The sequence below is a fragment of the Epinephelus fuscoguttatus genome, linkage group LG18, assembly GCF_011397635.1.
Source record: "Epinephelus fuscoguttatus linkage group LG18, E.fuscoguttatus.final_Chr_v1".
NCBI lineage: Eukaryota > Metazoa > Chordata > Actinopteri > Perciformes > Serranidae > Epinephelus > Epinephelus fuscoguttatus.
The window spans coordinates 3,840,710-3,962,605 of NC_064769.1; the positions used below are offsets into that span (position 1 = coordinate 3,840,710).

Here is a 121,896-nt window from a genome sequence, read left to right on the forward strand (position 1 = left end):
TCTGTCTTGGTCATTCCAAGTACTTTTACCACCTGTATTTCCATTTCATGCTTCCTCTATCAACCATTTTCAACCCTATTTTCCCATGTTTCTGTGTCCAAGTAACGAAAGGAAACCACAGTTTTGACATTGATCCAGTCCAGACTGAAAACCCAAAGTTTCCTTTTAAGTTAAATAAGCGGTTAAGACTTCTTTCTTTCTTTCTTTCTTTCTTTCTTTCTGTCTATTAAGAAAGTGAAAATGATTTTTTTCACGTTTTTCTCATAATCTTCCGACAGGTTGAACTTTTTTCTCAAAGGCATCTTGGGTGTGAGTTGAAGAGTAGAATCGTGTTACCTGCTGATGTCCAGGTGGAGATCTTAAGCGCTTGAACGTGATTTATTCCCACATGCTGCAGACAGACGTCACGCACACAGACAACTCTCACTGCCTAAATATGGACAACGTCCCCGTGCGGATCCTTACTGGAAAAAAGTGAAGGGCTCGTCCAGCTGGTAGTCCATCCTCGAGCTCTCCCCGAGCCGCTCAGACAAGCCGCACGCGCGCTCCTGTCCACCTCAGTCCCTGTCACAGACCGGTGCCTCTATCTCTGTCTCTGTCTCTGTCCGGACTAACCCAGCAAACGTCTCCCTTTGCTGAGAGCACACAACCTGAAGCACCATGGAGGCCATCAAGAAGAAAATGCAGATGCTGAAGCTGGATAAGGAGAACGCCATAGACCGGGCAGAGCAGGCTGAAGGGGACAAGAAGGGAGCAGAGGACAAATGCAAACAGGTAGCCTATACTGCGATGGAGCTACACTACACTTCACAGACAACTTAACCAGCTTCTCGCCTGAAATGAAAGGCAGTATTCCTTTATAGTGTCTTCGCATAGGCGTTTTCTCATAAATTGTCGGTATTCGAGAATGTCTTATCTTTAAATGAAATACGTAAGATAATCTTTTAACAATAAAACAAAAGGGAACTCAAACAAACAACAACATAAAAGTAAGAGAAGAACAAACTTGACCAAGTCTGTGAAGACTGAAGAAAAAAACAGATTTTAGTGTGTTCCAAGTAGGACTTGGCAATATATGGATATTGTATGTGTGTATGTATGTATGTATGTATGTATGTAGGCTATGTGTATTGTGATATAAGACTGGATATCGTCTTAGATTTTGGATATCGTAAGTGCTCTGGATTTAAAGGCTGCATTACAGTAAAGTGATGCAACGGACTGAACTTACCAGACTGTTCTATTGTTTGCCTTTACACACTTATGTCCACATTATTTATCAAAAAAATCTTATAGTGTAAATATTTTGTCCAAGCACCAATAGTCAACTCCCACAATATCATTGCAAAATTGACAGTGTGATCTTTCATCGCAAATATCATGATATTTGATTTTCTCTATACTGGCCAGCTCTATTTCTAAGGCATGATGGATTAAATCAGTCAGGACCTCAGCAGCATCTGTAGGGTTTCTATTAGCTAAGGCTGGCTCAGCTGGGGTTAATAACTTTGAAAACCACCACCAACCTTAGAGCATGACATCTTTTCCCTTTATCAGATAATGGACAGTAAAAAAAAAAACAAAAACAGGAAATGAGATGCTTCATTTGAATAAACTTCCTACCAGTTCCTCGCTACCTGTGCAAAGTGCAAGGTCAGGAAAATACCAAACTGCAGTGGTTTCTTTCCTTCAGCAACTGAGATCTGAACTTTTGTCACACAGCACATTTAATCCTCTCATGGCACAGTGCCCTTGCAGACTGGATGTGATGATGGTGAGCATGCCATGGAACATATGACCAAAGTCTGTGAGGGCTCAGTGTGTAAGTTTAGAGGGTGGACATCACCATCCAGTACGCTTAGAATTTGCTGCCCCCTGACAAATCCAGCTACACTTTCCAGCTATGAAGTAGGAAATTAGTCACAGCTTTATGGATTACTTGCAGTCTCTCCTGTGCAGCTCCACTGTGTATAGATAGGATATAATATATAGCAGCAATTTAACTATGCAACTGTCCACATAGCATTTGTTCCCAGGGGATCCCAGCTAGTAGCTATTACAATGCCTGCACAATCACTTCTCTCTGCCAGTCTAGGAGCATTGAATACTGGCATGTCTATTTCTGTATCCCCCCCCCCCCCCCCCACCCACACACACACACACACACACACACACACACACACCTTCTTTGAATTGTTGCTCCTCTCAGAAAGACAGTCAAGGCTGTTGGTTTGGGAGTTGCCACAATGTCGACTGTAGGATCAGGACTGTCCCAGGCTATTTGTGACTGAGAGGCCTTACATGGCTACAGTCTGGGAGAGACTGTCAGAAGTGATATAGAAAGGACATTTGTCCTGGGAACATTGTGGTCGGGCCACATTACTGTCATTTACAATTGGCTTTTTATAGTTCTTGAAGCTGTTGTTCCAATGGCAACTCACTGAAACGATCTTTGCAAATGAGTCATCGGATAACAAATGCCTTAAGTCCAAAATCGAAGGGCTCATCATGTTGGGAGCAAGAAAACTGCTTGTCAGGGGGTCATTAAGATAAAAAAAGGGGGTTATCATTTTGGGAGAATGAATATGCTCATCAGATTTAATGACAATCTGCCTATTAGATCATCATCATTAGAGTGTCCCAAACCATAAGGGCTCATCCTCTGGGGAACATAAATTTACTGGGTGGTAGTGGGGTGTGGCTACATATTGTTTGCACATATGATGTAAAAGATGGCACACTTGTGTATTTTGGTCATATGTTTGTGACAGTCACTGTTAACTGTGATGTTAAGGCCTTTTCCACACGTACAGGAATTTTTTGAAAACAAATATTTTCCTTTATGTTTTGACCTCTTGTCCACACGCATTTGAAGGTTTTTGAAAACGTCTTCTAAGGTGCAGATTTTTCAAAACAACTGTTTCTGTGTATCTGTGTGGTATTGTTGCAACGATATCAGATTTCCAAGGTACAATAACCATCTGAAAATATCGCTATTTCAAGTTTTAATGAAAGTCTGTGTAAAAAGTGTTTATTTTGACAATAACTTAAAAAAAAGTGAGCTCATCTGTACAGTTGCATTTTTTTCAATAGCATAGATAAGCAAATGTACACAGTATGATGACCATTCATTTTTTATATTACAGTATACCTTGAAATCAGTATACTGCTGCATGCCTACTGTGTGGACATGGAATGTGGGTTTGGGAAATAATGACATCACCTCAGTTTGCACCTGCCCATTGTTGCTTTGTGCGATGAGCATTCTTTGGTGCTAAAGGAAAGGTCAATAGTACTACAGAAACATTCTCAATCATTCTGCGGGCATTGTGAATATTCACAGCAAATTGCAGCAGAATCTGGTTGGTACCACTAGCAACACTGTCATACATAAGTACTGCAGAATGGCTAATACATTCGAAGGAAATATAATGCTGCCTAGATTACATTTCTTACTTCATACTGTGGGACAATTTGACAAGCACTGTGGCTTGAGTATAAAATTGTCCATCGTAACTCCAGCAGTGTGACAGTGCAATGATACATAAATAGAGTGCTGAAAGATTGAGTCCTGCAAACCAGAAATTAGTAAATATTTTATTTTTCCCCTCATCCAGAAGTCAGTGGGTTTTTGGTTAGATGTCTGAAGTAAGTTCTGTGGTTAAAGCTAAAGAGACTTTCAAGTTTTGCTTTAAGACATAAAGTATGTCAGTAAATACCCCAACTGTGAATTTTTAAGCTTTTATGTGTATTAACCCTTTAAAGTCATGCTCAACTGTTGGTAGTGCCCATTTTGAGTCACTATATCTTAATTAGAAATGTCTTGAACTTAACTCAAACTGATTGGGCTATCTCTGCTATTCGGTTTAGGTATGTTATGCTAAAAGAATTCACTAGAGTCACTTTGTCTTTAAATAGTATGCCTTTTCATTTCACCTCCTACAGGAAGTATTTCTACGACATGTCTAAAGCCATGCTCAATCAAATGGTTGAATTGGCCTTTTATGGTAAAGGTAGTGATGGTAAGATAATAAATATATAATTTTTATCAAATAAAAAAGGATGTATGTTCACTGTTGTTAATACCTATCTTTAATGTTATTTAATTATATATTTGATGAAAAAAAATTATGTCAGTATGATTTTTCACCATTTCTGGGAGGTACTGTAACTGTTAATATTTGGAATGAATAGACATTACACTAGTACTAATAATACTGATTTCATGGTCACAAATTGACATATATAGTATACTAACATATTATGGGCATTATAACAGTGTATGGTTTACAATTTTTTTTTCCATCTTAAATTATTTGGTAGATATTTATCTAAAAAAAAGGGGGGGGGGGGGGGGGTCTGCAAAAAAAAACCATTAATTTTTGTTATCATTGCAAGAAAATAAAAAATGCAAAGAAAATAAATTTCCATTGCTTTTTAAAAAAAATTTGAAAAATGCTCGGCAATTGATGAATTAGGTACACATATTTGTACATGAACACACAAGACTGGTATATGTTCACATTAAAAATTGATAGCAGTTTGTATTTACTGAAAAGAGGAGCATATGAATCAGATTTTTTAGCAAAGGTCATCATTCTCAAAAATTTCTTTTGAATTAACAAAATTATATTGAGAAAACTGGGATATGTGGCACCCCACACAGACTTACAGTACATAACATACGGATAAATTAAGCTGTAATAAAAAGTCAAAATACAAGAATGATTTATCAATGAATGAACTCTCAATATTCCAATTGACTTAATAATCTTTTTTACAGAAAAATTTCCATATGGTATTTCCATGTTAATTTACTATTAATCTACTATGACTCCTAGAAATTTAATATGAGGAAACTGAGTAATTCTAATATTGTCTATGAATAATTTGGCTCCTTCTTTAGTATACTTTTTATTTTTGTTACAGAAAATTATAAAATTAGATTTATTTATATTGAGAGAGAGTTTGTTCATCTGAAACCATTTAGAGATTGACGATAGCTCTTCATTTGCTTCTCGAGTCAGTGTGCTAAAATTTTCATGTCAAGCAATAAGACATGTCATCAGCAAATATAAGAGGCAGTACATTATTGCAGACCCTGGGTAAATCATTCATATATATCAAAAACAAGAGAGGTCCAAGGATGGAACCTTGAGGTACCCCACAAAGAAGCTTAGCTCTATTTGAATTTTGCATATTTAGAGATACATGTTGTTCCCTGTCCTTTCAGTAATCTATCAACCACTTAAGAGCAACATCATGAAAACCATATTTTTGAAGTTTAGCAATAAGGATATTGTGATCAAAGGCTTTTGACAAGGCTAGCAACTGGCTAATGAGACTACAGACAATAATCACATCAAACACAACTTTATAGCCTCATTGTGGTGGCAACATAAAGTCATGTGACTGTGGTGTAGTTCATTGATAGCCTGAACTATAATTGAAGAGTAAAGCAGTCTAACCTAACAACAGGTGGGATGCAGGACCCTGTTCCCTGTCAGATCCTTAGTTTTGTATGTATAATCTTCCACAGTGACCTCCTTCTCCTCCGTTCATTTATTCCACAATGTATTTTGCAAAGCAAATTAGTACACAATATATCATTGAATTATATATAGAGTTCCAGTTATTTCTCTTCTAAACATTTTCAATATCCATATGGTTGTATCAAAGGAAAGCTTTCCAACTGTCTGACATGTGTTTCTGCTGTGTCTTGGTGTATTCGGCCTGTAGCTAGAGGAGGAGCTGCTGGGTCTGCAGAAGAAGCTGAAAGGAGTGGAGGATGAGCTGGACAAATATTCTGAGTCGCTGAAGGATGCCCAGGAGAAGCTGGAGCAGGCAGAAAAGAAGGCAACAGATGTGAGTGAAGGGAACTGGTGCCATGGGTCACATTACTGCAGAAATGCAACTATATTAAGACCACATGAACCTATTGTACTTAGTCCAGTCACATCTGATCATTTCTATAGTAACACAGGTACCATGTTGTTGACTACATGTGCCATTATTTCAATTTCAATTTCAATTTTCAATTTTATTTATAAAGACCAATATCACAAATCACAATTTGCCTCAGAGGGCTTTACAGCATACGTCCTCCCTAACAGCAGATAAGGAAAAACTCTCCCCAAAAACCCCTTTAACGGGGAAAAAATGGTAGAAACCTCAGGAAGAGCAACTGAGGAGGGATCCCTCTTCTAGGACGGACAGACGTGAAATTGATGTCGTGCACAGAACGGATCAACATGATAAATTTACAGTAATCCATATGACAAAATGAGACATAAAGTAATAATTATAATTATATAATTATATATAAATAATTATAATTATACAAGTATAATATATGACAGAATATGTATGTGACAATGATATTCATATGTGTACAAAATGGTAGAAGTATGACTAAGTAGGAGGTATCAGGCAGGACCATTAATATTTAATATACCACTACACAAATGGCTTCCTTCAGGTGTTGTAAAAAAGAAGTACCAGTCTGTTTAACTTGAATTACTGCACAGTTGTAAATTTAGACCATCAGTGACATTACCACTGCTATAAACCAACAGTGCCAAGTCTTAGTCTCTCTCTGTGTTTTAAATATGCCAAGACCAGTTAGTTACTGTCGTTCAAATTTTACACTCCCACATCTCATGTAGGCCTAATAATCATAACCATTTTAATATTGACCTTCAGAAATGCAATTCAAAGCTGGTTGTTCTAAATGTCATCATTAGTTCCAGTTGAAAACTGCTGCTGAGTCTCACCACTGACAGCAGCAGCAGAGACTGTATAAAATCTGTCATGTGCAGTATCAAATTCTACCTACATATCATAAAGCTTGTCAGCACCTTGAGGGAAATACCATCCATTCTAACGAATGTGAGGAGCTTGGCAGAGAGAATCTGGTTTCACTTGCTTGGCGCTAGTGTGCAGATGCTACTGCTTCTTTGGCTCCTGTACAACGTTCAACGCCTTGGAGTTGCTTTCTGGTAAAGTGCACTGTGCGCTAAGAGCAAACTATCATAGTGAAAGAAAGCCACAGTACTGTGCATCATTAACCAATAAACCGTAAGTTTATTAAACTGTGCCAAGTATTCTCCTTTTCCACAGTGCTGAACACAACGGAACATTAGGGCCTGATGAGATGGTGCCACCACAGAGCAAAAAACAGATTGGTCCAGAAAAAATGATCTGGTAAACATGGTGTTGGCCAATCAAATTTGTGAAAATCACACATACCAGGTAGGTTTAAGGGTAGGCTCACAATTTTTCAAGCCTATCTTAAAACAAAAGACATTTGCCAGTGTGAATATTGAACAGGCTTTACTTGCTGTAATCATTCCTCCTGTTCAGACTGACCATTAAAAGATCATTTTGGGGGGTCGGTGGCTTAGTGGATAGAGCAGACACCCCATGTTGCCGCAGCGCCCCGGGTTCAACTCCAGCCAGTGGCCCTTTGCTGCATGTCGTTTCTCCTCTCTCTCTCCCCCTTCACACTTAACTGTCCTATCTATAAAGGCAAAAATGCCACCAAAAATATCTTTAAAAAGAAAAAAAAAAAAGATCCATTTCTAAATCACTTCCAGTGCGAGGTACAAAATCCAGCCCTTCTTCCTTGTAAAAATGTAGTGGTGGGTAGAGTGCAGTTAAATTAAATTAAAATGCTTTTTTTGTTTTGTTTTGTTTTTTTAATGAGCGAAAAGCAGCATTTGGTCTCATATGCAGATTTGCTATTTGCTGTGAATTCATGAGTGATAGAAATAGGGGAACAAAACAGAGTTGGCATAGGACCTGCAAAAATCTAGAAATGGCCCTGCAACCTGGTGTGTCTATCTCATTACATCCTTATGTCCCATAGGTGATGAAAGAAAGAAAGAAAGAAAGACAGAAAGAAAGAAAGAAAGAAAGAAAGAAAGTCCCTACAGACTGAGCCCCCCACCTGAGCTACTGCCACGTAGCTCAGTCTGTAGGGACTTGTTTGCCCCTCCTAGTTAATCTTAATATTAATGTATCATCAGCTGACTTGCTGTAAATGCAAATGTTGGCTGCTGGCTTGTTAACTGCAACGTTACATTCAAATCAAACAGCCAAACGTTTGCTAACTGGTAATGCTGACATTAATACTAGCAAGTTTACCTCACTTTGTTGGGTTGAATTCCCCATTACAGCTGTGGCTTTCATGAGGTCAGAGGCTGACTCTGTGCTGTGTGTGTGTGTGTGTGTGTGTGTGTGTGTTTGCAGTCAGCTTAATTTTTTATCTCCATTCATTGTAACATTACCATGGTATTTTCCTTTAATTTCTAGGCTACTGTAGTTTCAAACACATCTCAAAAATACATTTAAAATCTGTTAAGGAGTGTTTACTGTTACGTTTGGTTTTGTGTTTTGGACCCAAAATGCAGAGACAGAGGCGGAAGACAGTTTTGAAGAGTTTATTACAAAAACGGAGCTCCAAAAAACAGGGAAACAGGTGGCAAGTGAAGGCAGCGGTGGTTTGGCTGGCGTAGCTGGTGAAGCCGACTGGAAGGAGCATGTGACCGACGCAGGAACGCTGAAGCGTAGTCAGGCACGGCAAGGAGACACACTGGAGTCTGCATACAAAAATCAGGAAAGCGCATAAGAGCGACGAAAAAACATACGAGAGTCACAAGCGATAGAGCCGTTACTATACCGGTCGAGACGGGATAATCTGGCACAGGAGTAGTGACGAGGACCAGGTTTTATAGTGAGAGTGATTACTGGATGAGAACCAGGTGCGCCTTGTCAGGAGTCCAGCCAGCCACACCCACCACTGCACACACGCTGCCAGGGAGAGAAACAGGGAAAAGGGAGGGGGAAAAAAAAGGAAAACAAGACAACCCAAACACAAAACCAAACGTAACAGAGCATAACCATGACAGTTTACAAGATAAACTAAGAATAATTAGACAGTGTGCCTGTGACCCTGATTTCAAACCTAATCAGTTGGATCCTAGATTTAGAAACTGGATAATTAAGGAAATAACAACATATTACTTATTAACAGACAAAGGGAAGATTAACAGATTTTCAAACTTTGAGAAGAAAATATGCTTTGGAAAAGCAAGATTTTTATTGGTATTTACAACTACCGCACTATTTCAATCAACATGTTAAAAATCACCCATCAGATCTAGATGACCCAGTGCTGAAAGTAGTTTCAGGATCCTACATGTCAAAATTAAACAAAGGTATTATATCCACACTATATAAGGGTTTTATGTCAAAGAAATCCTATTCCACAGAGTACCTTCAAAATAAATAGTAAAATGAGGGTAATTTTGAGATTTCAAGGGAGTTATTGCAGCTTTCAGTGGAAGTGCACTAATTTTTATATATGGGGAGAACTGTGTTGGAAATGTCAGTTAGATTTTTCATTACCCAAAGCAGAAAGCACACTCTACAGAAAAGGCTCCCATGTGCTGGAGACTGGAATGCAAATCACTGGCATATATTTTGGGAGTGCCCTGTAATAAGACAGTATTGGTCTGAGATGCACAAAATTTTGGAAGGCACTGTTAACATAAAAATACCTTTCCTATTTAATACTTCTCACTTCACCTACTAAAGAATAGATAAACAAAGGTACGGTCAAACTGGATTCCATATGTACAACAGTCATGACCACATTTTTTGGTAAAAGACAGTGACGACAAGTTGCTCTGTATAATCAATCATAAATCAAAACCTTGAGTCAGGTGCTCATGGAGAAACAACAGGATACACAGGAAGGCAATCCAGGCACTCTACAAAATGAGGAAGGAAGTATTAAAAAGCCTTTACTGTAGTGGCTAAATCATTAAAAGAGCCAACATGTTTCCACCACAGTAAGTTTTTGTCTAGGCTTTAAAAACATACAAAAAAGGTATGTCCCGACCTATATAGTAGCAAGAACCAATGGCAGGCCATGACCCAGATAATGACATGACAGGTGAAACAAACAGAAAATAATGAAAAAATAACAACTTGATAAAAAATACACAGAGTATAATGAAATGAAATACCCAGAAAAAATAGATATATAAATATATATGCACACACATCTTTACACATAGGCTGTGAGAAAAATTATGAAGCCTATAGAGGACAGAGACAGAGTCTTCACCATTTTTCTCACAGCCTATGTGTAAAGATGTATGTGTACATTTACATATTTTTGTTGGGACCTTACCTCGTAACAGGCCTCCAATTAAAGTGTCAAAATGGCTATCGGCAATAATTAATAATTAGCATTAATTATGTTAAATAATTTGACTTAATTTACATTAAATCACCTCATGGGGAACCATTCCCAAAAAGGGAAAATTGATGGCCAGTTAATGCTATCAGTCTAATAAAATATACACTAAACTATTAATCTTTAACTATGATCAATAATTAATTAATTAATTAATAACCATTAACAAAATTACCATATTAATAGTACAGGCTGAAGGATTTCGGAGTTCTTGACATAGCAGAGGATGACTATTCATTCACTGTTGTGCAATATTAAACAGACAGCAGATATAATTCCAAATGTATTTATTGATAAACAAAGGGGTGTATATATGTGTGTGTATTCAAAGGAGAGAGAGAGAGAGAGAGAGAGAGAAAAGGGGTGTGTGTGTGTGTGTGTGTGTGTGTGTGTGTGTGTGTGTGTGTGTGTGTGTGTGTGTGTGTGTGTGTGAAACAAAGGCTGTTTGGCCTACAAAACAAAATGGCTGACAAGACAACAGAAAACTACAAGATGGCTGAATCCAAGATGGCTTCAGACTGGTTTTGCCTCACTGTGGTTAGGACAAAGACAAAGGAGATGAAGTGACAACTTTGAGTCTCCACTTTGGGTGTAGCAATGTTGAAAGCCAATTTGTAAGTGGGTATATGTGTATGTGATATGTGTTGCAAAAGGGTCTTGGTTAGTACAGAGGATGTCTGGTTGCATGCAAGATTCTGTCTGTGTATAGCATAAGCAACTGACATCAGCTTAGCTTTTGCAAAGCTAACTATCCAATTACCCAACTAAAACAATCGCAACAATAACTCAATGAACAGCATTAAATCACAAGTTTTCTATATTTTTGTAGTGTCTGGATTGCCTTCCTATGTATCCACATTTTTTTGGCATTTACCAGTTAACAGATCCCCTAAAGGATGCCTGATCTTCTTACCAACTTAAAAATAATGCACTGGAATATCTCTCAATTTGTTAATCTATGGTTGTTGTTTTTTTTTAAATCTTAGGTCGGGTGGATGGGGGATTAGCGTTGGTCAGGTGGAAACTGGTTCAAGCAGACTTGCTGTAGTGAAGGTATATATGGCAAATACAGTGAAGTAAAAAGTAGGTTACTGTTTCAATAATATAAAAACTCATATGCGTTACTTGTGATGTGTTACTACCCACCCCTGTAAAAAAAAAAAAAAAAAAGGTTTATCTGAAGCTAATATGTTCAGTCACAAGCTAAAGCCTTTTAGCACAAAATTCCCCTTTTCCCTCTATTCTTCCACTGCAGCTCAGTACGGAAACACAAAGTGGGAATTTTATACTAAAAAGACATTTCGATTTCAAGAACTTGTAGGTTTAACTACATGCACTGGAAGGAAGTATTAGTCCTCAGATATCTTCCACTTCACAGTCTACACACCTTCCTGAGTGCCGTTACATTTCTTAATACTATTCCTATGTTCATGTTTCATGTTCATGTAACTCTCTGCTCTGACTAGGTCAGTCTAATGTCAGTGGTTTACAATAACTCTAAGCTCCTACTCAGAATGTGCTTTGAAGACCAAGGCTAGTAATTCTGGATAATTAATGATATTTATGCAGGTTTCTGTGAGTTATGAGTCAGCGTTTATGACCAATTATAGTGCAAAATATCAGAGCGACACAGGGAAGAGTGAGGACTCTATTTGTCTTTATTTGTCCTTAAAGGAGTGTGATCTCCCTGTGCTGTGTGCAGTGCCACTGAGATGTTACCAAAGATGGAAAAGAATTGAAGCAATGCATGAATTTGTTTATGCTTCCACTGCTTACAGCAGTGTGCTTCTGTAGGTGGTGCTCACTCCAATGTGGACTTCTCAGCCTCAGGCCATCAAGTTCTGTTCACAAACACATACACATGTACTGTACAGGAGATACAAGGAGATACAATGGGAAAACTTTACCGGAGAAGACAGATACCATTTGCAGTCAGCAGTGTGTGAGCAATTATCTTACTTTCAAATGATATAGTATAGCTGCATTATATAGTTACTTATGTGTGATTGTATAATATTTATGATATATTAACCCAACATGATTTAAATGATTTTACACTGTTAGTCATACACTAAATGTGACTGAGATCTTTATCAATGAATATATTTATGAAGAAAAGGTTGAGGCCTGAGCCAAATGAATCTTTAAATGCTTTATAGCCATGAAGCATTTCATACAGAGTTCATAAAACAGACTTACTTTACCACTAGACCAATGAGGCTTTCCCTTTTTATCCAGTATTTTTAAGCTCTGACTGTTTGTAGCCAGGGCCCAGTTCTTCAAAAAGTTTAATCTGGATCAGAATTATCCAAGATTTGGAAATCCCATCTTTTGCTATCCAGTATCAGATAGGCCATCTTACTTTGGTGCCAGTTTTTCAAAGCAACGCTGCATTGGATCACCCTGATGACTGTTTTTGAAGTGTCAGAAAACAACACAGGCGATGTCAATGTTAGAAACTACTTTTGACTGTGACATTAAAAAAGTGAGTTAAAATGAAAGTAACAACCTCAAAGATTTTTAATGAAATAAATGTCTTATATGTCATTGTCTATTGCTGAATGAAGTTACACAATGATGATTCAGCCTATGGCCCACTGATAAAAGCCCTTGCATTTGCAGTATTGGTTGTCTAAATGGAAAAATCCCAAAAATCACAAGCGACGCCCATAAATGTTGCGAGCTGCAGGATTCATAAAACGAGGTGATATAAACAAATTCACCAGCCTGGTTTCTTGCCTGTCTGCCAATAAACATGCTGCAGTTACTGCTTGCTGCCTCCAAAGTAAATGAAATGAGACGTTTGAAAATTAAATTTAAAAAAAAAAAGTTTGATAATGACAGCTATTTGGGTAATATTTTTTAATCGTGACAAAATCCTTTACTTTTTGTTTTACTTAAAGTAGACATTAAGCTACCAATGTAATGGTAAATGATCAATGGACTGCACTACTAGTCTTCTGACCACTCAAAATGCTTTTACACCACATGCCATATTCACCCATTCACACACTGGTCGCGGAGGCTACTGTACATGGTGCCACCTGATACTCAGTAACCATTCACACACTCTCACACACTGATGAAACAGCCATCAGGAGCACTTTGGGTTCTCTGTTTTGCCCAAGGATACTTTGACATGTGGACTGGAGGAGCCGAGGATTAAACCCCCAATCTTTCGATTAGTGGACGATGCACTCTACCTACTGAGCCAATATATAATGGAATATTATGTATTGTATTATGTTGTTGTTTCTCTTGGTGAAAAAGGTACTTACAGCTGCCCCAATAACAGAATACAATGCAACAGAAACAAACTGCACAGAGTTAAGTTTATTCTGATAAAAAAATATTGCTTTTGTTGTTATTCATGCAATATATCATTTTAAAGCTGATTTTGTGCTCGTTATAATGGACCTATCTGATGGCACATCAGAATATTATGGAGTAATGTTATAAGGGCATTTGCTGAGACTTTCAGTATTTGCCTTATTGCAGCATTACAGGTCATAGGTCAAATCTTGTCCCCAGTGTCATGAAAATGTGGCTGGCAGATAGGTTAGAGTCTAAGCTTTACTATAATATATAAGTATATGATATTCTGTGAAGGTTACCCTCTTTTATACTGACTCTGTGTGTAAAATGGCAAAAAAACATGGGAAATTGTAATGATGGAGTGATGAAAAAAGGAGTGATAGCACACGGAAAGCTATCATTGCTGATTCCAGCACAAGGGACACAGACTTTTTCCAAACTTTTCTCCAAATTGGCACGATCAGCACCCTGGCTCATTGACTATTAAATCCTTATCTACTTTAGATGTTTATACATACATATATATATATATATATATATATATATATATATATATATATACACACACACATATACAGTACAGGCCAAAAGTTTGGACACACCTTCTCATTCAATGTGTTTTCTTTATTTTCATGACTATTTACATTGTAGATTCTCACTGAAGGCATCAAAACTATGAATGAACACATGTGGAGTTATGTACTTAACAAAAAAAGGTGAAATAACTGAAAACATGTTTTATATTCTACTTTCTTCAAAATAGCCACCCTTTGCTCTGATTACTGCTTTGCACACTCTTGGCATTCTCTCCATGAGCTTCAAGAGGTAGTCACCTAAAATGGTTTTCCAACAGTCTTGAAGGAGTTCCCAGAGGTGTTTAGCACTTGTTGGCCCCTTTGCCTTCACTCTGCGGTCCAGCTCACCCCAAACCATCTCCATTGGGTTCAGGCCCGGTGACTGTGGAGGCCAGGTCATCTGCCGCAGCACTCCATCACTCTCCTTCTTGGTCAAATAGCCCTTACACAGCCTGGAGGTGTGTTTGGGGTCATTGTCCTGTTGAAAAATAAATGATCGTCCAACTAAACGCAAACCGGATGGGATGGCATGTCGCTGCAGGATGCTGTGGTAGCCATGCTGGTTCAGTGTGCCTTCAATTTTGAATAAATCCCCAACAGTGTCACCAGCAAAACACAAAGCACTGTTCTGTTCTTCTACTTGCCCTCACAAGTTTAGTTACACCAGAGCATTAGCAATCTGAACTGAGCAGATAAATTCAGTTTCACTTAAATCACTTTTTGTTCCATACAAACCTGGAAATGTGTTTGTCCCATTCTCTAAACTGTTTTAGGGGGACCTCTACTGGTAATGCTGTAAATAGATAATAATAATACATTTTATTTATAAGCACCTTTCACGACACTCAAGGTGACTTTGCAGGCAAAGATAAAGAAAATAACAGCAGATAAAAAGTCATTGAGGTAAGGAATAAAGTAACATGAATTTTAACAAAGAAATAACAACAGCAAAGCAAGTTTACAGTGAGTAAAATTCTGTGTAAATAGTGGATGTGTGTAGGGCTAGGAGGATGGGATTCAAACTGAAAAAGCTATTTGAAGGAGGAGTTTTGAGGCGGGATTTGAAAGTGGAGAGGGTGTTGATGCAACAAATGTACAGTATAATTAAGATATAATTCAGGAAGGATATTCATCTTTATTATTATTCTCTGCTGCTGAGATCATCATGTTTTTTAATTAAATAAACGTTTTTAATACACAAGGAGGACATACCTTTAGGTAAGTGAGCCTATTGTGAACCTATTCACCAGTTCTTGGGTGGAGGCATAGTTAAATAATAAGGCACAAGATTTGTGAGCAAGTAAAAATCCAGTGTCTTCCATACATCTTTAAAAAATCATCAACAGAGGTACCCCTGGGCCTGGATTTTAGAGTGTTACCAATACATCATCCTTTACAAACATATCTTAAACTCTACTCGTCCTTTAGTTATACCCTCCAAAGCTCTTTCCTGTCTAATGATTCGGGTCAGAAGTTACACCAGAAGGTTAAAGACGGTCGGCTGGCTGCCTTTCATTTTGATCATAGCACCATAGTGAATGCATTCATGCAATTATTAGGCCTAATACAAATTCATGTGCACGAATAATCTAAAATTAAATTAAAAGGGACTCTTTGTTACTTATTAGGGGGATGGATTGGTGCAGAAAGAGGTGGCTTGTCAAATCATTTTTTAAAGCACTGGGGAGGGACTTTTTTGGCTTAGGGAGGGGCATACAAATTTAAACAGCTGTATTTTTTAAACTTATTTTACTGACATGTTTTCTTTAAAAATCAGCAAATTTACACCATTTATCATACTCAGAAAATGTAACAAAATTATTGTTGGATTTTCATATCTTCTGTTGGAGCCTTTGTCGCCTTTTCCGAGTTTTAAAAAGTGATATTTTATTAAATTCACTTTAGTCTATGTCATTCATTCATTCATCTTCTAACTGCTTCATCCTCTTTGGGGTCGCAGGGGGGCTGGAGCCTATCCCAGCTGACATCGGGCGAGAGGCAGGGTACACCCTGGACAGGTCGCCAGACAATCGCAGGGCTGACACATAGAGACAAACAATCATTCATGCTCACATTCACACCTACGGACAATTTAGAGTCACCAATTAACCTAGTCCCCAAACAATTCTTGCAGTCTTTGGACTCCACACAGAGGGGCTCCCATGCCTGGGAATGAACCGGCAACCCTCTTGCTGTGAGGCGAGGGTGCTAACCACCACACCACCGTGCCGCCCCTTTAGTCTATGTAACATTTAAAATTTGGCCAAAAATAAACCATTTATATGAACTAGCCGGCATGCACTACAAAATGCATTACTAAAAAAAATGAGGCTTTTGTCAAATTCAAGATTTCCTCTTCAACTGATTTATGGTGGAGGGAATGCATTTTTTGCCAGTCACTCAGGGAGGCTCAAGGAAAAATGTTTGTGGCTTTGGGGAGGGTAACAAAAAAAGCCACCCCCTCCTCTGATGAAGAACAGTCCCTTAGGCTTCACGTTTTTAACAAACCACCAGTGTCCAGTATTAATGATGTTTCGTATCACTTCAAAATAAGAGGCTTATCGATAATCATTTTATTTTGAAATTGTAAACGGAAGAATTACCGTTGCCACGGAAACACCGTGACACCTGGGAGCAGCGCAGTTGAGTCTTCCCATCATGGCGGCTTTAACATCTGTGGACGCGGTGAGAAGGAAAATCCAAACACTGCAGCAGGTAGCTTACGATGCGGAGGATCGAGCCGAGCTGCTGCAGGCGGAGGCGGACATGGAGAGGCAGGCCAGAGAGAGGGTAATGTAGTAAACCAATCACTCTGTCAACAACTCCCACCTTCCACCGGAAACTATGGAAGTCAGGAAAAACACTAAAATTTTAGTTACGTCACTCTGAAGATGCTTTCAATGCATGAAAGAAAGACCAACTTTAATTATTGAATCTAACGTTATTGCTAAAATAAATGGGCCCTAGTGTGTCGAAACTCAGTGTTAAAGGTCATCTTGTCACCTTTTGAGTAGCACTATTACTATAGGCTTTCCTACAGCTGCCAACATAGACAAATATGTACTACTCTAATGATTTTAAAATATCAACAGACAGTCCATGAGCCAGACAAGATGTCAGTAGCCAACCACTGGATGTGGCAAAAAAAGATTTAGGGATTGTTCTTTACTTAGCCTATCAGAGGGGGTGGCTGGGATGTGACTTGATTTTTTTTAAATTTTTTTATTAAGGCCACAACAGCAACACAACAGCAAGGCCACAATTTAATAATGTGTTGCGTATATTCTTATTAGTGTGGATGCTTCAGCAGTAGTACATGTAGGCTACTATGCAGTGCCTGTAGTGCGGAGGCATACAACGACGAGGCAGTAATTGTAGTTCTTACCCTTAAGCAGCTGGGGCCTGTATCACGAAGCAGGATTAATGTCATGGCGAGGTAACTTCAGGGTTAACCCTGGGTTTTCGGTCTCACGAAGCCGGTTCAGTTCTTATCGGGGTAGATCACCATGGTAACTTACTCTGAACGGCTATCCTGCTCCGGAGCAGGGTAAGTTCAGGGTTGAATCTGATCCTATAAAAAGCACCACCCAGTGGCCAATCAGCTGTTTGGAAAAAAATGACTCCGCTGACAGAAATGCAGCCCAGTCATGACTGTAAGTTTAATTGATTTGATTGATTTTGATTTGAAAGTTTATTTTGAACATTAAAAAAGAAAAGAAAGCAACAACAACAGACAATGAAAAGATTGTTCTAAAAGGAGTGGAAAGAAGTCAAAATTTCATCCCACCCCTTCATAAAAAAAGAAACTGATAATTTAGCTTTTTTTTTGTTTTTTTTTTTTTTTTTTTTGTTTTTTTTAGCTTATTTTAGTAGAATTAATCTCTGATCCTCACGAGAAATACTTTTTTCCCCTCACATACGGCGCTTAGTGACGCTCAGCGCTGCGCTTCTCTCATGATTGTGATTGGTCCGCTGCGTGCGCGTTCACGGCTCTTGATAAAGCAACTCTTGGTTGAGTTACCGAGTTGATATCCAGCGTCGTGATACCGATTATCCTGATTGCCAGTGTTAGGGTTAGTCAACCCAGGATAGGTCTGGGTAACTCAGGAAAGGTTGATCTCGCTTCGTGATACAGGCCCCTGGTTGCCTGCCTGTTGATTTACTTGTATTTGTTGTTGTTTGCATGTTCGTTTGTTTTCTTCTACCTTTTCTTTTTTTTATGTTATGTGGGTCATTGTGTGGTCTCAGTTTCACTGGAATAAGGCTGTCTGACTGTCGCAGGTGATTATTACATTGGTGATTATAAATATCTGTACAGAAGGGCGACTAGGATGAATGTCACATAATAGCCACATTGAAAAACACAATGTGAACACCTGGGGTCCGTTTCACAAAGCAGGTTCAACAAACTCTGAGTCTAATCCTAAACTCTGAGTTGATCTACTCTGAGATAGGAAACTCTGAGTTTCCGGTTCCAGAACAGCTGATTTGAATCAGTTTAATCAACTCGGAGTAGTTTCACCTGGAGTTAAGCGCCTGCACCACAACTATAAAAAGCCAGCATCAATGGAGCCCCGATTCGACGAGTCACCATGGCAACGGGGAAGAGGAGGGCTGCGTTTTTCACCCCACTAGAATTAGAAATCTTAATGCGCTCATACGGAGAGTTTGCACATGTTTTCAAAAAGAAGTGCAACACCGCTGCAGCTGCAAAAGAGAGGGAGACGGTGTGGGAGAACATTGCTGCTCGGGTCAGTGCGTAAGTTTAAATGTAGTCCTTTGCAATCACAATAATATTACAGGGGAAAACTGCTTGAATGGTATTAATTTATTTCATTTAGGTGCAATCCCGCGGGGGAGAAGCGCACTTGGCAGCAGTTTAGGCTGAAATATAAAAACATTGTTCAAACAGGTAAGACCTCAGCATAATATCATGGGGGTGCCTCATTTTGATCATGTTTTACAATGTAAAGTAAATATTAAGTGGCTGTTTGACTGTGCAGTTGTTTTATCCCCAACATAATGCTGTTTTCACACACGTCTTCTCTCATCTATATCATGTTCTGTTAAATAATTAAGCCTATTTAAACTAACACAGACTTCTACTGAGCCAACAGAAAGAAGGCAGATGCCCGTAAAACGAGCACACTTTTCTGACCGCCCTGCACACAGTTGCCTTACTCAAGTGCTCAGCATCTCCGACATTGTACAAAAAACTTCCATTTGCAAAGAAACGCAGCGCAACACACAATATCTCCTGGGATGTGAGAGCATGACTATGATTGGTAATGTTGCAAATGTAAGGACGGATTAGGTTGTGTATGTAGATGATGGACTGTGACGTGAAACGGTACAGCTCAAAAAGATAATTGTGTGGAAATGCTAAAACATCTATGCGCGGTCTGATAACCATCTCCCGACGAATATTTAATTCTCTGCGCAGTAATGCTGCACCTTCATCCACGGGATCGTTATCAAAAGGACATGCCATGTAGTAGTGAAAAAAGTCGCCACCTACTGTGCCTATGGACTTCTAATATACTGACTCTGATTTTTTTTTAAATGACAGACGGCAGAACGGCTACGCCAAAACTCACCTGCTGACTGAATGAATGAGGAAATCAGATGGAGTGTGTGGCTCTGAAAGAGGGCGGAGACAGAGAGAAACTCGAGGTTCATTGAGAAAAACCTGGTCCCGACCAGGTTAGGTTCATAGAGTCTGTTACTACGGTAACTGACCGAGAGCTTAAGTTACCTCTCTCTCTGAAACAGGCTAGAGTTACCCCTCTTTCTCTGGTTTGAGTTACCTCCCTTTTTGAAACGGAAAACTCAGAGTTTCCCTCATTTCAGGGTTAACAGACTCTGAGTTTTCACTAAACCTGCTTTGTGAAACGGACCCCTGGGGCCTGTATCACGAAGCAGGATTAATGTCTTAGCGAGGTAACTTCAGGGTTAACCCTGGGTTTTCGGTCTCACGAAGCCGGTTCAGTTCTTATCGGGGTAGATCACCATGGTAACTTACTCTGAACGGCTATCCTGCTCCGGAGCAGGGTAAGTTCAGGGTTGAATCTGATCCTATAAAAAGCACCACCCAGTGGCCAATCAGCTGTTTGGAAAAAAATGACTCCGCTGACAGAAATGCAGCCCAGTCATGACTGTAAGTTTAATTGATTTGATTGATTTTGATTTGAAAGTTTATTTTGAACATTAAAAAAGAAAGCAACAACAACAGAGAATGAAAAGATTGTTCACAAAGGAATGGAAAGAAGTCGAATTTCATCCCACCCCTTCATAAGAAAGAAACTGATCACTTGTGGACACTTAATAGCACCATTAATAAGTGCCAACATTTTGTTTTGTTGGAGGAAATGATCCCTGTTAAAGATAATGGGCCTAATTGACAGCTTTGCTGCTGGAAGTGCCTATCATGTCTACACTTCATGGTGTTTGAGGGATTTTCCTTTTTGTTTTTTAAAGAGGGACACTAGGTATATTTTTGCGCAGCTGTTAATTTCTAACACAGCTCAATATCAGGATGATTTTATTCAGACTATCAATTTGGTGTTGATATGATTTAATTGTGGCGTCAGCTTTAAGCTTTATTGTAACATATATAACATTATGACAAAGAAGACCAATTTATCAGACGCAATGATGTTAGATGATAATTGTAATACACGCACTTCATCTGCGCAGCATTGATTTCATGGGATTCAAGGGTGTGATCAGTGTCAGATGTACAGGTACAGGTACTGTAGCTACTTGAACCAGTGATGAGTAATTTAACCTCCACATCATTTTATTTGCTACCTTGTTTTGTCTTGATTTTTCCCTCTCTCCTCCTCTATTTCTTCTTTCCTCACCCGTTTTTTTCTCTCTCTTGTCTATTATGTGATTTCATTGATGTTTTGACAGGGGAATTTCTTTGATAAGCTTTTAGTGGCTTCTAACCTCTCCGGCACTTTTCTTTTTTTAATCTTGTAAATGTTATACTGTCTGTTTTTAACATTATGTGCAAGTAAACTAATCTAAACTAAAGCTAAACATTATTCATACTGTTATGCGTTGCCACGCATGTTTCCTCCTGCAGCTGCCACGGTGTTGGCCTTTTCTCTAATGTTGCTTTTCTCCTCCTCATATTTTAGTAGAATTAATCTCTGATCCTCACGAGAAATACTTTTTTCCCCTCACATACGGCGCTCTGTGAGGACGCTCAGTGACGCTGCGCTTCTCTCATGATTGTGATTGGTCCGCTGCGTGCGCGTTCACGGCTCTTGATAAAGCAACCCTGGGTTGAGTTACCGAGTTGATATCCAGCGTCATGATACCGATTATCCTGATTGCCATTGTTAGGGTTAGTCAACCCAGGATAGGTCTGGGTAACCCAGGAAAGGTTGATCTCGCTTCGTGATACAGGCCCCTGGACTGCTAAAGCATAAAGCATAAATTAAGCATAAAGGTCTGCCATATCAATGTATATATTATTTGGATGCTTCAGGAATTTAACACCAAATAAAACCAAAATAATTGTTTTGATCATGTCTTTTGAAGTACTGAATATCTGATGCATTCAGTTATTGAATACTTTCTTTCTAATGTTCTATAACTCTCTGTCTTTTGGACATTTATGTTGTGTGTGTGTGTGTGTGTGTGTGTGTGTGTGTGTGTGTGTGTGTATCCCTACAGGCTGAGGCTGAGGTGGCATCGCTAAACAGGCGTATCCAGCTGGTGGAGGAGGAGTTGGACCGAGCTCAGGAGAGACTGGCTACTGCTCTGCAGAAGCTGGAAGAGGCTGAGAAAGCTGCAGATGAGAGTGAGAGGTGAAGAGCTTCATCTCACTCGAATGACTGAATGACTCAGTTTATGCTTCAGTTGCAGGACTGGATTAATCTGCTTGTGAGCCCCAGGATAGAAATGAGCTGATTTACCCAGAGTCTTAGAAAGCAACCAGTTATATTACAGAGATATAGTACATACACCTTCTGCTGTATATTAGTCAGTTTGTGATAATTTGATTACAGAGACATCTGTTTAAGAATATGTACCATGTAAGCATACTTTCAATTGATATATTAAAGTATTAAACCTATATTCTCTCACAGGGTACCTCTACAAAACAGGGATCAGTTAAAAATGCAGGAGCTACCTTATGGCCATATCCACTTCAGGTGTATTGTGCTCCAATGGTGAATATTTTAACAAATTTGCAATTGATCAAATTAACACAAAGACACTTGCTCTCTTTGCCCGGTTACCACAGTGTGTATTTCAGCCTGTACTCAGTAAGACTAAGGCATATAGTTCAAGGGGTTTTTCAGGCTGTCCATTGATAACTTCCAGTGATGTCTTTTGTCAGAGTATCAGGTGAACCAAAGGTCCTGTTATTCCTGGAATTTACTTACCTGTTTGGTTGGCTGTGATGTTTCCAGTGTTGGTGTGTTATCAACATTCCACTAATGGTGTCCAGGTTTGACAACTGCATAAACAACTGTAAAAACCAACAAGATCATTTCCTGGCATCACAGTTCTGCCAGCTGGTTTGTTTTGCCATTTGTGATGAAGTGATTAAGGGGGCGCTATTCCATGACCAAGTGGCACTAATGCATACCCTTTATATGGAGGGGGGAATGGAACAAATAATTGTCTGGATTACAAAGTGGTCAAAGTGGTCAACTATCCCACAGGTCCTCTCTCTGCTGGTGGTACATACACCCATCAGCCAAAACATTACAACCACTGGTGGGTGAAGTGACATCATCAGGGTTAATTTTTCCGTCTTGATGAAACTCCTGTGTAAAAGAGCCCCTTTTTAGAATTACAGTGGTATTCAGATCAAGCACTTTAACACAGTTGAATCTTCAAACATTCATGACTTTGATGTAGGTAGATGTTAGCCCCTGATGGCGATACTGAATCTAATCACACATAAACAATTGTTTCTGACTGACTGCCTGTTGTTATCTGTCCCTCTTGTCCCTCAGAGGAATGAAGGTAATTGAGAACAGAGCAACCAAAGACGAAGAGAAGATGGAGATCCAGGAGATGCAGCTGAAGGAGGCCAAACACATCGCTGAGGAGGCCGACCGCAAATATGAAGAGGTGGGGGAATCGCTGGTTTCTCAAGGTGTTAGCATGACATCATAAACACAGGCTGTGTTGCTGTTCTCCATTACAAGCTAATAACTACACACTACATCTTAACAAGTTTTGAATATGTAGTGAGTTCCCAATGGAAAAGGGACTTAAATCTAAAAACAAGTCAGAGGTAAATGTGTGTTTGGCACTGTAAACCAACAGACAGACAATAGATGATATTTCATATTATCACATTTATATGTGAAAACAGCAAAAAAAAAAAACAGATGGCAATATGCAAAACATTCAGATCATATATAATGATGTAACTGGTATGGGCAGAAATATATGTCACTAGAAACTGAATTTGAGTCAAAATCTATATTTGTATTATTAATGAAAAACTGAATCTGAATAGCATAATCTGACATTGATTTTTTTTAGTTTGGAAATGAAGTCCAATATACTTGAAACTGAATGTAATGTTACAGTGTATTGTCATAGAACGGTTTGTATGACATCCTACAAAAAATGCATGCACAACAATTTGTATGATATCCTACAAATTTGCTCCTCAGAAATGAGTTGTTGTGGTTAGGTTTAGGAAAAGAATCATGGTGAGGATGTACCTTAAAATGACTCAAAGTTTACTCAAAGTGGATGTGAACACGCAACTTCAGGGGAAAGTCTCAAAGGTCTGTTTTTCTCTGTCCCATCCACCACCCCAACTTGCCTCCTTACAAGCTCTTGGGACTGCTTCCTTGTTTACTGCTGTCAGTACACTGATCGCAGCCTTTCACAATACGTGGGATATGTATGCCTTTGGGTGCATTAGTTTTTGTAGGAAAACATACAGATCATTTGTGAGGACAGCCTGAATATTAAGAAATTTAATTCAGTTGCTCTGAAACTGCGTTTGATCCTCAATGAAAATGTACCTCTCTTTACTTCCACTTCCAAGTTCTTACAATTAGAATTCAGTTCTTGCAATTGCAGTTTGTTCAGGAAGAGCAAGAGAATGCAGATTCACAGAACTCCTTTTTAGTTGGTGTACGTTTTGATAGTTTGTGGCTGCATCAGCTTAAATTAGGCCAGCGCAAACCCCAGCACCAGGGGTCTGAACCCCCTACTCCTCCAACGGCACAACTTTTTGTTACTGCCATGACACAGGCTAGACCCAGCACTACCACTGGCCACCAGCCTGCTGGGTTTGCAATGGTTGAATTTGACTCACTACAGCCGCTAAGTGGAGGTCTGTCCCTGGAGCTGCTGCCCACTTTCCTCCCAGTGAAGTAGTCTCATAACAGTGGGGAAATATGTACACATTTCCACTAAAAACTTTCAGTATGGTACCTTTAACGCCAAAGGAACATGTACCTAGATCTGCATAACGTTTCCACTGCAGGCAGTACTCCTAAATGTAGGTGGGGTTATTGCTCAAAGCTCTGTCCAGCTCTCACTGTATTTTCTCTTCACTGGTGATGCAGAGGAACGTCTGCATCTCATCCATGGTCCACAGAACGAGGTTTCACGTCAACATTTTCAGAACAAAAAAAGAAGAGTCTGGAGTGAAAGTCTCTCTCAATAGGATATTTAAAAATAGTGGATATGTGCACTGAGTCCTTGTCGAGCAAGAGCAGGACGTAGTGCTGCTGTAGTGCACCAGGACAATACTCCACTATGTTTTTTTTCTTCAAATGAGGATTAGAATATATGCAATTCACATAATACGGATGATATTCATCAACATTTTTTAAAGGCTTTAAGATCCAGTCATCACGTAAGCTTATGTCATCCAAATGAGACAATCAAAACAAATGGAAAGGTCAAAGTTAGAGTTTACTAATATGTGTAAAACTTGCCATGGTGGGGCATCGGTGGCTTGGTGGGTAGAGCAGGCGCCCCATGTGCGGGGCTGTTGCCGCAGCCCGGGTTCGGATCCGGCCTGTGGCCCTTTGCTACGTGTGCTCTTTGGTTTGTTGATTGCTCTTTTTCAATGAACATATGTGTACTTAAGCAAACGGTAACTGATTTGTGAGAACTGAATGTGGAAGTAGGAAGAGAGTTTCATTTTTAGTAAGGATCAGATTTCATAATATTACAATCAGTTTCAAGTTTCCTGGAACTCAGGTCCAAAAGTCAGATACCGTTTTTTCAGTGGTATTAATCAACTTAACAATATAGTTGAAATGTTGTGATTCAGATTCATTTTTAATGCAATTATTCCAGTTGTGCAATTTGATTTCAAACGTAAATGATTCAAATTCAGTTTCTAGTGAGACAAATTTATGCCCATATAACTGGTTTACAAGGATAACAGACCAAATGTTTGGAATGGGATGGTTTATTTTAGTAATACACAAAAGTAATACACAAAAATTTTAAAAAGCATGAATTATTTCTGTGGATTTACCATACATGAGAGTGGGTATTGATTTTATAACTTGGACTTGACTGGGGACTTTATAGCCCAGATTTAAGACTTATTAAGGACTCATCTCTGAATATAGTACATTCTGTACACAATGAATGCAATAAGTGGTGTATAATTGGAATACAGTAATAGTGCCTGTGAGGATTAATGCTAAAAGTTAGTGTAATGACAGATCCTTTTTCTAAGCAGAGTAAGAAAAGAGAATAGTTGCATTAGTTTAGAGGAGTCACTTCTGTGTGTGCTGATTGTCTGCAGGTTGCTCGTAAGCTGGTGATCCTGGAGGGTGACCTGGAGCGCTCAGAGGAGCGTGCTGAGGTGGCCGAGGCGTAAGTCAACACCTGCACCATGAAAGCTTACACCAACGCAAGAGCCAGTGTACATTATTCATGTTACCATAGTAGAGATCATGTGATTACTTCTATGGCAACATGGGATCTTACACATTCAGTTTTAACTGATAAATGTCTTACTTTACATTAATATAATCCTCCTAGTGTTTATATTAATAGCAGTGGACATTGTAAATGCTGCATGGACTCATAAGTCATAATGATTCTCTTAAAGGGATAGTTCAGAGTTTTTGAAGGGGGCTTGTATGGGGTAATGGGGTAAGTCAGTCAGCACGCCCCCCAGTTTGGAGAAGCAGGCTGGAGTCTGACATGTAAGTGAAGCAATCTACTGCTGTGGAGGGGTCAGCAACAAAATGTATTTAAGTCACCTAAAAAATGGCACCACCTTAAAAAATCATTATCAGTTTAAGTGTACGCCATATAGATAACAACAATATATTTTATTGAAAAGGTGCCTTTCAAAACACCCAAGGTCACCACCATACAGAGCATACAATAACATGCATAGCAAGAAACATGAATAGGCAAACACATATTGTTGCTGTGATAAAAACCAGACGGGCTGTTGCGGGGGGGAGGGGGGTTCAGACTAGAGTCTGACCTTCAGTTTGAAGGTTAGTCTGCTTCACCAAACTGGGGGTGTGCTGACTTACATCAAGTGTGGGTAATATATTGGCTATGGATAAGTACCCCATACAACCCCACTTGAAAAAATCTGAACAACCCCTTTAACAATAATGATTGTTCTTAATTAGTCTACTAATCATTTTTTCTATAACTTGATTAATCATTTGGGCTGTAAAATTTTAGAAAACTGTGAAAAAAGCCAATTATAAGTTTCCAGTGTCAAATATCTTACTTTATCTGGCAGATTGTCTAAAACCCAAAGATACTGAGGGCCGAATTCACAAAAGGATTGCGTGGCTTTTGCGGCCGCTAAACCGGTAAAAATGGAGCAAGCAGATAACGTCAGAAATTCAGAAATTCAGAAAGCACGCGCAGAGGGTGAAATGCTCCACTAACTGCGCTGTCAAGCAGATTGCGTCTCGGTGCTCCAGTGTTATTTGCACGTATTTAAATGAGGTAATACGCATACATTTGGCGCAAAATTGCCCCTTTCTATGCAAATGAGCCTCACTGATAAACAACGTCTAATTCACTAACACCAGCGCTAATAGCCACATGCAGTTTGAGTGAAGTAAATGACATCTTTAGAAAGCTGGTGCAAACTGGGCGCTCCTCTGTGGAAGCCTCTCGCCCAGACTTTGCAGTGATCGTGGCAGCAGTGATCGTCTGTTAAATCAGTCTGTAAATAATATTTTGACATTATTATTTTAATCATTATTACTTTAATGGCATCCGAAGATATTGATGCGTTGAACAGGTGACAGTCTGCGGTCGTTCTCAAAACGCACTTCGAAAGCAACTTTCAATAATTTATTTTACGAAACAGGGGAAACAAATGTGAACAAATTCATATTAAATTCAAAGATAACGAAAAAACAGCTACAAGTGAGAGGGAATAGTGATAAAGTGGTCAAACTTGGTCAAACCCACAGCCTCAACCCATCCGACACTGTTAGACTGACTCACCAGCAGACATCACCACATGAGGGTATACAGTATTCAGTACGTTGCCAAACACTTACCATGCCATGCCATGCGGCTAATTGCAATCAGGGGCAAATCAGGGGCAAACTGCACTCAGCTGCCAAACTTTGTGGGCGTGTTTGCGCTGGTATATCATTAGTGCAATATCCTTTGTGAATAGGACGTTAAGACGGAGCAAACTGCAGGTGCAAGTGAAGTGCAATTCAAGGTGCTATCAGCGGACACAGTTCATTCTTTGTGAATTAGGCCCTGAGTGTTATAGATGAAAGAAAACCAGCAAATTCTCACATTGGAGAAACTTAAATTTAGATTTGGCATTTGTCTTTATAAATGACCTAAACGATTACTATTACTATTAAAATTGTTGTTGATAAATTTTTTGTTGACTGACTAATTGACTACTCACTTGAAGTGTTCTGGTGATTGAGCATCATGTAGCCATGTGTGACATAATGAAAACACTAATCACATAGAGACCTGGGTGTGTGTTTTTATGTGTGCATGTCTGAACACACCACCACCGCCTGTATGGGACTTGTTATTGTTTGTTATTGTTTTCTGGCTGCCCTGCCCACTGTCCCCCTCACCCCGACCTCCTGGACTAACCCCTTCAGGCGAGTGAGGGAGCTGGAGGAGGAGCTCAGACTAATGGATCAGAATTTGAAGTCCATGATGTGCGGAGAGGAAGAGGTACTTACTGTACAAACTCCACCGAGGTCAAATTCTGACCTGCTGCCTTCTGCTCCTCTGACCTGCAGCCTCTCATCCCCTCTCTCTGTTTCCTTTCTTAGCCTGCACTTACCCTCTATGACATCAAGCATGTCCTTCAGTCAGTACTGACAGGACAAGTCTGGTGATATTCTATATAGTTTTTCTTGTTAACAAATCCCATGATAAGACCAAAACCAACAATGACTTGATTTAAGTGAATAGGTTTGGTTATCAGGAGTGGGAGGCGCACTTTAATTTTTTTTCAGAGAGACAGTTAAGGTAATACTGAAGATTGATTGAGAGATTACATGGAGTTACATAAGTTGGTGGAACAGCGGCTAGACAGGAAGTGATATCATGATTACAAAAACACATTAAAGGGGAACTATGGCCATTTACAAAATTCATATGTTATTCCTATGGTCTAAGACAGCCCAAAAATATTAGTAATCATTAACAGCTCGCTCACAGATCCGAAAACTAGAGTGCTAAAAATCATATTTGTGATGTCATAAACTCTGAAACTACTCCACAAACAATGTATGGTGAAAGATGTTCTCAGTGACAGTGAGAGCACCCAGAGGAACGTTCTGAGTGGTTGGGTACATTTTCTGTTTGACAGCTAAGAACACTACAACAGAATAAAGCTCAGCTGGGTATAAGAAAACAAACAAAATCATTCTGCCATACATTGAGTTAGTTGTGTGAAGTTGCTGCTCGAAAACTCAACATTTGCTTATTTTGGTGCACACCGATGGAACAGCCATCAGTACTCACTGCATGGTACTGTGTGTGAGTGACTATCTTACTCAACGATACTTCGGCATGCAGACAGGAGGAACCGGGGATCGAGCCGCTGATCTTCCGATTGATGGACGACTCACTCTACCTCTGAGCTACAGCCGCCCTTCTTTAATGAGCCACTCTGTTACACTGCCTGACATGTTCCTTCATTACCATGAACACACGTATCGTAGTTTAGTCTGACTCAATTCCCCATACCCTGTCCTGCTGCCACCTAGAGCACTAGATGTGAATTAATGAAAGAAGTTGTTATGCTTATGCTATTTATTAAAGCTTTACATCTCTAGTAGAAAACAGTGAGTTTGAGGCAAAGAGCCACAGACAGAGTAAAAATCATCAAGTATTAAGGAATGCAATTAAAGTTGTTAGTTTGGGTCTGCACATGGGACTCACTGGAAACATATAGAATAACAACAGAGTTATTTTTTAATTTGTGATTAATCTAGATGTTCATTTTGGCTATAATCTGCCATCCAGCCATGCCTGTGTTTTCCTTTGAAACCCTGATGTTTTGCTGAAACCCTTGTTTGCTGTCTTACTTAGAGTCAGATGTAAACAGAGCAGCTTCATGACAGATATCCATCCTCTGTCTCTGAGTAAGACAGACAGAAATGTTTCTAAAAATACTGGCACAGTCCTTTTAACAGCATCAGGGTTGGATCTCCTCTGCTGTCCTACCTTTCAAATCACTGCTTTTTCTTCTCTTGCTTTTCCTCTCTCTTACCTCGCTCAGTAAATCAGGTGACCTTGAGGAAGAGTTGAAAAATGTCACCAACAACTTGAAGTCACTGGAAGCCCAGGCCGAGAAGGTACAGTAGGAGCTGAGGGACATTCAGCCACAGGAACGGCCCCAACATCAGAACAAAGCAAAGACAAGAAACTAATTCAAAGACATACAGTGATAGGAACCCGTGTCCATTCACCAACATATATACAGTCCTCATTATCCCACTATAGAGACATAAAGACATGATAAACTGCAACTTAGGGTTTAGAAGAGGAAGGTCCAACTACAAATTACACTTAGTTTCAAGTTCTGCATTTGACCAGACAGAAAGTCTGAGTTTTAAATAAAGACTTTAAATGGTGGTAAACCATGGCAACAAGTAGCCCAACTTTGTCCCTCTCATATACTATCATTACTGATACATACACACACACACACACACACACACACACATGCTAGCATGCACACACACATATCTCAGAAATCTGTATTAAGTGTTTTTAGTTTAGTTTAGTTTAGTTTATTTACTGTATTAATCCCTGAGGGGAAATTCTATGTTTTCACTCTTGCTTGTCAATTACACACACGTCCGAAAGACACACACAAATGCACAAACAGGACCTATGCATGCACAAAGTAGAGAGATGTCAGAGTGAGGGGGCTGCCCTTGGTGAGGCGCCCCGAGCAGTTGGGGGGTTCAGTGCCTTGCTCAAGGGCACCTTGGCAGTGCCCAGGAGGTGAACTGGCACCTCTCCAGCCACCAGTCCACGCTCCATATTTTGGTCCAGACAGGAACTCGAAAGGGCGACCCTCCGGTTCCCAACCCAAGCCCCTATGGACTGAGCCACTGCCACCCCACCATTTTTATGATAAATTACAGACAACACAATAAAACTTTTCCAGCCAGCCACTTTGATGTATGATTGAATTTAGGTTGTGACATCAGGTGACCAAAATTCAATGTCGGGACAACATCTAATGCCAGTTTCAATTTGACTGTGACTACTCAAGGCAGATGACGTTGATATTTTGTTGGTTTTTAACTTGTGTTATTAAATAACCAAAATCCAACATCTTCTAAACATCTCATGCCAACATCATCTTGATGTAGAATACCTACATTATGAAATCCATGAAATTCTAATGTGAAACATTTAAAATATAATCAACCTGATTTTCATTTCAACAGAAATTTAACATCTGACATGAGAATCCAACATCTTTCTGACATAATCTTGACGTAGAATACAGACATTTAGTCGTAAGGTTTGTAGAACAAAACCCAATGTCTGCAAAACGTTGTAGTGTTAATGTCCACACAATGTGAGATTCTAACATCATTACACATTTAAAATATTGTCAACCCGATTTTCATTCCCACTAAAATTTAACTTCTGTTTGACATAAGAGTCCAACATCTTTCTGATGTCATTTTGACGTCTGGTGCCAGGTGGGATGGGCTCAAAGTTGACAATGTCATTTCCAGCTACCACGTTTGTTTGGATGTAGAATTTAAAATTTCGGAATCAGTTAATCTTTTTTGAGTACGATGTACAGCATATTTTTTATAGCCACACAATAAGAGACAGTTTCTGAAGATCCTGGAAATACCTTGAAAACTGCAGTAAGTGTTGTTAAACAACCTGTATTTCTCAAAGACCATTTGACTTGTCTTTCAGAAAGGCAGATGCTCTGTATCTTGAATGTACTGAACATACGTGAGAAGTACAAACTGTGCATGACAAGGTTCAAATGACCTATAGCTGTCATAACAGTTTACTGTTTAATGCTGTGTTTCACCCCCAATTCTGCATAATTATCCTACCTGTCTTTCTTAAAGAAATTCAAATGCCAAAGTAATACAGCAAAGTCTTGCATTCATCATCCACCTACGAAGTCTGTCTCCGTTTAGTAGTTAACACCGGAGGTGTAAATTTGAATTGCACTTTGTTAATACCTTTTCTGTTTGGATTTCAGTACTCACAAAAGGAGGACAAATACGAGGAAGAAATTAAAGTTCTTACTGACAAACTGAAAGAGGTAAGGTTTCTGTGACAGTGTTACAGATTCTGTTGCTTACTCCCCCATCTGAACTTAACAAAGGACAGTATTCATGCATGTCACACTGTGCATTGACACGTGTTGTTTGTGTCCCAGGCTGAGACTCGTGCAGAGTTTGCAGAGAGGTCTGTGGCCAAGCTGGAGAAGACCATTGATGATTTGGAAGGTATTCAACACTCACTTGTGTTGTCTCTGCTCGGACTTCCACCGTCAGCACTAACAAGAATGCTCACTCTACTCGATAAATATGTTACAGTCACACAAAGCTTTGCTACTTTCACTTCTGCTGTTGGAACTCGGCTGGTGCCTGGCTGGGTACTTGTGCTGTGGTTAACTGATGAAGCCATTAATGATTGGAAAGACCAAAGTCACCTCTCTCTAATGCCTTGTATTAGCCTCATTATGCAACTTCAGTATTGACTTGCTCTTTGTACATGTTTAACTTACCCAGTGACAGAATGATGATATTGAAACACATTATTTCTGTGGTTTACACCACTGCGGTCTTGTGGTCTTGATGAGCACAGCTATGAGAATCTGTAAAGGCTTAGTGTGTGTGGTAAACGGAGGAGAAAATTGTCAGGAGATGTAAGGTGTAAGTAACAAAGGCTTGTGTTTTATTAATGATCAGGGAAAAGGGCAGAGGAGTAAACAAACTTAAAGTCTACCCAAATCAGGGCAGTCACTTCCCTTGAGATGTGGGGGTGTTGTTCTCCCGGAGAAACAGAGGTAGAGATGTCAGAGAAGCTTTGTACTCTTCACTGGGAGCTTTGGTTACTTCTTGGGGGTCCTTTTGCCTCCATGGTTTCTCTCCCTCTGACCGCTCCAGCTCTCCTCTTAATCCAATAGGGCTATCTCCAGTCTTAGGTAAGCTGGCAGTGGAAATATTCCTGATTGATGATTATACCCAGCTGGCTTAATTTCCACCCTGTTCCCCAGCTCCCTCTGCTGGAGGTCAGGCAAGGGCAAACCTCACTGATTTGAGACACCACATGTGTGACATGTGGCGATTGTGGAGTCATAAAATACTGCAGTGACTCGGCCGACAGACATAACAGACTACACGTTGGTCAACGACCAATCATCCCTGGTCGTCTTTCACAATGTGCGTGATGTCATTGGATTGTTCTTGTTGTACTTTTATTATTATTACTATTACTATTATTTCAGTCACTATGGCTGTTCATGTCCCAGCTGAAATGATATTATAATAATGTAAAAAGGGCCACCGAATGACAGGAGCTACATTTGAAGTACTGAGAGTACTCTGAGAGTGCGCCCTGCCACTCTGAGAGTGCGGTGCTTTGGATAACTGAATGGTACATTCAGACAACACTCTGAGTTTACAAACGGCCCAGTTTGTACTAGAGTGTACTCCAGCTCTCGGAGTGAGTATTTCAGAATGCACCACTCGCATCTTCTTCTTCCATTGTCAAAAGCACGCCAACAAAACTTGCGCTACCTAATGTCTGTGGAGAATTGTTTTGCCTCCAGCTAAACCCAGCCCACCAAAATATGTCATACTGTTTACTAACAGTAAAAGGGTCTATTTAATTACTTTATATCCTTCTCCATTATGAGGAAATAACATTCTTTGCTAGCCTAATGCTAATGGCAGTACTCACTGTGTTGCTAAAGTGACTCGGCTGTTTCACGCCATCATTTTTTCCTTTTTACTCTGTGTGGTCATCCCTAGGGAAATATCTAAAAGGCTGGGATGTTGTTGCCGTACAGTTGTCCACAGCAGCAAATCGCTCAGTGCTTCTATTGGTCAAAGTGACAGCTGTGACAGGAGAAGTCATGAATGACAAAAAGACAATCAAACATGCTAGACTTTCTGTTGGAACTTCATGAGGCATCCCAGACATGGCGTCGATTGTCGTCTACTATGACACACTACAAGAGATGAAACTATGGATTATCGCGTACGACACTTGTCGTTCACGATCCATGCCAACACCGTACGTTGCTGCGTCGGTCTAGAATCAGTCTGATATCATGTAGTGTGTACATAAGCCAGGCCCGCCAAAATATGTCATACTGTTTACTAACAGTAAAAGGGACTATTTAATTCCTTTATATCCTTCTCCATTATGAGGAAATAACATTCTTTGCTAGCCTGATGCTAATGGCAGTAGTCATTGTGTTGCTAAAGTGGCTCTGCTGTTTCACGCCATCATTTTTCCCTTTTTACTCTGTGTGGTCGTCCCTAGAGAAATATCGAAAAGGCTGGGATGTTGTTGTCATAGAGTTGTTCACAGCAGCAGTTCGCTCTGTGTTTCTAATGGTCAAGGTGACAGCTGTGACAGGAGAAGTCGTGGAAGACAAAAAGAAAATTAAACATACTAGACTTTCTGTCGTGATGTTGTGAGACGTCCCAGACATGGTATCGGTTGTCGTCTATTGTGACACACTACACAAGATAAAGTGATGGATTATCGTGTACAACACTCATTGTCATTTACGTTCCAAGCCGACACCGTACAATGCTGAGTCGGGCTATAATTGGGTTGATATTGTGTAGTCTGAACCCTGCATAAGTTCTTATTTCTCCTGACATCACAATACTAAGTGAAGAAAGTAATATTATGTAAGCATGGAGAACACAGACATCAGTATCATTCATCCTGCTCTCTGTCACCTCTCTATTGAGGATGCGCACTGCCTGGCTTTTTACTGGTGAAGGTTTCATTGCACTTACTTACAGTAACAAGTGTATCTGTCATCAGCTAGAGTAATCTCTAGAGTATCTTTCCTTCATCTGTACTGTGGCCTCCCTGTTGTTGTCTGACTTCACTCTGTTGTGTTGATGTGTGTGTGGAGGAGTTCACTCCCGTGTCCCGACATGCAGAGAGCAGGAGAGAGGATGCAAAATGATGATATATGAAACCAAAACTTTAAAAAGTAACAATAAAATAGCCAATAATGTCAGAGCTTATTAATACTACCGTTTAATACCAGGTCTCAGTACCCACCCCTAGCTGGGCCACTTGGATGTTGCCTCTGGGTCAGAGTGGGTCATGTGGCCTGTGGGCTGCCAGTTGAATAGGCCTGAGTTAGACTTTGTTAGTAGTGAAATGATCTGATTTTCTTGACACATCACAGTCAGCGAGAGATAGAATAGCATATAGATTGTTTCCAGGAGGTTTGGACTTCCAATATGGCTTGCAGAGGGTTCCCTGAATGCACAAATAATTTCATTAACAATTTAACTCTGCAAATCACTTCTGATCTAGGAGGTGTTGGTTAGGCCTGTCCTGATACTGATCCTGTTGTCTGTGGCATGGGTTGTATACATGAGATGTTGAGTGGAGCCTTTGTTGAATAACACTGCATGACCTGTTCAGTTTGTGTGCATTTGAACTCGGTGGAAAGAGATCAGGGATTACATCATTTGGCTGAACAAGCTTCAAATTGAGAATTGAGGCGTGGTAAGCTGCAGTAACCAGCTAATCTCATAACATTAACACCAGTGAGTCTTGCTCGTTCAGTTTGAGGGTTACCAGTTTTGATGCAGTTTTAATTTTCTTTTTGTTGTACTTTTCTGTCTCATGTTCAATTGCCTCATTCCGTTTCCATTCTGTGCGTCTGTCTGCTCGGTCCCCTGTCTCTCTATCTGTGTGTGTGTGTCCTCCTCCAGATGAAGTGTATGCTCAGAAGCTGAAGGGTAAGGCTCTCAGTGAAGAGCTGGACCTGGCCCTCAACGACATGACTACACTGTAACTGCTCTTTCACTTCCTCTTCGCTCCTCCTTCCTGTCTGAACTCCTCTCGGCCTGCTTGCTCTTGTTCTGTTCCATTCCACAGTGGTATCAGGGGCTAGAAGAATCTAGAAATATAATGTTCTGAATCCACCAACCCTTCAGTAAGCTGTATCTGTATTACAAAGCACTAGTCTTTGTACAGAGGGTTAAGTTACTGCAGTTATTGCTCACCCAGTCACTGCTGTGTGTCTGCAGGTTCACTGAGTTAATGTCCTCTCTTTATTGAATATTCATGTAACCCCCCCCCCCTTCTGTAACAAATGTATTAAAGCTCTCTTGACTATTCTGTCTCCTTCCAGTTGTGTCTTCTTTCTCTTTTGTTTCCTTCTTCTATTTCTCATTTATAAGCAGTGCATGGATATTAAGCAACTGCTTTGTTGAACACCAGGATGTAGCTGTGAACAGAAAGAAGGACATTTGAAGTGTTTTCATGTATCTCTAATACATACACTATAACCTCTTGCAAAAGAATGTTTTATTGAAGAAAATCTCAGTAAAGTTCCACTTTAAATCATTTTTACTTAGGTTTCAAAGACAAATGGTGGTTGATGATGAGCATTCATGCAGCATGGAGAGAAACACACTTGTAGTATCTGTCTGCACCTCTCTGCCCAGCAAGCTATAGACAGGGATTTTATACGAAATGGGCTAATACAAGTACATAAAACATAGGCTAGTGCATGTCTCAAGGTCAAAAGGCAAATTGAATTCCGGATGTTTCTGGATAAGACATTTTATGCTTCAATGCTACGTGAGTCACATGATGCCCATCTTAAGATGCATTGCTGCTGTAATGACAAAAAGCAAAAGGGGGACGATTGGGAACAACTTGACTACTCATGTAAGTTAAAGGGATAATTCAGTTTTTTGGAAGTGGGGTTGTATGGGGTACCTATCCATAGATACTGTAGTATAATACATACTGTACAGTAGATGTCAGGCCCCCAGTTTGGAGAAGGTTAGAGTCTGACATGAAAGCTCAGCAATGTACTGCTGTAGAGGGGCCAGCAACAAAACTGGTTTTAGCCACCTAAAAAGTACCAGTTAAAAAAGGTCAATATCAGTTTAAGTGTGCACTATATTTTGAATATTTTCTCTGCTGTACTTTAATTTCAGACAGTAATTTCTCATGGGAAAACAAAGCTGCCAGACTCTGTTAAGAAGAACAGTGATTTAACATTGCTGAACACAGGAACTGCTGGTCTAGTCTCATTATAGTGCATACTTAAGCTAATATTGATTATTATCAGGTGGGACTGATGGTAGAGCAGTGAAAACATATCCTAAATGTAATATACACTTAAGCTGATATTGATTTTTTAGGTGGGACTTTTTATAGGTGGCTGAAATACATTTTGTTGCTGACCCCTCCACAGTAGTACATTGCTTAGCTTCCGTTTTGGACTTCAGCCTGCTTCTCCAAACTCAGGGCGTGCTGACAGACATGTACTGTAGGTAACACACTGATTGATAAGTACCCCATACAACCCCATTTTAAAAAATCCAAACTGTCCCTTAAAGGTGTAACTCCCCACTAAAGGCACACACACACAACAACTCACTAGACTGACTTCTTTGCCATGATTAGTTGAGAGGATTTCACCCACAGGGCTCTTTCACTTAAATAGTCTCATCGTGATCTCACTGTGAGAACATGCTGAATGCAGGCATTTAATCACGGCACACAAAGATCAACCTTATCATGATATAAAATAAAACTCATAACTATAAGCTTTTATGCATCCTCACTGGCAATTGCTGTGGCCAGAGGCATTATGTTTTCGGGTTGTCCATACGTATGTCCAATCCTTGTGAACACAATATCTCAAGAATGCCTTATGGGAATACCTTCAAATTTGACATAAATGTCCACTTGGAATCAGTGAATCAACAGCATTTACACTGAATCATTCAGCATAACGTTTGCCAACCTTTGTTATCTCTGCAATTACAGATGAGTTAATAAAGCTAAGGTCTAGAAGTTAACGTTAGTTTAACTAGAACCCTTTGGACAACAGTCAGCAATGATGTACGGTCACCAAAGTACAAAACTAGAACAAATAGGCTAATGAACTCCCAGCAAACAAGGTGACATGAAGAACAAAGCAGAGATGTTAAGGATAACTTTACATTTCTTTCCAGCAAAATGACAATATGTGCCTCAAACACGATGTTGACTTACCTTAGAACAGATGTAGACACCCTTGTTAATCTTATTCACGTTGAGATGATGTTGTGGTCTACCGTTACCACACAACTTTATCCAAAGGTCGCCCAGCCTCTCAGGATACCTTGTGTCGGAATTGCATGTACCCCATGCACACCGTTTGACCATTTTTAAACCGAATGAAACTGACTTTCTGTAATGCATTTCAATGGACGTCCGGGCAGAGAATGTCCGAGTGTATGGGAATGGCTATATGCACTGTGATTGGCTCATCACGTTTGAGGGCGGGGCTTAGCCATAGGTCAATTCCAACCTTATGTGACCTTAGTGAGCATGATTTGCACATGACATCTGTGCTTTGTAAATATTCCATTGCCAGGCTGACAAGAAGAATCTCACTTTCCTTGAGGAATTGATGTTGTTGGATTGGACTGGAGTCTGAAACGCTGTACTGCAGTTAGAACCTCATCTTCCTTATGGTAGAAGCACAAATATCGAAAAATGACCAAATCAGCAAAGCCTGCAAGTCTACAAAATCAGGCAACAAAACACTTCTGAAGTGCTCTTAGTGTGGCATGACGCCATGCAGTGAATGGAAAGAAATCAGGTTGCAGCTGCCCTCCTAGCTCCCTTGCAGTCAAAATGGCAGCGAAGACAGCACAAATGGTGTGTAATTCATCTTGTGTCATGCCTAATTTTAGTGGATCATAATATATCAGTTATAGAATCAATCTATTCCGGTTTAAAATGAGACCAAACATTTATTTGGATGTCAGTTTTGAGCCATGATGAAGAACGTAATGTGTCCTGCAACAGACTAGGTAAGGATTGTTGTCTCTAGCTGAGCCAACTTCCGGAAAACTTACGGACTCTACTGGCTGGTAAGGAGAAAATATGAGGCTTATCGGTCCAGTAGTTTGTGAGGTTAGCTGTGAACAGACAGATACACACTCTCAGATGATTAATTGTAAAATAATCATTAGTTGCAGCCTCAGTATAAAAAGTTTTTTTTTTGTTGTTGTTGTAAAAAAGTACCAGATGGCATTGGGTTTTTTTCAGGGAAATTTTTAGAAAATTAGTTTTGTAAAAAACGAAAAAAAGGGGTTATTGTAAAATTTAGTCAAGTGTTAAAACAAGTTTGTGATGTCCTCCAGCAGCATTTCATTATTCTCTTTTGATCCTCTGATACCTGCTGATTAAGCCTCACATCTGTCTTTTAGCAAACCTTTTTATGGTGAGGTAAAGACTGCGTAAAATTAGAGACACTCTTGATTTTCTCTATCTGCATTTCCATGCATGTATTTGGAAACTCACCTGTGACTTTGTTTCCTCCTCCAGAGAAACTGGCCCAAGCCAAAGAAGAGAACCTGGATATGCACCAGGTGTTGGACCAAACCCTTTTGGAGCTCAACAATCTATAGACACCTCTTTAGAGCTAGAAGAACAACAGCAAAAAAACACCCAGTGTACACCCATACAGATGGAATCTTAACATAACATCAACAGTTGTTATAGTAAACAAAACAAAACAAAATGAAAAAAAGTTATACAAGGATTGATTCAAATATAAATCTATGGAGCCCCTGAAGTGACATGAGCAAGAAATTGTCTATTACAAATTGAAAACTATTTTGTGCGCACTGTATATGTCAGCAGAAATGATCTTACCATCAATAAAAAGTTCCTTGCAGTCACCTGAAAGTCACTTATGGACAGAATTATCTTAAGAGTAACTGTTTCTGCTGTTCTGCTAGCAGAGTTTGTCTTGTTTGATCAAACATGATAAAGCATATTCATATATGTAGCAAAGCTCCACTCTACATTGTCATCCTTTAGAAATAATGAAATTGATTTTCTGTGTTAAAAGACGAATTGGAGAAAGTGCTGGGAGCTTTAATACTGACATCTAACCCAACTGAATAAAGGTTTTATATGTTCTAACAAAAAGTGCATTCCTGAAATGATAAATATCATAATTCTAAGATCTCTTTGAAATGTTGTGACTTTTCACAGTTAGCTTATATTAAAATGTAATAGTTTTCTGAGTCTAACACATGTTAACCACTATGCTAGATAGGCATACAGTATGTACAATACTTTGATTGACAAACACATACAGACAAATTATTGTGATTTCTGTCTTTTTCTTTTTTTTTTTTTTTACGTTAATATGAAGTAAAGAAGTTGTATTGATTGTTTCCGACCCATGTACTGATGCAGAATCACCAGTGTCAACCCCGTGGATTAAACAAAGCAAGTGACATGGTTTCATTGTCAGTGAATCTCTTGGATTAATGTCATAAATCCCACTGAATTACAGCTAGATGTTTATGATAAGGAGGTGAGGATGAGAATAGTATACTGTATTGCTGGAAGTGAGGGAGCAGCAAGAACTGCCTGCTCACCCTCCCATATTTTGCCTGTTTGTTCAGCGATTCAACAAATGACCTTCCCTAACCTTTAGGCCACCCCTGCACAGGCAAGTACATGATATAGTACATGTGTAGAACTGTACACCAAAGTCAAATCCATGATATCAGGAGAAATGTCTTGAGATGTACCATCTCTGTAAGGGGGCCCCAAAACATGAACTGAAAAGACGAAGCACAACACAAATGCACAACACACACAACCATGTTATGCTATCTTGTCGGAAAGGGAGACAAATAACATTTCAAAGTTACAATAAATTCAAGGTAAAAAAGTAGCATTGCCATTTGAAAAAATGGTGAATTTAAATATTTCTGCATATGGGCTCCCTGAACAGTCTTGGAATTAGATAAACTGGGTATGACAGGAAAACTGAGAGCTGACGGCCATATACTCTTTACACCATTTCAGTTCTGCACATGATTTCACCAATAATTAATTAAAAGTAGCCTCAAGACTGAATGAAAAAAAATATATTTGTTCACTCCTTATTTGATGTTATGATTTAATATCATGCATTAATTTCTAGAGTCAGTGTTTGGTTTTTGTTTTTCTAACACAGAGTAGACAAAATACATGTGGAAATATGATTAATTGGGTTATCTCAGGTAGAATACAATTTTGCACTCAATGGGTGTGGATGAAGGGCCCACTTTTGAAGATGTTGTCCCCCTGCCCACATTTCCTAATGGCGGGCCTGAGCATCAGTGATATCTAATCACAAATCTTTCTTACAACAAATGTGAAGCAGTTTCAGTAACAGTACAGAACTCCAATACCAAAGTTCAGTTTGTTTATAATAGGATTAGTAAATGGTTTATAAGGAAGTTCAAAAATTGCATTTTATAAACTTTCTGAAGAGAGTTGCCATCATAATAACTTAATCTTACCTTAAAATCTTGACTTTTAATATATCTAATTTTGCAACACCCGAATTTCCCCTCAAACAATCAATATTAACAGTAATAATTATATAATTAACATTTTTATGTTATGTGTGTATGTGTGTTGGGAGTATCTGCACCTGAGTTTTCACATTTCATCAACTTTCACTTTTATTTCGATATATTTCCCCAAGGCATCTTAATTATTTACCACAAAATAGGCAAGGAAGAGAGAAAGGAAGAAAGTCGGACAGGACAGATGGACAAATGTAGGAATGGAAGGGAAGGAAAAACTGTATTTTGTTCTTTAAATCTTAAAGTTATTTGTATGCTCCATTTTTATGCTGGTGTACATCTTAAAAAAATAGAACACACATACACACACACACACACACACACACACACACACACACACACACATACACTGAACAAAAATATAAACGCAACACTTTTGTTTTTGCTCCCATTTTTCATGAGCTGAACTCAAAGATCTAAAACATTTTCTATACACACAAAAGACCATTTCTCACAAATATTGTTCACAAATATGTCTAAATCTGTGTTAGTGAGCACTTTTCCTTTCCCGAGATAATCCATCCCACCTCGCAGGTGTGGCATATCAAGATGCTGATTAGACAGCATGATGATTGCACAGGTGTGCCTTAGGCTGGCCACAATAAAAGGCCACTCTGAAATGTGCAGTTTTATCACACAGCACAATGCCACAGATGTTGCAAGTTTTGAGGGAGCGTGCAACTGGCATGCTGACTGTAGGAATGTCCACCAGAGCTGTTGCCCGTGAATTGAATGTTCATTTCTCTACCATAAGCCGTCTCCAAAGGCGTTTCAGACAGTTTGGCAGTACATCCAACCAGCCTCACAACCACAGACCACGTGTAACCACACCAGCCCAGGACCTAAACATTCAGCATGTTCACATCCAAGATCGCCTGAGACCAGCCATCCGGACAGCTGCTGCAACAATCGGTTTGCATAACCAAAGAATTTCTGCACAAACTGTCAGAAACTGTCTCAGGGAAGCTCATCTGCATGCTCGTCGTCCTCATCGGGGTCTCGACCTGACTGCAGTTCGTCTTCGTAACCGACCTGAGTGGGCAAATGCTCACATTCGATGGCGTCTGGCACGTTGGAGAGGTGTTCTCTTCACGGATGAATCCCAGTTTTCACTGTCCAGGGCAGATGGCAGACAGCGTGTGTGGCGTTGTGTGGGTGAGCGGTTTGCTGATGTCAACGTTGTGGATCGAGTGGCCCATGATTGCGGTGGGGTTATGGTATGGGCAGGTGTATGTTATGGACACAGGTGCATTTTATTGATGGCATTTTGAATGCACAGAGATACCGTGACGAGATCCTGAGGCCCATTGTTTTTTTTGTGATTAACATTTTTATTTTCATTGTTTCAACAATACAATAGGAACAGTAACCCCCCTCCCCCAACAAACAAACCCTTCCCAAGCCACCACCATCCATGCTGATCCCTTTCTGGTTACCAACATCAACCACTGTGCTCCTTCATGTACAGCTATTACAGCTACACAGCCTGCATCAGTGTAGACAAAACACAAAATAACTATAACAAAATTAGACACAGAAAATGACTCCAAACAAGGTTAATATAGCACAAAGTAATCACTGCATTAAAGAGTTAATTGGTAAACAAATGATAAAATAAAAGCAATAATAGCTGAATAAAATGCAAACACATAAGAAGCACTATTCTGTATTTACTCACAATAATGAAAACTTGCATCTCTCCACCATCCAACCCCTTTCAGGAACCCTTTAAAAATTTCATGTATTTGCCCCACTTTGCTTCATATAGATCCAATCTACCCAGTTGTTTATATGACATTTTTTCAAATGCTGCAACTCGTGCCATCTCTACAGCCCACTCTTGAAGAGAGGGAACCCCCTCCGTCTTCCATCCTCTGATAAGTATTTGTCTGCCAATCATAATACTGGTTTGGACAAAACTTTTGATATGTTTATCCTCTCGTACCAGAACTGAATCATCACCAAAATAAATAATCTAGGTATAAATGGCATTTGTATCTCTGTGATCTCACACAAATTATCATAAATATTGATCCAGTATTGCTGGACTTTATCACATGACCATAAAACATGAACTAAATCACCTTCCTCAGATTTGCATCGCCAACAATTTGATGTGGGTAATAACCCTAATCTAAATAATCTGGAAGGAGTCCAATAAAAACGATGTATAATTTTGAATTGAATAAGACGTACTCTTGCATCCCTTGAAACTACTTTAACACTTTTACAAATTCTGTTCCACTCTTCATCACTGAATGTCAGATTCAGATCCCTTTCCCATGTCTTCTGCAAAGCTGAAATGGGCCCGTTGCCAAGAGTCTGAATTATCATAGAATAATAGACAGCCGCCTCATGCCCCTTTCCATAACTCTTTATAATTTTATCTAGGAATTCTGCATTTTGGGGAACCGCTGCACCGGACCCAAAAATCAGCCAGCCAGCATATGTCGAAGTTGCAGGTACCTAAAAAAGTGAGACGTAGGGATATTGAACTGCTGCACCACATCCCCAAAAGATTTTAAGGAACAATCACAATACAGATCACCCAATGTGACCACACCATTCTCCCGCCATATTTTCCAATAAATGGGGAATTTACCAATTTGTAATTTAGGATCTAACCAGATACTTGAAGAGACATTCAGAAAGGGATCAAATTTAAATATTCAAGCAACCTTAGTCCAAATTAATTTCAGATGAGAAATTATTGGATGTGTTTTTGCTTTTTTACTTAATTTAGTAGACAAGACTTGAATGGGTGATAGAGGGGCCATTACAGCTTGTTCCATACAGTACCATGGGGGGGCCCTTTCGGGAGGGAGAGACCAATGGGCCAGATGCCTTAGATTAAAAGCGTAGTAGTAAAACAACATCTTCGGCAGCCCTCTATCCTCCTCTATCAACTGGTCTTTGTAACTTGCTGTGGTTCAAACAAGGGTGTTTACCATTCCAAATAAATATCTTGGATATCCTGTCAAACCTTTTAAAATAATAATGGGGAATTTCTAAGGGGAGGGACTGTATAAGATAATTAAGTTTGGGAACACAGTTCATTTTCAAAACGTTAACTTTACCTGCCATAGATAAATTAAGAGTTGCCCATCTCTCAACATCACAAGAAATTTTCTGTAATAATGGGTCAAAATTAACTTTGACCAAATCTTTCAGCTGTCTAGGAAATCGGATACCCAAATACATGATACCTTGTTGAGGCCATTGAAATGCCCCTGGATGGAAGGCAGTGGAGGGGCAATAAGCCATTAGGGGGAGTGCCTCAGACTTGGACCAGTTCACCCTGTAGCCAGAGAATTTCGAAAATGAACTGAGGCCCATTGTTGTGCCATTCATCCACGACCATCACCTCATGTTGCAGCATGATAATGCACAGCCCCATGTTGCAAGGATCTGTACACAATTCCTGGAAGCTGAAAACATCCCAGTTCTTGCATGGCCAGCATACTCATGGGACATGTCACCCATTGAGCATGTCTGGGATGCTCTGGATCGGCATATACAACAGCGTGTTCCAGTTCCTGCCAATATCCAGCAACTTCGCACAGCCATTGAAGGGGAGTGGACCAACATTCCACAGGCCACAATCAACAACCTGATCATCTCTATGCGAAGGAGACGTGTTGCACTGCGTGAGGCAAATGGTGGTCACACCAGATTTGTTTGGGCCAAGAAACACAAGGAATGGACATTAGACCAGTGGAAATCTGTGCTTTGGTCTGATGAGTCCAAATTTGAGATCTTTGGTTCCAACCGCCGTGTCTTTGTGAGACGCAGAAAAGGTGAACGGATGGATTCCACATGCCTGGTTCCCACTGTGAAGCATGGAGGAGGAGGTGTGATGGTGTCGGGGTGTTTTGCTGGTGACACTGTTGGGGATTTATTCAAAATTGAAGGCACACTGAACCAGCATGGCTACCACAGCATCCTGCAGCGACATGCCATCCCATCCGGTTTGCGTTTAGTTGGACGATCATTTATTTTTCAACAGGACAATGACCCCAAACACATCTCACGTAAGGGCTATTTGACCAAGAAGGAGAGTGATGGAGTGCTGCGGCAGATGACCTGGCCTCCACAGTCACCGGACCTGAACCCAATGGAGATGGTTTGGGGTGAGCTGGACCGCAGAGTGAAGGCAAAGGGGCTAACAAGTGCTAAACACCTCTGGGAACTCCTTCAAGACTGTTGGAAAACCATTTCAGGTGACTACCTCTTGAAGCTCATGGAGAGAATGCCAAGAGTGTGCAAAGCAGTAATCAGAGCAAAGGGTGGCTATTTTGAAGAAACTAGAATATAAAACATGTTTTCAGTTATTTCACCTTTTTTTGTTAAGTACATAACTCCACATGTGTTCATTCATAGTTTTGATGCCTTCAGTGAGAATCTACAATGTAAATAGTCATGAAAATAAAGAAAACGCATTGAATGAGAAGGTGTGTCCAAACTGTTGGCCTGTACTGTATATATATATATATATATATATATATATATATTGTCCGAATGCAATGATTGGTTGGAGAACCATTAGACACTTAGAACCACTCTCTTAGAACCATTTGAGAATGGTATAATTATGAGTTTTTATCTCTGGTGGAATTCACTTACATTTTAGTGTGCCACCATCAGCTTATTAACAGCATTTTAAAGATTATTTTTATGGGCTTTTTGCCTTTATTGACAGGACAGAGAGTGAAATGGGGAGACAGAGAGAGAGTGGGGGCTGACATGCAGCAAAGGGCTGCAAGCCAGATTCGAACCCGCAGCCGCTGCAGCAAGGTGATGCCTCTGTACATGGGGCGCTGGCACTATCCACTACGCTACCGACACCCCATTAATAGCATTTTAACCTAAACAAAGAAAAGCATAAAATTTCCAGAAAGGTACGTGTTGCTTTGAAGGCTGAAAAGGACACTGACCACTTAGTTTTCTGTTTGATGCTGTATTCTCACAAAATAAGGTGGACATAAACATCACAGATGTGTGTCAAAAGCAAGATTTAGTTTTTGTTATATAACTATCATAAAAACAACTTTGATCTTTAGCCCACTTCTGAAACCAAACTTATCTGTACCTTTTCCCAACAAATATGGAATAAAAAAAGGTGTTCTAAATCTACAGCAGGAGGAAAGGACGCCCTTTAGACATTAAACTCTTTTCAATCGATAAAATGTCTAAATGATTTGAAAAGGTAAAGCATCCACAGTAATACTTTCACATGCACAATCACACTCTGTTCCCATCCTGACTTTGGAGTCAGTGCCAAGAATGCCATGGAGTTCACGACCCTTTGTGCGCATGTGCAGTGCATTCTTGTGAACACGAGGGGCGGAGACATACTGGAAAACAACATTGAGGGGACATGCTGGTACAAGAATGTCAAACCAGAAACCTCCGATTAGTCACAAGTGTTTGACAGACAGTTTTTCTGACCAATCATAAAACAGTATGCCTTTACTGAGCATTCACACAGATCCCTAAGCTGTCAGCAATAGGGCATAGGCTCACCGATGATGACTCGGGTCCATCCCTATGTTGTAAGATTGTGTAAAAGTGGTGCAGCACCGCAACATGTTGCGACATACCTTTCTCTTGACGGGAAGTGGGTGGTCCTACCACAGAGTCGCTTGCACGGACATGACACAAATAACAGGTACAATTCTCGTTTTGACGTAAGTTAGGTTTAAGCCTTAAAGATATGAGGTATTGATCCAACAGCGGTTATACGGGGAACCACACTGAGCCCAGTTAGGTAAGTAATAAACCGTTGCTTTTGATAGCGGAAACAACATGGCGTTAACGGGGATGGCAATGTGAGCTACAGATGCTAACCTAGCAATAAATATTTAATTCGTCATACGCTAACGTTACCTCCACGTTAGCTAACGTTACTACGGACGAAAAGTTGGAGGTAGTAGCTAACGCTACGTAGCTAAAGCTACCATGGCTGACACTGTACTAACGTTAAGTTTTCATCTAACGTTAGCGTTAACATATGTGTCTCACCGAACAAATGAGCTAACCTCGACGTTACGCAATGACTTGTCATCGAAGACTATCGTTAAGTTTGTAACAAATTTGACACTAGCTTTGCCAGTCTGACATTTTGTTCTTTTGTTGTGTTCCTAGTTTGTCATCATCATGGTGTCTGCGAGAGTTCTCCAGCTGCTGGTGTTAGCTTGCCTTGTCTATGCTCTACCTGCAAGAGGTGGTCAGTACCATTTTACATTTGAACACTTGACAGTATTTCAGTGTTGTCTTTCAGTGGACAGATAAACGCCAAACTGAATGTCACATCTACACTACTGTCTGATTCTGCACATTTTCACTACAATGTGCAGTATATCTTTTCCATGGTCATTTTTTTCACAGCAGGAGTGGAAGTAATAACATGAATTATGGCTGCATCCCATTGCTATGCTTCAGTTCAAGGACTTTACAGATTAATAAAAAGTGATGGAAGTAGGTTGTTACAAATAGATGGTCCTCTGTATTTCAGTGAATAATGATTAAGGGAAGTCTGACAATACGGTAGATAGAGCTCCTAGAGTGTCTTCTCAGGGGTGTAAACATAGATAGAGCAGGCAGTGTGGTTGCTTTGGGGCCCTTGGGGTGGGGGAACATTGCGAATGATTCAGATTGCCACCCTGTAACTACACTTGTGTTGAAAGAAGAACTCACATTAAATTAAAAATGGTGCCATTTGCTATAGGCTGTGGCACTCAAAAATGCAAACTCATCTCCATCATGATTTTCTTTTCTTTTCTCTTTTGTAAAATAATCAGTAGCAATCTTTAACAAAAGTATATGCTTATCCTACATGAACTAGAAAACCAATAATAAACTGTATATGTGAAAAACTATTCAATTAAATGAATAACTTCTCATGTTCTTTGATGTTTTTGTCATATACAGGTATGCAGTGATGATTCTTTGGTAACATGTTAGTTAATGTTGTCTCATAACTAGGGCTGTAGTCAACCAAAGAAAATCTTGGTCGACTGAAGTCGTACATAATCTTCAATTCATCAATTAGTTGTGGGGGGGAAAAAAAATCTGCATGTTATTTTTACTTCTGCGGTGGTGTGTCTGTGTCACTCTGCAGTTACACCTCCAAAACACTAGTTGGCGGTGGAGGACTGTGTTAAGTGCTGTAAAGTTTAGTTGATTCAAAACACACATTAAATATTGCTTAATAGAGACAATTTGAAACACAGGTACGCAAATTGGCTTCACTATAAATCGCAGCATTGACAGACAAACACTTATCTTTATCTGGACACATTTCCCCCACCAATGCAACATGCTAATGTTATTAGCACAAGTCTATGGCATTTTACATTGTATTAATTAGCCTAGCAACTAGCGATCTTTTCCTCTTCTCATATAAAACCAGGGACAACAGCAACACTTAACAAAGGTAACGGCATATAATTTGGCTCCATTACAACTCACAAGGTTCACCGACAAAACAACTGTCTTATACTAAACACGTTTTCCAAACAAATACAACATGCTAACGTTATTAGCGTCAGCCTATGGCATTTTACATTGTATAAATTAGCCTAGCAACTAGCGATCTTTCCCTTGTCTTATAAAGCCAGGTACAACAGCAGCATCTAACAAAGGTAACAACACTCAATTTGGCTCCATTACAACTCACGAGATTCACCGACAAAACAACTGTCACACTAAACACGTGCCTATGGCATTTTACATTGTTCTCTGTTCATATGAAGTATAAATCCCTAAAGGATATATAACACTCAAGACTTAAAATGCTATTTTAATGGAGGCTTTACTGTCTTCACAATTTATTGTTTCTTATCTGTGAAATACATGTAAATACAAGCTTCATTTCCACTGAGGGAAATGGTTTCAGTATACAGAAACTGACAGGACGTTCGCGTCACTGCGGCGCTGAGCGTTAGGGTGGACGAGTTCAACGTTGTGTAAACAACGGAACCCATTTTCACAGGTAACTTAGCCTGTCCCTCCCGCCGCAGGAAATAATGGATTAATCCTGGAAAGCTATTGATGTCACACTTTTCTCCTTATGAAAGTAACACGGCGATTATTCAACCAATGAGAATTTGGTCAGACGAGAGCATATCGACCAAATATTCGACTAGTCGACAGCTAGTTTAGTTGCAACATCTGTCAAGACTGATGAGCTGAGCACATCTGCAAGTCGTGTCTTTTAAACAGAAAAGTGGCAGTAAGAAAGGACAAGAGAGAAACAAATGGGAGGAAAAAGTAGCAATGCTCCCTAAATTAGATTCCTTTGGCTTTTTTTAATAAACAGTTGCCAGTGGTGTGTGTATGTGCGCCTTATAACTAGTAACTAGTAGGCTTGCACCGATTAATCGCAGTGCTTGGAATCAGGCCGGTTTTCACGTGATCGGCCATGACCTGCGACCGGCCGGTCAGTCTAAAATATGCCAATTTAAAAACGCTGGTCAAATTCCCGCCGCGCTGCATGATTGACATCGTGTAATATCCGCAGCGCACACACACGCACATGGGCAACTCACGGCTTGGGCGATGTGAGGAAGTGAAACATGGGCAGCTTCTCACCTTAATCATTCATGCACACACATCAAAAGAGAGAAGGAGAAAGTTGTTAATTGTCTGTGTTAAACTGAACTGCAGAGCTCTCACTGCTGCACTGTGCTGCTTGAAACTGACGAGGTGCGAGGCTGCGTGCCGAAGATGCGCGTGTTTGCGCGCTTACTGGCGGGCGTGTCCTGAAGACCTGTGTGAATTTTCCACAGGAGATATTTTTACTTTTGTCTATTCAAGAAATTACCCACAAATGCTATCCACCAAGACTTATTATTTTATTTATCTATGTTTTTATTTATGTATGCCTTTTTTTACTTATTTATTTTAATGCTGTACCTGAAGTTATATTTGAGCAAAAAAGGAAACGTTTCTTAACGCCAATTTTGTTTGTTTGTTTGAGATGATTATTGAAAAGCTGGTTGTATCTTGGTTAAAATGTTCTAATAAAGAAAAGATAGAAAATATTGCAGTATCTTGTGTGCTGTAAAGTGGTTTGACAAAAATGAAATCAGAATCGGCCATTCAAGCACTCTGCAAATCGGAAATCGGTATTGGCCCAAAAAATTGTAAGTAGTGTTCACTAGGGCCTGTCACCATAGCATGCACTGAGGCCCAAAGTAACTACCTCACCGTGCGTTCACACCAAACGCGATGAACGCGATGGACGCGATGTCATCGCCCGTAATGCAAGTATCGCGTCGCTTGATCACAAATGTCACCTTTTTGATCATCGCTTCATCGCTTCAATCGCGATGACGCAACCCTCCTCCCACAGTTTTCTTCACCTCCCGCTATTTTCTCGTCAACCATGGCTGAGTTAACTACCATAGCTGCTCTTTATCTGTTGTGGACATCTGATTTGGATCGGAGACCCAAACGCTGCTGTGTCTGGGTTCACAATATCCTCCAGAAACGCACACAGCTGGGTGAATATCATCACCTCCTGCAAGAGCTGTGTCTGGATGACGGTCGTTTCCAGTGGTACTTCAGGCTGACGCTGGCCCAGTTTGAGGACCTGTTGGCCCATATCGGTGCGAGGATCTCCCGCCTGGACACCAACTACAGGCGCTCCATCCCAGCTGCGGAGCGCCTGTCCATCTGTCTCCGGTTAGTTGCTTATAATTTCTTTATGAATGGTTGGATATCAACGCTGATTGGATGTCGCGGCACAGCGTCTCGCGATGTCTCTTGAAAAGTTCAAATTTTTCAACTTCAAGCGACACACGCGATGAGGCGATGGATGCGTCATCGCTTCGTGTCGCTCTTATCACCTGAAACGCGTTGCACGAAGCGACATCGCGTGTCATCGCGTCATTTACATTGATTTTGAATGGAAACTTGTGGTGTTCATCGCGTCCATCGCGTTTGGTGTGAACGCACAGGTAGGCCACTGGTCTGGTCTGGACTGGTCTGATGAATGTCTAAGGAAGATTTTAAAAAGTTCTGGAAAATGCTAGGCAGTTAAGGAGTTAGGTGTACATATTTAACTTGAATACACAAGTCTGGGACATGTTCACATTAAACCTTTAAAACTACTAGAAGCTGATATTTTCTAAAGAGAGGAGCAGGTAAATTTCATCATTCAGCAAAGCTGATAGCTTCAAAACATTTCTTTTGAATTAAAAAAAAAAATCACAAGACGGAACCATTGTTAATACTGTATTATTTCCACTTTGTTGTATAGAAGTTCATAGAGATACAGATATATTGACAAAAAAACATGAAACAAGAAGACAAAAACTAAAACAAACACATTCAATTAGAATTCAATAATACAGGGCAGGAAAGTCAGTTTGGTTTTTGAGTATTCCAAGAAAATGACAAAACTTGTATGAAAAACAGCATGTTAATTTCAATCTAGTCTTGACTCAAATATAGCATTAGATTAAATGTTTATTTCAACATTGATTTTAAGTTTCTTGTTTAGAAAGTTGGCAAAATCAATCCAAAACACTCTGGTGTGTACAGTGAAATAAATGAGGAATACTCCCTATTTCCAGTCCACAGAAATCACACTTTTTTATTTATTTAATCACACTTATTTTTGCCCTGCTTGATTCTGAGAGGAACCCTGTGGAATCCTTCCACAGGACTGTAACAGCATTTTCTACAATTTCTACATAACTTTATCACATTCCCAACTACTTAAAAGTAACACATTATGATTGAGATGGCATATGCTAAGCTGAATCAGTATGCCTGAGAAGTGGAAGGTATACAGTGAAGCTGTCTTACACTCTGCATGTTTAACCCATAATCCTCAACACATTTGTATGCATTTTTATCTTTTTCATCTTTATAGACATGTTTAATAATTGTTTTCAACCTTACCTGTCTATCAGAAGGAACTGTCACCAGCATCATTTGGCCATTTACCACACTTAAAGTGAATATTCACATGTTAAATGTGGCTCAGATCTCAGTGTGAAGGGCTTGGTTAACCCTCTACACAATAGCTTTTCTGCATTTTTCCGTTTCTCCCCAAATGTGACAGTGGGATTCTTTCCCCCCAAATGAGGCATGGCATTGATTATAATGCGATGCTGGTCTGGTCTATTGGATGTTACGCCCAGGCTCCTGTTTGTCACGAGACCTTTGCCTTGAAGGTTTAGTGGCCCCTCAAGAGTTTCCTGAGCTGATGTGCATGTAGTATAAGTGTCAGTACGCTTACATGACATAAGAGAAAATTGTTTTTTTGTGTTAGTCCAACTAATATCACGCTAAATTGAATTTCTCAAAGTCGGACTAACACACTCAGATAATGAGATTGGGAATCAAATCACTTCTGCATGTATACAGTCAATCAGACCCAAACTGGCCTAGGCACAGTTTCTGCCCTGGGCTTTGACCCAGAAGTCCAATAGCATTAAATGTGTAACAGAAGATAAAGCTGGTAATGACATGGTGAAATCTACTTCCAGAGCCATGCGTTTTTGGACAGGCGAAATGTACAGAGCTGTAAAGTTGCCACCATGGTACCAGTTTGCCGCTAGCTAACCGTAGCTAACTTGTTTGTTGATGGTTTGGTCTGTGAAATAATAGGTTGACTGGAAAAAGGTCCAAAACTAACAAGCTGAAAGGGGGCATATCGTAGTGGAGTCAGACATACTTCGGTCAGTAAATTGATATCCCTGCCGTGCTTGTATACTGGGACAAGGAGAGTAGTCCAATTTAATGGCCTAGTTGGTGTAGCTATAACTGTAGCTCCACTTAACTTCATGTAAACGTACCGAGTAGGGCTGCAGCTATCGATTCATTTAGTAATCGAGTATTCTATCGATTATTCTGGCGATTAATCAAGTAATCGGATAAGAAATACTGTGTCTTTTAATTAGATTATTTAAGCTTTATTTAAGGGCAATATAGAAAAGAGAAAATAAGAAAAGTCTCTGAAATGAGAGAAAAGAGCAACACGTTTGTTTCCTTTTTTGAAAGTCAGAGCTTTTCAGTGGTGAAGTGAATTGATTGACCAAGTAGCGCGATAGCGTCCATAAAAGTTACAAACTCTTTATCCCAGGAAAATCTCTGAAATGCAGCAGACTCTTTTCCTGTGGAAATCTGCATAAAAGTAAGGATAGTAAAACTGAGGATAAGTGATGTGGCTGACGCCAGTGCCACACCAAGGCATGAGACAACAGAGTTGGCCCTCATCCCAAATTGAAAAATAAAATGTACTGTCCCTTACTGATTCAGTACGGGATGCAGTTTGTCCCGTATTTCTGTGGAAAGAGTTTAACAAGACATATTGGAGAAATATTAGATGTCACATAATGGCAGGTCTGTCACTCAGCGTTATCGTTGCCATAATTACGGAGACTCTGCTCAGGACCACTGTTAGCCTGCCCACTGACCCACTGACTGACTGATAAAGTTATCTGAAGGTCCCTTTACGCCCAGATATTAAACTTATGGAGCTTATGAATTCATAAAGCCTCACGTGCACTTATATCTCAGTCATTGTGGAGCTGGGCATACTAGGGCTGTAGTCTCCTGGTCGACTGATCGATTATTTGGTCGATAGGCTCTTGTCCGACCAAATTCTCATTGGTCGAATAATCACCGTGTTACTTTCATAAGGAGAAAAGTGCGACATCAATAGCTTTCCAGGATGAATCCATTATTTCCTGCGGCAGGACGGACAGGCTAAGTTACCTGTGAAAATGGGTCCCGTTGTTTACACAACGTTGAACTCGCCCACCCTAACGCTCAATTTGCCTCGAGGCTTTCTGGTAATAGAATTATTCAAGTTACTCGAGGAACTGTTTCAGCCCTAGTACCGAGTTAGAAAATGCTGTGGTTTTGTTGTAGTTCCAGGTTGATCCACTAGGAGGTCCCCCTGTTTGTGTCGCAAGACTGGGTGACAGGTGTGTGTTGCCTCGCTCTGCACCCTGCGACTGTCTCTTGAGCCAGCTGTGTTTGTCTGTATGTTGCTTTGGGTGGTAGCAGATGTGTTTCCTCCATTTGTGTGTGCTGTGTCTGTTTGCTTGTGTTTTGCGAAGATGCAGTGTGTCAAGCACACTCTGTAACAGTACAACTCTGGAATGTAGTCATCAAACTGTAGCAGATGTTTCTGTTGGTTTTGTGTTCATTTCTCGGACTGTTGGAGGAACTTGAGTTATTTGCTAACTCAGCAGTCAGCAGTCACAGTCATATGTTAAAAAATGTTGCTCATGCAAGCACACTGACCATATGAGTATTGCTTTGTTTGAGTTTGATTCTTAACATTGAATTATGGTGTTTTCTTATTTTGTCTGTCTTCAAAAGATGAGAGCCATTTGGTGATAGCCCCACAGTCTCCAGTGCTAGAGATTGGGACTAACTTCACGGCTACATGCATGATCATCAATACAGCTGAAGTCACAGCAGATGACCTTTACTGGAATCTGTCTAAGACTACTGTACCCAGAGAACAGTACACTAAGATCAACGGATCAGCTCTCAGTGTCACTGTCCCCATCATCGATGAAAAACCTGTATGGTTATTTTGCCTCTGCAAGAAAGTGTCATCCTATTTTTTCCTGAATGAAGGCAAATTTATCCATGGGATCTACCTTACAAAAGGCTGTAAGTTTTTGTTGGCAGAACACTAACCACCTGTATTCAGTGCTTATATCTTTGGTCATTCTTTCTATCAGTTACGATCACATTTTACTACAGACAGTTTTAAGAACTGTAAATGAGGGGACATATTTAAGTTCTTACCCAAACTGTCTGCTGTTATAATGAGAGCTTGTAAACCTCCATCCTGTTTAAATTTTACTTACTGTAGTTGTGGGCACACAGGTTCAAAGAGATGTGGGCAGTTATGTATTTCCAGGGTGTTCAGTTTTGTTTTGACTCTCTGTGGCAAAGGAGTAATGTAGGCTTCATCTGAGAGAGTAACAGCACAAACATATGTGATTAGAAATGTATTCTACCTTCCCTCTTTAAGTTGTCTCTCAAATATTTTAATACCTAAGTCTGTGAAAAAAGGGTAGATAGGTAGTTTTGCATAATATATATATTTAAAAAAAGTTAATAAGATGTCTGTGTGTTGTTTGTCCCAATGTCAGATCAACCAGGGAAGCCCGAGAATCTGTCCTGTGTGGCTCTTCAAGAAAAACAGTACATTTCTACAACCTTCAGCTGTAAGTGGGAAGCATCAGGACGTCAGACCCCAGAAGTCCCTACAACATACACACTGAATGTTGCAGTCATCCCGTGAGTATACCCCCAGGTGCTTTGGCATCATAGCCACTTCTGTTTGGAAATTTCCTCATCCAAAAATATTGGCAACGGTTCTGTTTTGGTACATTCCAGCACGGCTCAACCCCCAAATACTCCCCAAACCTGCCCAGCATGTAAAGGTTGGCGCCTCACATGCGGCTCTGTTTACAAAAAGGCATCTGAAATAATGTACTTCACTGTTCCGCTAGAACACCAGAAAATAGAATAGAGTAGAAAGAACTTTATTTATCCCAAAGGGAAATTCAACATGATTTATTAACTCTAGTGATATCAACAACAAATATGCCTTATTGTATAGTGCCTGGAAGATATGTATCTCCACCACAGCCAAAAGCTATTTCTTTGTCAGCCAAAACACAGCGTTAGGTGACAGAAATACTCCCGCAATGATCATCTGCCTTCTTGGCCTGGTGGCTTTGGTTGTTTATTTCCAGTTTATCTTTGCACTCCTAAATAAGGTCTCGAGTGATTTTCCAACTAGCCATAGTTAGCTCAACAACTGGCGATTGCTGATATTTTCAAGGACATCATTCAAACTAGACAGAAACAAAATAAAATTCACTAAAACCATCGCGGTTGGGTAGTCCACTGCTTCAAAATGTGAAATACTGGCTCCACACGCTGTATTTCCCCACTGTCTCTCAGCCGATGACAGAAGCAAAATAAAATGACAAGAAAATGGCAATGTATTCAGCCAGTTGTCAAAATATTTGTCCAATAGTCCAACTGTAATCTCCAGCACACCTCTGTCCAAGTGAGGAGTAAAACTTTCATGCATAGTAACACACACACACACACACACACACACACACACACACACACACACACACACAGGCTCTCTCTGGTTGGAAGTTGATGACAGCATCTGACAAAACTATCCACGCTGTAATTCAGTGCAGCAGAATGATTCAGTTTCTGTTGGCGTCATCGGGCAGTTTGAGCGAAGGCACCAGTAGCCGCCTTAAGTTCCCTGTAGCTCAGGTTCTGTATGGTCAGTAGTGCCCTCTTGTACGACTCAGCTGCAGCCTTTCTGCTGTATTTCTTCAGGTGGGTCGAATAAATACCCTGCCTGAATATCTGAGTTGGCAAATACACTGTTAAAATATCCTTGTCCATAACATCCTCTGCACACATAGGAAATGATGCCATTTTGGTGAACATGAAGCTAGTTTGTAATGAGAGACAAGATGGAAGATATGTTTTTGGATGCATCCAGAGCACACCCACTGATACCCAGAAGTGGGGACAAAAAATAAAAGCCAAAACAACTGGTAGTTTTTCCGAGCACCACTGAAGTCCCCGGTTTGCGGAGGATCAGCAGATTTTGAAGCAGCCCCCGGAGACACAGAGCACTATTAAAAAACATGTTTTATGTCACACTATAGTCCAGATTTGTTTAGCTGAAGTTAATGTTGACAAACAGCAAAGTTATCCTTTATTGTTAAGGGGTATTATTGCTGGTATGGAGGACTGGATAATTCAATGTTTGTCATGGCTTATCATTTGTAGTTTCTGACTTTGAATGAAAACATTTCTTTCTAGCCCTGTTTAGACACACCAGTCACTGTAAACTGCCTGGCAATTCTACATCTGTTAAAGTCACACCAACAATCAGACAAGATAACACTTTGTAACATTTCCATATCACATCCCTGTGGATCTGTATGTCTTATCTGGAAATAGCCATCGTAAAGCATGTGTACATTCTAATTGGATTAGTCAGACCACCATCTGCCAACACACATCTGGAGGTAGTTTAAAAAGTAACTTCACCCAGTTTGATAAACCTGCTAGCCCTGTCAGCTAGTGGTGGCAGCATGCATTTTCTGCACCTGTGCAGGACTAGTGCAGTGACTCAGTGGTAGTATTATGCTGCATCATAACTGAATTGTATTTATTTTGTTTTATTTAACCCATTTTTAACCAGGTAAGTCCCACTGAGATCAATGTTCACTTTTTCAAGGGAGACAGCATATGAAAAAGTTACAGCCAGCAACAACACAAAAAAATAAATAAAACACCTATGCACAATGACAAGAACCAACTGATTCATTCATCCTTGTACTTATGAGAGCTTTAAAATCAGGCATGGAGATCAATTCACATAGTTTCCACTCTTTCTGAAGGCTATTCCAAGTGAGAGGAGCAGAACACATAAAAGCTTTCTTTCCCAGCTCAGTCTTAGCACCAGGCACAGAGAACCGAACTAAGCCTTGAGATCTCAAACTATAGCTACAGTCAGATCTCTCTTCGAAAGACAAATGTACAAAGGGAGTTAACCCAGTATGGCTTTATGAATAAACAAATACCAGTGACTGAGCCTACGACGAGATGGCCAACTATGGAAGTTTTTATTTAACTTTATTATTTGTAACACACACAAGACAATCTACAAATGTGTACCATGATCCACAAATGTCTTAGTATCCACAATCTTGTCTTTTTATATTTGTGTTGTAATAAGTCATATCCACAAAATACAGTGTGATCTGCAAATGTGCATAACTTACTCTGTAAATGCATACTTTAATTTCACATAAAAGTGTTACAGGTTTTACAAATGTAAAGAGTTTTGCCTCAGCAAATACACTTGAAGTCATATTTACGCACTTGTTGATCTATTTCTACAAGTGAGACTGGTTTTGCACATTTGTAGCTCGCTTCCTGTAAGTTTGCAGGTCATGTGACAGTTGTGACCTCCCTCCTTTGTATTTGCATAATTTTGTCCGGTTCCTTCCTACTACAGCAGGATCTGTAAAAAAATATCTGCTTGAGGTGCAGTTACTCGCCACATCTGCAGGTGGTGACATTCTCTCACATGAGATAACTGTACCAAGTAGGCCAAAGCAAAGAGCATATCTGGCATTCACATCCTTAACAATAACAACTGGACACAGGGACAGAAGTCAGCTGTTATTAGTTCCATTTCCAGAGAGCCTGGGGAATTATGCCTCTAAGTATGAGCACGTATGTCTTTTTGATGTTAAGCATTTGAAATAAAAATCGATTGTTTGTAAGGATAATACTATTGCGATGCTAATTTTAATGCTATTCCCATTATATGTTTGCATTAAGCTAATGGACTAATTTGACACAGGGTTGCAGTGGTGGAAGAAGTACTCAGATCTTTTACTGAGGTAAAAGTACGAGAGAAACAAAAAGTAAAAGTACTCATGCAGAACCATCCATTTCAGATCAAATAAAATTACTGATGCATAAATGTTTTTATCACTTAAATGCTGAGGCTGTTAAATGTGGGCCTTTTTTTGCAGGTAGCAGTCAAGTCTTGTTTATCCATCGTAATTTATTTGTTCATTATATTTTTTACTATATATACTATATATCTGAATCTGCAGTTTAACTAGTTTAAAGTAGCAGAACATGGAAATACTCAAGTAAAGTACAAGTTCATCAAAATTATAGTAAAGTACAGTATGATTTCTGCTGTGGTAGGAATTGAACAAAATTACGCAAACAAATGGGAAAGAAGTCACAAATGTCGTATGACCCACAAACTCACAGGAAGCAATCCACAAATGTGCAAAACCAGTTTAACATGTAGAAATTGATCCACAAATGCGTAAATATGCCTTCATGTGTATTTGCTGTGGTAAAACCTGTAACACTTTTATGTGAAGTTAAAGTACGTGAGTAATGCGCATTTGCAAATCACACTGTATTTTTGTGGATATGACTTTATACAACACAAATGTACAAAGACATGTTTGTGGATAGTGAAATATTTGTGGATCATGGTACAGATTTGTAGATTGTCTTGTGTGGGTTACACATAAAAAAGTCCAATACAAACTTCCATAGCCAACCAGCCCTGGAATAAAACGTACAGTGATGAGTGAGGGCTTGACAATTTCTAACAAATCTCAGTACACTATGACATGCACTATCTAACATGTGCAAACAATGAGCAGATGCATTCATATACAACAGACAAGCACAATCCAGAACTGGTAAAAACATAGCAGCAACCAGTCTTTTTCTGGCCTCAGAGGAAACAGGGCTTGTTTCTGAAATAAAACCCTAACTTTAGCTTCAGCTTTATAAGATTATCAACCTGAATTTAAAAGAAAGGGAGTCATAAAGCCAAATACTGAGATATTTGAAACAATGTGGTCACACAAACCACAGCTGACAACAGACTTGTACCTTTCAACCCTAGAAGCCAGTGCAGCTATGTTTTTCCTCCTTTCAAAATGGGGTGTGGACTGACTGGTTAACAGTGGATTTGTGGAGTTATGGTCATATTTGAAAAAGGATGAGATGTCATACTTAATCAAACCCTGGCAATAATTATCAAGTCACAGAGATACACAGCCATATAACTGCAGGGTAAATTTAGCAGTCAGTCCCTGCTGTAGCCAGTGAGAGAACTGACATCTCTGTCTTCCTTGGGATAATTTCAAGCCATCACTTTTGCTCTTCATCAACAGTCAGATGAAGCCAGCAGTGTTACAGATTCCATGTCTGAGAGGGGTTCATATTGTGTGTTCTCCGTGCCTTGCCTTAGGTCAAAGCATTGGATTGAATTTCATTCTTACAGCATACAGTGAGGGAGCTGGAAAGATGGAATTTTGGAATGTATGAAACAGTAAAAGTATTGTGAAAAGTTAAATTGTTGAAATTGGAAGAATTCAATTTGTATGTATCATTGTGTAGATCTTACTGTTGAGTTCCTATGAATGGTCTTCACATCTTATTTTTTAGGAGTTCTCGGACCTATAATGTGTCAACACCTAAAAACAGTGCCCAGGTGGAGTTTGAGGACAGTTTCCCCAATCATATGACGCTGGAGGTCTGGGTAGAGGCACACAATAAACTGGGAAAAATACAGTCTGAGCATCTGAAAGAAGATGCTGGCTGGTTTGGTAGGTTATATGTTTGTTCTGATCCAGTCTGGTCTAAAACATGTACTCACCTCCATCACAATGTTGGCTCTGCTGAAATGTGATGTGTTGATTATTGATGATCACCATCTCACATATTCATGACAGCTTGTTGTGTTTTTTGTTGCAGTGAAAACAAACCCTCCATCAGACGTCGAAATCATTTCAGAGAAGGGTTTTTCCACCTCCCTTCTGACAAACTGGAGTCATCCTATTCCTAAAGTATATGTGAAATTAATATATCAAATAAGATATTGCCCCAATGGATCTCAAAATTGGACTTATGTAAGTATGTTTGTCTCCTTCTACCACTCAGTAATGCCCATTTAAAACATGCCTGTTTGTAACAGGCCAAGTGTTTGGCCTGTGGTATTGCTACTTGCAGCTTTCCCCAGAACCACTTAAACTAACAACCTCACCCTCGACGCCGCGTTTCTCTGGGTCCTACAATACACTGGGGCCCCAACCAGCCATAGATTTATAATGATGTTTCGGTATGAAAAATGTTTAAAATTAGTATTATTCAAACACATTGTACAGTGAGATAACAAACAGAAGCCCCCCAAAGCATCTAAAAGATAGGCAGTTTGACAGTATATGACTTACTGTATACTTTTACATCAGAGGGAAACATACATTTACCTGACAGATGCATGTTACTGGTTACAGTGTAGATGAAGACTTTATTCACAAAATATAACCAATAAAATACAACACATTATTATTTATTTAACTGTCCAGCACTGTATTAGAATTGAAGCTCGACCTGAAACAGATGTTGAGTAAATCAAAGCACAATGTGCTGGTAATTCCTCTCTTTCAGTCTTCACTTTAAATCAAAATTTAAATGCAGGACTTGTACTGTGCAGTATGAACAGTTTTACTATTAATAGTGAAAAGTTTTACTTCAGAAAAAAAGTTTTGAGCACCTCCTCTACCACTGCTTGCAGCCTATAAACATTCCCAATTCGAGAGAGTGAAAAGTACAGCAAGATTGCGATAGCCCGGGGCCCCCGAATCACCAAACCCGCTCCTGAAAAATACATCCGTCACATCTACTCTTACAGAAACAAAGTGAAATACACTAAAAAAAACCCACAGTGAAATATACGAAGTGGATGTATTAATTTCCAAACAGGCGTACTTTCTGCTTGCTTTAATCACTGCAGTTATAGAATAGATTTAATTAGAGGAAGTATTTTGCTGGTAGTTACTAGCGTTATAAGTTCTGATGGCAATCTGACACACTTTGAGTTGGAATGGCAATGTTGAGCTATTGCTGTAGGCTCTCCGCTTGTGCTTGTTGACTCCAAGGAAGTGAATAAGGGTTTGGTTGTGACATTTGTATATTCAGCATCTAACGTTAAACTGCCGTCAGTGAGCTGCGGCACCAGCCCTGTGTGGATGACATGCTGCTTGCTCTGCACAACCTTGTGCTTCCTTGGATCTGGGGAAAAAAAGCATTCATTCTGAAAGTTCAATTGCTAATGCTTGAAATGTTTGAATTTTCTTAAATGTAGCCTAACATCTCTGCTCTCCCTTTCTTCACCTGTTGTTGAATGTAACTTTACTGTAGTAAGCGACAGAGAATCCCTGCTTACATAGGGGTAGACATTCTCAACTTCCTGAAGAGGCCTGAAACTCTGCCACTGCTGTCGCAAAGAGCTGCAGAGCACTGTTCTTTATTCAGAGTTTATCAACATTACACATGTTGCAGGCACAAATTGCACCAAAGTCGACACTGCACATCCTTGGCACCACTGTGCTTCAGCACAGCCTTGCAGACTCACCAGCATCACTCTGGACTCTGTGGTTGATACATGTGTTATGCACATTAAATATGGGGCCTGTATTATTACCACCTGTTAACACAGGTGTTCCAACATCAAGCAGAACTGAAATCTTAAGAACCATATATTTAATGTCAGTGTTTATCTTTATTTGTGTGTCTTTTCTCCTTGAGACAGGTCCATGTCTTTGTGTTATTTTGTACATCTGGCTACCTACTCAAACAAGTCTACTGTTAGTCTTCTCTGATAGGTAGATAACAAAATCAATCCAAGGGATGTATTTAATGTCTTTTAGGTACCTCTTTCGGACACTGCCACAGACATACAGTCCTTCAGACTCCAGAACCTTCAGCCAGACACAGTATATGTCACTCAGGTGCGCTGCAAAAATGAGAAAAAGGGCCATGTTTACTGGAGCAACTGGAGTAGCAACGCTACCAGAAGAACACCAGAGGACCGTGAGTATTCTGGCTGCTACTTCAGACTACTTTCACTAAGTACAAGGATTTGACCACTAAATACAACATGATGTTCAAACACAATGAAAGGAATTTCGATTCATTTACTTTTTAATATCTGTTCTATCTGATAGACACGAGTCCTTGAGACCTTCCTTTCACTCAGTTAGTACTTAAAGCACTGACATAAATGAAGCTTGCAGCAGCACTGTGCATGCAGGCTGCTACACACAATTGATCATTCCCAGTACAAGTGATGACAAAAAGACATTTTAATCCCAATTTACATTTGTGAAAAGACTTACTGAACTTGTGAATCTTGAATGTTGAGTTGTATATGATATGGTAAGACATGGTGTGATGAGTTTCCTTTAGTTCTTTTGGTAACAAATTTTATTTTCTTTCTTTGGCCTAGGACCAACAAGTAAACCGGATTTATGGAGAATCATTACTGAGGTTGCCAGCATAAATGAACGACATGTGCAGTTTATTTGTAAGGTAAAGTCCCATGTCACATTCAGTTTCACACTGTTACACTTAATGATTGATAATGATTTCCATTTGTAGTATTATAATTGTCAGTATGTCTCTGTTCTGGGGCCTCTCTGCCTTTCCTTGGGCCCACGCAGAAAGCCTCTTCCGCGGGCCTATGTGGAAAGCCTGAGGCGGAGAGAGCACACCTCTCCACTCTTCCACGCATTTACTAGGAAAGCCTTAAGGCAGAGAGAGCAAACCTCGCTGCCCTTTCATGCGCCTACATGGAAAGTCTAAGGCAGGGAGAGCAGCAGCAAAGACCCCCCAGGAACAGAACAGAGCCAGCATCAATGACAGACAGAAATGGCATTGATAAATCAGACACAACGTGAAAGGAGGAGCTGGGGTGGAGGCAGGTTGGGGAGCGGATTGCAGAGGAAGCAGCAATGGTAGGCAGGCCAAAGCAGTTAAAAATGGGGCGCACTGAATGAGATTAGCCAATTGGTTGCATAGAAAGGATTCGTGTGATCTATTAGCTGACTCCCTTCCATCAATCAGTTGATCCGTCAGTTGATTGGGTTGTTTGAGATCAGGTGATATAGCTGGGATATGAGCTGAGCTTGACATCGTGTCCTGCCCAAACTAATGCTATGCTCAGTTAATACCACTGTTTGCATTGGAAAACATTAAACAACAAAAACTATTACATGTTAAAAAACAGATAATTCTTCACAGAGTCACGGGCTTTAGAGAATTCAAGAAATACACTAAGGTTTTGGAAAAGTAACAAGTATTTTCCGATCGATATTTTTACACTGATAAATATATAGGACAGGGGTAGGCAGCCCTGGAACCACATGTGGCTCCTTGACCTCTCTAGTGTCTCCCTGTGACAAAAATTACATGAAAATGGTAATGGATACAGTAATTTTTTAACATATTAAATTTCATGTATCATTGTTTTAGGCCTAAAGTGATGACTACATACCCCAATTGTAAAAATGTGTAGTGATACACCTAGGAAAAAAAAAAGTTTCAAGATTTCTTCAACTAAAATATGTGTCATATCTTTGGCCTGGCGCTTTTTCCTCTAAATTTTGCTGAACCTCAACAGCAGTTGCTGGTCTTGACTCTCACTAGTAGGCTAGCTATAGATTCCAAATCCAAAGAGGAGAATAGAGAATTCAATAGTGCATTGACAAATTTGTTTGCCTCGACCGCCAATGCTGCAAAGTACCAAATAATCATAAACAGCCCACTGCAGAGTAGCCACCTTGTGGTAAAAATATTCGTGGACACTGTTCATCAGTTACCTATGTGTACTTATTTAGACCTATAAGATATGTTGATAGGCTCATTTAGACTTACTGGGCTGTGTTACCCTCATTATAAGGCTCAATTATGTTTTCGGCTCCAGACAGATTTATTTATTTATTTATTTATTTATTTTTTTTATTTTTTTTTTGAAATGGCTCTTTTGATAGAAAAGGTTGCAGTCCCCTGCTATATCATGTTCTGACTGTGATGATCACTGGTAAACACATTAAGGTGAACTGCTTTGCAGGACTAGAGGTGGTACCTCTATAGACTCTCCATTTTGGCTGAATGGCACACTAGGCAGCAACCTACATCACCCATATACAGTACAGGCCAAAAGTTTGGACACACCTTCTCATTCAATGCGTTTTCTTTATTTTCATGACTATTTACATTGTAGATTCTCACTGAAGGCATCAAAACTATGAATGAACACATGTGGAGTTATGTACTTAACAAAAAAAGGTGAAATAACTGAAAACATGTTTTATATTCTAGTTTCTTCAAAATAGCCACCCTTTGCTCTGATTACTGCTTTGCACACTCTTGGCATTCTCTCTATGAGCTTCAAGAGGTAGTCACCTGAAATGGTTTTCCAACAGTCTTGAAGGAGTTCCCAGAGGTGTTTAGCACTTGTTGGCCCCTTTGCCCTCACTCTGCGGTCCAGCTCACCCCAAACCATCTCCATTGGGTTCAGGTCCGGTGACTGTGGAGGCCAGGTCATCTGCCGCAGCACTCCATCACTCTCCTTCTTGGTCAAATAGCCCTTACACAGCCTGGAGGTGTGTTTGGGGTCATTGTCCTGTTGAAAAATAAATGATCGTCCAACTAAACGCAAACCGGATGGGATGGCATGTCGCTGCAGGATGCTGTGGTAGCCATGCTGGTTCAGTGTGCCTTCAATTTTGAATAAATCCCCAACAGTGTCACCAGCAAAACACCCCCACACCATCACACCTCCTCCTCCATGCTTCACAGTGGGAACCAGGCATGTGGAATCCATCCGTTCACCTTTTCTGCGTCTCACAAAGACATGGCGGTTGGAACCAAAGATCTCAAATTTGGACTCATCAGATCAAAGCACAGATTTCCACTGGTCTAATGTCCATTCCTTGTGTTTCTTGGCCCAAACAAATCTCTTCTGCTTGTTGCCTCTCCTTAGCAGTGGTTTCCTAGCAGCTATTTGACCATGAAGGCCTGATTCGCAGTCTCCTCTTAACAGTTGTTCTAGAGATGGGTCTGCTGCTAGAACTCTGTGTGGCATTCATCTGGTCTCTGATCTGAGCTGCTGTTAACTTGCGATTTCTGAGGCTGGTGACTCGGATGAACTTATCCTCAGAAGCAGAGGTGACTCTTGGTCTTCCTTTCCTAGGTCGGTCCTCATGTGTGCCAGTTTCGTTGTAGCGCTTGATGGTTTTTGCGACTCCACTTGGGGACACATTTAAAGTTTTTGCAATTTTCCGGACTGACTGACCTTCATTTCTTAAAGTAATGATGGCCACTGGTTTTTCTTTAGTTAGCTGATTGGTTCTTGCCATAATATGAATTTTAACAGTTGTCCAGTAGGGCTGTCGGCTGTGTATTAACCTGACTTCTGCACAACACAACTGATGGTCCCAACCCCATTGATAAAGCAAGAAATTCCACTAATTAACCCTGATAAGGCACACCTGTGAAGTGGAAACCATTTCAGGTGACTACCTCTTGAAGCTCATGGAGAGAATGCCAAGAGTGCGCAAAGCAGTAATCAGAGCAAAGGGTGGCTATTTTGAAGAAACCAGAATATAAAACATGTTTTCAGTTATTTCACCTTTTTTTGTTAAGTACATAACTCCACATGTGTTCATTCATAGTTTTGATGCCTTCAGTGAGAATCTACAATGTAAATAGTCATGAAAATAAAGAAAACGCATTGAATGAGAAGGTGTGTCCAAACTTTTGGCCTGTACTGTATATCGCCGACTCTGCTATTGTCATACAGCTATTGAAAATATGCATTGCATTTGGTGATAAACTACTTGATGATTAACAAGGTCAGTTTATCTGAACCTGCCAAGCTTGCAGAGCAATATATAAAGAGAAGCTGTTGCCTGAGCATGAACATGACATGACATAGAGCTGCTGTCAGAGATAAAAGGTGCAGGTGATGGAAAGCGCTCTGTGCTTTTTTTATAACATAATGTTAAGGTGTGTTCACACCGGACCTGTTTTTTTTTTTTTTTTTCGCTAGCGACAAGTTTACATACAAAGTCAATGCAAACGGGCGATTGAGCGTATATTCGCCCAGGAGAAAAATTGCTCAGGCTCCGAGTGACAGCGAGAAATGAGAAATCTCATCTGGAGCGTTATTTCGCTGGGTCCTGTCGCTTGTAGCTCAACGCTGATTGGCTGCCGTAATCTCGGGAGGGGGGCGTGCTTGACTGTCATGACATGTCAGCTTCATTAAAAGTATAGCTGCAAATTAAAAGCAACAATAGATGTAAAACACACAGACAATACATCTGTGATCAGTCCCCTAATTTAATTTTAACAATTTTTTTTCAATCTTTCTCGTTTTATTTTATGGAAGTGATCAATGTAAGTGCATTTGTCTTAGAGCCGCCACGACGGTTTTTATAATGCAATAACTCTGCCAATAACTTGGCTTCCAGAGAGATGAAAATATTGAAAGTGCATGAAAGGCCCGAATCCGGCCCGTTATCCATTTTTTCCATTTTCCATTTAAACAGAAAATTGGAAATCAGAAAACAAGTCGTTATCCGTTTTTTCATTTTGGTTCTGGAAACAAATACTGAAAAAACAAGTCATTATTTTGTTTTTTCATATTTGGTTTTATTTTGAAAAACGAATGAACGAATGATACACGGATTAAGCTGACATGTCATGACAGTCAAGCACCCCCCCTCCCCTCCCTGAAATTCCCTGATTGCTTCAATGATGTCATCAAAGCAAAAAAGCGAGTCTGTTGATTTCTGCCACATTGACGAGCGCTTGCAACTGAGCAATGAAGCAATATCAAAGGGGCGAACTGAGCGACAGCGAAAAAAAAAAAAAACAGGTCCGGTGTGAACACACCTTCAGAGGCGTTGGTTGAGAGACTGCAGACAGAGTAGATTGAAATATCGCTTTTCTACATGTTTACAACTGTATTGACAACGTATTGGCTTTTTCCTCGAGGAGGTTTTATTGCACTCATAGTAACAGGCGTAGCTGTCAGCTCAAGTTATCTTCACTTCACTGTCTCCACCGTGGCATCTTTACTCAGTGTTTGTGTTTGTGTTTGTGTGTGTGTGTGTGTGTGTGTGTGTGTGTGTAAAAATGGCTGCACAGCCAGGATGCACAGACAGCAGGAGGAGGCGCTGCAGCATGATAATAAATTACACCACATGTAAAAAAAGTAAGCTAACTGTTACAGACGAAAGAATAACGTCGGAGCTTCTCAATATTACGGTAATTCATAACTTAGCACTAGCATTAGCCGCTTACTACTGGCGAGATTAACGGGGACAAAGTGTATATCAAAAGATCGATCTCTGATTTTATGAATCGATATATGGTCATTCCAGTTAAGATTCATTTGAATAGGATGAATCAATTATTTTAACCCAGCCCTAGATACAATACAACTTTAATGTCGGTCTACACTGAAATTCATTTCATGAAAAAATAATAGTAACCTAATCAGCGTGAAGAGGTGCTTAAATATGATATAATACGATAGATCAGATGCAATACAAATAGATACTACAGTATGTTGATACAGCTCTCATTTTGTCACATGGAATACTGTAAATTTATTATGTTGATCTGTTCTGTACAACATCTATTGCACGTCTGTCCGTCCTGGAAGAGAGATCCCTCCTCAGTTGCTCTTCCTGAAGTTTCGACCATTTTTTTCCTCCGTTAAAGGGTTTTTGGGGGAGTTTTCCTTATCCGCTGCGAGGGTCCAAAGGACAGAGGGATGTCGTATGCTGTAAAGCCCTCTGAGGCAAATTGTGATTTGTGATATTGGGCATTATAAACAAAATTGATCGATTGATTGAATTGAACTTTATTGTCAGTCTACACTGAAAATGATTTTATGAAAAATAATAGTAACCTAACCAATGTTAAAATGTGCCCAAATACGACACAATACAACTTTATTGTCAGCCTACCCCGAAATTCATTATACGTCCTCAGACATCTCCGCTCAAGAAGTTCACACACAAACTAGACATACAATTACACAAACAGCACATAGTCATTAGGCATTATAATTAACTTTCAGCTGAAATGAGAGCCATTTTGCGCCGTGCAGTATGAATGTAAACACTGCACATTATCTGACAAAAACTCACTTAAGCCGTTGTTCCGTGCAGGTTAAGAACCAAATGCTTGACTTGAATGTGGTTGCGTATTGCTCTAGTTGAGTGATTATATGCCATTTTTTTCTGACACAGCCTACATGCTAATTTGTTTTCATTCTCTAGATCAGAGTACTGCCAAACTGCGCTGGTTTTGTGAGGTGACATCTCTACAATTTCCCACTGTGCTGTTTTGAAATTCCGGCCTGCTCGAGCATTACCGTGGGCAGGGGGACTGCTGTCTGACAGCTGCATGACAGTTTAACGGCCTTGTACATGAATAATATGCTAATATGTTTAACCGACTAATATTTCTGGTGCAGACTAGCGAGGGGGCGGATGTTTAATCGTTTAGACGACTTAAGGCGTGCATCACTAACACTCATGAAAACACACCAAACAGTCATGACCATGGAACACATCACATAATATCTTCAGATTCAGATCTTAATTAGCAGCACACTTATTTTGGTTTAGCAACAGGATAGATTGATGTATAAATGAACAAACAAATGGTTTCTTTGAGATAATTGCACCCAAATTGCCTTAGGAAGCACTGTTTTGCAGTCCAGTCAGTTGTTCCTCTTAGTTGATGCTAAAAGCTAACATACAGTATGGACCTTTGTCCTGCTAGGATCCTGTGTCTGCCAATGGGAGGATAAGAAGATTTGACATACAGATTCAAGACCAACCAGCTAAAGTCAAGAATGGAAGTTCAGAGTGGGAGAGCATCCCAGTCAACAGGTCAGACAGCAGCCCCAGCCAGCGGGAGATCACTGTCCTGAAACAGATTGAACTGGCTGACAAGAAATCTGTTAAAGTGTCCGTCATGGCTGTCAATTCTATGGGAAAATCTCCAGAGGCATCGTTGGTCATCTCAGAAAAAGCACGAGGTAGGTGTCCGCAATGACTATGAGCTACACTCTAAAGTAACACCTGCTTATTTTCAGTATAAACTGCTGCAACATGCTGTTGTTGTGGCTACTTTGGACTCCCAAGTTCAGCTTCCCAAGTTTGAAACCCTAAGGACACAAGCTGGAACTCCGTGTGCTTTGCACCAAGAAAGGTCTAAATATCTGCTGTAAGAAAGATCTGTTCAAGGATCATACTGGTGTTCATATTAGGTATGTTCCTGGCGACCAATTTCCCTGTCGACTAATCGTAAATTTTCATTAAGACTAGTCGACTAGTCTAAAAAAAGTAAAACACTCAGAAAACATTTAAAATTTAACACAATTTATTGTTAAGTATTTTTTGTCCCAAAAAAATGTGCATTAAGAGCCTTTTGAAGCCTCTTTCACAACCACATCGGATTGTAAATGCCGCTGATGTACCGCACTTTGTGCCGTGCGGTATGAATGTGAACATGACGGCAACTCAGTCAAAAGTTAACCACTAAAATAACATCTAGAATAGATATATTGCCCCTGAAATGTGGGGCACATTGAACCTTGCAGATTATCCAACAAACATGATGGCAATTCACCTTAAAGTTAATAAAGGAACATCTAATTTATAATTAAATTTCAGCTGAATTGAGAGCAATTTTGCGCAGTGCAGTATGAATGTAAACATTGCACTTTATCTGACAAAAACTCACTAGAGCCATCATTCCATGCAGGTTAACATCCAAATGCGGGAAATCGTGTAGATCGTGTAGATTGGCGCAGACTTGGAAGAGTCTGGTTAATAATTCCACTAACACAAACGAAATGAGCAGATGACAATGCTGCGTGCAAAACAACCGTGTAGTGAGCGTGCAAGCGCAAACCACTTGTTTTCATTTGGATCATAGAGCGCTACGTGTAGGGCAGGGTTGTCAGGTACGCTTATTAGCCACAACTTTGGGCTTGTTTTTTTGTAAAGTCGCTTACAAATATTGGTAGTCACGTGTTACGTTTTTTGGGCTTGTTTCTAAAGTGGAGTTGCTTATTTGGCCTTGCTCTCTAAATGCCTTACTTTATATATATCCGTCTAATAAGTTATTTCAACGCATGATAGTATGTCGGACTGCAGGATGTTTCCACAGCTCCATAAACATTCCGCATTTTATATCAATTCCAGACTCAAGTGAGCAAGTACCTTGTAGCTGGTATAAAAAAAAAAGAAATTGTGGAGAGAGGTAGGTTAAACCGCACTCTGTTTTTGTAGTTTTGCTGAAACATTCAAATTTCTTCATTTGCAGAATGAGTGAAATTGAGTGTTAGTGTATTTTAATATTCAGAATTTCTTTTTTTTATCATACATTCCAGATGTAAAAACTATTATCCAACACTTAAAGGCACTTGCCCCAGGATATTCAGATGGCTCTTAGTTTGAAACTGACATGTTATTTGTAGTAGGCCAATCTACGAGCATGAAGAAATGTGTAAAGATTTGGACCTCTAGCAAGATGGTCATGATGGCTCAATGGATTTGTTCTGTTTTAGAATACACAATATTCTTCCAAATTAGTGTTTGTAATTTCTAATATTCAGAATTTCACTTCGACAAGCTCTCTCTTTTTTGACCATACACCTGTTTGCATCCCTGATAAAACACTAATTGGTTTAACCAACTAATATTTCTGGTGCCAACTAGCGAGGGGGTGGATGTTTAACATTTAGACAACTTATCGCTTGCATCCCTAGTTCATATCATGGCCTATGTACTGCAAATTACACACACCTTACATAACCACTGGTGGTGAATGTTTGGCAGCCAGTAGCCTGTGTATTAGCAAGTTTTTTTTTAATCAAAATTATATTATGTGTGACATATGTGTTTCCTCCAAATGGGAGATACAAATTCTCTGTAAATCAACTCAAGTCTAAATCAGCTTTAGATGGGTCAGAAATGTAGCCTGGAAACTAGATGAGTCTGCAAGCTCATTTTTAAGTAGCACTGCATTTCATTAGTTGTTCCACTTCCCCTCATTCACTTCCCCTTAGCCCTTGCTAGTATGCAATAGCATTTGTCACATGGGCAGGGGGAGGAGCGGGGGATTTAAATGCACCTGCCCTTATACACTTTCAGACTAACCTATCATGGATTGACTGCCACTTGTAGGCTTAGTGCTATACTGCTTTTACAAATCATTAGAAATACCTGCAGACTCATTTTCCATTGTTGTGATTGGTTGAAGATCTATCTGGTTACATCCAGGCACATTTTGATTTACAGCTGTTGTTAATGCCCTTTGGGAATTGAAAATTAACTGAGAGGTTCCAGACTAATTCACATTCGTGATTTCATTTGGTTATGGCAGGCTATCAGAAATAACTTGCTGAAGAAAAAGTAAAAAACACTAAGAAGACTTTGAGCAGCATTCCATCAATAATGTGATACTAAGTGTATTTGTGTGTATGTGTGTTAAAGAGTTCGCCCCAGTTGAAGAGCTGAAGGTGTGGCCCAGCGGGGGCCAGCTATGGCTGGAATGGAAACCCCCTAACCGCATGCTTCCGTCAGAGTATGTGGTGGAGTGGGTCAGTGATGACGGGAGAGACTGGCAGAGGGAACACAGAAACACCAGACTCACCACCATTAAAGGTAATCTCTTTCCTCTTAAGTATCAAAGTGGAGTTTGTGATATGAGTTCAATATGCAATTCCATTAAAGGGATATTTCAACCAAATTATGTCCCTACTGAGAATGACCCACTCAACTAGTTTGAGGTGGGAACTTGAATTTTCTGTGAAAGTGGACAATTTTATTTAATTGCAACACGCTGATAATGAGCCATTGTACCAGGGCAACAAGTGCATTACTGTATTCTAATAAAATTCAAATTAAAATGAATATAACTAATCAAAATAAAAAGCAAAGAAATGAGCAAGTAATAGCAGAGATAATAAAATCTGAACAAGCCTGCCACAAAAAATGACAGTGTTCAAATGTTACTCCCTGCCAGATGCCAGGTGAACCCACGTAACTACACAGTCAGGAGGATTTATACAGTATCTATATAAACTTGTGCTAAGCAACCTTAATAAGCACAGTATCATAGCCTATTAACCTGAAATCCTGAGTGCAGAGCTGATCTTCTTCCAGGCACTGTTTGTGTGTAGGCCTATTAAATGACAGTTTTTGAGGTTTGAATCAGTTATGAATCATAATGGGGTGGGAGGCATATTCACTGACCTGCTAAATATATTAACTGCAGGGTTTCCCCCAGGATTTTTTGAAACTGTGGAGGAGGGCTCCAGCGATGACGGAAACTGAATGTTTTTATAAATACCCTATTTATTCACTACACAACTGTAGCACAACTATATACACAACTGCAGCCTCATCTAATGGCACAGTTTGCAGCAAGGCTGAGAGCAGATGCTGCCTGTTCCTCATGTCTGTCTTCACCTACACATAAAAACAATTAAAAGTGTGTTGAATATGTTGATCCTGAATGTGCTCTTACACTGACCAGGTTGTCTGGAGGGGGGGCGTGGTAAACATTGCCACTTAAGAGGCACATGAGGAAGGCTTGCCATGCAAAGATGCAAAGAAAGACGAGAGTCAGCCTTCAGTGTCCACATTCGTATCCTTAAAAAAATGTCGGGTTTAAACCAGGCTTGGGCTCATAATTACAGTTAAAGGGACGGACTGGGCTCGGACAGAATATGCACGGGCTTGGGTGGAGTCGGGCTGGATTTTTTGGGCCCAATCTAAGCTCTACACAGCACTGAGGAATGCAGGAGAAACTTTAAGTGATGGCTTGTTAACTGCAATGATCCTGAAGGGCCTGCCAGACTCCTTTAAGCCATTTTCCGTCCATATTACACAAAGTGATGAAAAGTTAAGTTTCACCGAGTGTAAACAAAGCTAAGGAGCTATGAGACCACGGAAAAGTTCAATGCCGTTTGCTCAGATGATGACAGCGTGATGAAAGTGAGAGGAAGAAACAGCGGAAATGTTAACGTTAACATTAGGGTCGTTTTGACAGACTTGAACAAAAAGTGCATCAAACTTAACCTTGCTTAGGTAGGCTACCTTTCTCTCACCCTTTTCTTCCTCTACTTCGTACTGTTGTCTCTTTGCCTCCCCTCCACTCTTGAGCGTGCCGCAGTACAGCCGGACAGGCAGGTGATGACTCCGGTGTTCGTTTTTCGAAATAAAGTTTAAAAAAAAAAATAAAAATCAGCATTCTGCGGCGTGGTGGCTTTTATTTTGTCATGGCAGCGGGTGCCCCCCTAATATGATGGTAGGGGAAACACTGCCGTGTGATCCTTAAGTTTGCATTCAAAGCAATTTGATGAGAAAAGTCTGCACTGCATTACCTCTTCTTTTTGTCCACCGTGAAAACAGCAGTTGTTCTCCATAAAATGTATTACAAACATATTACAAACTTCCAACAGCCACCTTTCAGGCCTGCAGGGTGTGTTATACTCAAAGGCTAGATTTCTTTTACTTTACTGATAAACTGATTCTGATTCTCTGAATACACGTTTTTTAAGTCTACAAGCTTTACTCTAAATAAGCATTTAACTCTTGATCTCAATGTCAAATCTAGGCAACCTGGAGAAGTTTGTTTGCTACAATGTGTCTGTGTATCCAATATACTCTGGATGCACTGGGAAGCCAGCAAGCCTAGAAACCTTTTTGGAGCAAGGAGGTAAGATAACACTCTTATCAGTGACTTATTGTGAGTAGTAAATCATTGTATTTTTTAAAGTGTTGTGAAAACCTAAAAGCAGGTCAGAACTGGGTTATACAAATTCTATTTGCAGACATAAACATTTGTTCTTTGACAGTATCTGAGTAGTCTCTACAAATAGATATCTGCATATGTTTGCAAAATCTGTAAAGATTTTTTTGGGATTGGAAGCGTTCTGGTTTCCATTTGTAGTCCGTTTGTAGTCCGAGTAGTATTAATCAGTCACTTAAGAGCAGGCGTGCGGGTAATCAGTGCGTGTGGAGAGCAAAATAGGTTGGTCAAAATGCATCTTGGAACCCATCAGCTACAGTCTGACAACAATTTGGCTTATTTTCTAATTTAGAATGCATAATATGCAGATATCCTCTTATAGAGATTTACTGAAAGACTGTAACAATGAGCGGCACATTTAAGAGGAAGTCTTGGCCTGGATATCTGCTAACTACACCAGAACCCCCAGAATATTGGCCGTTGGATAAATGGACTTGCACTTGTAAAACTCAATTCAAAATACTTTTACACTACAGAGTCACATTCACCCATTCAGACACTGGTGGTCAAGGCTACAGTACAAGGTTTTTTTAGACATTCACCCACACCTACCCACACATACCCAACCTGAAACAATCTGATCTCTAGTTCTGGACTCTTATCATATCACCACATCCATCATCATAACAGCTTTATGTGTGTCTGTCCCATTTGCCTTATATGTACGTGTGCCACTTTTTTTTTTTTTTTTTCTTTAGTTTCTGTCACAATATTTCATCAAAAAAAAGACACTTACACACTGATGGCATAGGCATAGGGAGCAATTTGGGGTTCAGTTTGACATGCAGTTGGAAGAGCCGGGGATCAAAATGCTATTCTTCCTATTAGTGGACATGTCGCTCTATGTCCTGAGCCACAGCTGCCCCATGTCCGATGGGTTCGGGCATTGGAATCTGAGAGACTCTGCAGCATAATCAGCAGCTCTGTCTTCCCCATTTTTGTCTTCACCTTCTATTACTAAGTCTGTTGAAACTGTTCTTGCCAACAGGGGACACTGCACTATAAACTGTGCAACAGCATCCTCTGGCTGCAGCAAACTCAATATGTTTCTGATGCATAGAAACATAATGTTTTAGTAAAAACTGATCAGTTCCTCTCAAAACGTCACAAACTGAAAGATATTTCATTTACAAAAATATGAGTCAAAAAAGCAGCACATTTTCAGTTTTTGAATTTGGTAACTGGAGTCTGGAAGATTTAAAATTCCTAAATAAAAAGAAATCAACGAAAGTAATAAATTGAAATACAATACATGTTGTTTTATTTTCCTCTTATGTTTGCATCCACTCTGTCATATTTTAATGAAAAACACACATTAATGACAATATTTTTTTTTCTTTTGTCTGTTATGACTGAATGAATTGTTTTTTTTATTGTGACATGAACTTTCCATGCAAAGCACAACATTGAAGACAAAATGAAGAGGTGGAGTGCATTTCCGTCTGGTCCAGCAGAAAGCAGCATAGACCTGCTAATATTAACGAATGTAAAGCACTGTCTGTAGTTTATATGAGGAGATGCAGGGGAGCTTTTTCTTTTTTCACATGAAGCTGTGTTTTCGATGCAGTACATTCATTCAGTTATTAAAGAAAAAAAAATCAAAATAATCGTAATTGAGCATGTTTTTCATTTAATTATGATGCAGTAAATGCATACATAAAGAGCCATAGAAGAGTGGAGCTGACTGAATATTTATTTTTCTTTTTTTAACAATTAATTGTAATCAATTAAATACTAATCATTGTTGTTAGATGTTTCTTTGTTGTCCTGGCTAATATTTATACTTTTCTGAGTTAAAAACATTTTTCCAGTGTGCCACAGTGAGTAGTCATATGGACTCTGTTGGCCAACCATGATATTCGGTTTTGTGAGGAAGAGCCTTTCTTGTCGGTTAAACTTTAATTGTGTTTTTCACAGCCTGCCTTTAGCTTAGCCCTCTTCTACCCAGCTCAGTCAGCAGGGACAAAACTGCCTTGCCAACAAACCCTTGCAGCTGACCTGCACTGAGTGGATCTAGGCAGAACCACACGCCTCTTCCTCGGCCGGAAACTCTATTTCTACGCTTTTTACACTCAGAGGCCATTTCCACTGCAAACGTCCATGGCATGTTCGGCTCCACAAAATGCACAGCGAGCTGTGTTCTGACCACAACACTATCTCCTGTGGGACTATAAACTGTTTTCTCATTTTTCAGGCCCTCTCCCTAGCTTTAACTGCCCTACCTGATACCTGTTCAAAATTGCTCGCTTTCTGGCCTGTTCATCCTCACATACAAACAAAATCCCATCTTGTTTGCTTTTTGCCTCCAGTTTGTTTGCTTCTCAGTGCTCACTCTCAGTGGCTGCTGCACTTGGACAGAATGTAGCGAGATGAAGCTATAGCTGAAGACCAAGACCTTGGTGGCTCCTTGCCTATTTACTACCATTTGGGGGAGATGGAAGCACATCAGAAGTTGCTCCTAGCATGAATCTAATCTCCCTGCTTTAATGCCTCACACTTGTCTCCATTTAAGTTTCTCATTTTCTACACATTCCCAGCTCATCCTCCGACAGTGCTCTACTTGAAAGACTAACCTTAACACCTAGCAACCTATTTAAACCTCATGAAGGGGTGATGGGACTACCCTGCCTTTTCACCCTTATTTAATGGTTATTATTGTAATTGCAAAACTGCAGTAGCAAGATTTAGTTGCATATATAATTAATTACTCTGTTTTTAAATGCATTAATTAATTACATGTATTATATATTATGATACACTACTGAAAAAGTGGTACACTGCTGACTCAACAGGTGGCAACAGATGTTAAGTATTTTTAGTTGATGGATGAATCCAAAGCAGGGCTACCTACAATGCCTATAAAAAGTATTGACCCCCTTGGATGTTTTCTCCTTTTGTTGCTTTTACACATGAAATCATGGTCAATATAATCTGGCTTTTTTGACAAGAATTGGCAAAATAAGCTTCCTTCATGTCATGTGAAAACAGATTTTCTTAAATTAATGTCAATTGATTAAAAATATATACTGTAAAATAAGTGTTTGCATAAATATTCACCCCCTTTAAAGTGACTGACCTAATTCAACAGAGGTCCAGCTAGTTGATGCCAGCAGTGTCACAATTAGTGAAATGGAGATCGCCTGAGTGCAGTTAATGTGTGTCAAGTGATTGTAGTATAAAACACCTGTGTCTGGGAGGTCCAGTCTCTGGTTCATCAGTATTCCTGCTACAATTGCAACATGAAGACAAAAGAACACTCCAAGCAACTCAGAGAAAAGATCACTGAAAAGTCAGGAGATGACTACAAAAAGATTTCCAACTCACTGGACATCCCACAGAGTTCAGTTAAATCCATCATTAAGAAATTGAAGGAGTATGGCACTTGTTTAAATCTGCCTAGAGCTGGCCGTCCTTACAAACTGAGTGACCGGGCAAGAAGAAGACTGATGAGGGAGGCCACCGAGACACCCACGACTACTCTGAAGGAGTTCAAAGCTTCACTGGCTCAGATGGGAGAGACTGTACATACACAACTGTTGCCCGGGCTCTTCACCAGTTGAAGCTGTATGGGAGAGTGGCAAAGAGAAAGCCACTATTGAAAAAAGCTCACATAAAATCTCGCCTGGAATTCGCCCAAAGGCATGTGGGAGACTCCAAGGTCAATTGGAAGAAGGTTATTTGGGCTGATGAGACAAAATTTGAGCTTTTTGGCCATCAGACTAGACGCTATGTTTGGTGAACACCAAACACTGCACATCACCACAAACACACCATCTCCACCATGAAGCATGTTGGTGGCAGCATCATGCTCTGGGGATGGGTTGCGTTTATATTTTTGTTCAGTGTATTTTCCAGCAAGACATTGACATTATTTTGTAAAAATCTGTTTCCACTTTGATATTAAAGAGTTGTTTTTTTGTTTGTTTGTTTGTTTTTTTGCAAATTCTTGTTTAAAAAGCCAAGTTCTATTGACAGTGATTTCATGTATAAAAGCAACAAAAGGGTGAAACTTCCAGGGGGGGTGAATACTTTTTATAGGCATTGTAGTTGCTAACAGACTGGTGAGGGGTGATTTTACTCTATACACTGATTGAGCAGAAACATACAAACATCAGCAAGGTCAACAACAACCAAGATTCATTTTATAGTATTTAAATTTGTCATCAGCATTGGTCATATCAGCTGGTAGTCACTAGCTCAGAATAAGAGGCCTGACAACAATAACGAACAACAAAGTTTTGATTAATCTCTATGAACAGATATCTGCATATGTATGCACAATCTGTAGGCAACGGAACAACATTTTGGTATCGGACACGTTCTGGTTTCCATTTGTAGTCCAAATAGGATTGACCATTCATGTTTGAGCAGGCAGATAAGCATTCTGTGTTTAGAGCAAAAGAGGCAGAACACATTAACCATAATGCAATCTCAGTACTCATTGGCCATCATCATCTGATGATGATTAGCATTCATATGCAGAGATGAGATGAGACAGCTCTCAACTCCAACTCCATTCAGGCGTCTGATCTTGCTAATCAGAGGAACTCTTGGTCCTCGTACCTGTTATTCGTTACCCGGATATCCACTGACCATACCAGAACCCCCAAAATATTGGCTGTTGCCCCGGAGTCTTATTGTCTTCAGGCCAACAGCTGATTGGATGGGAGATTGAGTTTTCATTGACAATCATTATTTGACAAAGTACTTAAAATTTTCAAGTTGTTAATTACACTCAGTTCCTAAAGAGATGTTACCACCAATCATTTGTAGAAAGCCAGTCTATATTTGAATTCAGATAACCTACAGACATGATGTTACTGTTGTGATTGCAGCTCCGCGGGCAGCCCCAGCTATTCAAGTGAACGGTAAACCAGGACGGAACGAGGCAGAGCTGGTATGGAAGCACATTCCCCGACGTGAACAACAAGGCTTCATCACAAACTACACCATATTCCTTACAACTGGAAGTGAAATGCATCGTATGTACCTCTCTCACAGTATCCTGAATAAGTTGAGGTTTTCACATTTACAGTTCTCTGTTTAATTTTGATGGTTAATGGTTTTCCTGACAGTATTCTTCAGCATCTGATTTCTGTTTTGCTCATTTGCAGAGATAACAGTGCCAGCTAACACCACCTCATACACTGTGAGGTCACTGTCAGGCAACACAAAGTATGACGCTTGGCTCAGGGCTTCAACCATCCAAGGCTCAGCCAATGGCACTAATCACTCATTCACCACTCTGAAATATGGTGAGTGGAATCTTTTCTGCATGGTGAACTGTTCCATCTGTTTCAAAAATGTCCCAACGTCAATTTCTGTTTTTCAATAGAGATATTAGATTGAGAAACAAACACACACAAAGCCATAGCCAAGTGATACTACCTATTGATACCTACGACATGACCTAGTTGGCAAAATTAATCATGTTTTGAGAAGAAGCATCATAAAATTATTATTAAACGTTTGTAATACTATAAGAAAACGAATTGTTTGCAGATGGGTTGAAATTGTTGGCACTTGCATAGCTATGATGTAGGGCTGTACCCGACTCAGAATTATGTCAGTCGAATCACATCTTTGGCTGTTCAGTAAGAATATTCAATGTTTAGTTCTTTTTTTATTTTTTATTTTTCATAAAGTTTTTAAGTTTGAACGGAGTTCATTCAATATAGTGAACAAGCCAATTGTGCTAACGATTGATCAGAAATGGGGAAACAGCACTTTAAAATAAAACTATATGCCAAAAATTTACTGTACTTAAAAATAAAGTATGTTTGCCAGTCACTTGCTGTCCATTCAGAATGTGTCAGCAACCCACTTTTGGACCGTGACCCACCAGTTGGGAATCACTGATTTAAGCAATATCACATGAGAGAGAGTGCTGTTGTACTGTATATTAGTACTGTACTGTACTGTGTTATCTTAGTAATGACTTATTTGGCTCCCACAGAAATAGTTCAGCAACTGGACCAGGACTCTCCTGTTGCCAAGCAATGCGTAAACATTCCTGCACACTAGCTTGCTACTTTGCGTAAGCTAGGTCTACACTTTACCACAGAGCAGCTGCCATCTGTGTGTTTCCATTTATTTTGTGACCAGTGAAATCAGTCTGTTGATAGTCGCTTTGGTGGAATACGTGTAATGCTGATGAATTAACAGCTTAATCAGTACGTTGCGTCATCCTCTGATGTCATATGAACACACCTGGAGATTTGCATTTAGGTATCCAGGCTTCTATCTGTCCCTTTGTCCTTTTTTGACCACTTTAATGTAATTCCAATGTTATCTGTGGTAATATTTTCACTTTGCAGTGAAAAGTTTGTTACGATGACCCTTAATGTTGGCTAATTAATGATTAACATAATAACCGGCTCAGAACACCTGTAAAGCAGAGTGATACACGCAGAGCTAAAAGTCCCAGTGCTGTTATACTGTATATCAGCACTCATAGAATGCATCCTGTCTAATCAAAATGCTTGGTTGACGCTAACTGTTGTGTAAATGATAGTGTAGTTTTCACAAATTTAAATAATGCTCCCTCTGCACTGCCTGTCATGTTTAGTTCAGTTGCAGAGAACACTCTAACATTTTGTGATTTATTCCTTTGCAAACATGCACATGATGTGACACCAGATCTTAGCCACGCATGAACTATGACTGGGCTCATTTACGATCTGTTTCTATAAATAACCCACTAATGTGAAAAGTTGCAATGACACACAATATTGCATCCCTGATCATCCATGACAGGCCCAGTAAATTTCCCTCTTGTATGTTTAATGACTAATTCAAGACCATTTTTGCCATACCTCTAAAACATGATCAAGTTTAACATTTTTCTCAGACAACCTGATCTTTGATATACAGTACAGGCCAAAAGTTTGGACACACCTTCTCATTCAATGTGTTTTCTTTATTTTCATGACTATTTACATTGTAGATTCTCACTGAAGGCATCAAAACTATGAATGAACACTTATCCTCAGAAGCAGAGGTGACTCTTGGTCTTCCTTTCCTGGGTCGGTCCTCATGTGTGCCAGTTTCGTTGTAGCGCTTGATGGTTTTTGCGACTCCACTTGGGAACACATTTAAAGTTTTTGCAATTTTCCGGACTGACTGACCTTCATTTCTTAAAGTAATGATGGCCACTGGTTTTTCTTTAGTTAGCTGATTGGTTCTTGCCATAATATGAATTTTAACAGTTGTCTAATAGGGCTGTCGGCTGTGTATTAACCTGACTTCTGCACAACACAACTGATGGTCCCAACCCCATTGATAAAGCAAGAAATTCCACTAATTAACCCTGATAAGGCACACCTGTGAAGTGGAAACCATTTCAGGTGACTACCTCTTGAAGCTCATGGAGAGAATGCCAAGAGTGTGCAAAGCAGCAATCAGAGCAAAGGGTGGCTATTTTGAAGAAACTAGAATATAAAACATGTTTTCAGTTATTTCACCTTTTTTTGTTAAGTACATAACTCCACATGTGTTCATTCATAGTTTTGATGCCTTCAGTGAGAATCTACAATGTAAATAGTCATGAAAATAAAGAAAACGCATTGAATGAGAAGGTGTGTCCAAACTTTTGGCCTCTACTGTATATATAGGTGCCTACTGTTCCTTTAAGAAATGAAGCACCGATAAAACATTCAGTCACTGGCTGGTTTCATGGTGTTTCTAGAAGCCAAGGAGAAATGACACGATGATGGTGGTGACCTTACACATGTTGATTGGCTCAATGTATTTACATGCATTATGGAAATTTATTAAAAGTTGATTTGCTTTGATAGAAGTATACTGACATGCATTTTCACTCAGTACCTGGCTTGGCTTGTTGAATTGTCTTGTTGAGTAAAAGTCCTCTGTGTTTCCCTCAGCGCCAGGAGAGATGGAGAGCATTGTGGTGGGAGTCAGCCTTGGCTTCATGTTCATTGTTGTCACGACCATGCTGCTCTGTGTCTACAAAAAAGATGTGTAAGTTACACTGAAACACATTAAAATGTTGCTCTCAGAACAGGGTCCCCATTTGTCCACTTCGCTGCGCCTTGTCCCGCTCTGTGATGGCAGGCATTTCAACACACTTGTCTGTGGCCATTCATAACAGCTATAAACACTTGAGCCCTTAAACGTGGTCATATTAACTAGTTCATTTAGAACATAGCCACAGGACTGTCCACAGTTGTTAACTACTCACCACTATCTACAGTGTGATGTTAGAAAGTAGGAAATAGTTAAACCAGGAAAAACTGCCAACCCCATTACTCAGATCCACAGTGAAAATAAATGTTTTAAAGGTTATTATAGTGGTATTATTATTTTTTGATCCAAAGTTTCTTAGCTGATCTATAACCCTCAGTGTTTCCTCTCTTACAGGATCAAGGAGAATTTTTGGCCTCGGATTCCAGATCCTGGGGAGAGCACCATTGGAAACTGGTCTCCTGATTATCCTTTGAAAGTGAGCACTTCTTTTGAACAGACAACGTGCGGTATTCAGTGTTTCGTACAGAATTAAAATCTATGTGTGTCGGTAGCTAATGAAGGGGCTTTGGGGTGAGGGGTTGGCTAACTTCCCAATTTTTTGTTGCCTGTGCGTCCTTGTGTATCAGTCTGTGTCCTTTCTCTAAATTCTGAGGTTTTTGTTGGTCTGTGCATGCAGCGCAGAAAGAACTCTTCATGAGGACATCCCTCTGTCCTTTGGACTCTCACAGCGGAGAAGGAAAAACTCCCCCAAAAAAACCCTTTAACAGGGGAAAAAATGGTAGGAACCTCATGAAGAGCAACTGAGGAGGGATCCCTCTTCCAGAACGGACAGATTTGCAATAGATGTCGTACAGAACAGATCAACATTGTAAATTTACAGTAATCCATGTGACAAAATGAGACATAAAGACAGACAGACAGAGAAATTGAGACAGAGGCAGACCGAGAGAGACAGAGACAGAGAGAGATGCAGGGCAGGCAGTAATGACAGTAGCTTAAAATAATATTAATTTTAGTCATAATAATAATAAAAATAATAACAACAGTAATTTTGGTAACATTTGTTGTAAGTATATATTAATATATGATAGTATATGTATGTGACAATAATGATCATATGTGTATAATAACTGTAGAAGTACGATTTAATAATAACAGCAGCAGCAGGAGGCATCAGGCAGGACCATGGCAGCAGCACAACCACGACACAGGATCCAGGCGTAGCTGCGATATAAGGTAACCTGTGAGACAGTGGAACACAAAGGCTCCGGAGAAGAAGCTAGTGACATGCAGTAAGGGTTAGGGATATGAAGTAATAGGACAGGAATGTTAGCAAATGAAGAATAACCAACTTTTCAGAAACTGAGCAGAGAGAGAGAGAGAAGGAGAGAAGCAGAGAAGCAGCTCGGTGTATTATAGGAAGTCCCCCAGCAGACTAGGCCTATGTCAGCCTAACTAGGGGCTGGTCCAAGACAATATAAACAAGAAAAAGCCAGCAACACTCGGTGTCCTTCATTACAAACTTTTACTACCTCACTGGTATAGGCGATCAAACATACAGACCGGTTTCGACAAGTGTCTTCCTCAGTGTGTGAAAAAACCCCAACTTTTTTCTTCTTTTTTGAGAGTGTTTGTTGTCTGTCTTCATTGATTTGCTGGTCCAAGACAAGCCTGAGCCAGCCCTAACCATAGGCTTTATCAGAAAGGAAAGTCTTAAGTCTAGTCTTAAATGTGGAGACAGTGTCTGTCTCCCGGTCCAAAACACGAAGATGGTTTCACAGAAGAGGAGCCTGATAGCTGAAGGCTCTGGCTTCTGATCTTCTTTGGGAGACTTTAGGAACCACGAGTAACCCTGCATTCTCAGAGCGCAGTGTTCAGGGGCCGGGTTGCACCAACAGGGCTTACGCCTAGTTTTAAGCTAAGTCGGTTGTAACTTGGTGTTATAAGTCCGACCTAATGGTTAAGCCAGTTGCACCATCTAGACTTAAGCCTTCTTCTCACTAAGACCGGGCGTAAATCTTACGCCTAGTCAAGAGCAGGTGTAAGGTCATTATCAAGCTGCGTCCATGCGCTCTAGAGCGCAGAGAGCGCAGATTGATAATGGCACGTCTCATCCACCATTTGTACAATGAGCGGGCATTCAGACAGGAGAGAGTAATTAGGGACAGAAGCAATCCATTGGACGTATATAATGACGAGGAGCTGATTGAGAGGATTCGATTCGGTAGGAGAAATCTGTTTGAACTTACTGAAGAGCTGTCACCGGATTCACAGTTTGTGTCGGGCCACAACGCAGCACTACCACCAGCCTTACAGTTGCTGATTGCGGGGCAGGGGAATCCTCTCCATATACGTCAACAATGATATTACTGTAAATTGAGGTTTTCGGGGGAGGATGCCCGCCAGTTGGGTGATTTTTTTTTTTTTTTTTTTTTTAAAGAGGAGACTTCTTTTTTTGCCTTGCTGAGGAGATCTTTCCACTTCTTCCTAACACCTGAACACACAGTGATGTGCCCCGTTATCTCTGCCCAAACCAATTGTTTTTTCCTTATTTGTGGTGACGTTTGACTGCTTGGCTGTGCTGGGTATACAGCTTGATTAATTTTCTAAATTTCAATGTCGGTAAAGTTACCCTTTCTTTTTCGTTTATCCTCCATGTTTTCTTCAAATCTTAAACTGTAAATAAACTGTCAACACAGGTGAGAGGGGCTGTCACCTGTCAAGCACGCAGGGTGAATCAGCAGCACGTCATTTGACGTCACCGCGCTCCTCTAGGCAGGCCGCGTGTGGCATTCCGGGGGCATTCACATGGATGTGCACAGCTAAGACCAGGCGTAAGCCCTGTTGGTGCAACTGGCGTAAGTCCACTCCTTAAGACTGGTCTTAACAAAGACGTCTTAGGAGTTACGACCAGGCGTTTTGGTATATTTAAAAAATAACAAATTCACAACAGGATTGTTTTACATAACTAAATGTTGCTTCTAGAGCAGCAACAGTAATTTTTACAACAGCAGTGTTACTATATAAATAATAATCCTGACATCACAGTGCTTGGTGCAGTTTAGTATTTATCAGTCACTATAAGTCATTCCTCCTGTCCTCTGTCGTGCTCTCTCTCTTTGCAGATGTGATTCACTGCATGCAGGTAATCAACATCAGCAACACAGAAAAACATCAAAAACATCAGCGCTGGTAGAGGGAGGAGGGTTTGTTTGTGTCAGCCAGCAGCTTAGTTTAAAAGGGTTTGTCTAGATTTAAGATTAGTGTCAGACTAAGCTAAACAGTTAAACTACATACAGACAGCTGTCATTATAGCGAATATAGCTAAGGATTCACTATTAGCCAAACTAGCACGCTGTCCTTATGTAAGACATAATGGTGGATGAGAGACTGTGGACAGAGCATACTGAATAACCTTTTCTACATGTTTACATGTTTATGCTTGCTGAACACATGTATTATTTAAGTGTTGGCTCCTTAATTGCTGAGGTTTAATTGCAGTTACAATAACGAGTGTAGTTGCTGTCAACTCAAGTAATTATTGTGTTATCTTCACTTCGTTTCCACCACCATGTCTCCTCTGTTCACCGACTTTACTCCATGTCATATGGGTGTGTGCGTGTGGTTGTGTGTGCGCATGTGGAGGAGGTCAGCCTCAGCACAAAGCGCAGGTGAGAGGCTGCAGGATGATAATGAATTAATCCAAAATGCTAAAAAGTACTGATAAAGAACTAATAATGTTGAAGCTTACCAACACTACAATCTTTGATCATTTAGCCCCAGGGCTCATTTAATACCGGGTTTTGGTACCCATCATAATGTGGCAGCAGCAGATGTTTTAATCATGGCAGGGTGCCACAAATAAATAAATTTGTGGGAAACCCTGGTATTTCATATATGGAATATCAACATACTATATCTGGAAGAAGGTTTGCTTGCACAAAGCAAATTACTCAAGCTAAATGTTGTTTTACAATTCTAGCCTGCTTTTCATTACTGCAGCTGACCCAGTGACACTGGGACTGACCATAGCCATGTCACTCTCAACCACTAAGTACATCAGTTGCAGCAGTTAAAACCTGCACCAGTAAGACAAAACGAAACCAATAGTCAAAGCACATGTGAAAGAGGAAATGCACCCCCAAGGGGCCGTACACATGCTGTGTCTTTAACTGCCTGAAACAAGTGAGGTCAGGTGCTAGGTGCTACTGTTGTGACTTTTCTGTACCAGCTTTCAAGAGAACGGTGGCAAGTTGCATCTGAGTTTGCTTAGCAACCATAACAAGCACAGTGTCATAGCCTATTTACTGGAAATCCTGAGTGCAGAACCGAGCGCTGTTTGTGTGTAGGCCTGTCAGTGGGGCGGATGTAAACCTCTGGTAGCTCTGCACTAAAATGATCAAATTTTTCTCCATAGTTACCACAGACTGATATTTAAAAATGAAGGGAAAGATATCTGCGGGCTGTGAGTGGGTGGTCCTTGTCATATCACGGGGGGGCTGTGGCTCAGAGGTAGAGCGGGTCGTCCACCAATCGGAAGATCGGCGGTTCGATCCCCGGCTCCTCCAGTCTGCATGTCAAAGTATCCTTGAACCCTGAACCCCAAAATGCTCCCGATGATGCTTCCATCGGTGTGTGAGTGTTATAAAAAACTAAGTAGCCGGTGGCACCTTGTATGGTAGCCTCAGCCACCAGTGTATGAATGTGTGTGTAAAAAGAGCTTTGAGTGGTCAGATGACTAGAAAGGCGCTTTACCATGTGGTGCGCGCATGCATTCCAAAAGTGCTGCCAAGCTTAATTTGGCTCAGTGCTCCTGTGCTATTTGCACGTATTTAAATGAGGTAGTATGCAAACATTTTGTACTAAATTGGCCTCTAGGTCCAGTTCACCAAGATCAGCACTGATAGCCACGTGCATTTTTTTTTCTTTCATAACTGAAGTGCATTTATAAGGACCGACTCGCCAGTGATCATGCAGTCATGTTTTACAGTCTGAAGTTGTGCATTTGAAAACAGAGAGACTGGAATATTAAATCCTGTCACCTTTTAAATTCCTTCCCTTTAGTTTGGATGAAGGGTTAGGACCTGTGGCTTGCTGTCTGAGAATTTTAGTTTTCTCTCTCTCTTTCATCTCTGTCTGCTGTGTTCTTGGCACAAAGACACATTTATTCTTGGCCACATGGATAATTGCAATCAGATGCAAAAAAGAGCAAATTGCACTCAGCTGCAAACTTTAAGGGTGTGTTTGCGCTGTAATATTATTAGAGCAATACTTAAGTCTCACCCAGAGACATGGCAGATAGGGGTTGCCAATGATGTGCTATTGATGGTTCCGTATGCGGCTGCCATCCGGTCTTTGTGAATTTACCTGTCAGTTCCGTGTTCAGGGCACCTTCAGAGGATTTGTTTAATAACCCTGTACACTTAGTTCCAGTTTCTTGTTCACAACTACTGGACAGAGTTGAAACTTTTAGCACACAGTGGATATATTTTTATGCCTCTGCACTGACAATAGCCATACCCGAAGGCATTTTGTTTGCAGGTTGTACATCTGTCTTATTGTCATGAACGCAATATATTAAGAATACCTTGAGGACATTTAATCAGATTTTGCAAACCCACTTGGACTGAGTAATAAAGTGATTAGTTTTTGGTGGTCAAACATCAAGGTCGTTGTGACTTTGTCGATCCCTTTCTTGTGAGCATGGTATTTCAAGAATACCTGAAGGTTTTTCGGGTCCGGGCAGCTAAGCTGTCAGGACACTATTGTAATCCTAGTTATTCTTCTTCTTCTTCCGAGGAAATCATACTTCCCATGGGTGAAAACTCACCAAACTTTTCACAAAGGTCCAGTCTCATGCCAGATATCCTCAGCTGTAAACTCAAGCCAATAGTCTTGATGGTGGCGCTACAGCAAGCGTCTAAAGTTCGAAACTTTGAAAATTCATAACAAATCAACCATACGTGCTACAACTTAACTACTTTATCAAACTGTAGCCCCAATACTGAAGAAACTTTTGTGCATTTAAACCTATTAAAAATTAGGAAGTTCATCACTCTGTTTTTTTTTTTCCAAAAACTGTAAAACTTCCTAAACCTATCTCCTCCCACAATGTTTGCTCAGTTGACACCAAACTTGCTACAGAGCATCTTCAGACTGTCCTACAAAAACTATGTTTCTCCGATTTTTGATTTATCAAAAATTGAGCCTACAGTGCATTAAAATGTTTGACTGTAAACGGTACTGTAAGCATATACATGCAAATTCTTGCTAAATAAATCTTGAATGTTCATGAAAAAAACGACAAAATGGTAGTCATGGTAGATGATGTGTGGCAAATTTCAGAGTTTTATCTCAAAAACTGAATTTTTGACAGCATTTTGAATTTTGCTCTAATGTGAACAATTGGAGTCAATGTAAAAATGGCAATTTTAAACATCAGTTTTTCACTTATGGAGCAAATCAATCATTGTTACAAACAAATTACCAACATCTCCATGCTGTCTAGATGCAATATGTGTATTTTCAGATTTTTGTCTTAATAACTGAATTTTTTACAGTGGTTTCAAATCTGCCTTTCCATGCACGGATGGCTGCTTTCCTACACAACAGTGAATGGCTTACTCAGTTTGTGAAGCCACTGTTGACTTGCTACTTGCCAATTAGATCAGAGTGGTAGATGACTGTCTTAGGTTCCAGAGGTTGCAGGTTGAAGCCTCAACTGGTGCAGAATCCACATTGTAATGTAAACATCTTCTTGTGCTCCAGCTTATTGCTTAAAATTGCTTGAGCGTGACTGATCACTGTGCATCATCTTCAAGTCTTTTTTCTACTAGAAAATCTGCCTTCTCATGCTTGAAAATAAACCAAACTTTGTACAAAGATCCAGTGGCAATGCTTCAGTGTGAAACCATCTGAGGCTTCTCACTTTGCACATAGCTCAGCTAGTTAAACATCAGTTTTTCACTTATGAAGCAAATCAATCATTGTTAAAATAAATTCCATGCATGGACGGCTGCTAAACCTGCACGTCTGGCTTAGTCAATTTGTGAAGCTACACATGAACTGTCACTGACTAATTAGCTCAGTGAGATAGAAATTGATTCTTAGTCTCAGAGGTTGTGAGTTCAAGCCTCAGCTGATGCAAAAGGCAGATTGTGTTGCTAAATTCCAAAATGTCTTCCAATTCTTCTACTTGTTGGTCAGAATTGCCTAAAAATGCCCAGACCTGACCCATCGCTGCGCAGCAGCTGTAATTTGTTTTGTTTTTTTCTTCAAATTTTGCACAAACGGCCACTGGGACTCAACAATGAACTGAATAGATTTTAGTGACCAAAGGTCAAGGTCAGTGTGACCTCACAAAACATGTTTTTGGCCATAACTCAAGAATTCTTAAACTAATTATGACAAAACTTCACACAGATATAAATAGGATAAAATAATTAAGTGGTGAGATTTTGTATTCAAAGGCCAAAGGTCAAAGTCACTATGATATTATTATAATAATAATGATAATATATTAATATTGTTTATTATTATTATTATTATTATTATTATTATTCATTTATTATACTTAGTTTGTTATATATTTTATTTTATTATTATTTCAATTATGTTAAATATGATAATAATAATAATAATAATAATAATAATAATAATAACTCTTCTGGCCATTGTTCAACATCATATCTCACGAACAGAAGGGGAGACATTTGATCAGATACTGAATTGGTGACACTTATCTTGAAACTGTGCTGATTGTATAGATCTTCTGTGCTGCCAGTGGGAAGATGTGTGTGAAGCATCCATGTTTTCACAGACATGGAAGCAAACTGTAAGAGAAACTTGACTGGTGCATGGAGGTGCACAACCACAGGGCAGTTGTTGTAGTTAATCTATCATATGATTCATTACATCAGTTTAAAGCTTTGGGAAATATCTAAACCATTGTTTTGTACTGATACTCACTGGTTAATTTTTAGAGCACCTTCCTTCAAAAAGTGCCAGTAAAATACACTGGCCTCAAGTTTGATGATGGTAAACTGACAGCCAATAATGTTGTGGCAGCGTGTGTTTGATGGATGTTTGATCCCGATGTGGATGTTTTGTCAGTCTGCCTGTTCAGTTCAGACTTAGTGCATCACTACAACAGTCAACTGGCAGACATATCTGGATTTGGATAGGTCTCTGTGAAATAACATTACAATATATACTGTCAAATGATTGATTTGTAACTAAAACAGAAAAACATGGACAATGACATTCACATTACATGTCTCTATTGATTAGGGCTGCAACTAACAATTATTTTCATTGTCTACTAATCTGTCGATTATTTCTTCAGTTGGTCCTCTAATCATTTTATTGAAAAATGTGTTACAATGTTGAAAAATGTCAGTCTGTCTCTCCCAAACCCCAAAATGATGTCATCTAATGTCTTGTTCCGTACTCACACCAAAGGGTTTTAGTTCACCGTCATGGGAGAGTGTGTAAAGCTGCCAATATCTGAACGTAAGAAGCTGCAGTAAGAGTATTTTGGGGTACTTTTATAGTACTTTTCTATGAAAATGACTCAAACCGATTCGTCGTCTATTACAATAGTCACTGATTATTTTAATAGTCGATTAGTCATCGATTAGTTGACTAATCGTTGCAGCCCTACTATTAATGCTAAAACACCATCAGTTGTTTTTAGTCTGATTATAATTAGAATTTTATTTTCAATTTGTCCTTCTCTACAGGCAGAGACACCAAAGGAAAACTGTGTGTCTGGCATCAGTGTTCTTGACGTGGATGTGTGTGATGGAAAGTGTGTGTTTGAGGAGGACAAGGCCAGTCTGCCTTTGAAGAAAGACAAGTATCTGTCTGAGGAGCACAGCAGCGGTATCGGTGGCTCCTCCTGCATGTCCTCACCACGCCAGAGTGTGTCCGACAGCGACGAAGGCGGCGACATGGCTGACACCACAGCCAGCACTGTTCAGTACTCCTCGGTGGTGGCTCCCAGTGGTTACAAGGGTCAGACACCAAGCTGCCAGCCCCAGCAAGCTATTTTTTCACGATCTGAGTCCACACAGCCCCTGCTGGACTCTGAGGAGAACCCAGACATGTTGCTGCAGGAGGGCAGCAAACAGTCCCAGCGTTTACCCCGACAGCCCTGCTTCACACACACTGCAGGGAACCAAGACAGCATCAGCCAGCTGGAGATGGAGAAGCAGAAGGAGCTGGAGCCTCTGGACTTCTGTCCCCTGGAAGAGGACTCAGAGCAGACACCTACAGATGGCCAGTCAGCTGACTGGATGCCAGCAGCATCAGCCTCCAGCTACATGCCTCAGCTGGGTGGCTACAGGCCACAGTAAGAACACAGACAGACATAGATGTGTCATCTCTGTGAATGGTTCTGTGCCTTTATTAATGTTAAATGTTCATTTCAAGTCTTTGAAGCAAAGAGGACTGTATCAGTATGTTTTTGCACTTAACCAAGTATAAATAGTCCTGGATGCTTTGGGAGAGCACTGTGCAATTTGAATTAACGCTTCTAGCGGTAGTTTGCCGGCTTTTCACTCTCATGGAAAAATTACACAGCCACATCTTTATCTTAAAATAATGCCCAAAACATTCTCCATGTATGTGCAGTAAATGTCAGTTGTTCTGAAGCATGAAGCAGTTTGAGGAGTGATGAAGGATGAGGATGAGTGGATGAAGCTGTCTGTATGAGCAGTGACTTCCTGTATCGTCCTCTTGTGGAGGAGTTTTATTCCTGCAGGGATGTTACAGTCACCTAAGCACTGTCATTGAATGTGCGTTAAGTATGTTTTTAGTTTAAGTGTGTACACTGCACATGAATGTAATCATGCAACAGAGGTTCACACTGACATGTTCATGGTGCAAGTGCATGGTAAATAAAAAATCACTTTAACTGAAAATATAAAAAAGACAACTGTCTTACTACATATCTGAGTAATCATTTTGCTTTTCTTTTTATGGATGTAAGGTCTTTAAGTTTCATTAAATTAACAGGAGCATAAATGATTCCCGATAAGCCATTAGTGGTAAACAGTCAATTTAAGATTGGCTACAATGTTCCTACAGTACCCAGTGTTAGTCCATCCGTCTTACAACAGTGTTCTCACATAAATAGTGAATGTGCTATCATTGTGAACAGATGTGGTCCTGTGCACGCTGAGGAAGACATGGACCTGATATGCCCCTTTCTACCAGTGTCCTATCAGCTTGATGTCTGTCGCTCTTAAGTTTGGAAGCACCCTGACAAAGGATTTAATCAATCACTCACTGTGTTGCCAAACTGCTCTGAATTATTATAGGACTGTAGAACTCTGGACAGAAGCTTCTAAAGCAAATACAAATGAAGGCAGAAATCAGCTCGCCTGCAAAGTTTTTGAGTTTAAAACATTCATAGGAGTAAAGTCACTGTCATGCTTAATGAAACATAGGAAACATTGTGGACTTAATGTTGTGCTGTTACCTTTTTCAAAGCACTATTTTAATGTGAACTGCTGAAGAGGTCAAGCATTTTACTACCTGCTGCCAAAGGTTAAAGGTTTCTCTGTTTTGGAACGCAGTCAATGATGATCATATTAAATAATAAAATATGAAATAAATGTTTTAACTAGTGTGTTGATGTCATCTGCCATTTTTGTGAACCGCATATTGTTGCCATTGCCATCAAAGACAACAAGTTAAAGTGCCACTGAAGTTAAGGTTTTGGCTCAGAATATGAGAAAAGGATAATGGCCTTTTTACCATCTTTACCAAGAGTGTCTCTCCGTTAGTTTGGTGCTACAGTTAACGTTATTTACACTGAATCATTCAGCATAACGTTTGCCAATCTTTATCTCTGCGATTACAGATAAATTCATGAAGCTAAGCTCCAGAAGTTAACATTAGTTTAACTAGAGCCCTTTGGACAACAGCTACCAATGATGTATGATCACCGAAGTACAAAACTACAACAAAATAAACTAATGAACTCCCAGCAAACAAGGTGACATGATGAACGATGCAGCTAGGAGCTAATGTTAGGCTAACTTTAGCTAACATTAGCTAGAGATGTTAAAGATAACTTTATATTTCTTTCCAGCAAAGTGACAATACGTTGCCTCAAACACGACGTTGACTTACCTTAGAACAGATGTAGACATCCTTGTTAATCTTTTTCATGTTGAGTTGATGTTGTGGTCTACCGTTACCACACAACTTTATCCAAAGGAGACACTTTTCTCGGTTGAGATGTGGTTTAAGAAAGTGTAAAAAAATACACCTCGTCGCCCAGCCTGTTAGGATACCTTGTGTCGGAGTTGCATGTATCCCATGCACACTGTTTGACCATTTTTAAACTTAAAATCTCCGAAAAAGCTCATAAAACCGAACAAAACTGACTTTCTGTAATGCATTTCAATGAACGTCCAGGCTGAGAATGTCCGAGTGTATGGGAATGGCTATACGCACAGTGATTGGCTCATCGCGTTTGAGGGTGGGACTTAGCCATAGGTCAATTCTAACTGTTGTTGATCTATTTTTGTGCAGTTCAGCAACAAATATATTTTTCTAAATGAACGTTAAATTTCAGCTGTAATAGTGCAGCCACCAACAGTTCACCTCATTTTTTTTCTCACAGCTGTAACTTTGGAGATAAAAGCTTGTTAGCAATGCTAAATCAAAGTGAGATTGGACACCTGTCATGTCTGTGTCACCATTTCTGTCCTCTTTCCTAAACATTCAAACAGTGCTAGCAGCATGGTGCCGGGCAGACAATGTTGAGCCGTCAAGAAAAACACAATGATATTGTCTCATATTGATCGTATGTCCCTAAATTGAATATAATCGTAATCAAATATGCTATTGTTTTGCTTCGCACTGTGCTATGCCATGCCACACCACACCAGGGTCATCCCTATGTTTCCAGGGTTCTATGTTCCCCACTTAACCCTGCAAAAAAAAAAGCTTCTATGTTCCCTGCTTACACAAAAAGGGTTCTATGTTTCCTGCTTGGTTGAGCAGGCAACATAGAACCCGGAAAACAGAACCTTTTTTGTGTAAGCGGGGAACATAGAACCTTTTTTGCAGGGTTAAGTGGGGAACATAGAACCTGGGAAACACAGAACCCTGGAAACATAGATACGCTCCCCACCACACCACAGTGTATTTGTATCGTATCTAGCATGAGAAAACTTGTAATTTACCCCCCTCACAACGTGTCCTAACTGGATGCGAGCATTGCTCGACACTGCGTTACATCGAATGCTCTCTGTCCACACTGGATCCACAAAATATGGAACTCCGACATGTCATGTAAACAAACCATGTCACTAGCAGCTGTGCGCTCAGTAACGACTGAAAAGATGGCTGAGTATGTACTTCCTAATTATATTGTTGTAGTTCCTATGCTATGTCATCTCCACTTTATAAAACAATCAAGCTTGCTAGCATCCCACACAAGTCCTACCAGAAACCTTCATCTTCCTGACAATCTCCCTCCAAGCAGATGTCAACCTATTTATATTTTTGTAGTAAAAGAAGGAGGTATCCTGTAGGTAATTCTTCAGCTAAACCTCGTGAGTCAGCCGTTCCTCGTCCATTGCAGTGCTTCCAATGCAAGCAACAGAATAAAAATTGAAATAGGGCCTCCACCAAAAGTTCAACTCAAAACGCCATGCTACATCACGCCGCGTCGCTCGTGGGCAGTTAGGACAGTCAAACAGAAAACAATGCAATCAAACTGATTTAGTTATTACGCTTGCACACATCATATCCAGTTACTATGTGGTGTTACAGGGTAATGTAACATTGAATGTCTCATCATTTTCCAAGAGTCTTGAGCCAGGGCCTTGGCCTCCACCCAGCGACTTCAGATGAAAATGAGCTTTTAACTGTATCTAATACATGTAGCCTACTGTGCTTTGTCCCTGCTAAATAAACAACTAAATAAATAAATAAATAAATAAAGGACCTGACTGCGAGCGAGTGGAACAGGCTTTTTTAACAGAGGACTGTTCCACATGCCACAGTAGGAAAAGCACAGGTGTAAATAAAAAAATGGCTGAATTCCTTTCAGGGTCTGGGTATATAGTTCATGTTGTCTCACCGTCATGATTTACCAGGACACTTGCATAGAACTGAGCCATTGTTACATTTAAAGGCTCTCTAAGTTTTTGTCACATACAGCAAACATCTCCTCACAATCCGCTAGCTACATGTCCTCTGAATATGCTGTGAAAAAGTCCGGTCTCTGTAGGCAGCCCAGGCTCCGCAAATGGCAACAAAAACATTTTGGCTGAGGAAGACTTAGAGAGCCTTTAATGGTAACACCAGTCAAAATATCTGCTGTGAAACCAGCCTAAACAGGACTTAAGACAGAAAACAGCAAATATAAATCCTGGTGAGATAGGCTATGCTGACACAACATTGCAATGGTATTGTTTTCACTTTCTGTGTGTGTGTGTGTGTGTGTGTGTGTGTGTGTGTGTGTGTGAGATAGAGAGAGAGAGAGAGAGAGAGAGAGAGAGAGAGAGAGAGAGAGAGAGAGAAAAGAAAATTCACACTGTCCTATTACTCGCAATAAACTTTATTTAAATACACATGATTCTAAGGTACTGGAAGGAGCCTCAAACTCCTACTCTGTTAGGAAAATTAAAATTGGAAAAATGATTTGGTTAATGAACAATGGGACAGTTTCAGCAGATATTTGTCTGGAGGGAACAATCTGTTCAAGTAAAGACAGATGATGCGGTAGAATATACTCGTAAGTGACATGTTACACTAATGATTGGCTCACCACTGTGACTGAATAGCAACCTTTCCTGTATTTACGTCTGTCAATATTTTCTAGACTTCCTGCCATTTTTTTAAATGTCATTTTATTTTGTTAATGATTGTCATGTTAACAAATGTAATACAATTTTGAATTATGAAAAATTAAACACGTCTGAAGCACAATAATGAAACAAAGACATTACTTAAAACATTTATTTCATATCTTAAAATTACGGTCATTTACAGCATTACAAAACAGAAAAACTCAGGTCCAGAAAGGTCCAGTGTGTAGGATTTAGGGGCATATATTGGCAGATATGGAATATAATATAATATAATATAATTAGTATGATTTCTTTATTGTATAACCACCTGAAAATAAGAGTTGCTGTGTTCTCTTTACCTCAGAATGAGCCATTTATGTCTACATAGGGAGTGGGTCATCATTTATGGAAATCGCCAATGTGCAGAGCAGGAGTTACACTGATATGGAACTTGAAACTGCTTTATTCAGTGTTTCTAGCAGTTTAAATCACCTGATCCATTTGTTTTGGAGAAGAAGGGTACTCTGTGAATAGCTTGGCTTTCGGTTAAGACCCTCTGAACGTCTGGATCTTATGTTATGTGAGGAAAAAAAGTGACCACACATTAGCATGTGTTGGACTAGCCATCCGCAGCTTGCCAAACTGCATCTGAAATAAACATATTTGAAACATGAAAGTGTGTTATTCAGTGTTTTACTAGTTTAATTCAAAGGGTCAGTTTATCTTGGAGTCCTCTGTGGTTAATTCAGCTCATGGTAAAAAAAAACCCTTAACGTCTGGATTAGAAAAAGGTGAGCACATATTAACTTATCAGAGTAAAGGGGTAAGCACACTATTGCATGTTGTGGGCGAGTCTCGAGAAGCCAGATAGTGCTGAAGATGCACTGATTTGAAACTGTTCTATTCAGTGTTTTTAGTGATTCTAATTGCCTGGTCTGTTTGTTTTGGAGAAGAAGGGACGTCTGTGGATATTCCCAATAAAAACTTTCTGAATCACAAACACTCAAAGAATTCTCGCCAGGACAAGTTTCAGCTGGTTGCAATCTGCAATTCATGGCTAGACGCCACCAAATTCCCCTAAATCGTACACATTTCACCTCAGTGCTATTTTTGACTGCTATTTTACTTTACTTTTACTCACATTTTAGTCATTTTCATCCTTCATAGTTTTAGCCTAGTTTTAGTCAACAAAAATTCAAAACATTTTAGTCAACTTTTAGCCATTATGTTTTCTGTTTTGTTTTTTTTTTTATCTTTAAACTAATCCAATGAGGCTAATCCATGTATCAGAAATTAGAATCAAGGTAACGTTGTATAAAAAATATATATTAGACATTTTTTTCTACAACTACAAATAATTTCTGCACACTTACAAGGTGTCATTTCTCCAACAGTGTTTGACAGGTTTAAGGGGTGATTTATGAGCACACACTTACTGATCATCATTTGAAAAGCTCAACATCTCTCTAGTTATGCTCTCAAATCTTTGACACCACAAACAACTAATCTGAGACAACTAGGATTTGTACCCACATTCATTGTAAACTCTGACATCCATCTCACTGTTAACAAACAGAAAAACATTTAAAACCTTATTTCTTACTGTGTAATATGCATTTCCCCAAGCAGTTTTTGTTTTGTTGGGTCATATTTTTTTTCAGTGATTTTATTATTTCATTATGCTTTTAATACAAAAATTGTCAATAAAGATTTAAGTGAGAAAAAACCCCAAACTCAAGTCTTTCTTAATCTGCAATATAATAGTCTAGTCTAATTATCAAGACCTATTTTTGTCTTGTTTTGGTCATGGAAAAAAGGCTGTTGACGAAAAATGTATGTCATTTTTCCTTTATCAAATTAACACTGTTTCACCTTTAAATGACTAATAAGGCATCCCTTCTTGGTGAATGTAATGCTGTAACAGCTATCCCATTGTTACAACCATACCTGGTCACTCCTACATTTTGGCAGTTTAGCAAATTTGAAATCAGTATTATGAGTTGTTTGCTATGTCATAATTATGACACACTGAGCAAACAAATATTTTTATCCTAACCACTCCTAATTTCTTGCCTTCAATAATGGGCTCGTCATTCTGTAAATAGAGGACTGGATGTGTGATTTGATTTTAGGCACCATTTCCTCATTATTGATATTCCTGTTTAAAATATGTGCGGGTGAGCTTGATGCAGCTGAATGAGTGTGTCCTGGCGTGGGTGAGGACTCCAGTCTCGACAGTCACTGTGTAAATCGTGTCTCTTTAACTGAGGTATTCTCAGGACGGGGAGGGGGTGGATGGGTTCATCGGGTTCATGTAGTATTGGACGCCTCCTCCCATTTCAGGTTGGCTGCTTCCCTGGTTCCCTCGGTAAAAGGGGTAGCTGTGAGGCAAGTAGGTGATGGAAAATGGCATGGAAGTTTGCAGTGGAAACGGCTAAATAGTCGAGCTTGACCTTTTTTCGGGACACAGAAACTCGATCAGCTGGTGACTCCAAACTAGCTGCCATTTTCAGGTCATTCGAGGCATCTCACTCTAACTAGTTTGTAGCCAGCTGAATGAATAAGCCTGCTTTATTCGTCTATTAGTCGCCCACTGGGATGGGGGAATCGCTTTGTCCTGTGCTGTCTAGTGGTGGAATATAAATCATGATGGCTGATGGATGTTGCAGAGGGATGGAAAGAGGCAGGGGTAAGATTGCATCAGATTCTTTACCAAGACCCACATATCCTCAGCAATATGTCCAGACCGGTTCACAGCAGCAGGGCAATGACATCCAGGAGTTAGCCTCAAAACGCGTCGACATCCAGAAGAAACGCTTCTATCTGGATGTCAAGCAGAGTGTCCGCGGACGCTTCCTCAAAATAGCCGAGGTATGGATCGGAAGAGGCCGTCATGATAACATCAGGAAGAGCAAGCTGACGCTGTCTATGTCGATGGCTCCCGCTCTCCGCTACTGCCTGGGAGACTTCATAGATTATTATGCCCGTATCGGACTGCGGGGGGGCCTCGCGCCTCCGCAGCTCGAGGAGCACAGCAACAACGGCCAGGGCCGCGCGCACGACTCCCGCAGGAGAACGCAGGAGCAGCACGCGGCACTGTCTCCAACCGGCTCGGCGGTGTCCGACGACCATGCCCACCGCGTCCTCAAGAGCGAATTTATCGAGAGAGACAACAGAAAGTATTTCCTGGACCTGAAAGAGAATCAGAGAGGTCGCTTCCTCCGCATACGACAGACTGTCAGCAAAGGACACGGCACAATGGGCTACTACGGCCAGGGCATCGAGCAGACCATCGTGCTGCCAGCGCAGGGGCTCATCGAGTTCAGAGACGCACTGTCACAGCTGATTGAAGACTACGGCGACGAGGAGAGCGACGACCGCGGCCGAACGGGATCCAGGAATCACGACAACAATCCCGAGCTTCCAGAGGCTGCGTCTTTTCGGGTGGACAACAAGAGGTTTTACTTTGACGTCGGGTCTAACCGGTATGGTGTCTTTTTAAAAATAAGTGAGGTGCGGCAGCCGTATAGAAACACCATCACAGTTCCCCTAAAAGCCTGGGCTAGATTTGGAGAAAATTTCATCAGGTACGAAGAAGAGATGAGACGAATTTTCTCCTGTCACAAAGAGAAGAGGATAGACACACGGCAGGACAGCGAGGAGCAGGAGGACTGACCTTGGCAGTAGGCTGTGTCTGTGCATTTGCATGTATTCTAGGGACTCAGTTAATGAAATATCCAGACATGACAGTAACCTTAAACAACCCTCTATGCTACTGTATGTGTCCCTACGATAGCCTACTACAGGATGCAGTGTCCCACCTTAACTTTTTGGCTCATCTACCAAGGGCTGGTGAAGTACAAATTGTAACCTGCCAAGAAGTCATACATTCATAGCCCAATGCCTATGTCTGTTTCAGTGAAATATGTCAACTATTCATTTTCCAGTCTCTTCATTTCTCAGTGCTATTTAATGCACTTTAGTTACTTAGTCAGAGGCAGCCCAAGACTATTTGGGACCCTGAGCAGAACTGTATATTTCCCCTACCCCTCCCCTTTAAAATGAAAGAGTGTGCTGTAAATTACAGCAGTTTAGTTATAAGGGACTTTTCTTTACTTATCAGAGAAGGGGGTTGGCTGGGGCATGACTTCAGTTTTTTTTCACTCTTCCCTGAAGCTACAAAGATTTTTCCTTGAGGCTCCATAAGTGACTTGGGGAAAATGCATGACCCCTCCTCCACCATAAATTCATTACTAGATATTTAAAACTTACCATTTGATGTTTGAAAGTTAAAAGTTAAAATCCTGGAACTGGTGAAAAAAGCCTCAGTTTTTTTCACTCTTGTTGTTTATGCTAGGTAGTTCATGCAGTCAGTTTATTTTTGGCCAAATTTTAAATAATATAGAATAAAGTCATTTTGATGAAATATCACTATATTAAGTTCAGATTTGGTAATATGTCACACATGATGTAAATCATGAAAATTTGAAAATTTAAGGATAATTTCTGTTTTTACAGTTTCTGGCTATGATACATGGTGTAATTTTGGCATTTTTTTAAAAAAGAAAACATGCACTTTTTTTTTTTTAAAAAAGGTCTGCAGTAAAAGAAATACAAAACACAACCATTTAAATTTGTATGCTCCTCCCCTAAGCCAAAATAATAAACATAAGTCCCTTTCCAGTGCTTAAAAAATATTTAACATGCCTCCCACTTTTTGCACCACCCCTCCCACTTCATAAGTAATGAACAGTCCCTAAGTGTTGATAGAATGTGGTACCTGCTATACCACTTTAATATTTAGCCCCAAAGCATATTGATAATCAGTTTTATGGCGTGCAAGTGGGCAGAAAAACTGTCAACCACAACTGATCGCTGAGAGACAAAAAATGTAACTTATATAAAATGAATTAACTTAAAATGTGTTCATTATATATTGTGCAAAAACATAGAACATTTTAGTAATTACGTTTACATTTAAATTGCAACTATATGTATTAAAAAAACAAACAAACAGAGGACCTCACATGTGGAAGTTGGATGTTTGGGGGGCCCCCCTGCTGGCCATTAAGCCCTAAGCAGGAACTTGCTGTTTGTGCAACACACAGTGGCTGTATCGACTGGTGCAGGCTTACATAGAAAATAATAGACACTGGTGTGTGTTGCCCTTCAGTGGACTCCAGCTACGGCTGTTTCCTACACTGGGAGTTTAACATTAGATAGTTGCCACATTTTGAATAATACTGCAGCACGTGCGCACACACCGACACACACACACACACACACACACACACACACACACACACACACACACACGCAGTAGATGTCAGCATGTAGAGATTAGGCTTTCACCTCAACAATAACTCTGTGGCAAAATGAATGCAGGGTTCCACATTCATTTCAATGACCCAACTTTTCCTGCAGTGCAGTGCAAATTGAGTGTGTGCAAGTGACCAAACCAGGTGGAACACCTTGCAGTGTGTAAGATGTAGCAATGTGCCGATTTGCTGCTTACCTCGATGGCATCGAGACAAGGGGAGAAATGAAAGTGGCATAGAGTCCAGCCTCAGAGTAGAACCAGGACAGACAGTGCTGTGTATGGTGGGTTGGTTTTTGATAAACCTTCACACTGTGACAACACACTAACACAGCCCCTTGCACTGTTCTGCTGTAGAGCTATTGTGAGTGAGAAAGCACCAAACAGTTCACGATGCTTAACAAAGCTTGCAAAGGAGACAAAAATGAATCAAAAGATTTATGAGTTAGTGCAATACATCTCCTTTCTGAAACTATCCAACACTGGCACTTAGTCCACAAACATGGTACCGTGTTTGTCATATCTGTGTTTCCCTGAGCTGAGTCACGTTCAGATACTAATTTTTGATCTTTTACTTGCTTTGAACAAACACTTGAAAAATAATTGACTTGTGACATGTGCTGACAGATAGTTCACTGTCTGAATATGTATTTGAAATATGTCTCTTCTCACCAACCAAAAACAACCCGGTCTTGTTCCGAAGTCGTCAGATACTGCCGCTTGGTCATTGATTTCTGCATCACGCACAAACGAAAAACAGGCATCCTTTCGTGGCAATATGATATGCTGTTGGGAGGCATCAGTTGATAACGCCATCGGATGGCGTTAGTTTGAAACGCCACCGGACTACAACATAATTTAAGGACCTGGAAGGTCCCTAAAGGGCAGACAGGAGGGGTGTTAGATGGGTCAAACAGCACCGGATTTTCATCCAGAAGGCCGGTGTTTGCTTCCCCTATGAATGTTGAGCCAAACCATGACGTTTTTATTAAACCTAACCACATGCATTTGTTGCACAATGAAATAAACGTAAATGTGTGGTGTTTTACCATAGAGTTCTCAATGGGCCGAAAAGATTACAACCTGAACCTGGCCGACCCATTTGAGTTAAAGCCTGAACCTGGCCCATCCAAGACCATCATATAAAATACTGAGCGCGACCCCACAAAAAGCAGTAGATGGCTTCTAACACCACAGTGGCTGTGTGGTAACGGAAGCCACATACATCTCCAGCTGAAGATGGACCAGCTCAATAGTTCACTGACTCTCCACAGTCTTTAAGTTTACATGACATTAGAGAAAATCAATTGTGTTTGTTCAACTAAAACCAGACTTTTAAAATAAACGTAAACATGTTAGTATGACTGAAATTGTACTAAATCGTATTTCTCAAAGTCAGACTAACACACCCAGATAATGCGATTGGGAGTGGAATAATTCCTGCATGTATACAGTCAATCAGACCCAAACTGGCCTTGGCACTCTGTGCATGCGCCACAGTTTGCACCCTGAGCTTTGACCTGGAAGTCAAGTAGCATTAAATGTGTAACAGGAGAAGAAGCTGGTAACAACTTGGAGAAATCTGCATCCAGAGCCGTGCATTTTTTGATGGAGGAGGAGACACAGTTCATGCTTTATCAGCTGAAAGAAGGTTGATTGTTTGGTGTGTGGCGTAATTGGTCGACTGAAAAATGTGCAATACTAACAAGCTGAAAGGGGGCATATCGCCATCTATTGTAATGGAGTCAGACATACTTCAGTCAATAAACTGATTCCCCTCCCATGTAAATTTACTGACTGTATTCCTCCGTTAGAGAAGCTCCCTGCTCCAGCCCGGAGAAAGGACAAAGAGCCCAGCATGGAGCCTGGCTGCCCCCTCTCTTCTTTCTGCCTGCAGAACAAGTACTGCGAAAGAAATGGGAGATGATATCAATCAGTCACTCAATATATAATATTTGTTGGATTTACATTTTAAATAAATAATTACTAAATAAGTTAAGCACAGAGGGCTCACTTTTAATAGTTTTCATTTATTTATTTAAAAAATAAAAAAGGCTGGAGCCCTACTTGGCTAAGCCGCTCAGTACTAATTTTCAGCTCAAACCCAGTCCGATCCATCAGGTTTTTGGGGACCTGTCAGGCTTGGGTTGAGACTGAGAACTCCATTTTATTGTTGTTGAATGTTTATCTTTAAAAAGACTGTAAAAGTAGCAAGTACATTTCCTGTGAAAATAGAAGTGTATTTTAAAAACACACAATGCATGTTACAGGTGTAAATTGACACAGCATCCCAGAACATCAACAACAGACGTACCCAGGATACCTAGCGCGTAATATATAGACATGAAAGTCCACTGACCAAGCGGCGATGTGTGACAAGCTGGGAGTGAGAATGTGTTGCCAAAAACCCCGTTCAGGCAGGTAATAGCAAACAGACAGCGACTGCTGTCTGTAAACACTTGTGTAGATCTCATTATTCTTAAGGAAAAATGTGTTGCTGTTGTTACATTATTTATACTCTATGGCAATTATAGCCCAACAGCTCACATTTAGACACTTTAGTTTTTCTGAAGGAAAGGTATTTTACATGTGTTCTGCTGAACGCTCAAGATCATATGCAGCTTGTCTTCAGTGACTACATGGCGAAATTTGGCAGAGCTCACAGTACAATACACAATCATGAAAGACCTGAGGCATAAATGATGCCCCAGGTTGCAGTAATGCCAGTATAGACAGCTAAACTGTTAGATGGACGTGTATGTGTTCTCTCCAGTGAATTTCAGACAGAAACATGCAGCTGAAACACAGCCATCACTGACAGACAAACAAGAAGCAGACCTAAACTGGCTCTGCACTGGCACTTGGAGGAACAGGGTTCCATCTTTCCATTTGTGCACCATTCTTTGCCACTTTGAAACAATTATTAATTTCTTCCCCCCACACCAGTTGTGAACAGTTCACCAAAGAGGAACTTCCTTCTCAGATTTTTTTGGCAGCATGAGGAGGTAGTATCTTCAGTGAAAAAAAAGAAGAAGAAAAGAAATAGAACAAAGTCTGAGGAAATATATTTTTTCTGCTTTTTTTATCCTATTAATCATGTCATGAGCCCTGAGATTTATCTTGCCACCCTGTGGGGTCTGACCCCAAGGTTCTGAACCACTGATGTAGACAGTCCCAGTGCCAGTTGTATAGTGATGCCTTTAAAACTCTTGTGGATACTTGAAACATTGAGAATTATAATTTATATTATTTAACTTCATGCCCCTTACAATACTACTCACTGATAATATTTGAAATGAGGCATCAAAATGAGTTCTTTCCAAAATCTACTGCTTCATATGTAGGAAAAATAATTGATTTGATTTTGGAATATGTGGTGCTATGGAAATATCTTCATACATTTTCTTTTTGTCATATAAAGTTGTTGATGTTAGATCTAGGACAGCTGAGATCTACAGCTCTCTGATGACATAAAGGTGAAGGTAGAAAGCGGACAGCTCAGTGCTCATCGACACACTGGGTAGAAAGATGAATGGTAGCATAGAAAGGGCTCAACACAACATCCTGCCTTTAAACCATACCAATGTGCTCATTTCTGCAGAACCTTGTATTTTACTTTTCCCAACTATCTACTGATAAGGAAATGGAAAAGCTGTCTTAAAGTGTCCATGTCTTACCTGTGTTTTCTTTTTGGCTGTGTGTCTCTAACAATCCATGAAGTGCTGCTTCTCCATTAGAGCTTGAATGGCAGTTTGCTGTACATTGAGTGCTGTGTATTGTGTATGTGACCTGCACAAAAAAAGAGCTGCTCACTAATGACAAAGAGTCCAATTCAGACTTTGACGCAACATATAACTACAGTTACTGCAACTACAGTCTGTAAGATCAGACACTGTGCCAACTAAAATCAAGACCTTACAACTTTTTTTTTCTGATGTAAAAATTCCTCACTGAGGAAACACTGAGAATGGAATTACCTGAACTAATCCAGACTCACATGGCTAACTCGATATAATAAACATTTCCAAGACATAAACTCCATCAGTACAATAGAGTCATGTTATACTAACCACTCTTAACACAAATACTCTTCTTCTTCATTAATGTGTTACTGTCACTTCTGCTTTGCTGTTGTTCTGTTCACAGTTAAGCTAGTGTAGCTGAATATCAATTCATTTCCTGCAGAAGTTTCAATGAAAACAGTATTTCTGTTGCAAAAGAGAAACTTAAGAGCAGCAGACAAATAGTTTGTGTTGACAGAAAATTAAGATGAGCATCTGCTACAGTATCTGGTAAAATATTCCAATAACAAGGACATTAGAAATAATGGCATGTCTCAAAAATACCTGCAGTATAGGTAAATACAGTGTACTATTTGAGAATTGACAGCATATATAAAATATAATTCCTAATATACTAAAGAATCATAAAGTGCAACAGCTGCTGATGGTTGGATGCTAGGAGAATGTTAGGACTTCTAACACTTAAGTGTATTCTCTTTTAAACTATCATGTAAGAAATCAGATTGCCAGCAGATGTTGATGCAGGTAAACTGCACCTTCACCATCCTGCAGACAGATTGCTGTGGAGAGGTGTCTTAGTGCCTGCTGCAGTTTTATGAAGACAGACTGGCACCAAAATGCCCAGTCACTTGTGCCTGCTGCAGTATTTGGCAAAGACAGTTCCACAGAGGTAGATGTGTCTCAATATTATTTGTGTGAACAGGTTAACAATCTATGTGTTAATGTGTCTTCTGTAAATATAAAACATCAGCAAACACAAAAATGATTTGTAAACTCAAAAAACTACACTGTAACCCCCAATTTGCTCACTCAACTTAAAAATGTAGTGGCTTGAACTGAAAATGTCACATGACCCTTGTCTGACAGGAATTTTATGTCAGTTCAATGTAACTTTTTTTGTTGTTTGAGTATTTCATTTTATGTTATATGAACACAAAAGCACTGAGTAAAAATCTTTATAACAGTTTTTTAATATTGCATTTAACTATAAAAATATATGTTACGTGCACAATGATAGTGTTTATGGGCATTGAACTAATTGGCTTTATAACTTGTAGTCAAATTAACTCAAAAATTGTTGACTTATAAAAAAAATGCTGTCAACCTCACAAGGGTTTTTGTGTCAAGTGAACAAAAAGTTACGTCATTTTAACAATTCGGAGCATTTGTGTTGACTTTTCATTTAAAATTTGTGTCATGGATGGATTGGGGTTTACAGTGTATTTGGCAAATATAAAAAGGATCTGCTATCAATATATTCCAAAATTAAAAAAAACATATTTGTGAATACATGTAACTAACTTTAAATAAAAACACATACACATTAAATAAAAACACATTTATTGATATCTTCCTAACATTTACAACTTTCCAACAGATATTTTTTTGAATCTGTTTTTTATTTGTGAATCTCAATTCTATGCTTGCAGATTTGGATTTTATGCACACTGAGGCTTTGTAAATGTATGGAATTTGTTTGTGTATTTGCAGATGTTTAATATTTGCAAAATACTTTTGTGAGTTTGCAAATCTTTTTTTGTATTTGTAGAAGCTGTTTTATTATTACTGATTACACATCCACCAAACAGATTGTAGATCTTCTTACACAAATTATTTTTGAGACAATTCCATCTCTATATTTGCAGTGTTTGCAGATCCGTTTGATATTTGCAAAATAGTTTTTTGAATTTATTAATTCTTTATTGCTTTTGTGGGAGGTGTTTTAAACTTTAAACACAGAGGTTGTTGATCAGTTCACAAAGATAATATTGACTGAAATCTATCTCCATATGTCTGAGTTGGGCCCTTTGTCTCAGTGGAGCTCTACAGCATTGACCATGTCAACTCCAACTTTAATAGAGTTGAGATGTCATAAAATAACCGGTATTGGTGTAGGAGGGGGAAAAAAAATGCAAAAACTTCATAAAAATCAGTGTTGAAATATTTGTACTGGTGGCAGCCAATTCTTGTGATGCCTTTAGGTGCATGAAAAGCACAGGACTAGTTGGATTTGGTGTGTTTGTTGTACTGTCTGGTGTAGGGCATGAACTTTAATGATTCAGTGAGTTGTTTGTATTTATGAATGGCTTAGTTATATAAAGCAGTGTAGGAAGTATAATTCAAAGCACAATTTATTTTAGAAATGATGTGGAATTATAATATATATTCGATTCTTTACATTGATTTGAGTCAGCATTGATAGCCAGTGAATTTGGCTCAGGAGGCGAATTTTCTCAAAGATTAAATTTTGCCTCAGCCAAGATATTTAGATAAAGACATGATATTTATTCTCCTGAAAGTGGAATGTGAATTCCTTTAAAGGTATTATGTCCTCTGTCTTTTGTATTCCAAATATCACTCCAAAAAGCACTTTAAATAAAAGCTGCACTTTTGTTCTGCTGCTCTGTAATCAGCTGACAAAGAGGGACCATTTCTATCCATGCCTTTGGTATAAAGTGACAATCATGGTACCCTGCTTATAGAATCTGATGAGCTGCAGTTAAACACAACTCCCATCATGATCTGTGTTCAATTTGCAACAGCCCCTCATCAAGATGACAGTCTGGAGTTGAACATTTTGTACATATTAATGCAAACGTCACATTAAGCAATCATTGTCAGATGTACTGAGACACTAAAGTCTCACTGAGTTTTGTGAAATGAGCACAAAATTTGAATTGCAGATTTCATCCTGGACATAAATAATGTGAAGACTACTCTAGCATAAACAGCATTGTTTGGCAATAGTGCAAACTATGGCTGTCATTATATATTTGAAATTCGAACAGGCTCGAAAAACTTTAAATGTTCAATGTGTAATCATCTATCTATCTATCTATCTATCTATCTATCTATCTATCTATCTATAATCTACTCTAAATCAAAATTCAGCTTACAGTCTAAAAAATGATTCATCAGTTCAACTTAAAAAAATAAGTTAACAATTTGTCTGCATATTTTTTTATGATATTTTTGGGGGCATTTTTGGCCTTTATTTGATAGGACAGACAAGTGTGAAAGGGGGAGGGAGAGAGAGAGGGAATGACGTGCAGCAAAGGGCCACAGGCTGGAGTTGAACCCAGGCTGCTGCGGCAACAGCCTTGTACATGGGCTGCCTGCTCTACCACTAAGCCACTGACGCCCCTGTCTGCATCTTTTTAAGTAGTCCCAACTCTGGCATTATTGAGCCAATCATATGAGTCTTTTCGAATCTGACAAATCCATCAAGTTTAGTACAACTGACATAATATGCTTTGACTTTATAAAGCTTAATTAAGTTGAACCAACCTAATATTTAGCCAAAGTTGTGGTAATGTTTAGTGGTCATGTAATTTTTAAAAAATATTTCCAGCTCCTACTCAGAAATGTCAGAAACGTTTTTGATTTTTGACCAACTTCTTAAAATAAGATGTCAACACTTAAATGTAGCAAATGTAATTTGTTATACTGAAACACTTCTTTATTTCAAGCATTATCCACTAACCCCAGGAATCATTTTTAGAGGCCGTGCCATCTGATCGATGTCCTGCTGTCAGTAAACACGTTTTTTGTTGCTGCTAACATTTAATGGTGAATATTTATAGCAGATTATTATGATACCAAACCATTTGAGAAGTTAGGGAAAGGATCTTTTAATTTTATACCTTTATGTAACAGTGTAGTTTTACATTAGATTAGGTGGGATACACTTGAATTAACTATGTTAGTTCTCGTTCAATTTTTTATTTTATTTTTTAAAAGGTGACAGGCCAAGTACAAACAGGACATTCTACCTGGAGAAAACTTGATTTTTTTTTTGTCATGGATTCTTCTGGTTTGCTACCAAAATGATGGCAGTTGTATCAAAAGCCATCAGAAGCATCTCCCTCGTAATGAATACACTGCTCTTCTGTAAAACACACTTTTTTTTTACCCTCTTTGGAACTACTTTGTGGTCTTAGCAGATGTTTCTTGTCACGATTTTGTGCTCCTTTCACAACATTTCATGGGACCAAAGATGTATGTGTTTGGGATGAGAAGGAAAATGCTATTGGCTCTAAAACATGACTTTTTCTGATTTAGTACTGTGTGCTCCTGTCTGTTCTGTAGAATCAAAATTGTGTACTGGATGTCGGTGGTGGAACCCTTATAAAAAGTTTCCTTACTGTCGGGAAAGTATGTCATACTGCAGAGCTTAAAAAATTATTAAGAAAAACAAATAGTGATCCTGACCTAATAGAATAACAAATTAACCCTTACTTCTCTTCATCCAAAACTGAAGTAAATAGATAGCAAAAAGAAAGGTGCAAATGCTTTGTCTGAATTTATAACAATGTTAGTCTCTTATTTGCATAATAAAAGTGGGTATTTAATATATTCATATGTTATATTATTTGTTCCCCTTAGAGAGGCACACTGGTGCTTTGCTTTTTTATCCCATTACTAACAAATAATGCCTCCCTTATTTTACTGCGGAGCTGCAGCATATCTCAACAGTCAACCCAAAGACAAACTGTAAGATAATATAGAAAAAGGATCAAGTGAATTAGTAAACTTCTTGCATTAAAAGGATTGCCTTTGGGAACAGCGAGGGCTGTTTGCAAATAACTGCGCTGACTGAATGAGAAAGAATTTGGGCTTCTAATTGAACCTACTGCTCTTACTTGCTTATCTTTCTTTGTGTGCACAGTTTTTCTGTGTGATTATTTCAGGTGCACCCACTTTCAGTTTGATCTCCAGGTGAAGTGGTTTAGGTCACCTGGATTATTATGCTTTCCCTATATTAAGCCTCAAATTACATGCTTCTCTCCTGGAAACTTTAGAGTTCAAATATGCAGAAATGATGGACCTATAAAATAAAGTGTTACTGTTTATTTGCATGGCATACTGACATGAATGGAAACTACTGAATCTGAAAACCACTGATCTTTTTAGTAATATAAAGAGCGTGCAATTTGAATTTGAGCATCTCATACCCTCACACTCTGTGTATGTAAAAGGTTGCTGTGAAAAGGATGTAGATCTCTCACTGACAAAGAACAGCAGCTGTGGTCAGCTTGTCTTCAATGGCAGCAAGATATGATACAAATAAGTGGTGAACAAGGCCTTCTGCTGTTTAACTTCAACTGAATTTAATTTAAATTTAAGATTATTTTGTTAAATCATCCCAACTTATGTGCTTTGACACATGCACAAAAAGTTGAGGTCCACTGGATAGCTTTCTCTGGAGCTTAGGAAGACCATGATATGACACCAGAGTATTAGCACACAAGAAGGAGTGCATTCAGCCATATTTAGACCACAGCTGCTCTCCCTTGTCACTCAAGAAAGTACAAACAGCAGCTGAGGACAGATTTTTACTTTGGGATGATCAGTACCGTGCATAATGCTGGTATGGTCTTGTGAGAAAATCAAATGTTGAGTGGACAGTCAGCAGAGAGCTACGGGGGGAGGGCTACAGGATGTTGGACTTTGATGAACAACTTGGTGAAAGGAGATCTGGACTGTTAACAAAGATCTAATGTTTCCAACCTTGACGCCTTAAAGCACCTTTACTATTTGACTATTTTTGCTTATTTGAATTCATGTGCTTTGTTTATGCAAATAAGAAATTATTTTGAAAAAGGTCCACGGGTCAAAAGCCACAGTGAAGTAGTTCTGATAGGGATAGGTAATCAAAGAAAAGATGTGGGACTCACCTTGACAAAGTGTTTGTGTATATTTGTGGTTGTGCAGGTAGAGTGATGTGAATGTATGCACACTCAAGAAGACATTCTGGTTTGCTGTTTTGTTTTGCCCTCTGTTTAACATCAGAGTGTTGGAGTGGGAAACAAAGAGATGTAGATGTCTGGTAATCATTTAAAAATGAACTGAAGTGAATAATGAAAATGTGAAAAGGTGTGTATTTAGATAAATGTAATGTAATACATTGGTGTGTCCTATAGTCCTGTAGAGTAAGACTTAAAAAACAAGGACGTTTTGTACTCTAGCACTTTCTTTAATGTGTACTGTATTAGTTCATCTTCTACATGTAAAAGTACTGTATGAATATTCATTACTTGCCTTGTAATGTTTGAAACGATGCTACGTTTAGAAATGGTAACCAAGAAAACAAAGTTTTTAGAGTGTATGCATGCCAATGGTTGGGTCCCAGTATAATAGGAAAACTATATGAAAAATGGTGCTATGTTATATTATATAAAGGTGCTTCTATGGACCCCAGCTGAATGCATGCAAAGAGGAACTATCAAAAGACGAAGAAAAAAAAAAAGAAAATTGATGTCCTACTGCTGTTTTCAAATAGTGCTGCCTCCCAAAGATGTCGGAAATGTGGAAATTCCAACTTTCTATTTGTTAAAATGCAACAGCCTCTCAAGTTATTAGGCTATTCCAACTCTGGTGTACGATACAGAAAATCATAATGTCAGCAGGCTCCACAAACTTGAGCACACTGTGTTACTTTCACCCTGTTGAGATTCCTCCAAACATAACATTTAGTGTTTGTTGGGATGGAGCATTTTAACTTGGACGAAGAAAGTTTAAGTGGAGAATCAACTTGGATATGGAGGTTGTTTTTACAATAAGTCAGCTGGGAATTTCCAACTGAAGACTAGAAATGGAACTCCTAGTAGGTGGCAGATATCCTACCTGATCACAAACGGTGAAGTCTAACTGTAAATGTCAACAGTACCAGCCTCCACAGCTCTAAGACAAACTGTTTGTAGCCCTGAGCCAGTATGCTAAAATACAGAAATTGGCCAGTATTTATAAAGACAACATAAACCAATAATATCTCCAACTTCAGCAGTCAGTCATGAGGTGGTTCTATTATTAAGAAAAGTGTCTATTTACAGTTACACTGCCTTTGTGACAAAGGTCTAAAAGATCTATAGACAATCTAACGACATCATTTTGTACTCTTAATTCTTCAGATGTTTATGTGTTGAAATATTTTTTCATGTAGCAGAATTATAGGACAGCAAACATCAATATAGACTTTAAAAGATCAAAGTTTGAGTGTGGAGAACTTTGTGCTGATTGATGCTGGAAAAGAATTTGGATGGGAAAAGAAAATATGTATGCTTATTGGTTGTACTGACCATCTTTCTTTTTATGTTGTTCATTAAATGTTTTACAGGATTATCAACACTTTGATTTGTGTTCCATTTGAAGACTCCAGCCTGTGCCATACTATACTGTATGCATCTGTGAGCTGTTCACAGTGTTATTTTGCTGAGGTAGCCAGAAGCACATCCATGTGAAAGAGGTGGGGCTGTTAATCAGTGGTGCAAGGTAGTTACCACAGGCCCCAGTGCATGCTGTTGTGACGGGTGGTAGTGCATGCTAGTTACTGGTGCTACTTTTTCCTCCTGATGGTTTCTGTCTTGTCCTTTCTTACTGCCACTGTTATGTCTGAAAGACATGACTACTTACTGGACTTGCAGATGTGCTCAGCTTGTCAGTCTTGACAGATTTTGCACCTAAACTAGCTACTGTATCGTATCCAAATAGAGACTTGACATTCAGCAACATCAACGTACGTGCCACCCAACAATCAGACTTAAATTACGTGTAGGCACACTAGGCTATATGTGACATTACTATAGAGTATGTTTTGCTACTTAGTTTGATGATAATGAAGCTGCTCTGATTATGCTACATAAAACACATCAAAGGAATGCCAGACTGCTTCTGCTACTACAGTAAAGAGTGGAAATGTAAATAATGACTGATGAGGTCTATCTGACCGAAATGTGGCGTTTATAATAACAGGAGCCAATTAACACTGTATGGATTATCTTAGTAATTACATATTGTCTTTTTTCCTCGTTCTCATCACACAGATTTCTCATGTTATTCTGAGATGCAGTAATGGAGTCAGAATGTAAAATAGCAACACTATCACTGTGAACTAAAATAAACTTAGTAAGTTAAAATAAAAAATCATGTGTTTAGTGTTATAAAACAGTGGTTTCTCCTTAGTCATTAGTTCAAGGTCCACAGTTTAATATATTCAGCATCATACTTGTGTTGTGCCATGTCCTAGAGCTAGTTTGCTAAGGAGCTGTCTGATAGTTACTCACTCTACAGCAGGAAACTGCACTGCAAATGTGCCAGAAATTCACTGTACTTCAAAATAACTACTACTGTAAATGATCTCTGTGTTTGTTAGAAGCTCTGTTTTAAAACCAGTAGAAACAGAAACAATGAAATGATTCTACTCACCTGTAACAATATATATATGGGCTACTCTTTACCTGAGACGCCAGACTTTTGTCCATGGATACTTTTTTCTTCAGTAATCTGATTGGTCAGAGGTTGGGCTGTTGACAGGCTGTGATCAGATATTCTAATGTTAACCTGTTCTGGAGCAGGTTAGCTGTTTAGCATAAGTTACCATGGTGATTTAACTTCACAAAAAAACAAAAAAAAAAAAAATTAAGTAATAATATTAAGTAATTTATTGCTTTCGTCTTGTCAACAAATCCCATGTGCAAACCAACTATGAATGTACACTACTAAGACATGACCAGCAGTTTTAGGAAAAGATTTGTAAGACCCAATAGGCTTTGAACTGTGAGCCACAGACAGGTTAGAGTAGTCAGGAAATATTTAGAGATGCACTAATACATCTGTGGTTTTGGTCTTTACCTGGGACCACCAACAGCGCCCTATTTCAGGAAGCAGGCTCAACAAACTCTGAGCCCAATCCCAATCGCCGGGTTGACTGAGCCTGAGCTGGGAAACTCTGAGTTTTCGGTTCCTGAACAGCTGATCAGCATTAGTTGAGTCTCGCCACCAGACAATCAGAGATCTCTGCCTTTAGTTAAGCAAAGTGTCTAAAGACTGACTTGTGAGTCTAGCATTAGTTCAATCAACTCTTGAGTACGTTCAGCCTGCGAGCACCGAAAGACATATCTGCACTCCACATCAGTGGAGTGCAGATAACGTGATATTCAGTGGCCTAAAGCAGGAAGCCACTTGTTTGATCCCAGCTGAGTTTGAGATTTTAATGACCGCAAAATGAAAACTCCCCCCAAAAAAACTAACACGTCAGCTGCAGCTAAACAGCGTGATGTGTGGTGGGAACAGACTGCAGAGTGTGTTAGTAGGTAATGTGAAGTGATGTTATGTAATGTGATGTGTTAATGTGTCTAATATGCAGAAAATACAGAAACATTACACAGATCTAAAGCCTATTTTAATATAATTTGCTGTAGGCCTATTGTCTTATTCAGCTGTAATCTGATGGAGCCCAAACACACTGGGCAACAACTCAAAATCAAACAAAAAAATGTTGTAGGCCTACAGACAAAGTTTTGCTTATACTTTCTTCATTCTGTCAATATTAGGCTGAGGTTAGGCTAAACTGCTGTGAAATGACTTCTGATTCACGGAATCTCCTTTAGCATATGCTGAGATGGAGCTATTATGGGGTGTTGAGTCCCGTAATGAGCCATTGCATCATGTAATGTAGATTAATTTCTGATTGACACTGACAAACCTGCAGTTCTTTGGAAGTCCTCTTTTTTAAGATTATTTTTGGGGCTTTTGTTGCCTCTAATGGCAAAAAAGCGTAATGTTGAGGGAGAGAGGGCAGACGACGCGCAGCGAAAGGCTGCAGGCTGGGTTTGAATCCACGGCCGCTGCATCAGGCGATGGGCATCTGATCACGGGGCATCAGCTCCATCCACTAAGCCACCAATGCTCTGTTGCGAATACTTTGATAATCGATTCTGATTTATGTCCAGGGAAAACCACAAAAAAACGGGCAAAAGTCTTCTCAGAGCCAGAGTCACTTTTCTTATGGCCCGACAAACCGCTGTCTCTCTGACGTGTTCAGTGTCTCTGATGTTATATAGAAAACTGCCATGCCGAAGAATCAAAGGGCAAGGCATAAAATTTGCTCCAATGATAATGTAAATCCACAATGTGCATGGGTGCAGATCCTGGGGGACATGTCCCCCCAGTTTCTGAAAAACACAAATTGCCCCAGTTCTAAATAGCCTAAAGGATTGAATTCAATCAATCAATCAATCAATCAATCAATTTTATTTATAAAGCCCAATATCACAAATCACAATTTGCCTCACAGGGCTTTACAGCATACGACATCCCTCTGTCCTTGAGACCCTCACAGCGGATAAGGAAAAACTCCCCAAAAAAAACCCTTTAACGGGGGAAAAAAAACGGTAGAAACCTCAGGAAGAGCAACTGAGGAGGGATCCCTCTTCCAGGACGGACAGACGTGCAATAGATGTCGTACAGAACAGATCAACATGATAAATTAACAGTAATCCATATGACACAGGGAGAGAGAGAGAGAGAGAGATATGCAGGTAATGACAGTATCTTACAACAACATTAATGGAAGTAATAATATTATAATTATAGTTCTGGTTACTGCGGTACAATATGTTGAAAGTATGAACAAATGTATTTTACGACTCCACATTCCCAAATCTAAAATAAATGAAAATTGTGGAACAAATATTTTTTTAGATATATTTTCCAACATGATCACTTAGTTTAACCAAGCTCAGTTAGGGGCTCATATTCTGATAATCATCCATATCCACTGATGTATACAGTAGTCCCATATACTGGGAGAAAGGGAAGATGATGAGGAGAATTGGGAATCTGTGAGAGGCGAGAGATGAGAACGTGAGTGGACATAACATGCCTGAGACCCTGAAACTAGAAGAAGCATTAACTAACAGCGAAGCAGTGAAAAGGAGGGTGATGGCTGGTTCCATGTACTACTGGCTGTTTAAGAGAAATAAACAGTAAAGGTAAGCATATGATTCTCTGTGTAGTGCTTTTTGAATGACTTGGTGATGGTGATGAGCCTCTGTGAAATCGTGAAATATGCTGGCAATCTCAAGCACTCTGTGGGCATGATTTGCACGTGTGCAATTAAAAAAAAAATCACAACTGATTGTATCCCCCCCCAAACTTGCCATCAGATCTGCACCCATGACAGTGTGTAATATTTGATATATCTGGGTCTAATCACCTTCTCCTTACGCAGCAGCAGCCTCTGTATAAACTGTGTCCCAACATCCACAACTTCATTCACTAAAGGACATGCCATGTCTCTCCTACCTGCGACACGCTCAGCCTCAGGCTTAGATGAAGCAAACCTGCAAGCCAGCGGGGGGGGGGGCAGGGGGGACATGACCCCCTCTGCAGTAAAGCTGTACCCCCCCTAGAATAATTTGAGACACAATTAATAATTTTTGAACAATGCAGTAGTATTTATTGAAAGCACAATGTAAGTGGTGCTCATTATAATCACGCAATAATGTGCTGTTTAAATCTAAGCTAAGACAGGACAAGAGCAGTCAGTGGCGGAGCGGCTCATAGCTAATGGGTACCTGTCTGTAGGCTCTCCACCTGTCAGTGAAACAAACATGAAAGATGTGCAGTTTAACCGACGAGGAGCATTACACGCGACTATTACACACGGTTGTGAGGTGCGCAACGGCAGATCTTACAGCACACTGTTTATAAACCAGTTTGCCAGTTTAATTGCAGGAAATGTTTAGTTGTTAAGCCATTTCTCGTAAGTATAGACATTCACTGTATATCCACTTTTCTACATGTGGCTGCTGCTGGCTTGAGTCTTGACTCTCTCGTTATCATTAACTTGCAATGCTAAGATAAATGTTTAAAGTCCAAAAAAGTAATTTATTACGAACAGGTCAATAAAACAGATTACAAAATTTAAAATACCTTGTAAACAAACGAAATATTCAGTATTACACATTTTCTTTGGTTACTTTTCTTTCAAACATTTCTTAAAGTTATGATCTCACTGCCGGTAAAAAAAAAAATGAAAAAAACCCAAAACGGTTTGCTCCTGCAGCCAGCCAGAGACAAAGGATCCATTCCACACACCTGAGCCAGAGAAAAAAGAGGGAGAGAAAGAGAGAGATCGAGTTTCTGTCTTTGATGAATGAAGCCTTATTGTTTTGCTGCTATTAAACAATGAGAGACATGTTTTCTCCGTTTACTTAACAAGGGTAGCAGTGGTTAGCACTGTTGCCTTACAGGTTCAAACCCTCCAGCCGGCTGAGGCCCCTCCTTGTGTGGAGTTGCTGTGTCACCATGGCTTTTCTGCAGGTTCTCTAGCTTCCTCTCACAGTCCAAAGGTTTGAATGTGAGTGTGAATGATTGTCTGTCTCTATGTGTCAGACCTGTGACAGTCTTGCAACCTGTTCAGGGTGTACCTGCCTCTCGCCCAATGTCACTTGAGTGTGGGGCTGTAAACATGCTGTGTCTTACCATGGATTCCCACCAAAAGCTTCGGCAGCCATTCATTTTCAATACACGCCGGCGATGCCAGCGACCAGAGTGACCAGAGAGTAGAAGTTGAGAGAAGCTGAACTTTATGCAAATGAGCAGACCTGGTTTGCAGGACTCTGTAGACCCAGATGGACCGACGGCTCCGGGCCCTGCGTTTCCTCAGCAAATACGCCAATGCAATACAAAGGAGGCTTCCGAAAGTGCAATCCATGGTGAAAGAGGAAATCGAAGATGTGCATGCTATATAGGCTACGCTTTTTTCCTCCAAATAAGCTCCTGCTTATATAGGCTATATGACTGTGTATATTAGCATTATTTTAATTGTATAATGAAAGTCATGAATAATACATAGTGAAGACATAAATGATAGAATATTTGTTCATCCTTGTAAAGTGCACAGCCGGTCAGCCTAGATGGACACATCTGCAGCGCCCGGCCCCGCCCCTTTGGCCGATGCAAGCGCCTGCTGGAGCTGGCAGTGTGAGCGATGTCAGAGCGACCAGAGCGCCCGCAGGCGACCATGAAGCTTTTGGTGGGAATCCCTTATTAGACTGCCTGGCAAAGACTTCAGCAAGCACAGAATCATAGCTTATTTATCTTTAATTTTATTTACCATTAATTCTGAGTGCAGAGCAGATCTTCTTCCAGGTGTTGTTCGTGTGTAGGCCTATTTTTTCGTGGAAAAGATGTAAAGCTCTGGCAGCTCTACACTAAAACAATCAACTTCTTCTCATTATTCATCACAGACTGATATTTACAGGTGAACGAAGAGATATGTATTGGCTGTGATTGTTTTTTTCTTGTCATATGACATGCAGTGCACGCTGATGCATTCCAAAAGTTGAACTCTATTTATCTCAGGGTGCAGCTGTCACGCCCAGAAAAATAGGCGCTGGGAACATGTGCATGCCGCTCTAGCATCACTCTGGCACTTGAGCGCAGTTGTTGCGCATACACGGAAAAATATGAATTTGAGGGCGCAAAAAACGCAGCATGTGTACAGCCCCATAGCCACCAGCCCCCTCATGACCCTTAACTATGCATCACACCACAAAAATTGTTCAGTAATGGTCTGAAGAATGTGACAAAAGAGCTCAAGGCATCATCTTGGCCTCCAAATTTCCCAGGTCCCAGCCCTGTGGAGCATCCTTGGGACGTGCTGGTACGCTACTTTGCAACCCACAGGACTCAAAGGATCTGCCACCAACACCCTGGTACCAGATACCACAGGACACCTCCCAAATGTCCTGTGTCCATGCCACAACAGGTCAGAGCTAAGTCCAATCCAAGGAGGCCCCACCATGGATTGGTGGCACCTCTGGGGTACCGGCACAACAAACACATTCTCACTCAGATGTCGTCACATCTTGACATTTTGGTCATACAACATGCAGGGTACCCTGGGTGCATCAAGTCAAGTTCTCTTCTTTCAAGATACACTTCCGTTTTCACAGGAAATTTATTTACTTTGTTTCAAAATAAATGCACTACATCAGTGACAACACTGCGAATTGACTTTTTTTTCCATCAACAACAAACACACATGGTTGGGTTTAGGCAACAAAAACTTGCGGTTAGCTTTAGGCAACAAAAGCACGTGGTTAGGTAGAGTCTTATGAGACGTGTTTTCCAGCAGAACATTGCACTGTAATACAATGATTAATGTTATTCTGTTATTCACTACAACTGGGCCCAGGGGCGAAAATCCCATTTCATAGTTGGGGGGGCAATAAAGAGTAAAATTATAGATAGAAATATAGAATAATTCCAGGGGGGGCAAGGAAAAAAAGTTGTAGCCTGTATTTTGTACAGCCTCTTTTACCGCAATTTGAAGCTTTAATCTTCTCTCTATCTCTCCAACAGGCAGGCATAGGACCTTTCTTAGCACTGGCTGAGTCCACCTGCACATGTGCACATGTCCAGATTTAAAACAAAATAGTTGAAATCAAATTAACATGTACACAACAACAGTCAGGTGCACCATGCTGTCCAAGGTGCTGAGAGTGTCTGGCGGAGAGCAGGTCTCTGTCTCCCTATGCCCAGTAGTGTGAATATTTATGCTATTAAACACAGTGGTGGAAAGTACATTCACTCGAGTACTGCACATGACTACAATTCTGAGGTACTTGGACTTTACTTGCTTTTCATGTTGTAGTTGGTGATTACCTTACAGATTCCAGTCTTAAACAGAGTTGGGTATAACGTGTTACAAAGTAACGCGTTAGAGTACTTTGATTACTTTTTGCAGTAACGAGTAACCTAACGCGTTAGTTTGCTGTTTGAGTAATCAAATACTTCAGTACATTTTCAAACAAGACATCAGTTACTTCCGTTACTATTAGAACGCTAGTCCTTCAGCTCGTTTGGTTCTAACAGAGATAATGTTAAACCTATCAGTCTGAAAGAAGCCACAGAGTTTGTGGCTCGCTACGTGGTCGGAGAAATGCTGCTGTTGTCTACGGTGGAGTCTAAATAGGGAGGACTCGCTGACAGACATATTTCAGACTCAGGACTTGCATTATGCCTGGTACACGCTACACGCTGGTACTCACCAATTATCCCCGGTCGTCTTTCATGTGTGATGTCATCGGGTTATTCTTGTCCTGTTTTTATTACTTTCAGTATTTGAGTCACTGTGTCTGTTCATGTGCCAGCCGACATGTTGCTGTAGTCACCTAAAAGCGTCAGCAGATGGCAGGAGCTACACTTGAAGCGCCATATGTAAACTGTCAAGCTACTGTATCTTCCACAGGAAGTTCTGACAAATGTTTCAGAATAAAAGCCTATTTAGAAAATGGAGGGATTCTCTCAGCCGAGGTTATAAGGGGCTTTTAATTTGAAACAATAATAAAAAGTAAATATATAAACACACAGAGGGATTAATAAATAACGGACCGTCTACAGTGTAATTTCTTTCAAATGAAGCTGGGAGCCTCTGCAGTTGTGGTGAGTAAAAGCCCCGCCGCTATTTGTTAATGTTATTACTTTATGTCCGACCGTGAGGATGTACCATTGTTTGCTAGCTTGATGCTAATGACAGTAACGTTAACTCAGCGGGTTGACAAAGTGCCTCTGCTGTTTCACACCATCATTTCCCCTTTTACTCTGTGTGGTAACATCCCTAGAGGAAATATTAAAAATGCTGGGGTGTTGTTGTCATACAGTTGTCTACGGTAGCAGATCGTTCTGTGTTTCTACTGGTCAAAGTGACGGCTGTGATGGGAGAATTGGATCTCAGTGAAGGGCAAGTGGTCCATAACTTGAATTTTGGAGACAAAATAATGTAGGCTTAGTGCCTTGTGGTTCATTGCCCAATAGGAAATGTAGAATACTCAAAAGTACTTTAAAAGTGCTTGAGTTACTTTTCTCAGGGAGTAATGTTGGAAGTACTTTTAAAGTAATTGAGTTACTTTACTCAGGGAGTAATGCAGTAAAGTAACTGGTTACTTCTTTTTGTTTAAAGTAACGCAGTAACGTACTTTGATTACTTTTAAAGTAACCCTTACCCAACACTGCACATTACCAATGTAACAAGTTATAGTAATATATTACGTATAAGCAGTGATGAAGACAGAAATGGATAGGACATACAGGATTAAATGAAACTCTCCATAGGATAAGGAAGCATCCAGATGACACCAAGGTTACGGACATGGGGGGAGGACAGCACAGTGGAGCCATCAATGGAGAGAGAGAAATTATTTGTGGATTTGATGAGAGATTCGGGGCCAATGATGATGACTTCTGATTTGTCACAGTGTAGTTTGAGGAAGTTGGTTTGAAGCCAGGATTTTATTTCAGTGATGCAACTGGTGAGGGTAGAGTGAGTGGCAGGAGTAATGGCTTTGAAGAGAAGATAAAGAGGAGGGGGCCGAGAACTGAACCTTGGGGAACACCTTGGCAGAGGGGAGCAGTGGGGGATTTGCAATTGTTTATGCTGATGAACTGGT

General features: G+C 39.9%; 3 protein-coding genes across 13 annotated transcripts; all 3 read left to right on the forward strand.

Annotated features, from left to right (window-relative positions):
* The first annotated feature begins 462 nt into the window (after positions 1-462).
* Positions 463-40,123, forward strand: tpm2 (tropomyosin 2 (beta)). Of its 8 annotated transcripts, none has more exons than XM_049604138.1 (9): positions 463-774; positions 5,740-5,865; positions 21,841-21,974; positions 23,136-23,253; positions 25,919-25,989; positions 28,239-28,314; positions 31,844-31,906; positions 32,024-32,093; positions 35,568-35,973. In XM_049604138.1, the coding sequence occupies exons 1-9, from the start codon at positions 661-663 to the stop codon at positions 35,648-35,650; spliced, it is 855 nt and encodes a 284-aa protein (XP_049460095.1). In that variant the 5' UTR covers positions 463-660; the 3' UTR covers positions 35,651-35,973. The 8 variants fall into 8 exon arrangements, with proteins under 8 accessions (XP_049460095.1, XP_049460094.1, XP_049460093.1 ...); XM_049604137.1 differs by lacking the exon at positions 28,239-28,314 and adding an exon at positions 29,873-29,948 and having other exon boundaries at positions 464-774; XM_049604136.1 differs by lacking the exon at positions 35,568-35,973 and adding an exon at positions 39,196-40,123 and having other exon boundaries at positions 465-774.
* Positions 40,124-46,843: 6,720 nt separating this feature from the next.
* On the forward strand, positions 46,844-93,138 carry il6st (interleukin 6 cytokine family signal transduce). 4 transcript variants are annotated; one of them, XM_049604014.1, is made up of 16 exons: positions 46,844-46,914; positions 47,391-47,472; positions 54,591-54,890; positions 55,379-55,526; positions 60,276-60,436; positions 60,585-60,739; positions 62,540-62,702; positions 63,118-63,200; positions 69,474-69,732; positions 72,197-72,367; positions 74,325-74,426; positions 79,355-79,501; positions 79,634-79,774; positions 82,403-82,499; positions 82,899-82,980; positions 91,247-93,138. In XM_049604014.1, exons 2-16 carry the CDS (start codon positions 47,403-47,405, stop codon positions 91,859-91,861), a joined length of 2,694 nt encoding a protein of 897 aa, XP_049459971.1. In that variant the 5' UTR covers positions 46,844-46,914; positions 47,391-47,402; the 3' UTR covers positions 91,862-93,138. The 4 variants fall into 4 exon arrangements, with proteins under 4 accessions (XP_049459971.1, XP_049459973.1, XP_049459970.1 ...); XM_049604013.1 differs by having other exon boundaries at positions 46,855-47,013; XM_049604016.1 differs by lacking the exon at positions 54,591-54,890 and having other exon boundaries at positions 46,851-46,914.
* A 150-nt stretch (positions 93,139-93,288) lies between these two features.
* On the forward strand, positions 93,289-112,780 carry purg (purine-rich element binding protein G). Its single transcript, XM_049604107.1, has one exon. The coding sequence runs from the start codon at positions 98,966-98,968 to the stop codon at positions 99,992-99,994; it is 1,029 nt and encodes a 342-aa protein (XP_049460064.1). The 5' UTR covers positions 93,289-98,965; the 3' UTR covers positions 99,995-112,780.
* The last annotated feature ends 9,116 nt before the right edge of the window (positions 112,781-121,896 follow it).

Coding starts and splice junctions, on each gene's coding strand:
- tpm2 (XM_049604138.1), top strand. CDS start 661: ATGGAGGCCATCAAGAAGAAAATGCAGATGCTGAAGCTGGATAAGGAG. Junction 775..5,739: donor CAGAGGACAAATGCAAACAG/GTAGCCTATACT, acceptor TTCGGCCTGTAG/CTAGAGGAGGAGCTGCTGGG. Junction 21,975..23,135: donor GCTGCAGATGAGAGTGAGAG/GTGAAGAGCTTC, acceptor CTTGTCCCTCAG/AGGAATGAAGGTAATTGAGA.
- il6st (XM_049604014.1), top strand. CDS start 47,403: ATGGTGTCTGCGAGAGTTCTCCAGCTGCTGGTGTTAGCTTGCCTTGTC. Junction 60,437..60,584: donor AGAAGATGCTGGCTGGTTTG/GTAGGTTATATG, acceptor TTTTTGTTGCAG/TGAAAACAAACCCTCCATCA. Junction 62,703..63,117: donor CAGAAGAACACCAGAGGACC/GTGAGTATTCTG, acceptor TCTTTGGCCTAG/GACCAACAAGTAAACCGGAT.
- purg (XM_049604107.1), top strand. CDS start 98,966: ATGATGGCTGATGGATGTTGCAGAGGGATGGAAAGAGGCAGGGGTAAG.